General features: G+C 42.9%; 1 pseudogene; it reads left to right on the forward strand.

The window, feature by feature from the left end:
* The first annotated feature begins 35,417 nt into the window (after positions 1 to 35,417).
* On the forward strand, positions 35,418 to 39,494 carry LOC129164402 (uncharacterized; annotated as a pseudogene).
* The last annotated feature ends 104,685 nt before the right edge of the window (positions 39,495 to 144,179 follow it).

The raw sequence follows: 144,179 nt of genomic DNA on the forward strand, positions 1-144,179 counted from the left end.
AGCGGGATGGACCGGTCACAATCTGTGAGTAACAGTTTTATCTTATTCCCTCGTTGTAATTTATGCAATGTTATAGAATTATGAGTAGAAGCGTTCTTCATGGTCAAGTAAAATGTTTTATGTTAAATTCAGTCCAGACGTTACGTGAAGTCTGGTACATTCTTCATCTAGTTTAACATCAAGCTAAACTCAGGCGAACATTTGTTAGTTAGCGTGTCTAGGTACCATTTTTTTAGGCCACGGTTGTCAAACTCAAGCCCTTGGTCTATTTTTTTTTGTCCCGCGAAATCAAATATCAAATATATAATATTAAAACTGGCCCGCCGGGTGATTTTGCAGATAAGACTACTAATCCCACAGTGCTTTGCAGCGTTTGCGCGCGAGACGAAGCAAGCCCTCTTTTATGTTTACGATCATTAGCATCCATACTAGTAGAATCAGCGTGTGCAGCGTTACCCTCAGTCTTAAACAACTGAAGATACTCCTCTAAGCGCCCAGTTTACTCAGCAAGTTTCCGACTTTGAACGCCTAGAAAGAAGGTATCTGGCTGGAAAAGGTGACCATCAGATTGGAGCGAACTGAGCTTGAAATATTTAATTGTCATGCACTTTTTCTGCTCCAAAGCATGAAAGTTAATAACTGAGATATTTTCATAGAAGATAATTGCTATTTTTGGTTTTTGTTGTTGGCCTGTGAAAAAAAGATTAAACTTACTCTAAAATGGGAACTGGACAGACTACAAATTGAAGAATAGAATAGAAAATCCCTTTATTGTCCCTCAGTGGGGAAACTGTGGTGTCACAGCAGCAATAACGTTCATTACAGGAGCCAAACAGGAGAGTAAAACATAATAATAAAGAGTAAACTAAAAGAAAACATAAAACAGACAAACTTAAAATATCCAAAAGGTAAAACAATCTAAATACTGAATATGTACACATTGTAAGGAGTAAAAAGAGTAAATAAAAATTGAGACATAAGTAACGAGTGATGTGTTTTATTTAAAACACGTGTGTAATTTGGTCATATCAGATTCTGTGTTCAGATGCAAAAATAAGTTTCTTTCCAATTGAATAACAAGACATCTGTAAATAAACTTTTCAATAAATATTGAGTTTGGGCCGCAATTTTGTCCCAGTTTTTAATTTGGTCCTATTGTGAATTTGAGTTTGACACCCCTGCTTTAGGCTGTGCGTGCAGTAATAAGGAGACAGACACTGGCTGAGCCAGTGCATAAATGTTTGATTTTCTGGCGGTGGGCAATAGTTAAAGAAATATTATTTTTTTAAAATAAAATACATCTTTAAATTTTGGCCAATGAGCTCTGGCACATAATAAACAGAAATACTGCTTCATCATTTCATGTACCTTTGAATCTACAGTTGGTCTTATTTAAAAATGTTTTTTATTAAAACTAGCATAGCTGGAGTGTTAAAAAAATAAAAGTGCCATAAGATATTTGGAAGTTGTTATTTTATTTCTATTACCCAACAGTTATCCAATTCATGTTTGTTCAGTTTTTTTTTGTTTTTTTTTCCTCTAGGAATCATTGAGGCTTGACATCCTTCAAAGGTTGTACGATCGACTGTCAAGCATCTTGGAGAGGCAACCTGTTGATGGGGAAGGGCTACAGTTTGCTTGTCACCATTATTTAGTTTTATTAGGTGCTCTAGGTGACATTGTTGATGTAGGAGAGGATATACTTTCTGCTCTTTCAGATCTGAATACTATTATCCAGCAGGAAAGAGATAATCAAAAGGCATTAATAACGGTACACGTTGAAAGAGGTTCTCGTGGCCGCCCACGACTGGCGGTGTCGCGAGAGGCTCTTGAATACCTTGTGGAAATGGGTCTGCCAACAAGTGTCATTACCAAACTCCTTGGTGTATCCAGAGTAACTCTATTTAGACAGATGTCTGAAAATATTATACCTGTATCTGCCACATACAGTAAATGCAGTTATGAGGAACTAGATTCATTTATCACAGTAATTAAGAGCAACATGCCAGATGCTGGGTACAGGGTAGTCCGAGGTGCTCTACTTCCCCAGGGACATAGAGTACAGTGGGACCGACTGTATGCATCGTGTGGACAGTGCGGGTGTACTTGCTCGAATGACATGTCTGGGATGTGTAGTGAGAAGGACGTACACAGTTCCTTGCCCAAAGTATATGGTGCACATTGACATCAGGTAATGTCTGTGTGTAATTGGAGATGTTATTTTTTGTTTTGGGAGTTGCATTTTTAATTGTCTGTGTTTTAACAGGTACAATTTTATTATCTTTGGGGGAATAGACGGCTATTCAAGGAAGGTAGGTGTTTTCATTGTCAAGGACCAAACAGCTGCAAATGTGTTTTCTGGCTATCTTCTGTTTTATAGATATGTTTTATACCTTTAACAACTTATATTTTGAAGTAAAGGGCTGCATAGGAATGGGTCCCAGCAGGAGCGAGCAGTTTGAACAGTTGGCTAAAAACCAAAGGGATTTTCAGAAATCCCAAAATATACACATTATTATTTTTTGCATATTTGTAAAGTCAGTTAATGTAAGGGCTTGTAATAATCATTAGCCTTTACTCCTCCATATTGATTTTTAAATGGAAGAATATGATACACAATCCCATGAATCCAATAATAGTCTGTCATGCCATGTTTTCTCCTGCACGATGAGTGAATACACAAAATCAGTGCATCTTAATTATATTGTGGGTAATAGTTCTGAGTGTCACTGGAGAATGTGGAAGTAAACCACATTGCGGATGGTCAGAAATTCAAAAGAAGATGGCGGGAGAGGGATGAAAACAGTATAGTGCAGTGGTCTTCTGTAAACTGCATCCATCACTCCTGTGAGATTTGACACAAACAATACAGTTTATCAGATCTTAACTTATTTAATTATCTAACATGTTATTGTATGGCTGTTGTACCTTTCATTTGGTAATTGATTGTTTTGGCCCCTATAAAAGTGTGTCATATGAGAGTGTTTGTGCTTGAATTACATAGATCATGTACCTGAAGGTAGCTGACAACAACCGGGCAGACACCCACCTTGCCTCTTCAGTGAAGCTGTGAATGAGCATGGCTTTCCTCTGAGGTATTCATGTTATTCCCAACTTTACCCTCTGTTACCCTGTTACAAATCTGCTTTTGCCTAAAGTGTGTTATTGACCAAAGATAACATGCCATTTGAGGTCATAAAGTGAAATTTATGGGGGGGGGGGGGGGGGAATGAACATTTCCCTCTTTCAAAAAAAAATTTCCCCAGCAGAGGGTTAATAATGCCACAATGTTTACTCACTTAGTAGCAAGGTACATGAGGAAATTTCTGTAAAACTTAAATTGATGTAGATTGTTATAGATGTGCATTAAAAATGTTTGAAGCAAGATTCTAATGTTTGTTTGTTTCAGGGTGAGAGGAGATCATGGCAGAGAAAATGCAGTTGTTGCAGAATTAATGTTCTCAGTTCGTGGAACTGACACCAACAGCTTCATTGCAGGAAAAAGTGTACACAATCAGCGGTGAGTTTAACCTAATTTGGAAGCTTTGTGTGTGTGTGCGCGCGTGCCTGTGCCTGTTGACCTGCCCAGGGTGTACCCTTCGTCTCACACTTTGACTGCTGGAGATAGGCACCAGTCCCCCTGTGACCATTCAAAAGATAACTCAAGTTGAAAATGGATGAATGGACATGTAAATGTGTGTGTATATTTTAATTTTCTTTTATTTAATCCCCCTCCAAATCCAGAATTGAGCGCCTCTGACGTGATGTCTTCATGAGTGTTACTGGTTTATATTAGAACATCCTGCACTCTCTGGAAGACCAAGACTTGCTCGACATCAGTAACATCCTTCACCTGTTTTGTTGCCACTATATTTTCTTGTCTCGCATCCAGGCCAGCCTGGATGTCTTTAGAGATGCATGGGACAACCATCCAATCAGGACAGAGGAAAACATGACACCAAATCAGCTGTGGCATCTGGGCCAGGCTCTGAATCCTGTTTCTGATCCAGGGGCAAATGTATGTTCTGTTAAAATGACTGATCACATGTCAAGTTGATCCTTAACTAAAAATCAAATGTTCAACACTTTGATAATCTACCTCTGCACTATGCTTCTTGGATTCAAGATGAAATGGCTATTGAAATTACAGTTCTGTTTGTGTGCACCTCTACTGAAATGGACACTGTCAACTATAATGTCATGACATTACAAAGTCATGACACATCTGCAAGTTCAAAATGCAAGGCATTAGACCTTCCAGATGTGATATTCTCACTGCTGTTTTAACATAAAATTTGCCCATTAATTAAAAAAAATAATAATTTATGAAATAATGGAGATGCTAGGTTCTGCCTGACATCATTCATGTTAAGTAATTGTTAAAAGGTCATGATAAAGCTTTATTAAATGTGTTTTCTTGAGATTCATTATGCACAATGCTCATACACACTTTCTTTTTCCAGAGTATACCGATACCAGAGATTGAATGGGAGGAAAATGGATACATGACTGAACCTCATCCTGGGATCAATGTCCCTGTACTGGACAGTCCTCTTTCAGATCATGAAATGTTGGAACTGCAGGACAGCATTAATCCGTTGCAACATTTAAACTCTTTTGGAGTGGACATATATCTTCACACTGTCCAGTATGTTGAGAACTTACTTGAGGCTAGATGATTACATGTGTGAAGAAGGAAGGAGAGAGAAGGTAGGGAGTTAGGAAGAAAGAAAACAATTAATGAGACAGGAAGGAAGAAAGTTAAAAAGTGAAGGAGTGGTCCATTTTAAGGTTAATATACTGTATATTGTTATTCAAGGGATTTGCCGTTGTAAATATGAAATGCTAAAGGATAGACCCCCAAATAGATTTCTAAATTCATTTATAGTTGTGTATTTCCTTAAAGGCTGTGTCAGCCTGATTTATTTTAGACCAGGAATGTATTTGAAAAGGCTGCTGTCCACTTAATCTATGCTACAATTCTTCAAAATGTAGATGTTCTATCATTGCTAGTGTTGGTTTAGTAACATACATCTTCCTGTGTATCCAGCTCTAATAAAAACATATTTAAAGGTGAAGCACCTACTTCTTATCAGGAGATCCATTTCTTTTTACATGTTATTGTTTGAATTTTGTCTCGTTTCATAACTTTTGCTCAACATTTAAGGGGAACTGTGTTACCCTGCGATCATCTTCATTACACTTGAAAACTCGTACTATACCTCCATCCGTCTACTTATTAAATAGAATAACATGACAAGATTATATCTACAGTTTTTTTGATCAAGGGATGATTAGGTGTTGTGAGAAGATTCTCTATGCTACTGAGTCTGTGTTAAATTGCAACTGGACACACATACTCACACACAGTTTGTTCATTTGTTCTCAGAATGAGAATAATGTCTTTTAGAGTTAAAAAGTTATTTTTTTTCCTTGATGTCACTGAAGGCTGTGTTAGAAATATATGCAGCTCATTAAAAGGAAAAGTAACTGATGTAACCAAGAGCCTGAACACAGGAGAATAGAGACACCTGCCAAGATAAAGAGCTGAGCTTTTGCTCCTTTTCAGAGTCACTCCCATGGAATAGGTCTGATGATTTACTAGCTTCTCTTACCTTCTCTGCAGACAATGTTTAATATGAGCTTCAAGAGGTCTCTGCCCCTAACGGGGTTTGCTTTCACATAGTAAAAATGCATAATTTTTCTGAATAAGATTATTAAGAGGCCACCCATAGGGTGGAACGTTGGTTATGTATTGTAACCCCAGATTCTATGAGTATAGTGTAGCCCTCTGAGCAATCGCCTATTGGATTAATTCCATCCCCTTAACTGCGCAGATTGGATCAGCGGTGATCGGCGAGCAGTGCTTGCCGGTTAGATTTGTGTCCGACTTGACGCCGACTTGCTCTATCTCTATCGTAGGCAACGATAACCTTGTGAGATCAAGGTGGCCGCAGATTTTGGAGCAAGGCGCTGCAGTTGCTCTCCCTCGACTGCAAAACCCAGGGCATGACGGGAAACGCCTGGCTCTCACCTGATCTAAGATCTGATTGGTTCATATTTTGATCCAAACATCCGGTGGTAGAACATGAAATGTTAGTTGGTCACATGTATTCTGTAAATCATGTAACGTTGATGATGACAACTATATAGGCCATAAAGAGAAATGTGATTTGTGTTCTTTTGTCACGTCTCCTATGAGCACACTAAACCTACAGCTGATAACCTTTACTTATTATTACAGTCATGTCTCCATATACAATATATGATATCCACAAGCACGTGAGGATGTGTTTCAGCTGCTAACAGGCACCAGAATTAAAATGGAAAATTAAACAAGTGTGAACGCTAACGTGATATCTTCAGCCATCGTCACCCCCGAGCTACACATGTGATGTAGGGAATTGTGTCCGACTATGCGCACAGCAGATCTGTTCCGTAATATAAGGAGCCATATGATTGGCTGAAAGCGAACAGCCCTGGCAAAATCATATATTTGATTGACAGATTCATTAGCCAATGGTGACGTTTGTTGATCTGCGACGTTAGGAGAGTCTCAAAATTCAGCACACCGATTTCTCTCACGAATGCAGGAAGGTTCACAAATGAGAAGCTGTTCGTGAATGCACCACACAAATTTCACTCACAAACGCAGAAAGGTTCACAAATGAGAAGCTGTTCGTAAATGCGCATTCAGCAATTCGTATGATCTGTGAGTTTATATTACAAGTGTTCTTACAAATTATATTTGTGAACCACAGAGTGTGAACTTCAGAATTAGCGTGTGCATTTGTGGAAAACGTTGTGTGACTTAATTCTTATTGAGACTGTTCTGGCCTCATACCATTTTGTCATTTTATCACATATTATATTTTAACTAACTTGTCCTAGGGCTTTAGGCCTATGACCTAAAATTGATAAGCCATTGGGAATCAAAAGTTGTCTAAATAGTTTTCAAAATGACTAATGGTGTAGTTCGGGCTTAGTCTCAAATATTGATCTTTTTACATTAAAGTTCTTGGTTTATTAACTTGCAGACACATGATCAGAGCTATATCCAACTTAGTGTCATGTCAAACTCAAGACAATGACAGTGTCATTTCCTGCCATCACCAAAGCCACTACCCCTGACAACAGGAAGTTTATTGTTTTACTCTAAAAGGTCCAACTTTGACCCTTTGTATAGAATCAACATGAGACACTGCCCAATGTCAGAAGACATGCTGGTGTAATGCAGCATTCAGTACTGAGATATTTCAAGAGAGAATGGGGTTGTGGTGAGACGGCAAAATTGGATGGCAAGCCGTGGCCTTAAAATTGGCTGTAATTTCATCATACACACTGATTTTCACCAAATTAAACACAACAGATGTTACAGTCTCTCAAAGAAATGTTTGCAAATTGTTGGTAATTAAAGTCTTAATTTTGCTTTAGGGCCCCTTGCATGCATTCATGTTTTAAATAACTTCTACAAGAAAAGGTCATAATATGTCAGTATGACTTTCTTGTTTAGTCTTTGTAGCTGTGTTGAGTGTTAACTTGACAAGGTTTGTACACTCTGTGAGCCCCTAGCTGCCTTTTTTACACAACAAGCCATCAACAAGCTATCCTATCCAATCCTGATATCCTTTAAATAAAGTTATTGTCCCATAAATAAATCTGAGATACTCACTCAAAAATTGAACCACAATTAGCCACCTCCTCTACATAGATGACATAAAACTGTGTATCAAGACCGAGCGAGACATTGACTCACTGATCCAAACCACCAGGATCTACAGCATTGATATTGGAATGTCATCTGGACTTGAGAAGTGTGGTCGAATGTTGACAAAGTAAGAGAAGATAATAGATACAGGAGGGGTCTCACTCCCAGAAGGAAAAAAGTCAGACCTTGAGGACAGCTACAAATTCCTTGGTGTCCAGCAAGCAAATGGCAACCTCGATGAGGCTGCAAGGAAATAAGCCACAACCAAATACTTAAAACAAATAAGGAGAGCACTAAGAAATCAGCTCAAGGGCAAGAACAAGATTTGGGAAATAAACAGCTATGCCCTGCTAGTAATCAGATATCTGTCAGGAATAATGAGCTGGCCAAAAGGAAAAAATACAGACCACAGATGTTAAGACACAAAAGCTCCTAACCATTCATGGACCATTACACCCCAAATCCAGCACCCTGAAACGGTATGCTAGCAGTAAGGAAGGAGTCAGAGGACTAGCTAGTGTGAGACCTATGATCCAAGATAAAACAGCCAAGGTCTTTAAGTACCATCAAGGATAAGACCTCTACAGATGACATGCTCAGTGAATGTCACAGACATGGGCAAACAGAGGAGCAGGTGCTGGAAATACTATTGTGGAAAGGCACCCCTACATGTGATGTACCACCGACAGGACATAGGTCAACTAAGACAAACAAAAACTGAGTTTTAGGTAGCAGTAGGTTGCGGTTTCTGAACAGAAACATTAGTAGAAATGTTAGCTTTATCTATGCACTCTTCTGAATAAAGATTTCTGAAGTTTATCCTGGAATATGCCCATCTCTCTCCAAGTTAAATGGTCACAGGCCTAAGTGCTCGATTAACCAATGGTACTTCTGAGGCCTTGACTCCCCCAAAAAACCTCTATTTCCTCTTTGATTCCTTGATATTTTGAATGTTATATATAAATGTGTATACTGGTCTCATAATGTTTAAATGTCTCCTTAAACCATGAAACAGTCAGAATTGTATATTTTTGTAAACAGACCTCATAAACCCTAATTGTCTCCATAAACCACCAGGTTGTCAAGTCCTCATAAGCCTGTGTAAATTCATATGTGAAATGTATGTATGTTCTGATATGTTTTTCTTAATTTTGAATTGAGACTTTTCTTCTATGGGTAAAATCAAAATTTTTGACATACTTTTCGTGTTCACCAGATGCAGGGAAAGGTGTGTCCTCATAAACCACCAAAATGTCATAGTGGCTTCATAAACCATATCTACATGTATGTGTGTGTGTGTGTGTGTGTGTGTTTAACTCGTATCCATTGCTTCTTCAAAACTCCCAGGAGCAGAAATAAAAAAACCTTTACGATCCAAAAAATAATACCGGACCGGTTTTGTACTGGACATTTCTTCCTGAAATCGCTTATGAAAAATCTGTTGCGTTGTCAAGCCAATCTCATCATGTCTCAATTCGAACGTTGTTTTTAGCAGAGGAAGGCTATATTCAAAACACGTATCCATCGGTTCTTCTTCTTCTTCTTCGCTCATGTTTCCTTAATAATGGATAAAATGTAGCAGCTCCTTCACTCGTGTGTAAATCCGTTTACGACATGCATGTGCCTTAGTTTAACTATTCTGAGAGGTATGACGTTAAAGGTTTGACCAGAGGTACGTCTGCTCTGAGACTTTACTAATCCACCCCTCCCAAAAAACAAACCTCATAAACAGCTTTTTATTTATTTCAGCTGTTATAGGTCCTACAAAAAAGGATCAAATCTTTTCTCTGAGGCAGGAAGCAATGTGTGTGTGTGTGTGTGTGTGTGTGTGTGTGTGTGTGTGTGTGTGTGTGTGTGTGTGTGTGTGTGTGTGTGTGTGTGTGTGTGTGAAAACAAAAAGTCACAAAATGTGACACTAAAGGCAGGAGGCGATGGTTAAGCTTTCACTGCTGATGATGACGAACCAAAGATGCTGTTCACCTAAATAGCTCTTTGAAACAATAGCAAGTCATTTGGTTTTGTGAATTGTTTCCATGCCGACTTGGTTAGAATGAACCAGATCTTTGTTCACCAACTTCCCCGCCACTCTTTCAATTCAGCCCACCTGCAAAAAAGTAAGTGATTTGCTTTTGCGTGTTGTTTCCGTGACGACTTGGTTCAGCCAGTTCTTTGTTTTAAAACTTTCCCGCCACGTGCAAAAAAAAGGAAGTCAATTGCTTTGTCAGAAGTCGCTGGCCGTGCAAAATTGTTTAGAATGAGCTTTAAGAAAGCTCAACAGATCTTTGTTGAACCAACTTCCTGGCACTCTTTCAAACAAACCCACCTGCAGAATAATACAGAGTCATTTGCTTTGTGAGTTGTCGACTAAAAGCGTCACGCTGAGGTAAGGATCAACTTTTATTCTTATAGGCTTGAGTATGCAGGGTGCTTTACAATAGAACCATAAATGGTTTAGGATGGCAAACCATTGCTTTTCTGAAGTGAGAGAAATGTTTGAATGGTTTAGTCAAAGACAAATGTTTGAATGTAATCCTTTTACTTCTTAGAGAAGTGTGTGTGTGTGTGTGTGTGTGTGTGTGTGTGTGTGTGTGTGTGTGTGTGTGTGTGTGCTTACAGCCATTAATTTGATGTGCTGCTGGACATAGAGTTTTACACAATAGTTTTAGTTCTGGTTAAAAGTGTCAGTGAGCTGCATGTAAATATTTACACATTTAAACACAAAGTTTAAGACTGAACATACAAAATCCAAATATCTAATATTTGGGAGAAAAGCACTTTGTGAACATCTGCCAGATGGCTGAGTCTCAAGACCTGCAACCATTTCATAAGTACTTGACCAGAGTGTGGGGCTGTCATTCACAAGTTAGGCCGCACTCATCCACTGTCAGTGAGCCATGTCATGTTTGATATAAAAAGTCCATGAGTTTAGACTGATATGGTGTGCCAGTAAGGGCTGGTAAATGCATTATAATGACTGCAGCGTCAGACTGATGTGGTTCTGCTCACTGGTGAGGCTGGCCTTCTTTTTCTTGCTTTTCAGCATTTGCAGTACAATTTAGATGACAAAACTTTCTGTGTGTTGAATTTAGGTGATGAACATATCTGAGAGGTAAGACATTCCTCTTCCTCGTGGCTTGGTGCTTCACGCATCTCCTCGTGGTTCATCATTTTTTCTTAGAGCTCGGCTTTTCAGCATTCGGACACGATCTGAGCTTTTAAAGAGTTATCCACTATAGGATTACACTCAGAAGGGAGGGGGCTTTGAGAACCACTGAGTAACACAATAAGAAACTTCACGCGCCATTACACACATTAGCCTATGACGTGGGGATCATGGACATCTGGACGCTCAACAATACGCCATTGATGATGCGGCGTGGGGGGTCTAGGCCATCTGGATGATCAACAATACACATGTCCATTTGATTAATGATACGGAAGGGGGGGCAAAGATTGAACAATACACCTGTCCATTTGATTAATGATAGGAAAGGGGGGGCAAGGTCAAGGGTCAAAATGAACAATAGGACTGAAAGGTCTAAAAGGTCAAAGAACAATAGACCTGTCAAAAAGTTTGACGAAAGGTATCTTATTATGTCTCTATTGTTGTCTTGTTGTCCAAAAGATGTCACAATACTTACATTAAACATATCACGATGTTGTGCTTTCTGGCAAATGTACCAAAATTGGTTGAAGATGTCATTCAGCCACACAAGTAGGATGGAATTTCCCTTTAGGATCCCAGCCTGTGAACAAGGATAAAACAACAATTCCATCTTTTAGTTCTTTTTAAAACATAGAAGGGTTTTATTTACCTGCAACGTTTTGTTTGCGGCTGCAAACTTCGTCAGCCTGACAAAGTTTTCATAACAGTTCTATTCTGTTATGAAAACAATAAATAAAAGTAGAATTAATATATTGTTTTAAGACTTTGGAGTTTAAAAAAAGAGTGTAGATAAGAATAGGGCTGGGCAATATGGCCTCAAATCTATATTGTGATATAATCTGAAGCATGTGCAGTAACGATATATATTGCGATATATTTTTTCATCTGTTTATAGATGTCAAATTGACATGCTTTTAGATATCCTCATGTGGCAAATATATGCCACTTGAGGCATATAGGCCTCCTCCTCCGCCCTCTCCATGCTTGCAGTCACCACCATTCTGTGTCCCAATGTCAGCAGGGTGCACATCTTAGTGACGTCATGTGTTATCACAATATCGCCGTATTGCGATATAGCCATAAGCTATCATTACCCAATTTTATATCATTTCTACCTTATATCGTTTATATTGCCCACCCCTAGATAAGAAGACATTGAAACTCACACACTGTTGAGTAAGTTGTTTGCTTGGTCCTCATCAATTTGGACTGCATCTGTAGCTAGATCCATGGATTTGAAACTACAGACAACACAATAATATTTGTTGTATGTAAAGATAAATACTGGAACTTACCTGAAATGGTACTGATTCTAAAGAGATAAATGTGGAGCCTAATACATCTGTCATTAATTATTTCTGCAAATAACAACAATCTGCTGTGAATTGACACTTCACAACATAAATAAATATATATAATGACCTATATTTGCTTATCTATTGTGTTTTTATCTTTTTTGCACATAGTACAGCAGTAATTTCCTGCGTATAAGCCAAGACTTCTCATGAACAAATTTACCTTTCATCAAAAGGATCCAAATCTAGGTCATCAGCGCCTCAACACCAGCCATTAGAAAATCTTCCCTGTAAAGATAATGTCAGAAGTGTTTGGTGGTGTGATGTTAGTTCTGAACCAAGTGTGGATATGCAAGGTGTAATTTAATGTATGAAATATCATAGCACAAAAACGTGAATATTTGTTTTACAGAAAAGATACTAACCCCTCAGACACAGGTTCAGTTGGAGATAATCGATGCGACTTTTTAGCTGCTGTTCTCTTACTGGGTGTCGAGGTTGCCTTCACATAACCTCCCTGAATTGCAGTTTCAGGAGCCTGCTTCTTCCGGTAGCTGGAAAACACATTTTTAAACAAAAATGTCAACAAGTTGGTTGAGACTCTACACCTTCTGTTTACATAGATCATTAATGGCTAAGCTTCTTTACCTGTGGCACAACTAGTAATATGAAAATGCAGGTCAGTTATAAAAAAATTTATTTATCATTTTCACAAACATATTTTATTCTGACCTACATTCAACTGGACAAATTTAGAAAAATAAACACAAACTTCGGCACAACTTTACTTTTAGTCAAACGTGTTGTTATGGCTGACTTATTATTTATTCTTATGTAGCACAGCAATAGCGCTAGGGAAATATATTCCGATGGGGTTCTGTTACACAAACCCCACGAATAACATTATCTACTAAAGTAACAGTCCTGCTTAGAGGTTGGACTGTAGATCAAATATGACATAATTCTAAAGACTCATCTTTGGTTTGGAAAATGTCCGTTCTCTTCTACAAACTGAAGCGTGATCGCAGCTAACATGCTAACGCACGCTAGCTCTCTCCGGCTGAGCGGTGACGTCATATAATCAGATCAAGCTCTGTTTACTTTTCTCGTCAGAATAAACGGAGCATCCATTTATCTCCAAACACATGCGGCGTGTCATCCACAAAACGTAGAAGTGATCCGGTTACTCCTTAGTTGCTTTTAGCTTTTTCAAACTGATCAGGAAGCCATATGCTAAACACAGTTAGCTTAGATAAGTTTCTTGTTCATCTGCACAAAGATTTGTTAGATTACCTAAATCAGCATTATCTAAATCCATAAGTTTTATTTTATTTTCTCAAATTGTGCAGATACAGCTCTGATATGTTTACCTACTCGTTACTGAAACCTACAGCAGAAATAAGGAGACCAACACTTACCTTGTCACTAGAAAATGTGCCATGTCCGCATCCTTTTTTCAGGCCCAAATCCAGTTGAAGCAGCCTCCATTCTTCCAGAGCGTAACCAATACATATTCGGGTCCCTGACCGACTTTTATATTTTCTTTATGACTCTTGAGATGCCGCTGATAAAACCTTCTTCTTTGTGCCACTCTTTAGTGGGCTTTGAGTTGCGCTTGGTCGTTTGCTAGTTGTAGAATCCATTTCCAGGGTTCTTCCTCTTCTGTTTGGGGTTTTAACGTGGCTAGTAGTGAAAGACGCGTTACCGCCACCTAGCAAGCTTCCAAATGTTTTTCCAGGTTTGAACCTTGTCGAGAACACGCTTGAAGCGTCAATTAACGTCATATCCGTAAAACAGCGCGGGAAATTCGGATCAGGAATGTTTTGCATTTTGCAGCACAAAGCCTGATTAACAAAATCGAATGATAAACTGGTTTCATCATTCTTTTTAGTTTAAAATGCTTTATCACCCATAAGCTTCTCAAGAATGAACATGTACTTTTTGCTTTTGGACAATTCCTGCCCCATGCTCCTTTAAGTTATGTGCTTTTGCTTATCCGAGGTTGTATTTTTCATGTTTAAAAAGCTGATATAGATTTTAAAATATCTAAATAATGTTTTAAATGTAAATCCTCAGAAACGTAACAGGCTCTTTCATAATGATGCTCCCTCCAGAGCGAGGACAGATTAGCCAATTTTCCCACCTCAGATTTCTTCATATTGATCCATTTTCCTGAAATTGTTAGTTATAATTTATCCTGACATTAATATTGAAAACAAAATAATCTTTTTTCTCTCAAATATCTGCCTCTTTGTGCTCCTTTGTGTTTGTCAGTGAACTGTTCTCAGAGAGGTAAATACCCGTTTAGAGCCACGAGCGGTGGTTCAATACCAGAAATTGCTTGAAATGACTTTGAGTTGTGTCTGTTAGGCTTTATAGCTTTGTGCTCTCTAAATTACATGTAGGCATTCTGTTCTCTGGCTACATGAGGATTGATGTCAAGGTCTGCTTATTGACTAGCTTCGTCTCTGCATCCGCCTGGAGGCTTACAGTGAGGATGGGATGTCTGTTGTTCAGTGGCTACTTGCAGTTTGCTCTTCAGACATTTGGGGCATAATACGATCATTGCTGGACTTTATCCACCCTGATAAGCAGGACTGCAGTTGAAAAGAGCAGGCGCCTGTTTGCCAGCCACCCATTTCACCATGAGCAGGATTAGGTCAGCTGGCTTGAACCAAGATTGTTTTATTACGTCCAAAACACAGCTGATGAGGAATCAGCTCTGAAAAAACAGCTGTTATTATCCATCATCAAGCCTTCACAAGCTTTGTACAGATTCTTTTCCCTGTTCTGGCTGTCAAACATTTGCTTAAGGATCAAAACCCAGCAGCTTTGGAGACAACGTTCAACCTGATGAGACAGTACAAGTCTAACGTTAACACGTTTGTGTGTTGCACTCCCAGACGCCTGTCCGCGTCATGGTTTCCGGACCTGCAAGCGCTAGTGTCCGGCTCCCCGTGGAGGCTCCTGTGGAGGGTGGACGCCCTTCTCCAGGCAGATGGGATAATCAAACATCCTCCAGAAATAGGCCAACGGCTGTGGGTCTGGCCACTGAGCGGTCACGCTTAGAGGCTTCTGGGCTGCCGCATGATGTGGTCGCCACATTTCAGAGTGTGCGGGTGCCTTCTACCGTCACATCTTATGCTGCTAAATGGGCAGCTTTCCAGAAATGGTGCACAGAGCGGAATGTTCAAGCACTCTCCTGCCAGCTGGCGGATGTCCTATCGTTTCTGCAGATGTTGATGGACAGGGGCCTCACATTTAGCACTGTTAAAGCATATTGCTGCAGCTATCTCATCCTGTCACCAGGGTTTTGGAGATAGATCTGTTTTCAATCATCCCCTCACAAAACGTTTTCTAAAAGATATCAGAAGGAACAGACCTATGTCCCGCCCGCTATTCCCCCAGTGGGACCTAACGGTGGTTCTGCGCGGCTTGTCTGAAGCCCCATTTGAAGCCTTGGACCAGGTCTCACTCAAGTTCCTGTCACTCAAAACTGCCTTGCTGCTGGCGCTGGCATCAGTCAAGAGAGTGAGCGACCCAACCGCCCTCTCAGTGGCTCCCGCATGCCTCAGGATCCGGGAAGATGGAGGGTCTGCTGTTTTATGCCCCAACCCAGCTTTTGTGCCCAAAAACATGAATGCTTCCTTCAAATCCAGGTCAGTTTCATTGGCTGGACTTTTTCCTCCTCCCCATAATTCTGATGAGGAGGCGGCTTCCCACCTTCTCTGCCCGGTGTGTGTGCTTGCATGATATGTGTCACGCACTTCAGGGATTCGCTGCTCACAAAGCCTGTTTGTGCACTACAGAGATTCTTCCCTTGGGCAAGCGCTGTCGGCCCAGTGTCTTTCACACTGTCTGTGTGATGCCATTTCACTCGCTTACACATCATCAGGGCGGGATCCTCCTGAGACACTCAGGGCTCACTCAGCCAGAGGGATTTCCTCTTCTATGGCGCTCCACAGTGGTGTGTCGATGGGAGACATTTTTCAGGCTGCTTCATGGGCTTCACCCTGTTCCTTTACTCGTTATTATTTACGAGATGTGTCTTTAGGATCCATCACTCGTTCAGTGCTTGGACCTCAGCAGGCTGAGTGAAAGCAATATGGCACCACATCAGCCCTACTTGAATGAATTTCATCCTCTTGTGGATGATACTTTTTGTGGGGGCCCCACTCTTCTCTCTGGCTGCCTCAGCCTTTTAAGCCCTGGGCTGAGGCTGAGCGACCCTCACTAAAAGGAAACATGTTGGGTGTGTCCATTGGTTGAGCTAACCAGTGTGGCGTAAACCCATTTAGCTGTGCATTATTCCAATAGCAGCTAGCTTAAGGGCTAAGACTAGATGAAATAGAACGTTGGTTACGTATTGTAACCGCAGATTCTATGAGTCTAGTCGCAGCCCTTAAGCCAATGGCCCCACTGGTTCTGTTAGGACTAAGAGCCATCAGAGGCGAACAGTGGAGTCACTCCACTTATATACCCACAGGGGTGCCCACCATTGGTGGGCATACATTTAAGCTCTTCATGATTGGCTGATGCTAAGATCATCCTTCCAATAGCAGCTAGCTTAAGGGCTGTGACTAGACTCATAGAATCTGGGGTTACAATACGTAACCAACGCTCCTGTTTGGTGTAGTTATAGAGAGCAACCATGAGCTAAAAATAAAGCTTATCATGATCTATAAGCCCAGTGCAAAAGTGACAGAGCTTGTATCTGTGCTTTAAACACAGTGCTCAGCTCCATACATGTATTTTTCAAAGTACAACATTTTGAAAAAGCTGTGGTAAAAACAAAGTGCTGTTGGAGAAGTGAATGAAGTCAGCTTGAGAGCGAAAGCAGAACAGATGAGCGTAAAAGCAGCACACAGTAGTTTCTAGGTTACGCTTTATTTCACTTTCCTCTTATTGCTCTGGAAACTTGGGTTGGCATAGTGGCTGCTGCCTGCTGGTCATTTTTTCTTTTTCAAGTTTGATGTTGGGGTCTTATAGTTGACTAAGTGCTTCAAATGGACTCTACATCTAAGAGAGTCTCTCCTGCCTCTACGGTCTTTCTGCTTCTGTAGTTCACTCGTACCCTCCAGCCAATGGTTGATCTCACTGCATGTTTCATGTTCTGAACAAAAATAAATAAATAAATGAAAATAGATTAAGGCAGATCAGTGTGAGTTCACCAAAGAATGACTTAAAAATAGGACTCATGAGTTTACCAAGGTGTTTGTGGAAGAAAAAAGTATCACTATTTGTCAGGCTGATGTTTTTACTTTATGCAGTCATTTTTGAAGATTTACCCTCAAAGTTTGGCTTAATCTACATGCAGTAGGTTGGATTTTAGTCAAGCTTTATTGAGATCATTCCCATTTTGCAGATATTTTGTGTAGATGGTTCTGTGTGCTTTTGGCAGTTTCAAATATGAAACTGAATTTGACTCCATCAACTTAACAAATATCCTGTAAATATCATCGTGTCAGTTGCTCATGTTCCAGGGATGAGATGTTTGGAATGGAAACCAGACATTCAGCACTTTTTGTATTTTTGTGACCTGTCAAAATGTACTCTCAGCTCAACCTGACCTAGTAGATGTGTTTGTCGCCTCATGCCCTAATATGGCCATTCGTGTGTATGTGAGCCTGGTTATAACCATATTTACTTTGCACAACAATGACCTCCAGAGTGTCTATAACTCACCACAGTTTAAACAACATTCAGGATTTTATTTGGAAGACTGAAGCTGTTCTGTGGAAATCAGGAAAATGTGGAGAGGTGTCGAGGTCGCAACTCATTGTTCTTTAATTAAATTCAACTCCCCTTAATTTCTGCTTTTTGAATACTGATCCTGTCTACAAAGCTCTCATTTCTCACTGATTCACATTTGTTTTGGTGTTTTGGGAAGCGAGAGAGAGGGAGGAACCACTGGGGTAGCAACCCAAAATCAGGAGTTTTATTATGCTGCTGACATTTTTAATAGAGAATAAATAACCATGAAATTTACATAAATAAGTTAAAGCTAATTTGTCATAAGTTTGTGCTTTAGTGATTTCAATAATTCAAAAATATTTATAAAACAGCAAAATGATCAGAACTTGACACAGTTTCCTCTCTATTAATAATTTTAATGCACAAGGTTCACATGATAGCATCAATTTAAAGTACAAGACAGAAAAGCAATTTCAACAGCTCCAGATATGGTGGAAGTGTGTGAAATGGGCGACTTTGTTTCTCACAGGTTCCGTATCTCGTGTGGTCATGCTGAAATGTTGGAAGAGTTTCTACCTTTTCGTTTTAATGTATTTGTCTAGCCCAGAACTTTGTTAAACTTTGTTATGAGATGTGCAAACACAGCAGAAAAATCTCAGTTTTAAAATATATGGTGTAGTCAAGGACTCAGTGTGATTTTAGTATCTAAATATTGTTTTGGTTTTTGCAACATGGGACTAAAACTAAACTCAACTGGAATTTCAACATTTTGTAAGTCGTACATTTCATTCAAGTTGGAAAAGTCTTAGGACTAGCCAACTCTGTCTGTAAACACCCTTTCTGCAGTGTTTGTTCCGTAGAGGAAACCAAATGAAGGAGATGATTTTGGACGAGGCAGGCAGGAGAAAGTATGAAGGGGAAGGGATCTAAAAGCTAAACTGCACGCCGATATTTGTGCTTCATGCCTGTTTATTTCTGTGATGGGCTGGCAGCCGCTTCCAGCTCCAGTTCAGCAAACATCTGTGCATCTCAGACCTTCCCGTCTGCTAAATGCATGAAGAAAGAAAGACGCAGGCAGAAGAAAGCTGCATAATAACTTTGGTCTAAAGGTGAACGGTAAAATTATGCAGCAAAAGAAAGTGGAAAGTGGGAGAAAATGAGTTGGAGATAAATGGTGTATTTAAAAAGAATTGACAGAAAACAACATGTTTAAACCATCCAAATAAGCCTTGTAACACACACTGATTAAGGTGGAAACTCTCCAGCTTTGCAGTAAATGTAATTTATTTTTAATATACGGTGAACATGCATTGATCAGGCGCTCATTTTCTTAAGTTATGAGCATTTTTAAGCCTGCAGTGTTTTGAGACATTTCACATATCTGCAAGATTTTAAATGATGGGATTCTGTTATCTATGCAATTATTTTAATCAGCCAATCACAATTAACTTCCAGAACAAAAAGAAGTGGAGAGGTGGAGTTGGGAACGGGGCCAAAAGGACATGCCAATCCAAAAACAAGGAAGAAAATCTGATTTGTCAAGACCTTTCCGATGTCTTAGTTGCCATGTTTGTGTCACGACGTGCAGGTGTGGTGAGCGGAGGTGAGGATCCAATAGCAGGGGAAGAAGCAGGCAAGCAGACAGGAAAATTTAAAATGAGGATTTAATAAGGAACACGCAGGACAATGAAACATTGAACCGACAAGACACACAGAACTGAGGGTTTAACTACATGAGGAGCTGGGAGCTTGGGTGATTGGAAGGCAAGTGGGAGGAATCAGGACTAAACAGAGTGTGGAGACAGGACAGGGGTCACAATAACCCCCCCCACCCACCCACCCCCAAAGGGCGGCGCCGGACGCCCAATGCAGGCCAAGACAGAGTCTAGGGGGCCTGCGTCTGAGGCACAGGAAGTGAGGCCCGAGTCTGGGGCGCAGGAGGTGAGGCCAGAGTCTGGGGAGCTGGAGTCTGGGAGGCCGGCGTCTGACTGGAGGCGCTGAAGACTGGTCTTGAAGCGCCGGACATGGCATTGACGACTTGAGTTGAAGCGCCGGACGTGGGGCTGACCTCTTGAGTTGAAGCGCTATACTTGGCGGCGGAGCCTCTTGGACAGGCTGGGCCGGGAGTGGAGCCTCTTGGACAGACGGGGCCGCCGGGGACAGTGCCACTGCAGGCAATGATGCTGGCTGGACTGGTGGTGGTGCCGCTGACGGGAGTGGAGGCGCTGACCGGAGTACAATCTCCTGGAGAACCAGGGAGGATAATGTCCAGCTGGAACTCCTGGAGGCTGATGAGATTCTTCAGACTGACCAGCTCAGCCTGGAGAAGGGCAAACTCTGCCGGGTCGACCGCCAGTTTGGTACCTCTCATTGCCCCCTGGAGGGGGGGGGAGACTGTGCAGCCGGGGGTGACGCCAGCTGGAACCGCAGCGTGCCCATGGCACAGCTCTTGGGTTGGAGGTGACGGCGGGGCCTGGGTTCCCTCCCAGCGCCGGGGACCCATTCCAAGGGAGCACACCGCCAGTCTGGTGCCGAGAAATACGGAGCTGTCCAGCTGCGGCTCCCAGCCTAACCTTCCATCTGACTCTGAGAGGGTGGAGGGGATCGCCGAGGACGAGGTCCGACAGCGGCGTCTGCGGCGAGGCAGTGGTGGAGGGGATGGTGTGGAGCTGAAGCCGGTGAGCCCTAGGAGCAGAATGTTCCAGGGCAGGACGTCCCCGCTGGATCCTTCAGAAGGTTGGCTCATTCTGTCACAACGTGCGGGTGTGGTGAGCGGAGGTGAGGATCCAATTGCAGGAGAAGAAGCAGGCAGTCAGTCAGACAGGAACATTAAAACGAGGATTTAATAAGGAACACACAGGACAATGAAACAATGAACCGACAAGACACACAGAACTGAGAGGGTTTAAATATGTGAGGAGCTGGGAGCTTGGATGATTGGAAAACGAGAGGCAGGTGGGAGCAATCAGGAGACACAGGACTGAACAGAGTGGGAAGACAGGACAGGTGTGACAGTTTGTTTATGGGCAGAGTTCATTGAGTAAAATACTTTAACATGAATATTATACAATCAACCAAACAGTCAGATAAATGGTACTATGGAACTGTTTAATCAACATTAAGGACTTTTACATCTGAAAGCTCTTTATGGAAAACAGACCGAACTGCCTGAGCAAATAGTGACCTTTTGATTTTGTCTCCGAACATTTCAGTTTTATTCTTTTTTATCAGAATAGTTATTTAAATGGTATTTTTTAGTCAATCTAAAAGCTTTTCCCGGCATTGCTATAAACCTCAAATCTACTGATGGCATGATGGAGTGAAAGTCATTTCATTAATGACTGTGGTGGGAGTAAGCTGCAGCTTCAGAATAGATAATGAGCTAAATTCCTTTTCCAAGGCAGATGAAGGCCTCATGGCCGAAAACCCAGCCACCAGGCACTCCCTCACGGGCCGCAACCCCAGGCCTGGCTCCAGGGTGGGACCCAGGTAACCCTCCGGGCCGGGTTCTCCGACTCTTTGATTGTACATCCATGAAAGATCCTCTGAACATTTCTTTGTCTCACCCTTCACCTAAGACCAATTTGTCATGGGAGACCCTACCAGGGGCACAAAGTGCCCCAGACAACATAGCTCCTAGGATCATTAGGGCACTCAATCTCCTCCACCACGATTAGGTGACAGTTCAAGGAGGAGGTGTTGATGTTGGTGTAATTTAGACTAAAGTCGTCATTTGCATTTTTTTACTATGTGGTCATCGGAACCAGCACCTGCATCGTGAAAACAAACATCTCAGCTCTAAAGCCGATCTTCATCCGCATATGTCACACGTCACGTGATCAGGAAGCAGAAAATCCATGTGTTAGGATATCGTTTTGGGCAGCTGCTGTAAAAAAAAGTGAGGTGCGAACCGGAAAAGCTTCTGCCGATCACAATTCAGCAACAGATTATGAAAGAACGGATAAAGCTCGAAATGCACGGATTCTTCCTGATGTAGGAGGTGAGTCTCCGCTGTTTCGGTTGTTTTGGCGTCGACATCATCCTAGCGTGCAACGTTCTGTGACTCTCAAAAAAAACAGTAAAAACGACAAGAAACGCTGGCAGCGAAGGGCTTTACCGATCAGGAAACGGCTGGCAGCGAATGAGTTAAATATAGTAACTTCAATAAAGTTGTAGGATTTTATGTTTGATTCAATTACATCGGTAAATGAATATTCAGCCTCAGAAATCCTCTATAAAGGACTTTTCCCACAAATTCATAATTTTCTTTTAAAGCAGTTCTTCTTACTAACTCCATTTGCTCTTCAACATTGATGTTTTATCTCCACAAACAACACAAGCCTGGAGGAGTTCTGTTATGTGGTGGAGTATCTAATGCTAACAGTTAGCTTCTACAAGCTGCAACGTTCTCTGCTGTTTTCTGGACACTAAACCAACAACAGCCTTCCTCGTCGTGAGTCAAGATGGGTGAGTCCATGAATATTATCTTGCCTTGGCCCCCAAAATGCCTTGAAATGGCCCTGGTTGTTGGTCTGAGTTTTGAAAGTTACCTGGATTTTATCAAATATGTAAATATTGCATACTCATAAATGTAATGCTTTCTACAGTTAGTCAAGTCAAAGTCAAAGTCATTTTATTGTCATTTCTACCACATGTGCAGGACATACAGAGAAACGAAATTGAGTTTCAGTGCACACAATTCAGAGATCAGACATACATGGGTAAGACACATGACAAGAATTGGTGACTGCGGTCATTCGCAACATGAGTCGCTCTACCTGAATAGATAGATGAAAAGGGTGTTACATGAGGATAATTTCCTCTCTGCCTTGGAGTCTATAAGTGGTCATTCATGTCCACCAGTGAAGCCAATTTTACGTTCTAAACATCCCCACATCGTCCGGCGACCCTCTCCGAGATGATATCCATCTTGCGTACTATCACAGGCAACGCCGCGAGGACATTATCCAGCTTACGGTTCACCTCGCGTAACATCCCAGTGTGTGAGGTCACCGCACGAGCGGCACATTCCATGGGCGCGGGTTGCACTCCAATCGCTCCCGTCTTCCCAAATTTCCAGAAAACCAGATATCCTCCCACTCCAATCAGAAGAAATCCAGTGATCATCAGGCCGAATATCCACAAATCTTCCACATCCTCGATGGACAACTGAGAGAGGCACACGATTCGCCAGACCTCCCAAGAATCGAGTGCATATCCCGCTGCAAATGTCCCCTCGGGACAGGTGGGAGCCCCCTTCTCCGTTCTCATCGTAGAAAAAATGTTATCAATCGTGTTGAATGACCAGTTAATTAAGTCCATAGTTCCAAAAAAGAGTAGTGATTTCAGGAGAAATGCAGAGAAGTGCTCTGTAGGCAGACAGGACAAGAGCCTTGGGGAAGCAGATAAGGGAGCTGTGAAAAAAGCGTCTGTACTCTCTGAGGGTTTAGTGGGTTAAATCAACCTATATTTTCATTTTTTTAACCATTTGTTTTGTTTTCTTCTTTTTATTCAACTGTTTTTCTGTCCTGACTGTCTCTGATATTCCTGCATCTCTTCTCAACCCTACAGAAAAGGCTTCTTATGTTTTCACCCCATGAGTTACTTTTGAATTAAGCAGATCAACGGGATACCTACTGTAAAAATCGTGGACAAAAACACAGTGAGTGGCCACGCCAGTGAGGTGAAACCTTAACCTGATGCACTAAAGATGCACTAAAATACCAGTAATAATGAATACACATGTCTACAGCACTATTAGACACTCATTCATACAGATTATTTGCCAAAAACAAGTTGATTTGGGAGTTACTCATTCTATGTGTTAGAGACAATGTTGGAACTGTTCAGAGATAGCATCTGTCATGTAAATGTTTTAAACATGTTTAATGTTCAAGAAAGGCCCTGCAGCCCACCCTGGAAGTGTGATAAAAATGTTCTGACTCATTGAACTCATGAATGCTTTTACGGCTGTCTGGTTGCCCAGTTGGTGCCACTGTTGCCTTGCAGCCAGAGGTTTGCCGGTTTGAAAACCATTAACTTCCTCCTCTGAGCTAGCATGTTTTCTCCATGCATGTGTGGATTCCTGTGGGTACTCCAGTTTCCTCCCACAGACCACAAACATGCATGCTGGGAATATTGGACACTTGAAATTGTCTGAGTGAGTACATGCTTGTTTGTGTCTGTGTGTCCCTGTGATGCACTGGACACCTGTCCAAAGTGTCACCTGCCTTTCGCCTGATGAATGCTATGTTTCAGATCCAGCTCCCTGTGGCCCTCGTGGGGATCAGTCAATCAATCAATCAATCAATCAATACGTTATTAATCCCAGAGGGAAATTAGAGTTTCAGTACACACAATTCAGAGATCAGACATACATGGGCAAGACACATGACAAGAATTGGTGACTGTGGTCATTCGCAACCTGAGTCGCGCTACCTTAATAGAGGTTACATGAGGATTGGTTCAGGAGGAGGAAAAAAAAGGCACTTCAGAGTTACTCTCCAGCAGGAAGGCAGCTTTGCTTTGCAAAAAAACATCCAAACAGATATGCAACAGACTTCAGACAACACAACGTAACATGAGACTCCAATAGGAAGGCGTGGGGGGAATCCTGTTTCCCCCAGCGAGAGCAGCCATCTACGGCACTCATCTACTGTACAGTCACAGCATAAGTTCACCAATCCGAAGGCGGGGTGGGGGGGTAGGTCAGGTTTTCACAGCATCTGTCTGCATTCCTTCGTGGGGATTTTAGTTGCTTGCAGCTCAAGGCTACCAGGGCGTCAGATTCAGATAACAAGAATTTGTTTGGGTCAGGCTGAGATAATTTTCCTCTCTGCCTTCAGTCTTTAAACTGATCATTTCCAGTCCTTCAGTGAAGCCAATTATGGGTTTTTAAACTTGTCCATACCGTCCGGTGAATCTCTCCGAGATGACATCCATTTTGCGCACTAATACCGGTATCACAGCTAGAACATTGTCCAGCTTACGATTCACCTCGAGTAACGTCCCAGTCTGAGAAGTCTCCACATGGACTGTGCTTTCCGTGGGTGCCAGTCGCCCTCCAATCTCTCCCGTCTTCCCATATTTCCAGAAAACCAGATATCCTCCCACTCCAATCAGGAGAAATCCAGTGATCATCAGGCCGAATATCCACACGTCTTCCATGTCCTCAGTGGACAGCTGGCAGAGACATATCATCTTCCACTCCTTCCAGGAATCCAAAATATATCCCACCAGGTGCGTCCCCTGTGGACATGTGGGAGCCCACTGCTCCGTTCTCATTGTTGAAAAAATCTTATCGATCGCATTGAATGACCAGTTTATCAAATCCATGGTTAGTAAAAATAGAGTTTTTCAGAAGAAATGCAGAGAAGCGCTCTGTGGGCAGACAGGACAAAGATCCTTGGGAAAAAAGATAAGGGAGCGAAAGAGAGAAGCGTCTGTACTCCTCGAGTGCCAGAAGAAGAAAAGGCAGTTCTGTAAATGGATGGATGATTGTGTTGCCAACTGTTCCAGCCCACTGAGATTGTGGGTTTGTGCTGTTAGCATTTGTCTGATTTTACCTCTCATAAATGGCATGGCATAGACTCATGGCACTTTACCTTTTTTTAGTCTCAAACGATTGGATGCCTTTTAAATGTTTAAATCTTGAACTCACATTGAGTTGTCATGTGTCATCTAGTGATTAGCAGCTTCTGTTTGACCCCATCAGGTTGACTGATAGAGTACTGCAGTGATCCAGGAATTCATGGTGTCATTCATTCTAACAAATGCCTTGTTTGTTTTAGTGATGTGACGTTCACGAACAAATCAAATCTTTTGAACGGGTTTTCAAAGTGAATCATGAGAGCCGAGTCCCTGCAGAGAGCCGTTCATCTTAAGAAACCTCCCCGGATGTCGGTCAAACTCACCCGCTCAAACTCCACCCACTGCTGTGACATACGTAGGAGGAACCATAGATATGTATATAAACACATGTTTATATATAACCAACCCCGTGTGCCCTCACGGACACTGCAGAAAGACATTGGTCCTGATACCCCACCCCGCTCTCTTGGCTTCACTTCGTTCAAAGGAGCCAGTCTTTTGAACGGCTCTTTTAGGTAAATGACCGACTAATGAATGGCTCCCATGAAAGAGCCATAAATCCCATCACTAGTTTGTTTCCTGTCAAACCAAGGCCCTTTGCTTGTCATCAATTGGTTTGGCAGTCTTGTCTAAAGAGCATGGCTTGATGTTTGATTTGGACCAGATTGATAGAGGCTTCTGTGCACTTTGGGCATTTCTAAAATTATTTTGTATTACTGCCCCAAAACATACTTTGGTAAAAGAGATGGTGAAATTAGCCTACAAGGTTGTGTGTGTGTGTGTGTGTGTGTGTGTGTGTGTGTGTGTGTGTGTGTGTGTGTGTGAGAGAATAAAACATGATTTGTTTAAAGAAGTCCTACGTATCAGCTACACACAGGTTTGTATTATATATTAATGTCAATGTGTTAACATAAAAAAAATCACAAACTGTAGAGGTTCCATTTGTATTTGATCAGTAGTGAAAATGTTCCCTTATCCATATTTAGAATGGCCCACTGTGTCTGCAGTTAAACTAATTAGTGAACACACCTTGTATTTTTCTATCTAATAGCCTCATTTGCCATCATCAAGGAGTTAAGAATCTCCTCCATTATGGCCAAACAGGTGAATGAGCTACACCCATGAATGTCCTCTATTCCCTGAATTTTCCCAATGAAGGTCGAAAAATCTTCATGGATTAAAGACATTAACATATACGGTGGATTCATGCCAGGTACAAGAGGGACTATGTGGACACCTCGCTGCTGCACATCATGTTTTTATCTATATTAGTTGTAAACAAGTTCTGTCTTCTACTTTTTAAACTTTGTTTTCTGTATTTCCCATAAACTTGTTTCCTGAATGCTGGAAATCCTCTACTATCTCTGGGAAATAAAACAAAAGAACAAAAAGATCTTCACAAAGATACCACAGGCAGAGATACTGTGATGTTTGAAAGGATTTGGGTTAGGGATGAGGCAAGTGCTTACCAAGACAAATGTTTTGGGGTTTTTGTTTTTCGATACAGGTCTGCATTATAGTCCAGGGAATGCTTTACTTTTCCATGTCTCTCCAACCTCTTCCCCTCCCTTTGTCACCACCCAGGAACAGGGATGAGTGCAATCATATGGCTCTCACAGCTTTCCTCTTTGCAAACTGACATACGGATCAATGGGGACAATGAGATCACAAGATCAGAGGGGTTGGGGGTATTGGTTTGCTTTTATATGGATCAACTTTAACGGGGCATGTACCAAATAAATGCCAGAGGGGGTATTGAGAAGGCAAAACATAGTAAAATCTATTTCAGCCCAGCATGTGGGCTGCAATCAGAAATACATGTGCAAGGCAGGGTGGCGAGGGTGAGATGGTGACTTCGATCAGCTGAGATAATATTAAAAACATGGATTTTCCATTTTCTTTGTGCTCTCATGTAACCCAGACACTTACATGGACAAACAAGAACAAGCTCCAACAGAAAGAACAGCAGGTAAACAGAGCTGTATCAAAGCTCAACATGCAGATTGTGTTTCTGTCTGGACTGTGTGAGTATCTGTGTGCGACACAGACAACAGAAGTCCAGATTGGATGGTGTTATGCAGTGCACACACAACACGAGTCCAGATAGGAAGGGAGGAGAAAGCTATTAGAGATACGAGCCTTGGACTGAGGCTGCACCTATCGCAAAAGCTGCTCAGCTGGTGAACCAAAGCTTGCTTATCAAGTGATAAAAAAGACCCACACACAAAGTTCCCCAGCAGGCTGTCACCTGGTCTCTGTCAGCAAACAGACACAACGAAGACTCTTCTATTGTTCTATTCGAAAATACACAGTCTTCTTCAGTTTTTTTAAGTACTGGGATCAAAAACCAGCTATTAAACCTAAATTTTACTGTTCTGACCATGTTGAATCCTTATATGATAGAATGGTTCACTTTATTTTTTGTAACTAAGCTTTCCGGTATGATGAAATTTTAAAAGTATCGATCTTAATTTCTGTCCATTTTTATGTATTTTTTAAATGTTAAAGACAGTGCCACAAAAAAAGTAAAACCTCACTGAATCTGATGAAGAGGTGCTTCATGATCACAAGTGTAAGCCATTAAACTGTTAAGAATTGTTGGTTAATATTTCCCTTACTAAAATGATCAAACAGGATGCTGGACTAGCTGAAAGACTTGCATATTAAATGCTCTTCTGCATCAACTCTCATTTGTTTTCTACTGCTGGACATAGAACTACTCACAGCAGGTAAATTATGATTGTTGTTCATCTGCCTGATTTTTACCTTCTGAAGCTTGCTATGCAGTGTGAAAAGAACGACCTGGGGCCTCATTTATATGGGCATGAATCCTACTGAAACTCTTTTCAAGTCCCGTGTCTATTTGAGACACTTCTACTGACATCATAAATGATGTTCAGTTCAATTCTCCTTTATTTGTCATTGTCATAAAAGTACAACAAAAATAGCGCCAGTCAGTGTAACATCAATATAAGTCTAATAAAATGCACTAAAAATGAATAATCAAAACAATTACATTAATAATTAAAGCAGTAATAAATACCTGAAACTATAATAAAACACAAAATCACACATATTCCAATAGAATTTTACATGATCCATTAAATTCTAGTAGCATTTAGGCATGATACTGCAGCAGGATAAAAGCTGTGTTTGAATCTGTTTGTCCTTGTCCTGATTGCTCTGGACCTTCTGACTGTAGACGGCTGTTCTAATGAAGAGTGTTAAGGGTCCTTTATAATGTTCATGATGTACACAGGTCCTTCTAAAAAAATTTGCATATTGTGATGAAGTTCATTATTGTCTGTAATGTACTGATAAACATTAGACTTTCATTTATATTGGATTCATTACACACAGCTGAAGTAGTTCATGCCTTTTATTGTTTCTAATATTGAGGATTTTGGCATACAGCTCATGAAAACCCAAAAATCTTATCTAAAAAAATTAGCATATCATGAAAAGGTTCTCTAAATGAGCTCTTAACCTAATCATCTGAATCAACTAATTAACTCTAAACACCTGCAAAACATTCCTGAGACTTTTAAAAACTCCCAGCCTGGTTCATTACTCAAAATAGCAATCATAGGTAAGACTGCCGACCTGACTGCTGTAGGGTTTGATAAATTGAGTGCTTTAAGAGCTCAATATATATATATATATATATATATATATTACCTCTACTTATGACCAATAAGCTGTGATAATCTATCTAAATATACAACACATTCTCACTCCCAGCATGTCAAAAACAAACGCTTGGTCAGCCACCCTCCACGTCAGACCCCTGACGCCAAAAGTGCCCTTTTTCGTTACTTATGTGCAAAAAGGGGTTTTTCCCTTATTTGACTGCAGATCCCAATGCAGCGTTATACTGACGCGATGGGATGTCCGCTACCGTTGCATCCCAATGCAGCGTAAAACTGACGCGATGGGATGTCCGCAGCCAGGGCACCAAACAAACTCATTGTACCTCACCTTAACCGTATTCTCTTATTTAACCTTCCCCTCACCCCTATCCTAACCTTAACCATCTTGCTAGCGAACACATTAGTGATGTGTCGATCGCTCTAAAAGCCGGCTCTATGAAGTGAACGGCGGGAGCCACCTCGTCATTGGTCGAGTTTGGACCGAGCCAGCGTGAGGGGGAGGTTTCAACTACCACGGTGGAGGTTTAAAGTAGAGGGTATTTGTAACCTCCCCCTCGCCAGATGGTATGTTCTAACGTTCCCCTTGGGCGGCAAATACGAAAATTCACAGTCAGACTCTGACTGTCAGAGTCAGAATGCGTGGGAAACAAACACTTGATCACAGTGAGAGTAACGTTTTAGGTAGCAAGAGGGTTAAGGTTAGGATGAGGGAGAGGGGAAGGTTATAAATAGTGAAACGTTAAGGTTTAGGTGCGGTTAAACGAGGTGGTTCGGTCCCGCATCAGCGGATATCTAATCACGTCAGTTTTACGCTGCATTGGGATCTGCAGTTACAAAAGGGAAAAACCCCTTTTTGCACATAAGTAACGAAAAAGGGCACTTTTGGCGTCTGGGGTCTGACGTGGAGGGTGGCTGACCAAGCGTTTGTTTCCGACGCTTAGGGTGTGAGAATGTGTTGAAATATAGCATTCCAACCCAGCAATTGACCAGTGGTGCCCATTTGACACCAGATCAGGTCAAGTCCTGTCTGCTGTGTGGGTTGCATCTAAAGGATAGTCACACACTTTACCTAGTTTGCTCAACGCATATGGTTTTGATGTAAATTTTAATTTGAAAAGGGGACACCATCAAGAATTTATCATGGCAACCATTAAAACTGGTAACATATTTATACTTTTGTCATGAGAATCAGAGAAGACAAGAATACCCCTGGATGCAGAAATCCATTTGGCTAATGCTAAAAGCATAGTAGCATACTGACTGCCTTCACGTTTTCCAATTTACCACAAGCCAGACACGTTTTCAGAACTAGTGATGGCCGTGAAGAAAGTAGAGAGGTTTTATTCTAGCGTGAGGAAGTCCTAAAATCATTAGCTTACACATTAACTCAAAAGGAAGCTCTCAAACATAATCCAACCTACAGTTGGGGGTGTTTACTTGTGTGCATTCCACCTGTTTGTAATGCTTTGCATTGTCTGCTGAAAGTGGGAGGAAGATTTATGATGTGGCACCAGTCAGATGCAACACCTGCACACATGATGCCCCTGATGAGAATCACCTACATGAAGGCTTTCATTTAGAAGGAAACAGACTTGATCATGATCCAACTGTTCACTTTGTCCCATCATGTCTTTCAATTGAGTGAGGAGAATTCCAAAAGGGCAAAAAAATAAAAATAAAAAAAAGACAACCAAATGGCAATTTGGGTCAAAAGTACTTATTGTTCTGCAAAAAAATAAAAAGGCAAATTGATTTAAACTTGGTAAAAAATATCTTAAAAATGTGTTCAGCACGGATCACTTAGCAGTTTTCCAGCTTGTACATAATATTAATTTTAAATATTCAGAGTTTATGAATGTATGTTGCTATGTGAAATTATGGGGATAGGGACAACACCATTAACAAGTTTCAACTGATAATCATTAATTACCTGTATTACACCTGGGTTGAAACCTTTTCTCAGCTCATCACAGGGTAAAGGCATTACTCTGGCCCTCCAGCAGCACAGAAGATCCCGTTATGAGCAACACTCGCTCAGCAACAGCACAGAGCCACAAATTAAAATATGCCCGATTGTTTGGCTTAATGTTGTCATGTCATGGGGTCCGTATGTTCTAATGTCTGTTGGTTTAGTTGTTTAATGTTTGAAAGACTCCTGAGATCACCGGGGTGGAGAGGTGCTGTTTGGGGAGAGGAGATGGAACAAGATGCAGCAAAGTGTTGCTGCCCACAGGGAAACGGGATTTGACATATGTGGAAGCACAGAGCTCCTCTGAGGGGCGGCAGGAGGGAGGAGAGCTAAGAGGAGAGGCTCCTCGAAGCTGTGGGGAGATGGGTGTGATCATTCTGTCACAGAATATTACCATCATAACACACACACACACACACTGTGAAACCATTAGCTATGATAAACTGTGGCAGCCCTTGTGCACGCAGACACACACTTCCAGGTGCAACTGTACACCAGAGACAGCAGTCCCCCCTAAGGTGGATGCCTATAGGGGCTTCCATTTTCTGCACCAACACCTGTCACCTGAAATAGGCGCAAGAAATAACACAAGCATGTTAACCTCTGCTCTCCTCCACACTGCCTGGACCCATCCTCAGTCATTTCAAACTATTCTTTTATGATAATCAAGCACCCTATGCACACTCGCTACAAGTAAATCCCATTTTCCTAGCAATACCCCAACCCAAGCGCCTGTGCCCCTTTCTTCTCAGTCTTTGCTTTATAGTTTAGAGACAAAACAGCCAGAGCAACCCCAGGAAGAAATGAATGCAAGATTGGTTGTTTGCCAGTAACTTTTACATGAGACACAAGATGAGTATGATCATCTGTGATGGTGGAAAACTAGTCACTAGGCCTGCAACAGACGATCTTAATGCTCGACAGGGAAGATAAAGAACATCAGTGTCTGTTGACAAAATCTCTTTTAATGAAAAATGTGATGCTTTTTTCCCCAGTTTTATAAAAGTTTAAAAGATAATTAACATGATCAGAATACATGAGACACAAGTTGTCAAAACATTTTTAAAGGTTAAAATACAAGAAAAGAATCTGCAAAAGTTTAACCTTTTCGTTTGAAATGCATCTGTTTAGTTGCACATCAGTGACACCAGCTATTAACACCTGCTGGCACCCCGCCGATCATGCTCTGGTAGAAACACCCACTGAATTTAGCAGACTCTAGCAGTTTTCTGCTTCAAACTCTTCACATCTGATTTCAGTTGTAAAATATAAAAATGGATTTCTGTCACGTCATGTTGCCATGTTGCTTGAAGTTTCAACAAACTCGGTAAAGGCACCCATTACCAATAGGCAAAATTAAACAGAATCAGCTGCAAACCATGACACCTTCGGTACAGACCCATTGACAAGTGACGTCACGCCCCTCCCCCCAGCTTTGCCTGGAGGACAGGAAGTCGGCCCTCCCCTGTTGACCACCGTTGTTTTTATCTGTTAGTTGTCAATAACTTAAGCTGGATCACAGCAACATCCAAGCTATCAGTGTGGTTAGCACATGCTGCACTGTAGGCTGCACAAGTAGACCAAACAGTAACAAAGAAAACAGCTGATAAAATATGCCGAAGGCCATGTTAACAAACATGAAGAGAGTTTGTTGGAGCCAAAATCTCATGATAGACTAAAAAAGTAATATATCTGCCCTACATGTCCTGACATGAAGAACTTATAGCCATCTAGTGACTTGTTTGCCTTTGTAACTGGGTTAAATTAGTTTCTTTTTACATGATTATGTATTCTTATTATGTGTTCTGTAATTGGAGCGGGCAGCCTTTAATGCAGGGGTGTCAAATATGCGGCCAAGCGGGTTAAATCCGGCCCGCGAGATGGTTGTGTAAACTTTATTTTCATACTTTACAATGTAGAGTGAAAATAAACGTATCTTTGTGAGCAAGTTTTCTCTGTAACGAGTATAAATAAAACAAAGCTGCGCTCAAGACTCACACAAGAACCTGAATCACATCCTGAAGTTGGCCGCCACTCAGGATGTGACTTCTGATATTGATGTGCTGGTGAAAGCTAAAAGATGTAAAGTAAAATGAGTCAAATATACTTTAAGTGCTGCATGAAACTGATCTAGCCATGTGATCTGTAAGCTCTTTGCATCACTAAGGAATGTTTTTTTTAATTAATTTATTTTTTTATTTTTTTCAAATTTTCAAGTACACTTCAGGTGTTGTACTTGTACTACACTGTCCTCAGGCTCCAGCTTTGTTTTATATTGATTGTATTAAAACAAAGAAAACAATCTGAAGGTCTTTTTTTTAATTTACCGGTCCGGCCCACTTGGGACTAGATTTCCCTCAATGTGGCCTCTGAGCTAAAATGAGTTTGACACCCCTGCTTTAATGCATTTGCCGGAGCTGCACAAAACACTATTTACTTTGATGACTGGGCGTTAAAATGCCAAAATTCTTTGTGGTTTACAGTCATTACAATCACTTTAACCGGGACAAAGTCCCAAATGGTACGCCACAAAGAATTTGATCCCCCCAGAAAAAAAAAACCATACTGAAAGAAGATGGCAGAAGTGGATCAGTAATCTCCGCCTTAAAACAGAAGCTGAAACAGATAATGCTGGAGTTACAGCGATCACTTTCTAACAGGTAAGAGATTACTGAGGGTTTTATTAAACAGCTATAACTGCTTAGAAACAGCCATAAAAACGACAGGTTAACAGTTTTAGACCATTTTCACGTGTCCTCACAGCAAATAGCTTTCAAAGTACTTCTCAGTGGCTTAGTGGTAGAGTGCCTGCCCTGGGACTGGGAGATCAAGGTTAAAAGCCCAGTAGGGTCATACCAAAGACTTTAACAATGGGACCCAATGCCTCCCTGCTTGACACTAAGCTTTAAGGGGTTGGATTGGGGGTTAAACCACCAACTAGTTCCCGATGCAGCCACAGCTGCAGCTCACCGCTCCCCAAAGGGATGGGTCTAATGTGGAGATTAATTTCTGAAGAATTAATGGGACTTTAACTTTAATTTTAATGTTTTTAGCGGTTAGCTTAGTGTTGTAATGTGGCATTTATACCTTATTGAAATAAAAAAAAAACATTTCTGAAATTTGGATTTAAAAAGGCATAAAAAGTTAGTTACAAGTAGATCCTATTGCATACTGATTGTTAACATTAGCAATAGCATTATTACTATGAGCTAATAAATTAAAATAGCACAACTCATTACCGAGCAAAAGCAAGACGATGGTCATTTAAAGCTTCTCCAGATCAATGAAAGGTTAACCAATCTGAATCAAAACTGCTGTAGGCTTCCAGGCTTGTAAAAGGCTTTCATTTGGTTTGCAGTGCACTATGAGGCAGACAGCAAGAGCATGTTTTTCAGATCGCTTCAGCATTTTCAGAGTGTTAATGTTTTAGCAGTTAGCTTAGTTTTGTAATGTGGCATTCATGCCTTAATAAAACCAAACAAACCAACCAGAAATCTGGATTTAAAAAGACATAAAAAGTTAATTACAAATCGATCCTAGCAAATACTGATCGTTAGCATTAGCTATAGCATTATTATCATTAGTCAATGAAAAAAATGGTCATTTAAAGCTTCTCTGATCACTAAAAAATTAGCCAACCTGAAATAAAGTTGCTGTAGGCTTCCAGGCTTGTAAAAGGCTTTCCTTTGGTCTGCAGTGTAATATGAGGCAGACAGCACAAGGTGGTTTGTTGCTGATTGCTTCAGCTCTATGTAAATCCTCCACAGTGTATGAAAAATTCATCTTTTTAAAGTGTATGGGTCATAACCTAAAAGAAGATGTATTGTTTGCGATATCGCCTCTGTGCCAGCTCATTTAAAGCCTTAGTAAAACCGCTTTCATCCATCGTGCTGTGTTGTATCTCTGTGTTTTGTTGCGGAGCATAACACTTCCTGTCCACCATTTGAGTTTTGTGTGGCTGCAGATGTCACGTGACCTGCAATAGCTTAGCAGACCTGAGAGATGTTGAGCTGAGTGAGCAGAATATATGATTAAATACAGCCAAATTTTAATGAGGAAGTAACAATATAACAAATCTCCAAAAAGTGGATTTTGTATAACATAGTGGCTTTAAGAATGATGAAACTCCACCAGCTTAGAGACAACATTTAGTTAGCAGAGCAATAAGAATCAGAAATCATAAGTATGTAGCTATGCTGGTGAAGGTTCTGAATCATCCAGGTCATGGTAATCCAAAAGGGTTCAAATGAATGCAACCGGACTAATTTGGTTTCTGGAAGACGCTTCGTTTCTCATCTGAGGAGCTTTGTCAATTCTGACTGCATTTGAACCTTTTTGGATTACCATGACCTGCACAACTGAGAACCTTCACCAGCATATTGCCCTACACTTTGGGAAAGACATTTGGAATTGTAAGAGAATATGAAAAAACATCAAGAAAGCTTGCTGACTACAGGAACCACCTCCGTTTCAACCTGAGATGCCGACAATAAAGTCTCCTACCAAAAATCCTGAGCCTTAAAAGCCCTATTAAAGGAGATGGAGCAGGAGGGATTCTTACAAAAAGCCCAACAGCTGCTAAACAAACAGATAAGACAGACTTACTTCACCATGGAAGCCCATCACCACAGAATCTCCAATATCACAGAGACGCTTTCAAAACTTCTCCCTAGCCAAGTGTTAGAAGAAGTTTCCAACTTCACCAAAAAGGCTAGGAAAAGCAAAGAACGGCAACAATGCAAATTCCAAAACCTATAGCCAAAAACATCAGAACTAATAGGATCACCAGAGGACACTATCACTATCGCCACAACTTATCACGCAGAATACTCACACAGACAGAGAAGGATGTCCTAACCACAGGACTCAAATTTGCTATTTCTCCACAACATATAACCACAGAAGACGTCATCACTGCCACGGAATCTGCTATAAGAAACAACAATCTAAGGGAAACGGAAGCTGAAGAACTGAGGATTAAGTTTACAACAGCTTTTTCAAATGTGAAGACTCAGCCTTCCAACCGTTTCCCACAAGAAAGAAAAGCCATCTGCTCCCTCAGGAAATACCAGAACATCACAATTTGACCTGCAGACAAGGGGCGTTGTACGGTTATTCTGAGTTCAACAGATTACCATAACAAAGTCACCACACTTTTGAGCAACAGCACCACGTATGAAGCTCTAAAGAGGGACCCGACAAGTGGATACAAGAAGAAAATCACGGACCCTTTACAGAAACTGCTAAAGGACATAGTAATCCATTGGGCATTGTATGCACATATGGTCTTCTGAACACCACTCAGACCCATCAGCAGCAGCATCAACTCGGTCACATGCAACTTTGCAAAACATCTCTCCACCATCCTGGCCCCGCTGGTTGGAAAGACCCAACATCACTTACAGGATTCAATGGATTTTGCAAGGGAAGTTCAAGATCTCAAACTGGTTCCAGGGGGTCTCATTTGATGTCACTTGACTCTCCACATGTATACCCACAGACAAAGCAGCGGAAGCAGTTAGGAAATGGCTTGAACAACATGATTCCTTAAACAAGAGAACAAAACTGACTCCAGACCAGATCTGTACCCTCCTGGAGCTCTGCCTTTCTATCACCTACTTCACACACAATGACAAGTTTTACCAGCAAAAACATGGATGCTTAATGGACTTCTCAGTATCACCTATTGTTGCCAACATTTACATGGAGAAAGTGGAAACCAGAGCATTGAACTCCTACAATGGAACAACACCAGGCCACTGGTTCAGGTATGTGGACGACACATGGGTCAAATTTCTCACAAAGGAAGTAGAAGACTTTAGTAAGCACATTATTGCCATAGACAAGAACATCAAGTTCACCAGGGATGATGCCCACAACAACAAACTGCCCTTCTTGGACTGTGCTGTGCAAATTGAACAAGATGGAAGTCTCAGCATTGAAGTATACAGGAAACCAACTCACACTGACCGGTATTGCATTTCGACTCACCCACTGGAGCACAAAATGTCAGTCATCAGGACTTTACACCATCAGGCCGAGAACATTCCCACAAAGACTGAAGGAAAACAAAAGGAAGGGAAACACATCAAAAAAGTTCTCCAAAACTGCAGATACCCTTACTGGGCCTTTGTGAAATCAACAAAGAAGTCTGGAAAAGCATCCACAGCAGCAACTAGCAAAGAAATAGGCACAGATGCACCATTATTCCATATGTGGTAGGAGTCTCAGAGAAACAGAAAAAACTTCTCCAAACACAACAGCCCAGTAAACTTTAAACCCAACAACACCCTCAGAGAGAAACTGGTCCATCCTAAAGACAAAACACCCAAACAGAAGCTCAGTGGCATTGCTTATGCAGTTCACTGTAGTGAGGACTGTCCAGATCTTTACATCGGGGAAACTAAACAACAGCTACACAAGTGCTTGGCACAACACAGGAGAGCCACCTCTTCGGGTCAAGACTCTGTAGTCCACCTACACCTGAAGGACAAGGGACACACCTTTGAAGATTACACATTCTAGGCAGAGAAGATAGATGTTTGAGAGAGGAGAAAAGGAAGCTATATATGTCAAACATGAAAAAACCCACTTTAAACAGGAGAGGGGGCCTTTGGTTTCATCTACCTATAATGCAGCTTTGAATCTCATTCCTAAACAGTTTCAGTCTAGGTCACACCTTCCTGCATCTAACCAACATGGCTCCCTCACGATAGAAGGGGGTTAGGGTTAGAGGGGTACCCAACCCTGACTGGCGGATAGAATCAGCCAATGGGGGCTTCCCACATGTGGGATTCCTTATCATTCTGGATACTGAGGCATAAACATCCCTTCTGACAGAAGCTGCCAGTCTTTATTTTCTCTTTGAGGAGCACACATACAGTGCCGCCAGGCTTGAGCTTCCCCCCGGGAGGACAAACACAGCAGTCTGGATGCAAAATCAGAGCCAACGTCTTCAAAAACCACACTGCTCACGGCCACCTTTGTATAATTTCAGGGAGACACCACGGACTTTCTGCTCAACTGTTGCCCTGCCCACATACTGGGACGTGCGTGTGAACAAACCCTACCGGTGTGGGACCTGGACCCCACATTACTCAGCCTGGACCGGACCTGGCCATTGTGGAAATGGCTTAAGTCTCTAAGAGCTTCCCAGCAACACTTTCAGTCAGTTACCGCCAGAGGGATAGGGACGTTGCAAAATTGGAATGTTAGGCCACCTAAAAAAGTAACTAAAAGCACATTCTACTACATTACTTGAAGAGCCACCATTTGCTACAGCTGTCTTCCATAACCTGCTGTAAACCGACCAAAGGAAGAACAGAATAAAGACTGGCACATTAGTGAACCTTTATTTGTTTTTCAGTGACTTAATGGGGGCATTCTGGCCACTTGAGGGGCAGTAAGACAAGCAGGACACTTTTTAATGGTCACAGTTTAGAATTGTTTCTGTACTCTAGTACTGACTCCAACATTGACCATGAGTTTATAAATGTTTGTGGTTGTTAACAGAGAATACTGAGTAAAATAATTCAAGAAAAAATGTGGATAAACTAAACCTGCTTGTTGTGTTTGTGAGAATAAGCCACACAGTGCTTTCAGAAGTACAATGGGGTGCATTAGCACACAGTGGGAGCATATGTTTTGTTTTCATTATGTGCGATAAATCCTAGAGGGAAAGTTTAAATATCGTTATTTTAAAGGTTGCTTATTTCCAATTTTGTCAGGAAGAGGTGGTGCATTTGAGGATTCATCCTTAAACAATGAACTAGAATAGATTTCTGCAGTCGGAGAGGTTTTGTTTTTGTGCAGCATCTTTTACATTTCTATGTCTGCACTGAACAACCACCATTTTTGTCCTTTTTCCTGTTTTGGAGTTTTCTTCCTTACTCTCTCTCCATCCAGCCTTACATCTATCTGTTTTCCACCCAGAGAAAAATTCCAAGCTGTGATCACTAAATTTTCATTCCAGCACTGATGATTGATCTGTCTCCTCCGCACAGACAGATGTTCCATGTTGCCTTCGCTGTGCGACAGTCTTTCTTCCTGTTTATTCCTTCCCCTCCCCATCATTTTCCACCTGCTAAGAGCACCCCGTCCAACTGCTTTTCTCTACATCCTTTCATCTGTTATCTCCACCACTGTTTGTCAGAGCTCAGCATCATTTTAACAATGAAAGGTTCATCTCTTTAAAGCCTTTCTAAATATATTTGCTTAAAACTAACAACATAAACAAACAAAATGTCTGTTTTTTGGGTGGTCTGCAGAGCCAATACCTGTTGTACAGACTGTGGTGGAGAGCCACAAGGAGGGCTACATCATCAGTATCACTATTCATGATTTAGAGACATTAAACCAGTCCTTCGTGAGGAAAACAGGACATGGCAGTGGTAAAGCAAAGCCGCAGCCCTGTCTGCTGTAAACTGTCTTTGTAAAAGGACACTTTGATATTCCAAGCTTTACTGGGCTGCCCTTTCTTTTGGCATTGTGAGTGCGTGAATCGCCATGTGGAACTGGATTTACAGGCTGCGGCCGATGGGAGAATGCTGTGATGGGTTGCAAGGTTGTAAATCTGCTTATGAGTATTTGTAGTGAACTCATTGTGCTTCACCAAATTCATGATTAGGACAGTGTTATTTGTTTTCTTATATTTATTAGAAAAACATCTTTAGAAGATTTACATCCCAAAAAAAGCATTTATTTTTTGGTTTAGGAACACATTTTTGTTTTGCTTGTCAGCTTAGGGTTTGCTCTCTGAACTGCCTGTGAGAGAACATGTTTAAACTACACCTAAATACAGATTATACACAGCACTTATAGTCTGTATGATGCATAGATCATTTACTTTAATTTCATGATTATTTTTTTATTATTATTAATAATATTCATCTTCTTCTGTGAGACTGGTGGCCACTGGTTCTATTGCTGACCTTTCTAGAACTGAAATTGCCTTTAACCCTTCTACTTTCCTATCAGGTGACCCCGCCAGGACAGGGGGTGGCTAAACAGGGTTTTAAGTTGCCTTGGCAGGAGCGAAGTGATGCACCCCTTAAAAAAATACACCAGAGGTCCATCTGACCCCATTAACAATGCGGGAGGGTTAAACAAGACCCTGAACAAGAGGTAAACTAATCAATGGGCCTCACCAGTGATAACTGGTTTAAGGCTGTAACAACAGCTGCTAGAGTGAGCCTACCACAGCTCATCCTTTAGTGTTTAAGGACAAAATACTTCTCTGTATGTGTACAACCGATTCTATGTTTTGGTAATTCAGTGTTTAGTTAAGGTAAGTGAATCTATTTTATTTTAACTGATTAAATAAAAATATCCATCACAAATCATTTAAAAATGTAATGGAAAACTGACAGGGGGGCAGAGTGTGAAGGTTGAAGTTAAGAACCAAAGTACCACCTAGTGGCTGGCTGCATTACCATTGTCAAGTCCAGTCTTCTCAGATTATACAAACTCTTCCCTGACTAAAACCTAATTATGTACCTCAGATTAATGTTTCCATACCACCACAGGTGGCTGTTGGTGCCTTCCAGTTCTACCATCTACTGTCCAGTCAATTAATATTTTTCTCATAAACATGTCTTAATTAGTTACGTACTGCTTAATGAACCATGATTGTATATGTGTGAGTGAGTGAGACCTGTAGCCACAGTGCAAAATCAAAAACATGGCAGCACAAGTAAACAGAATGCTTGGCTTCACACATAGCCAAATAGGTATGCTCCATCTTTTATGTAAGTTGAGGATATGACCATTGACAAAAAGTAAAAAAAAAATCATATTTGCTATTAGCATCATGTCAATGGGGTTATGCTAGTCTTGTAGCCCATAGAAGCTTATGTGGATTTAGCTTGTTTCTTCCAGTTTTCTCATAAAGGGTGTGTTAAGCCAGGTGTGTGTAGATGATACTTTATCTTTCTATGTGACTAAATGACTTGTTACCTGTCCAGAAGGTAACCTGTCTCTTTCTTCTTCCGGCTCTAGGAGGGTGCAGACGCTTTTTTCCTCCTCTCCTCCATATCTTATCCTCAAGGCTCTTTGTCTTTCTCTGTGTGCTGGGTGCACGGCTGCTTCTGCATTTTTTTCTGGAAACTGGAAACTGAAATCACTAAAATGGACCTCGTCAGTTGGTCACTCAACGTGATTGATAATATTTTTTCAACTATGACAACGGGAGAAGGGGCTCCCGGATGCCCCTCCGGGACAGACCCAGTTGGACACATCATGGACTCCTGGAAACAGTGGAACTTGATTGGTTTATCTCAGCTATCTGTGGAGGACTCTGAAGACGTGTGGATATTTGTCGTATTGGTGTCAGGTTTCCTGCTCATTGGCTTTGGAGGCTTCCTGGCTTACCGGAAAATTAACGAGCTGTCGAGGAATATTGGCCTGATCCCGGAGCTCAGAGATGGTTTGCACCGTGCTGTGAACTCACAGACTCACATAATTGTCGAGATGAATCGTAAGCTTGGAACTTTGGCCGAGATTCATTCATTGGCACAAAAGATGGATGCCATCAAGGATAGAGTGGACGAATCAGCACAGATTGGGATGGATTAATGTCCATTATTGGGATTTTGAAAGATTGAGGACCAAGGAACTCTTAAGACAGAGAGAAAATTATCTCTGTCTGGCCCCAAAACAATTTCTAATTGGAATCTGGTGCCCTTGAGCCTGCAAGGCTCCAACGAAAACTCCCCCTTCAGAAGATATGTGGAATGTGCCGTCGCTATGGTAACTCAACTCTGTCTCCTTTCCCAGCCTGGGCGGGACTACGGGAAGGCCGCCAAATCGTTCCAGGGTCACTGCAACCCTCCAACCCTCAATGCTCCTCCCCCTGTTCAGACTGAGGTGACATGCGCTGCTGGTAGTGGCTGCAGGAACCGAAGTGTGGATAGTCCCAAACCCACCACCCTACCTAGTGGACACTTATGTTGTGTGATGTCTGAAGTCTGTTGCAGATCTGTCTGAGGTGTTTTTTGCAGAGCAAAGCTGCCCTCCCAGTGGAGGGTAACTCTGAAGTGCCTCCCCCCCCCCCACCCCCCCCCTCCACCTGAACCAATCCTCATGTAACCCTCTGACCTCTATTAAGGTAGTGCGACTCAGGGTTGCGAATGACCACAGTCACCAATTCTTGTCGTGTCTTGCCCATGTATGTCTAATCTCTGAATTGTGTGTACTGAAACTCTAATTTCCCTCTGGGATTAATAAAGTATCTTTGAATTTGAATTTAACCCTAACCTAAACAGTGTAAAGCAGGTTTAGAAACCTGGTTGGCAGGATGCTGGACAAATCTGTGACTGAAAAACAAATTACAAAGTAAATCAAACCTTAAAAAGGTTTTCATTTAAATGTATGCATATTATGTCATTCAGGAATATTGACCAAGTATATTCATCAGTAAACTCAGTTGAGACAAAGAGATGATAAAAACTAACCTAGTACCAGCAAATAAAATATTTTCTGATGATTGCTCCGTATTATAAACAGATTGTCTATAGGTGCCAGCAAGCTGATGACTCTTCAAAGAAATGTGCTTTCATTTAGTTAAATTCACCGTAGCCTAAGGTTTCATTTCCCAATGTGTCTGAACATTTAGAAAGCATATTGACAATGTGTCTGGAAAAAGACACAGATACTCTGTGAGATCTCTCCTCAAACCACTCATCTCGGGGTATCAATAGTGAAAAGTCCTCAGGGATCACCATTTAGCTCAACCTCTACTATGAAGTGATACGGTCTGCAAAGCTTGCTTGTTGCACTATTGCTTCAGGGTTGCACACAATCAATCAATCTGAATATCAAAGTGAGTTCCAAGTTTTCAAAAGATTGTGAAATTAAAGCAAAAGAAGTCATTAGTAACTCTGATTTCCAAATCCAAACTTTCATGAAGGCCATTAAATTAGAAGAAGTCAATGTTCTGGCTCTTAATGAATTCCTCCATCTGGAAGCTTCACACCTTGGGAAGTTTTGTAACTCAAATTGCATATAAATCGAAAGGTAAAAAGGATTAATTAATGCTTGAATTACTTTTGGGGAACTTTAGTTACTCAACCATTAATGGATATTTTTACCTTTCATTTATATTTAATTACATCATTACAGGAAAACTTTATAGAGTTTTAACTATTTTCTTTTGCAACTTCCTTTTTACCAGAAGCCGGTCAACATTGGTCTTAATGAGGGGATTGGATCCTTTTGCCGCCCAGAGGTAGAAAGTCTTTCACTGAAGGGGTGTTTTTTCTGGGGCGTCAAAATGCTTTTTAAATATTCATTTTATTTGTGGACATTTTTTTTGCTTTGGATGACATTTAAGAAAAATAGTCATAACGTGTTGCTTGACAACATAATGACAATGTGACGTTACATAGTAATTATCATATTTATCATCTTAGACAGTTCTTTGTTCTTTAGTTTTGCAACTCAAACATTTCCACGGTTGCAAGATCACTTTTTTTAACAGCCAAACCTATCAACCCTTTCTCCTCTGTGGAATTGTCTCCACGTTTCAAAAAGCTTTTAATTGTTAAGCCAATGAATACAATGAGTCAAAACGTTATGTCTCTAACGTCTTTGACTTTGCTCAAGGCCCCTTCACACATAATGAAGACCTCACCATGATCTCCTAGACCTACATGAGCCACTGCAACATGGTTGGACAGTCTCACTCACTCAACATCTTAACCTCTTAATCCTTAGTGGGAAGCTGATGCCTAACCCCAGCAGTGATTCTGTGAGAGGCTGGGTTGCCATAGCTCACCAGTCCATCACAAGGAAATGGATACATGCAGATTAAGTTGACCTCCTTCTGTTTGAAGGCAGTCGTGATTCTACAGCACTCATAGTTCTCCCAAGCAGGTTTTCCCTGCTTTAATGTATGGACATTCCCAGTACAGCTCTACTATGTAGTGGCATGTTCAGCATGCAGATGTGACCAGGATCTTGCCACCTTAGCACCATCTTAAAAATAAAAATGCAGTTCTGTATGTAATTTAGTTTATTTTTGTTTCTGCCAAGGTAAGAGCAGTAATAAACTTGAAGGTTAGCCCATCTAATTCCACAGCATTTTTATAGCAAATATAGGCAGCTTTATTTTTATAGCACATGTAGTGTAATGGTTTATGGCTCTTTTATTAAAGAGGAACCATTCTACAGAATAATCTGGAATATTAATTTTTACAAGTTAATAACCAAATGTTATAGAGATAAGAAGACTCAAAGGTTGTTTTCATCGATAAACTGACGATCATATCCGTTTGTCTGTGTTTCAGTTCAATGAAAAGACAAGTTTGAAATTTAAGAGTTTTAATTCTTCAATTTAAACTAATGATTTGAAATCACAATCATAGGAAAAATAATCAACATTGGCAACCTTGTTGGACAATCTTTAACAGCTGATATTTTAAGCTTGCACAAATAGACCTTGTGTTGGATGTGCTAAGATTGAGGATGATGGAATTATGAATGCGTGCATGTATGTGTGAGATTGCTTCAGGGAGAGAAAAGGTGAATCTGAGTGAAAAAATGATGGTTTGAATTAAACTTAGTGTTCTGATGCAGTTTTTCTAATAAGAACAACTGCATCAGAACACTATCTATTGTGTTCTGCCTCACCGACCTTAGGACCCTCTTTTAGATCAGGACGTCACAGGAGGATGTTTCATCCAGGTGACACCTTGGCTGGCAGAGAAGACGAAGGTGTGCTGACGGTCCAGTCCAGAGTTGACCTCGGTACACGTGGATGAAGCGTTTAGCAGATGCGCTTTCTCAAGTTTAAATTAACTCAGAAATCAAAGACTCTGGACGAGTCTGTGTTAGCTGGTTGCATTTCGGCTATCCTGTCTGGCTTGACAGAAATAGCGTGTGGGGGGGGGGGGGGGGGGGGGGGCGGCGGGCTCCGTTCCCCGTCCGCTCTCTCTCGTTCTCAATCTCGTTCTGACTAACTTACCAAAACCCACTTCTCTTCCCAAAGCAAACTTGTGCGCCAGAGCAAATGTGTTTTGGAGTTACTGTGGATGCAGACCTGTGTGAGCGAGTGTGAAGGTCATCGCTAAACATCTTCAAAACCTTATTTAATTAAGTATTGATTCATTATAGTTCATTATGATTACCCAGAGCATAATAATAATTCATTTGATTAAAATACATTTATAATGAGCAAAGTGATAAAATGATTATTTAGCATTAATAAACAAAGGAAGCGTAAGACTCTTTATTATGACTAGATTGTGTGAGAATTCCTTCTTCTGGTGATGCAGGTGTTAGATGTTGTTGATTCCTTGTAGACTTGCTGGCGGCTCAGGTCTTAATCTGTGGGTGAAAGTGCTGGTGACCCAGCTTTGACCCAGCCGGGCAAATACAACCTTTGGCACAGAAAAACCCATACTTCCTCGCGCTACACACATTTCATACTTAGAGACAATTTAATGTTAAACAAAGAAGCTGGTGTCTGGTAACTACACCAGTCTACATCGACTGGTTGGGCCGGCCCTTTGAAAGATGCAGCTTCTGAATTTGGACACAGTTGCATGTCTTGCTGACAGAAATGCAACATGGATACTTCAGTCTGGGAACTCTGCATGCCTCTGTACTGTGTAAAAATAGTCCATATAGAGTTACGCCCCCTAGTGAGGACTGTCTATGTTCTGGTTATACATTTAGTTATTGTTTTTTACAAGTCTTCATCCTGGGTAAAAAGTAATGATGAAACCCATGTTTACTCTTCCACCAATGTGCATCGGAGAGTTATGCTGATACTGGCTCATTTCCTCTCTGTTCAGATGTATTCACTCTGTGGTTGTTGTGCTATAAACGCAGCATATTTATTTAACTTCATCTATCTCACATGTGCCATTTGCCTGCAGTACAGCCCTTTACTTCATATCACCATACACGTGTTGCTGTTGGTCATTTGTGAATGTGAAAAAAAATGTTAATTTGATAGATAAAAGATTCTTTCATTTTCAACTTTGCTCAAGAAAAGTGTAAAAGGTACAAGAATAAACATCACGAATACGTAATCGAATCGTTTCTGTCCTTGTCAGATTTTCCCTCTCATAAAAGCTCAGCGGCAGAATGCTACTGAACACCTCAACAGAACATCTCACAACAAAAACTCTACAACTTGTCATAAAATCTCAACACAACCTGCAGCATTCAGCGTCTTAAAAATCTGCTCCCACAAATGATTTTTTAAAAATAATTTTGTCTGACAGATAAGTTCAAGTCAGGACAGACAGCTAAAACTGTTTCTCTGCCATTTTCCACCTTAATGGGGTAATAATTTGTCCCAGACAATTCTGAAAAGTAGTGAAATTCATGACAAATAAAACATCACAGATTTTTTTTTTAAACTGAAAAGCTCTGGGTGTGCCAAAACAAACAGAAAACCTTATATCACTCAATAAAATATAATTCTGGAAAACCCGCACATTTCTCCATACTGGTCACGTTTTTACTCCTAAGTAAAACATCTTTTTTCCACACTGGAACACACTCAGCTGCTCCTAAAACTTGGGAATTGTGTGTCCTTTGAAGATATACTTTTATCATTACAGTCACCTTAGAAAAGGTGCTGGGGTACGCTGTACAACAGCCAATCTGAGCTCACAGATGAGCCATGTTTGAACCATGCCCCCATAACTCTGGTATGAAAATGAAGCCAACACAGAAGTGAAATAAATTGCAGTTCCACCCTCATCCGCTGGGGGCTGGTGTCAGAAGCAAGCAAATCCTCATTGACTCCCATGTTAAAAATACCAATTTCAGAGCAGAAACAAACACGTTTACAGCCTGGTACCAAAACATGTTTTAGGTTTAATAGATCTAGTTTACACTCATGACAACTGTGAGGGGTGTATTTTTTTTATCATTCTTCTGTTTAAGTGTATTAAATTCCTAAAATTCTGAATAATTAATGAGCATCTGTCACAATCTGCCCCTGCCCGCCTGACTGTGTTCCTCTCCTGCCATGATTGCCCTTATTGTTCTCACCTGTCCCTTGTTTACCTGCCCATGTTTCCCTAATTAGCCCTCTGTATTTATACCACCTGTTTTGCCCCTGTCCTTTGTCAGTTCATTGTTGTTGTTTGTTGGTGTTCCTGTTCGTCCCATCCTGCCATTACACCATTTTTACTTTTACTGAAGCCTGCATTTTTACCTCCTGCTCAGCTCATCCACACATGGTCCGCCGTCTCCACCTCCTACACCGTGACAGTATCAGACCCATATTGGCTTAAAAACTTATTATTGGAGCTATGGAAACACATTGTCCTGTATATATGTTGATGGTTTGATCCCATTTACTTCAGCAACAGGAAAATATCCCCCCAACCCCGGTCATGAAATCTTTTGTTTCTGAATTGTAACATTAAAAGTGTTGCCTTATTTTAAAGATATCTACTTGCTTTAGCTGGCGCATTCTCTGGGATCTGATACTGATCTGATGCCACTGATTAGACTGACTATCCGGAGGAGCTTGCAATCTATCTGGGTTAACAGCAGACAGAGAGGTAGGAAGTTCTGCTTGGGCAGAGGGGCCCACATTATGACTTCAGAGTTTTACAGCCAAGCGCTGCTGCCGTGGTAAGCAAAAAGACTGACGTGTCAAACATAACGTTAATGTACCAGACCACCACTTGAGAGCAGAAGCAGGAATTTGAATAAAATCCTAAAGCTGCTCGCTCCATAACAAAAAGTAATTATTTTATCTATATCTGGAAGATCATTTTAGTGTTTTTTCTAAACTTTTCACATGTTGATAAACTAAACTGATAAGATTTTTACTAATTTCCCTGAATTGAGACCTATAGTAGTCACCAGAGGTGTGACCAAGTCACTGCATGAAAAGTCACAATTATTTCCAGTCAAGTCTCGAGTCAAGTCCAAGTTAAAGACAACCAAGTCCAAGTCGAGTCCAAAGTCAAAGATGTGGAAGTCCAAGTCAAGTCCTTTACTTTGAATTTTCAAGTCATAATTAAGTCATCTGTCCAATTTTAATTTAATGATGATGTTAACCAATAAATCCCAGAATTAAAGCTTCTTAAAGCTTAATTTATTTGCTCAAACAAGCAGAAAGTGCAACTGAAACTGATTCTAAACAAAGTGCTGCCGCATTTAGCAGAACAACATCACACCCCGAATGAAGAATGATTCATGATTTTTGCCCATGTCGTGCCACTTTTGTGCTAAAATATCATATATGCTCAAGTCATCATCAAGTCAACAGATGCAAGTCGATTCAAGTCACAAGTCATTGGCGTTCAAGTCCAAGTCAAGTCTTAAGTCTTTATAAATTTTATCGTCAAGTCAGAAGTCATTAAAATGACTCGAGTCTGATTCGAGTCCAAGTCATGTGACTCAAGTCCACACCTCTGGTCACAATAATGACAGACTGCTGTACATGTTTGGACACAGACACAGCGAGTGTGGTCCTCGAGCGCCGCTATCCCACACATTTAGCTGTTTCCCTGCTTCAACACCTGTTCATCTATACATCATACAGCTGGTTAATCACCTACTCATTAAAATCAGGTGTTTTAGAGAATGGAAATAACTAAAATATGCTGGATAAAAGCTCTCGAAGACCAGGATTGTCTACTCCTAATCTAGAGTAGTGCTAGGCAATCCTAGTCCTCAAATGCCACTATCCAGCATGTTTAAGTTGTTTTTCTGCTCCAACACACCTAATTCAAAGGTTGAATTAGCTGTTCACTGAGTTGTCAAGCTATGCAGAAGCCTGTTATTCACCAACTAATTAAAATCAGGTGTTGAATCATATTTGGTCACCACATCTTCAGCTCTTACTAAAAAAAAGATGATTGAGATCGAGGCACTGGCTACCGAAGTTGAAGTTCTCTCAGCTCAAGGCTAACCAGTAAAATGTGAATGTTGTTACTCAGACGATTACTGCGTACTTGTACAGTGGGCGTAGCAAAGACATTTCTTTTGATAGGTACACCAATGGTGTGTTTGTTGGATGACAATAAAAGCAAGTCTAAGGCTACGTTCACTCTGCAGGCCTTGATGCTCAATTCCGATTTTTTTGAGTAAATCAGATTTTTTTTGTGTGTGTGTGGCTGATCACACCATGACTGAAACGCAACATGAGACTGTCTCCAGTGTGAACGCTCCGCAGCACCAAAACGACCCGCATGCCCAGAAGACAAGAAGTCTCACTCAGTGGAGCCGAAACCAGGAGCAGCGGAGTTGTGATGTAATCCTGATCCTGTGGATAAACTGTTAGTGAAAACTTTCACACCTGTTAATATTTCTGTTTTGGGCTGGAAACCATTTTAGAAACTGTAAAGTATTTTACTCCTTGTTCCCGCTGTCTCACTGAATTATTATTCACCGAAAATGTTCCAGTATTAATTCAGTCATGGACAATCCCCCTCTCACGGAGGGGTGGTGTGTGTGTGTGTGTTTGTTAGTGGCTCCGCCCTCTTGGTCTGCAGAGCAGTGACTGGATACACTGACTTTATATTAAATCATCATTAGAATTTTACTTGTCACAATGACAATGACATGCAGTCAGAGGAGGCCTCCCCTGCCTGCTCTGACTGCATGTCACTTCTACCTCTGTTCAGGCACACTGTTGGTTCCTGAAAATGGCCCGTAAAACACTCCTTAGGCTTGTCCGATGAAGTGGAGACACAAGCATGCTGCAAAGTTCTAGTAGAATTACCTGAAAATCTCCTAAAGTTGGAAATTTAGGGGATTGCATTCATTCTAAGGGGGCAACAATACATATTTGTATCAGCTTCTTTGTAACTAGTTGTTAGCTCATCAGTCCTAACATAAGACGGATATTAGCTCTAATTCTCCAAAATGACACCAATCAGGAAGCTATTCTAGAAGTGTGTCAGGTCTGTCAATTTTCTTTTTAGTCAATGTCACCCTGTCCCAGGGCATAGTTCTTACTACTTCATAAATAACTAGAACTAGAAATAGGATAAGAACGATTTTCTGCTCTTTTAGGAGATCCAGATCCATGCCCCTTAGGAGCCAGAGCAGGCCTACCACTGGCCAGAGCAGTTTGTGATATGCCAATCACAGTGTTCCAGCGGGTTGGTGGTGTAGCGTAGGCAAATCGATGATTCGATGATTTGTATTTGTTATGACCAGGAAGATGTAATATTCTATATAAATATAAAATATTAACCTGCCAGGTCTTTATTGTAATTATCTTGAAGATTCTAGGATTTAATTAAGAAGATCTAGGTTCTTTGCTTTTTCGGTGATCAACCACACTTCGTGTCACTTCAAGAAAGAGTCAGGTTTATAAAAATAAGAATTTATTTTGCAAACAATTAAAACATGACTAATTAACTAAGCATTTACTGTGAGTGGATGCAACTAAACGTGATGAAGGAACCTATGTGTGAATGCGATGTCAGTCAGAGCTTCCTTATCAAAATAAGCTGAGTTCTGGTGAAAAGAATTTGGTTTGCTCTAAGCCAGGGGCGTCGGACTGGGGGTGGGGGTGGGGGGGGTACCGTTTACCCAGGGTCCACTGCAGGGAGGGGCCCTGAGACAGCTTTGAATACAAATGTTTTATTGTTGTTGTTTTCCCCCCCAACTTACTTAATGTCTTAATAAACTTCCCTTAACCTGGATAAAGGGGTTAAGAAACAGAATTTCGCCTTAAAAATAATAACTGAATAATCTCTGAGGCATCTATCACCCCTTAAAAATGTGCAAAGTGGTTTAGTCCACACCAGCGGCCAGGGGCTGCACGGCTGCATGTGCAGCTATGAGACATCGCAGATGCCGACAGCCAGAGCTGGAGGCAGGAGAGTCAGTCATGTCTTTTCCCAACAAAGGGAAATCTGGCTTCCAGAAAAGAAAAGAAGGAGAAGGAGAAAAAGTTAATTGAAAAGAAGCAAGTATTGACTAGGTTTTTCAAAAAGGAAGGTGAGCAGCAGCAGAACAGTTTTAGCTGATCAGCAGAATCTGCATTCATGTTAGGTGTTCAGTGTTAAACAGCCTAGCTCTTCTTTCTATTGAAAGCCAATTAGTCAAAGGATTGGACTTTAAAGATCTCATAAGTGATTTTGCTAACATGAAGACCCGTCAGTGGGCATTTACTGGAAAATAAATTCCAGGATTTTTGTTTGAACACATTGTTGGCAAATAAAAATAATTATATGTGAAGTCTGGGAATTTCACTTTTATTATGCTGGCATTTGTATTTGCTCAATATAGACGTTAAACTAAGATCATATTTATTATCTTGTCTTATAGCATGACAAAAAATGTGTAAGAGAGATATTAAGTAATTGAGCATGGGGGCCCACCTAGAAGACTTGTACCTAGGGCCCAGAATTTGGTGCTACGCCCCTGCTCTAAGCTATAAAGTTGTTATTATCAGAAGAACATGAGACGCAATCTGACAAGTCTACTTCACCTGTTTTGGAGAGACCCTCTTGGTGGATTCGAAAGTCACAGGGGTCGGCTGACCTCTGGCACCGGAGGGCTGTAGAATACAGTGGTACCGACTCTTCAGTCCAGAGATGTCTCGGGTCACAACAGCTGGATGGAACCGTGTGTCTGGCAGACTCTTAAGGAGTCTAACAATATCAGCTTTGTTTCTGCAGGAATTGTTTGCTCATCAGCTTTGCAGGTGCAAAAAGGTTTTGACGACGTGTCTAAATCTTTGATGGCTAAAGAGGTTTTGCTACACTTGGCCGGTCTGAGCGATTCTCTAGAACTGTCGAATCACTCAGGATGTTCCAGTTTTAAAGTTTTGAAGTAATGATTTGCACAGCCAATCAAAGGCTGACAGCTTGGGAGATGTTACCAAGACAACTCAGAAAAACATCTTTGATACCGGATGTTCTGACTGGTTAAAAGGACAAGTTATGTGTTGGAGTTCAACTTAACCGTACACTTGTTATTGCGTGAATGCGGGTGTGAGGTCCTCGTCGTATAAACTTGCTGAACACATTGCAGTGATAGACATAACATAACATAACAATGATTGAACACAGAATAATGAAGCATTTCATTGCAATATAATTATTATAAGTAGCAATAAACAAATGTTTATTTAATGATTATCTAGATTATGAGTCATGGAAGAAGTTCATATTGATTTAGGAAATCATTCTTGATTTTAGCAACTGATTCGAGCTGGAGTTGTTCCTTCTGTGGAGGCAGACAGATGGGACCTTGGGAAAGAAAGTTATTGTTTATCTTTCAGAGCTGCAGAGTCTGTGAGCCCCAGCTGGTATGAAGGCAGGCTCATTTAAAGGGAACACATGCAGTGTTGTGTCTCCTTTCTGACCAGATGTTGAATAGATGTTGAAAGGTCAGACTGTACCTAAACTGACCGTTGCTGGACGTTACAGTGGGCATATGATGCGACTGAGCAGAACAACTAAGACGGCGCTGACTCGTTTAAAAAGGCTTTGGCATCAACTTTGGACTATTTACTTTTCTTTGAGTCAAGAGCAGAGGTACTTACGTACTTTATTTAGAAAAGGAAGTATTTGTGTCTTCTTCAACAGTGTGTGGCGAACTGCCCTGCTGACTGTAATCTGTAGCAGTGAGTATGTCACGCTGTTTGTTGTCCAATCGCATGTGGACACATTCTGCCCCACGACTGTCCATCAGGCGTGCAGGCTATCATTTTTCTACAATTTAAACGTATTGGCCAGACTCAGCATTAAAATTGTAGGAATACAGTATAACTACACTTTACCATCTATATAAATATGAACTGGTTTCAGTTTTTCATGTTGTTAAGGAATTTAGTCATAAATCATTACAAAAGATCAAAATTCTCTCCTCCAGGCAGTGAAGAACTGTGTTTTGCATATGTCACTCACACACGTCATACTAGGTAGCTGCAGTTGCTACAGCATCTCTAATTTCCCCCTGGGATTAATAAAGTATCTTTGATTTTGAATTGAATTTGAATTGAATTGAATGGTAAATCACTGTATTTTGTTTACTACCGTGTTCCTGATTAAATCAGGAAATTGCGTTTACAGCTGCAGCTAAAGGTCTGAGCCATATGTCCTTGTCCTACACGTATTTTTAACCAACATATGTTTGATCAAAAATAATAACCTACATCCATAAATCCATTTAGAACCACATTGGTACTTCTGGACTCCAGACAAGTCCCATTAGCATGACTGCCGCAGCACTAACCGTGTTAGCTTCGGTAAAGAATAAACAAGTAATTTGTGAAAGCTACGACACACACAAACACACAGACACACACACACATACAGATATAATCTAAAAGATTATCTCATTTTTCAACTGGTAGAACCTCCGTGCCATCCTGGATTAGAAAACAACGATCCGAGCTAGCGAGTTAGCATCAGAAAGATTTATTCTGGTAAGCAATCGGTTAAATCTTTTCCAATGTTAAATCAATAAATACACACAGCGGTAAAGCTGGCAAAACGTTATTTTACTCATCTGTAGATTACTGAATTATATTGGGACAATATGATGGTGCTAATCAGCTGAGAAATTCACTGAAAGATACTGGTGGAGCACAGACATGAAATATTTAACAAACTTTAAGAAACTGTACCGATTTTGGTTCAGAAGATGAACAGAATCCTCTCGGGTGTCCTAATCAGGCCGCAGGTTTTCTGAGTGAAATGGTCCAAAGCATGTCTGCACCTCCGGTTCTGATATCCAGCTGCAGGGCACAGAGTTCTCTTGAACGTCTCCGGTAATCCAATATCAGTTCTTGTCACCGTATCCCAGAGAAAAAAAACAAATCTGACCGACTAGCAGAGGCTTCAGAAGCTACATCTGACAGATGACACATTGTTCTGCTATAACGCTAATGCAGAAACACCAGACTCAGGCGTTGTTTACTATCGCTGTTTCAGCAGATCTCCTTGTGAAAGCTGCCCAGGGCTTAAACCGGAAGTTAGTTTCTGTTTTTCTTGCGCCAGTAAAAAACATCTGATTTTCTTTAAATTCCAGCCGTGAAAATCCAAAAACCCTTTTCCTGTGTGGTTTTAATACTTCTTTACAAATGCCATTCAAAGGAATTTTGCCTCTGGCCAATATCTTTCAACATAAATTCATCTGTTTGTCAGTTTTAATCAGCTGGTAATGGTGCTTTAAGTATACACCTTATATTATTATTACACATTCTGAAGTTATCTTGCTACTGCATCTGACTCCAGGCAACCGTGTGGGGAAGACTGAGAGGCTGGCAGAGCAACAGATCATTAGAGAGAACAGAAAAGGTGAGAAGCGTAATTCAGCTAAAACGTGTGTGAGGAAATCAGGACACTAAGGATTAAAGATCAAATGTCATGTGGGTGTGTAGGAAAGAGAGAAAAGTACACCTCCCAGGGGCTTTTGGCTGTCGCACAAATGCAAAAGAAGGGAAGAACATCTGTAACCGTCACTTAACTGATCCTATTAATGTACATGCAGCACCCATTAAGACGTATTTGGCATGTTTCACATCTTTCAAGCTGAGGCTGGAGTTAAATGTGTTTAAAAAAGAAAAGAAGTAAAGAGAGAATGTTCCGCTCTCCAATAGAAAACAACTTCATAGAGAATGTATTTGGGTGTTATTTTCAGCATTAATCAGTGCCTCCTGTGGTCAATGCCATCCGTCACCTGATTTTTTTTTTTCATCCATCACCTGATTACAGAAGGTAACTAAAAAGTGGAGGCACGGGCTGTAGACTGCAGCAGGCCTTTCATGGAAATGCACAAGAAGAATAAAAATCCCCTGATTTTTCTGTAATGTACTCAAACTGGCGGATTCGTAAAAACACCCAACACAGAATGACACGTTTAAGAATGTTTATTAAAGAGGGAAAAGGGGCGATGACGAGAGAGGCAGAGGCTAGGTCAGAAGACAGGCGGTCGTTACCAGGAGATCTGAGAGGCTGAATATCCGACAGGGGAATCCAGAGACGTGGTCGAGGACTGAGCAGGGTCGTGGCCAAGAGGTCAGAGAGGCAGTAACTCCAATAGGGGAAATCCAAAGACGTGGTCGGGAGCAAGGCGGGTCAGAGGATGAGGCAAAGTTCGGATCCGTGGAGTCAAGGTGAGTCAAAGGCTGGAGAATTTACTTGCAAAGCGTTCAATAATCTGGCACTGGTTGGAGAGCAGGCTGGGAGTTATATAGCAGGAGGAGCAAGTGTGTGTGGTGAGCTGATGAGGTGTAGGTTAGGTTGCTGTGGAAACAGGGCTTGGCTGGAGCGGTGGCATGAGGGAGCCAGGTGTGATGCATGAAGGTGATGAGGTGCTGACTGGGGTTGCTATGGAAACGGGGCCTGGCAGGAGCAGGAACATGACAGTACCCCCCCCCCCCCACACACACACACCCCCCACACCCCCCGCAAGGGCCGGCACCAGCCAGCCCACCAGGCTGATCAGGGCGGGTCCGGTGGAAGTCGCGGATGAGGGACCCATCGAGCATGTCCATGGCTGGGACCCAGGAATGATCCTCAGGGCCATAACCTTCCCAATCCACCAGGTACTGAAGTCCCCTACCCCAGCGCCTGGATCGTAGGATCTGCCTGACATCCCAGCCAGGCGGGCAGAGGGGGCCCAGAGGAGGGCACAAGGGCCAAGGAGACGAAGGGCTTGACCCTGGAGACATGGAACGTAGGGTGGATGTGCAGCGGCCTGGGAAGGCGCAGACGAACCGCCGCAGGGTTGACAACCTTTGAAACAGGGAAGGGCCCCATGAAGCGAGGCGCCAGCTTGGGGCAATCCACCTGCAGGGGTACGTCCTTCGTGGACAATCAGACCCGTTGTCCAAGGCTGTAGTTCGGGGCGGGCAGGCGGCGACGATTGGCAGAGCGGGAGTACACAGCAAAGGACCGGACGAGGTTCCTGCGAGCCAACCGCCATGCACGATGGCACCTGAGAGCAGCCGCCTGGGCAGAAGGGACCTTGGACTCATGGTCCTGTAGGGAGAAGTTAGGGGTTGGAAGCCATAAACAGCATAGAATGGTGACTCACCTGTGGAGCTTGACGGAAGAGAGTTGAGGGCATGCTCAACCCAAGGCAGGTTACGCGACCAAGAGGTCGAATCATCCTCGCAGAGTAGCCGCAGCCTGGTCTCCATCTCCTGATTGACCCTCTCCGATTGCCTGTCCGTCTGGGGATGAAAGCCGAAAGAGAGGCTTACTTGGATGCCCAACCGGGCGCAGAACTCTTTCCAAAAGCCTGAGACAAACTGAGGTCCCCGGTCCGAAACAATGTCCACAGGTATCCCATGAAGGCGGAAAATCTCCCTAGCCATAATGTCAGCCATGTCCTTAGCAGAGGGGAGCTTTTTAAGAGGCAGCAGATGAGACATTTTAGAGAAACGGTCGACAATGGTAAGGATTACCTTATGCCCGTCTGAGGAGGGAAGACCAGTGATGAAGTCCACGCTCAGGTGGGACCATGGACGATGTGGTATGGGCAGGGGACATAACAGTCCTGCTGGGGGTCTGCGGGAGGACTTGGCTTTGGTGCAGGCCAGGCAGGCTGAAACAAATTCATTAACATCCTTTTGCAGGGTAGCCCATCAGAAGTGACTGCGTATGAGGGCGAGGGTCTTGGAGAAGCCTGGGTGAAAGTAGAGACGTGAACTATGGCAAAATGTGAGTACCTGGGAGCGAAAATCATCAGGAACAAACAGGCCATCAGGTGGACATGAGGGAGGAACAGGATGTTGCTGATAAGACTGCCGGATTTGGTTCTCCAGGTCCAGTCTGGAAATCCCCTAGTAGGACTCTTCTTGGAAGGATGAGGGAGTCGTGGTCCTGGACAGGGTCAGGGTTCACGGGTTCCATAGATCTGGACAGTGCGTCGGGCTTGGCATTCTTGTCACCTGGGCGATAAGATAAGGTGCAATTAAACCTGCTAAAGAATATGGTCCACTTGGCTTGGCGAGAGTTGAGTTGTTTAGCCGTCTTGATGTATTCCAGATTCTTATGATCAGTCCAGACAATGAATGGCATGATAGCCCCCTCTAGCCATTCCTCAAGAGCCAGCTTTATAGCCAGCAGCTCCCGGTCCCTGACGTCATAGTTCCTTTCTGTGAATGAGAGTGTTTTGGAAAAATATGCACAGGGGTGGATCTTATCATCCTGTGACCTCTGACTGAGCACCGCACCAATGCCAAAGGCCGAGGCATCAACCTCCACAATAAACTGCCTTGAGGTATCAGGAGAATGCAGGACGGGAGCCGATGTAAACAAGTCTTTGAGTGTTTGAAATGCGGTTTGAGCTGAGTTATTCCATAGGAAACTGACCTTATTGGAGGTGAGAGCATGAAGGGGTGTGGCGATCACACTGTAATTCTTATTGAATCTCCGATAGAAGTTGGCGAAGCCCAGGAATCGCTGAAGTTGTTTCCGGGTTGTGGGTACGGGCCAGTTGACAACAGCTGAGGTCTTGGCAGGGTCCATGGCCATCTGATTGGGAGTGTCCAACACAAACCTCTTCTTTGTTGGGGGACTTGCTTAGGCTTCCTGCCCCACAGTTGCCTGCTATAGCTGTGATCTCTTGCTCCCTTTTGAGGTCAAGTGCATCCTTCTGTACTCTTAGTTGCAGTTTCAGAGCATCCTCTGGAGAAAGGAATTTCAGTTTACGAAAACGTGCATCGAGGGCAGCAGCAGTGAGTGACACATTTTTCCCAGTGTGGCGCTCTTCAACTGGGAGTGTTGTTAAATTGAAGGAGAGAAGATCCCAACTGTCATTAATGAAATGACAAGTTACTTCTAAGTAGGACTCTGTGACCAGACTTGTCCAAGCATCAGTGGTAAGGGAGATTTTGGATGACGCCTTTTTTAGTTCGTTCCTTAGTTAGCTGCCTGCCATAGAGAAGTTCAAATGGTGAAAACCCAGTGGAAGCCTGAGAGACTTCCCGGTATGCAAAAAGCAAATAGGGTAACCACTTGTCCCAGTCTTTCCCATTGATGGAAATTAACTTCTTTAACATGCTCTTTAAGGTCCTGTTATATTGCTCCACGAGACCATCAGTCTGGGGATGGTAGGGGTGGTCCGAATACCCTTAATGCCTAACAGTCTACAGACTTGCTTCAGTGTGTTGGACAAAAAGTTAGTAACTTGGTCAGTTAAGATTTCTGCTGGGCTTCCCACCCTAGAAAACAGTTGGAGCAACGCATAGGCTACCTGTTTAGCAGTGATGTTTCTAAGAGGAAAAGCTTCAGGGTAACGCGTTCTATAGTCACATATAACCAGGATAAAGCGATTCCCTGCTTGGGTTCTCTCAAGGGGTCCTACAATGTCCATACCTATTCTTTTAAAGGGGACATCAATAACAGGCAGGGGTTGCAGGGGATACTTGGGAACATTCTTTCCTCCTGACATCTGGCACACTGGACATGACTGGCAATACTGCTGCACCTCCTTCTGAATGAACACACACAACGTCCGATTGATGCCAGAATAACAGAAAACCGCCTTTGTCAACCAAAGCTGACCTCAATGGAATTTTTCTGTAGTTGGTCACAGCGCCCCCTAGATAAATTTAACCTACAATAACTTCAAGAAACGTGGTCAGAAAAGCATTACAGTTGGTCTATGTCATCACACCACCAGTGTGGTAAAGATAGAGTATCCCCTAGTAATTAATGGTGTGCTCAGAGGGCATTCTGAGTCAGGGTGAGGTGTGGACGAGGTGGCCGTTTGCGGTTTCTGGTGTCGGGGTGGTCATCGTTTCTGTTCCGGAAGGAGATAGAGGAACGATGGAACTCACATTTTTTCAGCTTTGACAAATAGGTGGTTCTGAAGGAGACGGAGTAATACAGCATGCACATGTTCTTGGTGAGTCTCTAGATCAGGAGAAAAGATCAACAGGTCATCAAGGTAGACAAATACGAAGTGTCCTACCATGTCTCTGAGAACATCGTTGATAAGTGCCTGAAAAACGGCTGGGGCATTAGTTAATCCAAATGGCATAACAAGATACTCGTAATGCCCTGTGGGTGTGTTGAAGGCTGTTTTCCATTCATCACCTTCTCATATGCGGATAAGATGATAAGCGTTGCGTAAGTCTAGTTTCGTAAATATCTGGGCTCCTTGCAGAGAATCAAAGGCGGTGTTTGTAAGTGGTAGGGGATAGCGATTTTTAATGGTTATATCATTGAGGCCTCTATAATCAATACATGGTCGGAGTGATCCGTCCTTTTTTCCAACAAAGAAGAAGCCAGCCCCTGCAGGAGACGAGGATGGTCGTATCAAGCCCGCCTGTAGAGACACTTTGATATAGGTGGTCATGGCAGCTTGTTCGGGAACACTGAGGGAAAACAAACGACCTCTGGGGGGAAAAGTGCCAGGTAACAGATCAATGGAGCAATTGTAAGGTCGATTGGGTGGAAGGGAAGTAGCACGATGTTTGTTAAACACTTCTTTGAGGTCGTGATACGCCTGGGGCACCTTAGAAAGATCAGGGTACATCTCTTGGGACTCCTGGGCAGGTAGGGTAGAGGGAGAAGCGTGAGTTAAACAGTGGTTATGGCAATAATTGGACCAATGAAGGATTTTACCGTTACACGAGTCAATTTGGGAATTGTGTGTCTGTATCCAGGTATTGCCCAGAATAATTGGTATCTCAGAGGATATAACAAGAAATTTTATAGTTTCAGTGTGGTTACCTTCCATCGTCATGCTAATAGGATATGTCTCCTGGGTAGCATGGTACATAGTATGTCCATCGATGGGCTGGATCTCCTGTGATCTGGATACAGGGTGGAGTCCCAACCCCAAGGATTTGGCAGTATTAAAGTCCATGAACTCAGTGTCGGCTCCTAAATCGATAAACACTGGAAGTTCTTTCTCCTGGTTTTTATGGGAAAAAAGTAGCAGAAATTGGGGGTCTGGACGAGGGCTAAGGATTAATACGACCCAGCAGATACCTCGTGTTATCTACTGGGCCTGACCTTTTAATGGACAGTTCCGAACCTGATGACCCGAAGTGCCACAATAGAAGCAGAGGTTATTATTTCTGCGTCTGACCCTTTCCTCTGGGGATTGCTGTGATCTGCCAATCTGCATGGGCTCCTCACTCTGACTCCAGGGGGCTGGAGGGAGACTTACAGCATGTGGTATTTCCGTGGATGAAGGTTGTTGGGCAAAGCGGTAGGTAGTAGGTGGAGCCCTGTTGTGATCTTTCCGGTACTCCATCAGGGAAACCCGGGTCTGGCTGTCGGGGACCGACGTAGAGCAGGAAGCGGAAGTCTGTGCATTAGCTCGTAGCAGGTTTAGCATCTCCTCCGTTTTATTTTCCAGCTTGTGGATGGCGGTTCCCACACTGATACGCCACTCTGACGATGGGTTTGGGTCCATGTTGGCCGAATTATTCTGTAATGTACTCAAACTGGCGGACCCGTAAAAACACCCAACACAGAATGACACGTTTAAGAATGTTTATTAAAGAGGGAAAAGGGGAGATGACGGGAGAGGCAGAGGCTAGGTCAGAAGACAGGGGGTCGTTACCAGGAGATCTGAGAGGCTGAATATCCGACAGGGAAATCTGGAGACGTGGTCGTGGACTGAGCAGGGTCGTGGCCAAGAGGTCAGAGAGGCAGTAACTCCAATAGGGGAAATCCAAAGACGTGGTCGGGAGCAAGGCGGTAATCCAAGGAGGGCACGAGGAGCAGGCGGGTCAGAGGATGAGGCAAGGTTCGGATCCATGGAGTCAAGGTGAGTGAAAGGCTGGAGAATTTACTTGCAAAGCGTTCAATAATCTGGCACTGGTTGGAGAGCAGGCTGGGAGTTATATAGCAGGAGGACCAGGTGTGTGTGGTGAGCTGATAAGGTGTAGGTTAGGTTGCTGTGGAAACAGGGCTTGGCTGGAGCAGTGGAATGAGGGAGCCAGGTGTGATGCATGAAGGTGATGAGGTGCTGACTGGGGTTGCTGTGAAAACGGGGCCTGGCAGGAGCAGGAACATGACAGATTTAGCCCAAAGTATTTCGAAACTTGAGAGTAGAAAAAAGTTTCACTTTGCAGAACTGCAAAAAGAAAGTGAACAGAAAAAGTAATAGTACTGACCTTGACGATCAATAAAGTAAAACTGTGTACTGACACAGACCAGAAAAGAACTCCTGTGTTATTTTATTCCCCCCTTTCTCAAAAAAATACCACCCATTCTCACAAAGGCAGGGGATAAGTATGTAAGTGTGCCCCCATGTATATCTGTCTTCACGATTCCTCTTGATTTAATGATTCTTGGCTGTTACACTGGCCTGTCAAGATATGTACAGTTCCTATAAAATCTGCCAGTTTGTATTTTTATCTGCCGAGGAAAATCTTAAAGGAGCAGTGCAGCACGAGAGGTTGGAGGGGGATCACTAGGAGGTCTGAGGGTTACTAAGACCAACAAGTGACCCGAAAGTTACACTTTTCTTTCTCACAAATATAAAAGCCACTCAAATTATTTGTAATGAACGGATTTTGACAAAAAATGGACCAGTCAGCATCTACATGAAAATGATTTGCTATGGCAATCCCTGAGGGAAAAAGCCAAGGGAAGGTCTACATAAAGCCTCTACAGTCACCAGATCTCAGTCCAGTCTAGAACCTTTGGGATGTGGTGGAACAGGAGGTTGTCATCATGGATGGAGCTGATGCTGTCATGTCAAGATGGACCAGCACCTCTGAAGTCACCTCTACTCATACTTTAATACATTTGCAGTGGTCTCTAGTAGGAACGAATGCCTTGAAAGTAATTCTCTGAGGTGGGGTGGGGTGGGTGGGGGGAATGGGGAATCGGATGCTCTTGTTTGAGGATTTAGAGAAGAAAGTAGCTTCAAATGGCAATATTGAGAGTCTTATTTCCTGATATTTGGACATCTCTCCTCTGATTGGCTAACAACACGACTGTATCACTGACTACATTTGCTCTGCAACATTAATGTTTAATCTCCACAAATAACAGAAACCTGGAGGAGTTCTGCTGTGTGATGAAGATGCTAAAAATCTCCATCACACAGCAGATCATTTAAAAAGCAGCCAAAGACTCACTTGTTCAGGATGGCTTTTGTGTGACCTTCATCACCCTCTCCTTGTTGTGCTCTCCCTACCTATTCCACCTTCCTCAGTGAGGATCCATTGATTTCCCTCTTTCCTATTCACTCGCTCTCTCCTTCTTTACATTTTTTTAATCACAACTGTCTATTTTTTGCTCATTTTAAATATATATTTTAATCATTTTCTAAATTATTTTTTATATTTTTACATTTTTTGTTTTTGTGAAGCGCCTCGTGATTTTTATCTTGAGAAGCACTATAGAAAAGATCTTTTCTTCTTCTGCTAATGCTAACAGTTAGCTTCTACTAGCCCAGGCGTTCTCTGCTGTTTCCTGGATGTTCAACCAACTGTAGACTTCTCGTTGTGAGTCAAGATGGGTGAGTCCTTGACTGTAAGTGACAGTGTGGCATAGATCTGTCAGGATTTTCTAATCCTAGAGTTTCACCATCTGTTTTCTATCAGAAGCTAATGCAGGAGATAGGTGTAGGAGACTATTTTCATGTTCAGCCTGCATGAAAAACTTAGAGGGACTGATTCAGTCAACCACACCATTAATAAATCTTCAATCATCATTTGAAAAATAATTTTTTTAATTTATTCCAACCAATTTCATCTGATGATGAAATGATTTTGCTGCTAAGAAATGTTTAAGTGAAAAAAAAAAGAGTAAAAACCAATCAAACCTCTAAGGGTCCAAATACTTTTTCACAAGACAGTATAAAACCCTGTGGTACTATGTGCCGATATTACAGATCATTCATAAAACTTTTACATAAGAATCTGACTACCATTTCCATTTAAGCACTGTACAAATCCCGTAAGAGTCCATCCAATCCCATAAAAAAATGTCTTATAAATTTCCATCGTAACCGCGGCATGTTGCAATGTTGAGATCAGTAGAGCAGAGGAAAAAAGAATGAGATGGATCAAGGGGCACTCCATCTCCACATTTATATTGTATGTCGTGTAGCTGCATAAAAGGCATCTGCTGTCAGTGTACCGAGCATGAACAGGCAGTTTAGTGAAAGATAACTTAAGGCGTGACATAGATTCAGTGGAATATTAAGTAGGAGGGCCGAAGGCTGAATACATGCTGTGATAGCAGCACTTGTTGCTCGGTAGATATTTGTGCAGCCAGGTTTTCTTTACAGACCTCAGCTTCTTCTCACCCTCCTGGTGAGAATCAGCTCACTTCCCCACACCTGTCACATTCATATGCCTGCTCTGCTCAGCACATGACCTTATTCTTCTCTCCCATCTTGCCCTGTCACTGTGAGTTCCATGCTCTTCAAAAATCCACTCACCCTTCGGAAAGGCCACACTCAGCCGTCGCCTAATGCACGGACAATCTGACGTGCCCCTTGTGTTTAACTAGTCACCCCTTTCCAGAGCTCCCATGCTGTTAATAGCACACATTACAGCTCACAGTGATACAAATGCTTTGCCCTGGGACACAGCTCTGCAGCTTTTAGCTGAGAGGAGAAAAACATTGACCATGGAAAGGCTGCTATGTAATCTTCAAACTAGGGGTCATGTGTGGGCCGCAGGCAGCAGGGAGACTGTGATAGACAGCTTGATGGGTTGGTTTGTTTACAAGCTCAGTTTCATGATAGTCTCTAGGTTCTAAAAGTTAAAACAACTGCTCAGTCAAACATTTCTTTTGTTTCACTTGATGTCTAATCCAAGGCCAAGATCTCATTGGGAAACATAAACTTGTAACCAGAACTGAACTGATGTCACTAGTTACCAAATAACCAATCAGCTGACAGAGCTCGCTGTTGAATGTGTCAGCGTGCAGAACTTGCAAAACTACTGTTCTCAATTTACAGAACAAAGTAGAATCCAAGTGCTCTTATTTGTTGTTGTTGTTGTTTATAGAAACTAAATCTATCTGCAGGACTTTGGGCCGAGGGCAGAGTTTTAGACCTCAGACCAAACCACATCCAGACCTGTTATTAATAATATTGTGTATTATTTACACCAATTAGAAAATTCAGTAATGTTTACAGACATCCAAACCTTAGAAATGAAATAAAAGAAATATTTAATTAAAATTGATTAACATTCCTTTTTCATTAAAATAACATTCCTTTTTCATTAAAATATCAGTTATCTGTGAACACTTTTTTATATTTGATTTTATCCAGCTGAAGCAGAGATCTGCTTATTTCTAACAGAGCTGAGCTGTGGGGAAAAAAGGCTTATTTAGACCTGCCAACCTGTACGTATTTTGCGTAGCCCCACGGTCTTACCCACCCAGTCCGCTCTCACACATTGATATCCACACAATTTAAAATCCAAGCAAAGTTTCAGCCATGTCTCCTGCACACAAATGACATCCGGTCAGACATCCAGGTCCCCTACGGCCTTCTTAAACTCCTGACCATTGGCTACCAGACTCCTGGCATTCCATTGCAGGACCCGAAAAGCCATAATTAAGAACCACCCCCCACCACACCCACAACCTCACCTGACGACCCTTCTCCTTCAGCCACCAAATCCACACCCAAACCACCACCAACACCTAGACCACCAACCCCCCTGCGCACAAGTGGCACCCCACACTTCCCCAGGATCTACACCAGAAAAGCCCAGGAGCCGCTCAGCCACAGCAGTTACCTCCCGTGCTACGTCTGGCTTACTAGCCGCCACCATCTTCACCCTCCACATCGCCTCCACCACAAAACCCAAAAACAGCTTCCGATCCACCACTGCAACCCCCGCTGCTCCCCCGAGCCACCCCGCACCCTCCAACCGGTGCCTCACCACTCAGACCTGCCACAGGCGACCCCGCCACACCCTCACCTGATCACCAACGAACAGTCTCGGCAAAAGAAACCTTGTGGCGCGACCTATAGTCCTCCACAGCCAGCGCCTCCCTGTAAAAAGCAAAACCCATAAAAGTAGCATGATGTGCACCACCACAATTGGAGCACCGAAAAGCCGCCACACACTGGAGGCCATCATGTTCACCACCACATCTTTCACACCTCTGACCCTCCTTACAGACACCAGCCACATGCCCAATCCTTTGGCACCGAAAGCAACGCAGCGGGGCCTTCTCAAAAGCCCTGACAGAGTAACTCAGAAAACCCAGCGTAACGCGGTCAGGCAATGCCGACCCTCCAAACGTTATCAGCATGGGAGTCGACCCACTAGCATTAAAGCCCAGCCTCCGCACGGCCACAACTGAGCCTCCTCTGAGATTGTGCAACAACTCAGACTGCACTGATTTTTTTTTAACCAATTGTTCATTTTGCAAGTAAAGATGCTTACAGTATGATATTACTTGTTGGTGGGTTTAGTTGTGGTCCATTTCAATAGAGATAAAAGTGTCATGTTCATTCAGTGAATAATAGATTAGATAAGAATAGATAGAAAAGAAAATGAAGAAGGGACGATGAGGCCTTTATAGGGCCATTGGTTAACTGCAATCCAAAGTTGCAGGAAAAAACACCAGATTGCACACCCACTACAGTGAAAGGTAAAGTTCATTCACTCGAGTATTTTCTTCTGATGTGAAACTTTGGATGAAAGCAGAAATTTTTATTCCCTTTCCTGGAATCCTTTACAATTGTTTCACTGCCTCACAAGAGTCATTCAGCTTTCTGTTCATTGTTTCTGCTAAATGACTTTTAGATTTACTCCTACGTGCTACACTTCTCCGTCTGCTTTGCTTAAGGAGCAGTCATGGCCAGGGATACATTTTAAACTTCCACCTCTGCCGTTAGTCTTGTGTGGAAGTTGTCTATAGGATTTAGTCAGTAATGTAACATTTGAAAACTTTCCTTCTCATTTTCTCCTGTCTTCCCCTTCAGAAATATTTGCTATTTTCAAACACTATGTTGTCCTCTAATAGCTTCTATCTGCTCTGTGGGCATCAGCTCTTCTAACATTCAGACAGGCTGCTAAGAACTGATGGCTGAGATGAGACTAGGAGACACGATGCCGCAGAAGTTAAAATAAATTTGCATTATTTGGCTTTAGCTGACAATGACTGAACACGCTATCACACTGAAAAGCTAATACAGATTAGAGAACCTGGTATAAAGTAAGATTGTTTGTCCTGTAAGATTTCCATCATCTCCCTCTGTCCTTTCCTATTTATTCTAAAAATGTGCAATAATGAAAAAGTGATATAGAATTACAGGCCTTCTGGGTATCAGTTTGATGTCTATTTTTCTTTTGAAGGCTGTTGCAATTTCACAGTTTTTTTCTTTTTTTTTTCTTTTGTGTTGCAAATCAACCTGAGACATTTCATCTTGTATAGTTTTCCAAATCGATTGCATGCCATACAGGAGAATGACTCCAAAACAAAACAAAAAAATATATAAATAACATAAGTAGTAGGTTAGATTTCTTTATTTTGGGGAACTCAAATCGGTGTTTTTATTGGATGTTCAGAGAGCGAAACCTGTATTTGTTTATTCGACATGGTTCTGCCAAGACTCTTGTACCCTAAAATCTATAAAACATGTCAGACTTGCTGCACCAAAACACAAAAGGAGCTTGGATTTAAGCACATATGGAGTGTGAGAACATCATTTTTTATTTGCTTGTATCAAAACTTTGTCAGAATCTCAATTTTAAAATATTTATATTGAAATCAATAGTCTGTATGCACTCCTTTTATGTGCAGCAATAAAAAGCTACTGGACTACTTTAGGATTGTAAGATGTAGTGAGTGCTTATCAGCCCCCACCCCCAATAGGGTTGTTAGGATGCACGTTGTCCTGGTCCAGACCAAATACCAACTATCTTAAAAGGTTGGGAAGAACCAAAACTAGGAATACAGTCGAGGTGACCAAACATCTGATAGGTAGACCAGGATGTGACCAATTAGTAGTCGCTAAAGTTTGGTACTCTCTTCTCATTTTGAACTGAGGAAACTCCTCTGATGAAGAGCACACATCTTTATAAAATTACAGTGTTTAGTTGTTTTCTTTCCAATTAGGGTGAATGTGCACTGGATGCCTGAAAACCTTCACTTTCTTAAGTAAGTGCAGCTAATAGCACAGTCATGATGATCCAGACTCTTTAAAAACTGGGTAGTACCAACGGTTTACTGGTGCTGTGTAGACGGAACAGGTGAGGTTCCTGTGTGACTGTTGGGAAGTAGTGGGAGATGCACATTTTCAGAAGGAATCAATCAGCAACACATTTGCATTTAGAAACACAAATAAATTACATATATCATTATTATCATTATAAGGGATTGACTGTATTTGCTGATAGCATGTGCTAAGTGCGTGGTGAGTGATTTCTCTTGTGACTACCTGAGACTGATTGGACATTTAGAGCTGTTGGAGAGTCAGATCAATCATCCCACCATTCACAGGCCAAGACACAGCTGAAATTAGCCAAGCTGAAAATCTCAAAGGAAACGGAGCTGAGCCAGAATCCACAAAGACACAGGAGTTAACCCACCAACCCACATGACTACTAGCAATACATGAGCACTTGACATGATGTTGCATCCTCTGAGTATTCCACCTCCTCCTCCTCTTTCTCTCTTTCACAAAATCTATTTTCCCTTCCTTGCTCCCCCTTTCTGTGCCTACTCCTGTTTATACCTTGCTGCTTTTGCAAACACTAAGCCTTGCTTAGTCATTTCTCCCCCTCTCTTTTCCCATGCCTTTTCCATAATGCGTGTTTTTTGTCCTGCTGAGTTATGTCTGCTGCATTGTGACCTTTTGTGTTTTGCCACAGTCCTCCTATAGTAGCATGACAAATAGCTGAAAGAAAGGTAGATATTTGCTCGCTGACCAGGTTAAAATTGCTTTCATGTGAATTTACTTTTGCCATCGATCCAAATATTTATTTTTTTCACAGGAAATACAAATGGCTTTCTATACATGTTCCTCATTAGGCTATGCCATACAGAAATAAGGATGAAGGCATGCATCCGTGGAGTGGATGCTGATTACCTACATGTAAGCTGACAATTTTGTTTTCTACTTTGCCTTTGATCATGAAGTATTCTGTTCACCCACTTAAAGGATTGCCTGAAAATTCATATTTCTGCTGCTGCATATTCCTGTAAAATAAAAGCCAGGTATAATTCTTAAAACTACAGCAAGAATTAAAAGTTGGATATGGCACAATTTAATAAGAAGTTATGTTTTTAGAAATAATAACTCCATGGGGCACTTAGATGTGTGCAGAATAAATGTACAATGTTTCCTTTAAAAGCTATATTTTGATAAAAATGAAAAATAAAAATCAATATTTATTTTGACAGGCACAACAGCTCTAAATGTCCAATTTATGCTTACATCTACCAGCCAGTAGAGGGCACCATTGTCAGTTGCCAAAAAGTCTGTTCGGCACAGCAAGGCTGGCACTGTGGAAAATGGCGGACTCGACACGTAAAGCAAAGGCTTCTGAGCCCAGAAGATGTCGTTATCCTTCTCAGAAGAGCGACCATAAAAGATCTAAAACCAGAGTGAGTTTAGGTGAAGCCCAAAAAAAAAAACATATCACCTATCGGCAGCAAACCTTGTATGCCGATGGCTGGAAGCCTTGTTCTATTGTTGCAACTACAACCTCCTCACACTAGATGTCGCGTTGGTGTTCAGGTTCCATATTCAACATTTACGCCAAGTATGCTCGCGGTCAGTGATGTCAGATCTGGTCCCATGTTCCAGGCACCTAACATTAAGTCGAATGGTGTTTCTGGAGGATATTGCTTAGTATGAGGATTGCTGTAAAGACTGACACTATTCAGTGACTCGATGCAACCTGCTGGGTTCCTTATATAGGAAACTTTTTACTGATAGGCTTAATGGACTGACCTGTATTGGAATGTTTACTGTGTGAAGTGCCTTGAGACGACTTTTGTCGTGATTTGGTGCTTTATAAATAAACTTGAATTGAAATGAATTATTTTACTCTTCAACACTCCACCACTTATCAAACCGACTAACAAATGTCTTGAAATGATCAGAAAAAGGGACAGAAAAAAAGAACAATATTTCTTGTATAGCACTGTAGACATAGGATTAAGGCATCATGGTGGAGCCTTTCTGCGTGGAGTTGCATGTTCTCCCCATGCATGCGTGGGTTTCCTCCCGGTACTCCAGATTCCCCTACAGATCACAACATACCCTATAGGTTATAAATTGTAAGTCGCTTTGGTTAAAAGCATCTGCCAAATAAATAAACATAAACATGTGGCTGTTTAAGAATTAAAGTAGTGAAAGGGAAAAGTGTGAAAGTATTTGACATAAACTTAATGTTAAAACAAGCTGAAAAGGCACTTTTTTGTGATTTTTGTTTTCTAATAATCTTCTCAGGCTTAAAATAAGTTTTGATAAAAGGACAAAAAACTAAGTCCTTCTGAGTTAAAAAAATGCTCATGAAATACGTATGTGGAGTAACCAGGTAGGTAGGTAGGGTTTAACGTTGCAAATCTGCAACACCTGCCTTCAGAGGGTTAAAAATATAAAGAAAAAACGCAGTTGAGCAGTTTAATTTACTTTCCAAAAATTATTCCCACTCACTTCCTAGGCGTTCTATCCTCTGTCACATCATTGTCACAGTTGACAGTAATTATTCCTTCGAAGTAGGCTCATTTGCAGATTGAGTCCATAAACCATTGAGGTAAACAGTCATGCATTAGCAGCTACCAAAGTTGTTTACATGGAATTGTACAGCGATGCATGTTGAGCTCATACATACTGCTGAATAAATTAAAAGATTATGTTGACAAGTGTTTGGCAATGATAGACACGAATTGTTAGGAAGGAGAAAAGGTTCTTGTGTACACAAGCGTTTGCCGATGATATTAATGAGTGTGCTCAGAAGATGATCTAACGTTGCTCTGAAGAGCTCATCAGCTTGACAGAAGCAGCAGTTTTTTTAAGCTGTGTCACTCAACCTCTCACATGGGTGAAGTCATGGCGTTAGGGCTGTCAGGCGAGTGAGGTTTTCCGTAACGCTACTTAATTAGTCTCTGCAAATCAAATCAATGGTAATTTTGTTTGTGTGCCAATTGATTTTAGGGCTTCATGATGTGAAGCAATATCCAATGTGAACGCTAAAAAAATATTGTATTTGTCTTTAATTTCCTTGTCTGGAAACGGAGATGGACAGAAGAGCGGAGGATGAGGGGAAACAAGGCTATGAAGTATTTTATGTTGATGAGATTCTATTGTTCTTTTTCTAAGAAGAGTTAACAGTCTTGGGCTACGGTTCACATTTGAATGATGAATTTTCTTCATGTAGACTGCAAGGTTCACCTCATATTACCCTACATAAAGTCTCACAATGCTGCACTGATTTGTTGTTTAATTCACTGTGGAATAGATACCAGCACTGACCTTCATGGAATGAAAATATATGTTACTCCAAAAACAGAGATTTAGGTAAACAAAACAAAACAAACCACAATAACAAAACAGAGAGAAACAATATTTGAAAGTTGGGATTTTTTTTGTCTGTTTTTGTTCAGAACCAAAACTGTAGAAATTACTTTGCTTGTTGTTAGTGTAGTGAACCTGATTAGGCTCTTTTAATTATGTAGAGTAATGGTTTATGCTCTTTTATGAAAGAGGAACCATCCTACATATTTTATAGTTTTAAGAAGACTCAAAGGTTGTTTTCATCGATAAACTGTCGATAATATCCGTGGGTCTGTGTTTCAGTTCAATGAAGAGACAAGTTTGAAAGTTAAAAGATTTAATTCTTCAAATTAAACTAATGACTTTGAAATGACAAGCATATGAAACAACAATCAACATTGGCAACTTTGTTGAACAATCTTTAACAGTTGATATTGTAAGCTTGCACAAATAGATCTGGTGTGGGATGTGCTGAAGGTTGAGTGTGATGTGATTTGATTATGGATGCGTGTGTGTGAAATGTAGTGAAAATTGAGAATAAGGTGAGATGAATGCGTGTGCGCATCTGATTTCGCTTCAGGAAGAAACAGTTGTCTGAGTGAAAAGTGATGGTTTGAATACACTTAGGTTTTGTTGGAAAAGATGCATCAACGCTATCTATCGTGGACTGCCTCACCGTATTCGGACCCTCTTTTAGACCCGGGACGTCAAAGGACGATGTTTCATCCAGTGGTGACACCTCGGCTGGCAGAGAAGACGAAGGTGTCCACCGGTCCGGTCCAGAGATGCCCCCTGGTACACGTTGATGATAAAGCGTTTGCAGATGCGCTTTCTTAAGTTTAATTACTCAGAAAATCAAAGACTCTGGGCGAGTCTGCGTTAGCAATTGTAATTCAGCTATTCCTGTCTGTCTTGGCAGGAACAGCGTGAGGGGGGGGTGGGGTGGGGGGGTAGCCGGTGGGCTCCGTTCCCCCGCTAGCGGTTGTTCACACGTCCTCTCTCTCGTTGACCAACTCGAACTCCATCATCAGACTGAAACTTACCAAACCCAGTTCTCTTCTCAAAGCAAAACTTGTGCGTCAGCAAATGTGTTTGGAGTTTACTGTGAGAGAGTGTGTGTGTGTGTGAAGGTCATTATAACATCTTCAAACATTATTTAATTAAGCATTGATTCATTAGTTATTATGATTACCCAAAGCATAATAATCATTCATTTGATTAAAACACATTTATAATGAGCAAAGTGATCATACTGATTATTTAACATTTTAAAATAAAGGAAAGGAAGTTTTTAACTTTGTTATGTTATGACTAGCTTTTCCATGAGAACACATCTTCTGGCGCTGCAGGTGTTCAGATGTTGTGGTTTCTCCCAGACTCGCTGGCGTTCAGGTCTTAATCTGTGGGTGAAAGTTCTCAGTGACCCAGCTCTTGACCCAGCCGAGTCAAATGACCTTTGGCACAGAAAACCCATAATTCCTCACGTTACATTAGTGTGTACCCTAAACCCCCCTAAAAACTTAAGTGTCACTCCACCTTGATCCTATGACCATTTATTTTTGATAATGTACCAAATAGATAAGAGGGAATTGTGTTGATGAAAAAATATACATTTTGCTGTTTGCAGTGCATTTTTTTATTCAGGAGCATTGTGGTAAAAAATAAAATAATCCACTCAGATGCAACCTGACTGCTCACATTTGGTAGCAGCAACACGCCAGAACTTCAACTCCCTAAACCAGAAGATCCCAATGCTACTGTGTGTTATTGATGTCTGTTGTCCTTAAGGCTTGCTGTAGGACACTCAGTAGTTTATGGGGGTTGGAGGAGGAAGATGAAAGAAAGGAAGTAAAACAATGTACGACAAAATACGACTAATGTTTTGGGATCAGTGTAATTTGTCACAAACATGGCAAACATGCTTTCTTGACAATCCTTGTCATTTTGTGGGGAGAAAAGTGTTTAACTAAAACAAAAAAAAACGTTTTTTTTTTTACTACAAAAATGGTTAGCGAGCCATGTTGATGCTGTGTGGTACTTATGGGTGGCATTGCTGCTTTAAAGTGACAGTGTGTAGTTTTTACAATTAATCTCTCAAAATATTTATCGAAATGTTGTTGTAAATGTATTAAAAGATGCCCAGTTGTTGAAAAGTATTGTTTCATAACATATAACCATATACATTTGTTGTAAAATACATGGGAGCGGGTCTAAGTCTCTGGGAGATGCCATATTGGATACCATGTTTCCCTCTACAGAAGCATGTGAGGACAAACTGCATTAACTTTTTTGTAACAAATGGGTACAAAACTTTCACCATTGACAGTGTGCTAGCCTCACAAGGGATGAGTAAAATCACCTTAGTGTTGAAATTGAAAAGTTATTTTAGTTTCTACATGGAGTAATATTCCAAGATGAACAGCCTTTCACAGAGAGAGAGATAAATTTGTCCTATGGTGTTTTAATTTTTATTTTTTCATTCCAGGAATTTGACATTTACCATTTAGGTGACAAGCCATATCCGAAATGTTGTCAATAATTAACATTAATAGTTAATGCCTGAAAAGGAATGGGAAGAAGAAGATTTATTTAATCCCACCCCATTTACACAGAACATTTTCCCATATGCCTCACTGCTATATACATAAAGATACAATAACGCTAACCCTATTTCACATAATAGTCAATCCACATAACAATAGTTTGCTTTTTCTGACCATAAAGTGTTATACTGCAGCAACATATTTCAAGATGAGCTAATGTGACATGATTTTCTAGATGTAATATTGAATACCAACAAAGCTAACAGATTAAAATACCTGTAATAGTGACATTAACAACATTCACCCCTTGTGAGTATATAAGTGGAGCGACTCCACTGTTCGCCTCCGATGGCTCTTAGTCCTAACAGAACCAGTGGGGCCAGTGGCTTAAGGGCTGCGACTAGACTCATAGAATCTGGGGTTACAATACATAACCAACGTTCTATTTCATCTAGTCTTAGCCCTTAAGCTAGCTGCTATTGGAATAATGCACAGCTGGATGGGTTTCTGCCACACTGGTTAGCTCAACCATTGGACACACCCAACATGTCTCCTTTTAGTGAGGGATGCACAGCCGCAGCCCAGAGCTTAAAAGGCTGAGGCAACCAGAGAGGAGAGTGTGGCCCCACTAAAATTATCATCCACAAGAGGATGAAAATCATCCAAGCAAGGCTGATGTGGTGCCATAATGCCTTCACTCTGCCTGCTGAGGTCCAAGCACTGAACGAGTGATGGACCCTGAAGACACATCTCGTAAATAATAACAAGTAAAGGAACAGGGTGAAGCCCATGAAGCAGCCTGACAAATGTCTTCCATCGACACACCACTGTGGAGCGCCATAGAAGAGTAAATCCCTCTGGCTGAGCGAGCCCTGAGTATCTCAGGAGTATCCTGCCCTGATGATGTGTAAGCGAGTGAAATGGCATCACACAGCCAGTGTGAAAGATGCTGGGTCCACAGCGCTTGCCCAAGGGAAGAATCTCTGTAGTGCACAAACAGGCTTTGTGAGCGGATGATTGAAAACAGATCTATCTCCAAAACCCTGGTGACAGGATGAGATAGCTGCAGCATATGTTTTAATAGTGCTGAATGCGAGGCCCCCGTCCATCAGTATCTGCAGAAACAATAGGACATCCGCCAGCTGGCAGGAGAGCGCTTAAACATTCCACTCTGTGCACCATTTCTGGAAAGCTGCCCATTTAGCAGCATAAGATGTGATGGTAGAGGGCGGCCGCGCACTCTGAATTGTGGAGACCACATCATGCTGCAGCCCAGAAGCCCCTAAGCGTGACCGCTTAGCGGCCAGACCCACAGCCGTTGGCCTATTTCCAGAGGATGTTTGATTATCCCATCCGCCTGGAGAAGGGCGTCCGCTCTCCACTGGAGCCTCCACGGGGAGCCGGACACTAGCGCTTGCAGGTCCGGAAACCATGACGCGGACAAGCATCTGGGAGGTACCAGAATTACCGAGAGCTGTTCGGACCGAGCTCGGTCCAGGAGACGGTGAATCAGTGGGACTAGCGGAAACGCATATAGGAGCGTTTGAGGCCAGGGCTGGTGCGAGAAGGCGTCCACTCCGAGCGGGGGATTGTCCCAGGGACTCAGGGAAAACCACAGGCGACACTGTGCGTTTTCGCGAGCCGTGAACAGATCCACAGAGGGTTCCTCGAACCTTATCCAGATCTGTGATATCAGTGCGGGATGCAGACGCCAGTCGGAGTCGCGGGGTCCCCCTCTCGACAGGATGTCCGCTACTACATTCAGGACCCCCGGAATGTAGGTGGCTTTGATGGACATGTGCCCAACACAGTAAATCTGTGGCTACACGCAATAGTGGGAGGGTCGAACTCCCCCTTGGCGATTTATGTAGGCTGCCGCCACCTGGTTGTCTGTGTGAAATACGACATGACGGGCCCTCGAGAAGGGCAGCGAAGTGTCTGATCACATTCCTCACTGTCATAAGCTCCAACACATTTATGTGCTCGTGCATGTGGGAGGGCCAGCGATCTGCCACCGTATGGGACAAGCACGTGCCCCCCATTCCAACAGTGACGCATCCGTAAACACAGATACGTGTGACGTAGGATGTCCAATGGGGACCCCGCGTGAGAGGATGCAAGGATTCCCCCAGTGAGCGAGGTCCCCACCCACTGAAGGGGGAACCCTCAACATACGTCTCTTCTGACGTATCGGGTGTACCCGGAGGCGGATGAACCAATGCTGCAGGTGCCTCGTGTGCAGTAAACCTAACGGCATAACAGCGTGGGCTGCAGCCATCATGCCCAGAAGTTTCATGACTAACAGGGCTCTCGTGATCTTGCGGGGTTGCACGTGGGAGATCACCATGGTGAAATCTGCCGCTCTCGCCGGAGACAAACGTGCTCTCATTAGGGAGGCGTTCAGCTCCACCCCGAGAAACACAATCGACTGGGATGGAAGGATGGAGCTCTTTTCCCAGTTTATGGAAAACCCCAGGGTTGACAGATGCTCTAATAACTTCCTGGTTTGCTCTGACGCCTCGTCCTTGGACCGGGCGCATAGGAGCAGATCGTCCAGGTAAAATAAAACCCTCATTCCCACCGTGCGCAGTGGCTGCAGCATGGTCTTCAGACATTTGGAGAAGGTGTGCGGGGCTAGCGAGTAGCAGAAAGGGAAACGATTGAACTGGTATTGAACTCGCTTGAATGAGAAGTGCAGGAACTTCCGGTGTTTGGGAATTACTGGGATGTGGAAGTATGCGTCTTTCAGGTCAATTGACGTGAACCAGTCCCCGGAGCGCACATATTCTAGGACTTGCCTCATTGTTAACATGCGGAAATGCATCGCTGCTATGGAGCAGTTGAACAGGGAAAGGTCGAGAATTGGTCTAATTCCTCCCGACTTCTTTGGTTCTACGAAGTAGCGGGAGTAGAAGCCTGAAAGCTCTCGTCCACGAGGGACTTGGGAAATTGCGTCCTTGGACAGAAGTTCCCGCAGCTCTAGCTCCAGGGCCTGAGATTTTTCCTGTGACGTGAATGTCGTCTCCACGATCCCGTTGAAGGGAGGAGGAGCGGACTGAAAATGGAGTGTGTGACCGTAATGAATGGTGTCCGATATCTATTTGCTCATGAGGCAAAGGCGGCGCCATTCTTGCGCGCGTTCCGACAGCGGACGCATGTTCGAGGTCACGTGAACGACATCTGAGGACTGGGTTTGCGCCCTTACCGCCGTCGCTCGCACCAGAGAACTGGGAGCGACCCATGGAGGGCTGCGCTCGAAAGGGCGAGTGTGAAACAGCTGGAAGAGGCTGATCCGCACCGCGGAGCGTGGTGCAAAGATAAAGGACGAGTGGGAGTCGGACCCGTGCACGGGGAAGACAAAGTGCCAGCGGATGGAGCCACGCACTGTGTTGCTGCACATGGATGCGATAGCGCCATGACATCCCGTCCCACCCTACGTTGTGGGGGGAGCGGGATGTGTCGGGCCTGGCAGGAAGCAAGAGCCGGTGCACAAATGGAGCGCACTTGTACAGCTGGCTGTGGGCATGTAATATGACTGACTGCGTGAACATGCAGGTGTGTCACAGTGCTTGGTGTGGGGAACATGTGTGAGGATTCGGCAAAAGATTCTGCAGAGGACAGTAGGATTGTGCTCTCAATGTGATGTTTTTGGGGTTTTATTTCAACACCAAAATCATTCACAGAGTTAACATTACAGTCAGAAACACACACATTCCCCCCAACGAGTCATTTTCGTGGTTGCTTTCGGCGAGGTTCTTGCGACTGTAACGGCCAAGACGGTGTCTGCTGGCCCTTTCGAAACCGTTGGTTGCCAACTTTCTGGTCCCGCTGAGGTGGAACCGAAGCGGGAGGCTGGCTCCGTGGGGCGGGCGGTGCAGCTGGGCGCTTGAAGTTTCCGCGCTGTTCATCCCATCCTCTGGAGGAACGGCCGGAGTGCGAGGCTGACCCACGTCTCGCACCGTGACTGACAGTTCAGCCGCCTTCTGAGCCTTCTCGATGACACTCGTAAGATGGGGACCAAACAGAACGTCAGAGGTGATGGGGCCTTCCAGCATCTCCCTGTACAGGTGATCAGGAATGGAGGGCAGGGCCTTAAGCCACAAGGCCCGCTGGATAAGGGTCTGCCAGGCAGCAATCCGAGCAGAACCGGTGAGTACAGCAGCGCACAGATTGAGAATGGCACCAGCAGTTTTAATAATGATGGTTTTTGACTCATCAGGAACATCAAGCTCTTCCACCATTTTGGAAATGTCAAAGGCAAGAAGGGCAATGTTATTTCCTGCAGCGCCGGTCTGGAAGGTGCACTGGTGTGCATGATTGGTCAGCCGCTTCAGCAGCTGGTCATGCTTAGAAGCGGGAACTGCTCACGGGCCAGCGGAGTGGTTCTCTGCGCCACACAGCGAAGCCAAGTCCGGCTCCAGTGGAGGAACGGATGGCCAGCCTTGGTCGGAGAAGCCCTTGACCTAGGTAATGGGCGCATATGTGGAAATTGGCGCCTTAAGCCTAGCAGGCTCGGAGAAGGCGGCGGACCAGCAGCTCATGGGAGCGGGAAAACGCGGCCAGACGGGGTCTGGACAGCGCGTCTGTGTTGACCTGAAAATTCCTGCCAAATCATCCACCTCAGGTGGAGCCGGTTCTGGAACGGCTAGCCCCTTGCGGACCACGGCCGCGGAGATGATGGCGGCCAGCTCCTGGTGCAGTGCTCTAACTGCTGGCAGGGAGGAGCTAGAAGCCACTGGGGCAGGAGGACCCGCTGAACGAGGCTCGTTGACCTCCGTGTTGTAAAGGAGGGAAAAAGGGCTATGGCAGCCAGCCTCGTCGTACTCCTCACTGTCGATGACATCGTCCAGTCTGGAGGAGCCAGCCGGCTCCTGACCTACGACGAAGAACTGTAAGGCCTTGTCCAGCGAGTACGTGCCAGCCACCGGAATTTTGTCGGTGGTGGGGGTGAAGCACTCGACCCGGCGGACTTTTTCAGCCACGGGCAGAGCGGCACAAAATGGGCACGAGGCCTGGGGGGTCAAGGCCAGGCCAGTGTGATGAGCCCCGAGACAGACCTCACACTTGGCGTGCAGGTCGCTGCTGGAGATGGAGCCCGTCTGGCAGGCCGGGCAGGTCCTGGCTTCGCTGGACATGGCTGGTGAGTTGAATATTGTTTCTTCGATAATTTGCTCTTTAAAGAAAGCTCTTAAGCTTGGCTTGAAGAGATAACGGAGGCGAACAGTGGAGTCGCTCCACTTATACACCTACAAGGGGTGCCCACCATTGGTGGGCGTACATTTAAGCTCTTCATGATTGGCTGATGCTGAGATCATCCTTCCAATAGCAGCTAGCTTAAGGGCTAAGACTAGACGAAATAGAACTAAGAGTGCTGTATTTTTGTTTAATAAATTCATCTAAAGGGGAGGGGCCAAACCATGAAGGGATCTATAATAAAGCAACCATGTTTAAAACGGGATCAGTACTGTAATGGGAAACAAATATAAAGCATAAACAATATCCTGAGGGATACAGAAGAAATTTTTAACAATCCTGGCTGACACGCCAGAACCTTTTCTGTACTTTTGTATTGTCAACCAGGCTCTAAATGTGTTTCTGCAGCAAATATTGCCAGAAAAATGAAACAGTACCTCATCTGCTCTTTTTCCTTTAATTTGTCCAATCTATAACAAGCTTTCACCATGTGGATAGAAAATTAATACATGTGCACATGAAAAATAACAACAGCTGACAGGAAAATCAATTGCACTGTCTCTCTAAGAATTAGCATCTATGAAAAGAAACTCAACCAGGAGATATTGTGCTGCTAATATTAGTGCAGCATGTAACATCTGGATAGCTAAAGTCGATTAACGTGATTTTTGCTGCAGTTATGGTACGATCAACATTGCAAAGTAAGATTAATGCAGTTCATTATACCCACAACCATTAGATCTGGTTGTAAATGGGACATTGCATTTTTCAAAAACATGTTTATGTTTTCTATGGTAGACTTGACTGTGATATGAACTGTAGAACTACAGATACAATCTAGTGGGTCTAACGATAAACATAATGCAGGACAAGATCTTGAAAGGTGAAACTGAAACCTTAAAGGCAGAATATATATTTGTTTTTGCTATAAATATTGTGTTTGTGTTAAATATGTCCTTTTGATCAATCGAAGTGAACATTGCATGGGCTTTACAGGCTGAACCCAGTTGGGTGAGGTTCTGTCTCACAGGCAGGGGCTTTTGTATCTGTATCTGTTCAACCAACTAAATTATCTGTATCTGTAATCGGAATGGGCGTGGCGTAACCCGGAAGTGGGCGTAGTTTAACCGGAAGTGGATGTGGTTTACATCAATATATTATTTTAAGTCTGAAATTGATATGGATTGATCAGAATTTGATATGTGTATTGTTTATTTGAAAACTATTTACAGAGCAGCCTCAGAATTGAAATTAAATATTTTTGATCACAATAGTAAAGGAACTATTTCAGAACAAGTGTTTCAATAAAATCAGAACATTAATATTTAAGTGCATGGATTAATACATCTGAACTCATGCACTAGGAAATATGAAATGCTAGAACCAGACACAACTTTATGTATATTTTTTTATTTTAATTTGATTAAACTGATTTTTTTCTTAATGTTCTTGGCAATTTGCCCCACACAAAGTTAAACAAATCAATGTTGATTAAGGTGTGTGTGTCTGAGAGAGATAGAGAGGGTGAGAGGGAGAGAGATGGAGTTAAAAAAAAAACCGACCGGAGCGGAGGTAGTGAGTGACTGATGCAGCACGTCAGCTCTGTCTTGTCAAATGCACCATGTAAGTTACAAAAAAAGTAACTTTAAATATTCAACCGAAAAAGAGGCGAGCTGAAGAAAACCTAGGGAAAACTGAAGAAACGTGAGCAACAGTGAAGCAATCACAGCGAGATCCGTTACTGTTTGTGTGTGTGCTTGGATGAGCCGGACGGACTGCGCTCCCGGCCGGCTAGAGAGTTTTGTGTGTAGGGAGGGGCGGGCACTCTATGTGACTGGCCAATCACAGAGCATGAAGACAGTCAGTTACCCAATGAGGATTTTCCTTCAGCAGGATTACAGATATTTACGAGGTTCACTCGTGTCATGCTTGTACTCGTCAAAAATGCTTTAACCGTACCGGATACTCGTTTCAGACGAGTATCCTGCTCATCCCTAGTGACTACTCATCTGGCAGGGCCGATCTCTCCCTGCTCTTCTCCCTCTATCTGCTGCCATTAGGTAAGCTGTTTCATAAACATAATGTCAAGTTCCACTTGATGATTGTAAGGTTTACTTTCAAGTGAGGTCCTGTACATCTGGCTTCATCAAACTAATTTTGGAGTATCTGTTTGACATTAAAACTTGGATGGCACACAATTACTTGTATTTCAATGAAGGAAAGACTGAAGTCATCCTTTTTAACTCAAGTAATAGATCTGGGACGTCACATGGATTTGACCCATCCTTGCTAGCCACATTTGAGAAAGCAGTGGTGATTTATCTGGAAGTGAAACTTGATGTGGCTCTTAAGCGTGACAACCAGGAAAAAGGAACTTTAGGATTGGGTTTCTTCCATATGCATCGCTTGGTTAAAATAAAGCTGTGTCTTTCACATGAGCACCTGGGAAATTGTGATTCATGCATTCATAACTTCCAGCCTTGACTATTGTAACTCCTTACAGGTACTGGCCAATCCAGAACATGGATACCATGGTCCTTAAATCAGGCACTGGTAGCTTTGGCGCTGTGTGCATGTACCAAGTCCTGATGGAATATGAAATCTGCATCTCCATAACATTGGTCAGCAGCAGGAAGCATTCATTTCTCTAAAACTTCCTGGTAGATGGCCGTGTTGACCTTGGACCTTAGAAAACATAATGGACCAACCAGTAGATGACATGAAGAAGAAGAAGAACAAGATGATATTTTAAATAGCGCCTCTCAAGATAAAAATCACGAGGTGCATGGCGCATGGCACCCTAAACTATCACTGACTGTGGAACTTTACACTGGACCTCAAGCAACATGGATTCTGTTCCTCTCCTCTCTTCCTCCAGATTCTAGGACCTTGATTTCAAAAGAAAATGCAAATTTGACTTTCATCAGAGAATATAACTTTGGACCACTCAGCAGCAGTCCAGTCCTTTCTGTCTTTAGCCTAGGAGAGATGCTTCTGACACAGTCTCTTGTTCAAGAGTAGCTTGACACAAGGAATGTGACAGCTGAAACCCATGTCTTGCATACGTCCTTTATTTATTTAATCTTTATTTAACAAGATGAGATGATTGAGAACTCATTCTCATTTAAAACGATGATCTGACCAAGAAGCAACAGCAACAGACACATAATTAGTTTTGCACCAAAGAACAAGATATAGACATAACAAGACATAAGGACAAAGAACTGTTCTGACATACAATATGTACAAATAATCAAAACAGATTTAAAACAATCTTTAAGTACTCAGAAGCAGGCACATTGATCAGAAACTATTGATCTCAATGACTTATTGAAGGTAGATAATGGAATGTTGGTAGTGAGCTTCAGTGATTTTTGCAGCTCATTCTAGTCGTTGGGAGCAGCAGACTGGATTGAGGAGAGGCCAAAGAAAGTGCGAGCTTTGGGAATAACCATAGAGATTAGGTTACTGGAACGTAAATTGTGCTGATCAAGTTTTAAGTCTGATCAGAAGTTGCCATGTGTATTGTTTATTTAAAAACTATTTACAGAGCAGCCTCAGAGTTGAGATTAAATGTTTTTGATCACAATAGTAAAAGAACTATTACAGAACAAGTTTTTCTGTAAAATCAGAAAATTAATATTTAAGTGCATGAATTAAGAGAGAGAGAGAAGAAAAGATCTTTTCTATAGTGCCTCTCAAGATAAAAATCACGGGGAGCTTCACAAAAACAAAACATGTAAAATAGAAAAAAGCATTTAGAAAATTATTAAAATATATTTAAAATGAGCAAAAAAGAGACAATTGTGATTAAAAAATGTAAAGAAAGAGAGAGAGTGAATAGGAAAGAGGAAGTGGATCCTGAGGAAGAGAAAAGAGAGAGTGGAAAAAAAACCCCGACCGGAGCGGAGACAGTGAGTGACTGACGCAGCACGAGCCATTTTCAGCTCTGTCTTGTCAAATGCACCACTTACGTTACGAAAAAAGTAACTTTAAATAACTTTAAAGTAACTTTAAAAAGAAGCAAACCGAATAAAACATAGGGAGTACTGCAGAAACGTGAACAGTGAAGCAAGCACAGAGAGATCCGTTACTGTCTGTGTGTGTGCGTGGATGGACCAGACGCGGACTGAGCTGTGAGCAGTGTTGCCAACTGTTTTTGACTGAAAGTAGCTGAATTTCCCCCCAAAAGTCACTAGATGTCGCCAAATGACGTCACGTGCCAATTTGCATATGGCACAATGACGTCATCTGGTTTGCGTGATGACATCACCACGTTTGCGTCATGACGTTACCGGTCTTGTAGAGTAAATCAAATACAACCCATGTGATTTAGAAACAAATATTTAATTTATTTTTTAATATTTTATTAAAATAAAAACCCCATAGAATACAAAACAGCAGCCTTTAAAAGATCAAGGAAAGATGGCACAAAAAATGGAAGGAATATTGACATTTTGTCTGAAGAGAATGGAACTCTTAAACACAAAAATATTAAATTGATAGGAATGTATGTATGATTGAATTAAAATGAATTTTCTGTTGTAGTTTTCATGTGCCTTGAGATGTATTCTTCTGTTGTGATTCAGTGCTATATATTGACCTAAAAGATTATATATATATATATATATATTTTGTTTTTGTTTTTGTTTTTGTTGTTTTTAGTACTTTTGTGTAAAAAGAAGCAGTTCGTATTTAGTATTCCGGCACTCACGGTCTTCTTCCGGCACTCACAGAGAACAGTCGCTTCTGCCTTTTGCTCCCTTATCTGTATTTTCCCAAGGCTCTTTTTGTCCCGTCTGCCTACAGAGCGCTTCTCTGCATTTCCTCTGCAATCACTATTTTTCAGCATGGATTTAATTAATTGGTCATTCAACGCGATTGATAATATTTTTTCTACAATGAGAACGGAGGAGGGGGCTCGCGCTTGCCCTCAAGGGACACACGCAGCGGGATATATGTTCGATTCCTGGAAAAAGTGGAATATCATCTGTCTGTCTCAGCTGTCCATTGAGGACGTCGAAGATACGTGGATATTTGGCCTGATGATCGCTGGATTTCTTCTGAATGGAGGGGGAGGATATCTGGCTTTCCGTAAAATTGGGATGACGGGGGCGATTGGAGGGCGACCCGCAACCATGGACGGCACCGTCCGTGTGGATACCTCACAGACGGGGACGTTGCTCGAGGTGAATCGCAAGCTGGACAATGTCTTAGCTGCGTTACCGGTGTTAGCGCGCAAGATTGATATCATCTCGGAAAGGGTCACCGGACGGTGTGGAGATGTTTAATCACCAAATTGGCTTCACTGGAGGACTTGAATGATCAATACAGGCTTAAGGCAGAGAGGAAAAATGATCTCTGCCTGACCCAAACAAAGTTCTGTTATCGAATCTGACGCCATAAGCAGCCTTGGAGTTGCGTGCAAACAACCCCCACGATGGAAGGAATGCAGACAAATGCTGTGAAACTCTCCCATCCCCCCCCCCCCTGCCTTCAGATTGTGGTCTCTAGCGAGGTCATTATGTTGAAGGCACTCTCTGCTCTCTGTGCTTCCCCATGACCTCCCTCCCACCTGCGGAATCAGCTGGTTGAGTGCCACACAGGCAGCCCCCGCTGAGGAAACCAGGGTCCCAGCCCCTCCCTCCTACCTACCGGGTCTCATGTTGTGAACTGTGACGTTCGTGCTTACACGTTGGGTGTTTTTTTGCATTAGAGTGCTACATCCTGCCGGTGTAACCCTGTTAATGCCTTTTTTTCTCCCTCCCCTGAACTCTCCTCATGTATTCCCTCATTCATCTACTAAGGAGCGCCGTCACGGCTGCTCCCATGGTCTGCCTGTATCTGTCCTGTCTATATGTGTGTGTGTAACCTTGGTCAGGTTGTACTATGGAGTCAAGTTCCTATGCTCTGGATCGCTGGCAATAAAATTCATTCTGATTTTGATTCTGATTCAGAAACGTTACATGCAAACTGCCATTGACTTACAGTGTTATTCTGTTTTTTACAAAAGTTTCAAATGTGCTACGTTATTGAACTTATCATAGAGTTCCAATGTTGTTTGAATGCACCACAAGTGGTGCGAGAAGCCATGTGTGAGTGCGACGCTGGTGCCAGCTGAGCTCAGCTGCCGAAATGCGGCAGGATGGTGGAAGGAGCGGTCGCCCCTTATGTAGCTCTGGTGGCTTTCTCAAATAATGGACTTGTGAAAACCCACAAAAAGTTTGATTGGCCAACAGGGGTAGCGTGATCATGCTGCATGCACGTGCGCAGATCATTTTCTTTCTGATCCTCTGGAAGGAAGGACGGTCCTGTCGCTTTAGATGCATCGCTAATCTGCAGGTAAAGTCTGCTACAAAGTTGTAGTCAAAGTAGTAGATTTGTCGCTAGGCGCTTTTTTGAAAAAAATAAAGTCGTTAAGGGGGTCTGAAAAGTCGTTAGAAATGGTGACAAAGTTGCTAAGTTGGCAATACTGAGTGAGCTCCCACCGCAGTTTTGTGTGTAGGGAGGGGCGGGCGCTTTATTTGACTGGCCAATCACAGAGCGGGAAGACAGTCAGTTACCCAATGAGGATTTTCCTTCAGCACGATTACAGATATTTACGAGTTTTGCTCGTTTCATGCTCGTACTCGTCAAAACTGCTTTATCTGTACCGGATACTCGTCTGAAACGAGTATCCGGCTCATCCCTAACTGTGAACTAAATTTACTGTGTATCTTCATTCCTTTTGCCGTCCTTTTTCTTTAGATTTTTCCTACTGGGAAGTTAAAATTTCCGAGGAGAAAGCGAACGCACCATTAGCTGATAATAATGGTGGCAATGGAAAATAATTAATCAAGATACCATTATCTTAAACAGTTTATTTAGCTGCTGGAGCAGATTAAAACGATGATACCTCACACTTAGATCGTTGTTGCTGGTTTCATTCTCACCCAATCACCCATTGCATTTAGTAAAGTGAAGCCAAACTTGAGAGCATGTTCATGTTCTTCCAGTCGGAAATTCAGAGTTCCGAGGGGAAAGCGAACGCACCATTAGCGGAACGGAAGCTTAATTTACCTACCGGAGCAGATTAAGATGAGGATGTCTCACTTAGATCATTGTCGCTGGTTTCATCATCACCAACCTTTAGCGTGTGTTCTTTCTAGCATGCTGCTCTGTTTACAACTTGCTCGCAGCGACCGACGACATAACGCTCTTGCGCATCCGCAGCTGTCTAGGTAAGTTCTCGTTATGAAGGACGGATACCGAAACGAAGCACCGTTTCAAATGACGTGAATCGGTGCTCAGTCGGTACTATGGAATTCGGTCTGTACCTCTAAAAGTACCGAATTCAGTACCCATCGCTAGTTGCCCCGTTAAAAAGTATTTCAAGTCACACTTCAAAATGCTTCCAGCTCTATTCCTACATGAAAATTGTGCCATGATGACAGCTAATGTTCAAATCCTGTCTTCTTCTCCAGCCTTCAGAGAGTACAGACGCTTTTTCTCACTTATCTGCTTCCCCAAGGCTCTTGTCCTGTCAGCCTACAGAGCACTTCTCTGCATTTCTCCTGAAACCTTCGTCTTCGTCTTCGTCTTCCTCCGCTTATCCGGGTCCGGGTCGCGGGAGCAGCATCCCAATTAGGGAGCTCCAGGCCGTCCTCTCCCCGGCCTTGTCCACCAGCTCCTCCGGCAGGACCCCAAGGCGTTCCCGGACCAGATTGGAGATGTAACCTCTCCAACGTGTCCTGGGTCGACCCGGGGGCCTTCTGCCGGCAGGACATGCCCGAAACACCTCCCCGGGGAGGCGTCCAGGAGGCATCCTGACCAGATGCCCAAACCACCTCAACTGGCTCCTTTCGATCCGGAGGAGCAGCGGTTCTACTCCGAGTCCCTCCCGAATGTCCGAGCTCCTCACCCTATCTCTAAGGCTGAGCCCAGCCACCCTACGGAGCAAACTCATTTCGGCCGCTTGTATCCGCGATCTCGTTCTTTCGGTCATTACCCAAAGCTCATGACCATAGGTGAGGATTGGGACGTAGATCGACCGGTAAATCGAGAGCCTGGCTTTCTGGCTCAGCTCCCTCTTCCCCACGACAGATCGGCTCAGCGTCCGCATCACTGCAGACGCCGAACCAATCCGCCTGTCGATCTCCCGATCCCTCCTACCCTCACTCGTGAACAAGACCCCGAGATACTTAAACTCCTCCACTTGAGGTAGGACCTCTCCCCCGACCCGGAGGTGGCAAGCCACCCTTTTCTGGTCGAGAACCATGGTCTCAGATTTGGAGGTGCTGATCCTCATCCCAGCCGCTTCACATTCGGCCGCGAACCTACCCAGCAAGAGCTGAAGGTCAGAGCTGGATGAAGCTAGGAGGACCACATCATCCGCAAAAAGCAGAGACGAGATTCTCCTGCCACCAAACTCGACACACTCCACACCACGGCTGCGTCTAGAAATTCTGTCCATAAAAGTGATGAACAGAACCGGTGACAAAGGGCAGCCCTGGCGGAGTCCAACCCTCACTGGGAACAGGTCCGACTTACTACCGGCTATGCGGACCAAACTCACGCTCCCTGGTAAAGGGACTGAATGGCCCTTAACAGAAAGCCACCCACCCCATACTCCTGGAGCGTCCCCCACAGGGTGCCCCTGGGGACACGGTCATAAGCCTTCTCCAAATCCACAAAGCACATGTGGATTGGTTGGGCAAACTCCCATGCCCCCTCCATCACCCTTGCAAGTGTATAGAGCTGGTCCACAGTTCCATGGCCAGGACGAAAACCACATTGCTCCTCCTGTATCTGAGATTCAACTATCGATCGGACCCTCCTCTCCAGTACCTTGGCGTAGACCTTTCCAGGGAGGCTGAGGAGTGTGATCCCCCTATAGTTGGAACACACCCTCAGGTCACCCTTCTTAAAGATGGGGACCACCACCCCGGTCTGCCACTCCCTAGGAACTGCCCCCGATGACCACGCAATGTTGTAGAGACGTGTCAACCATGACAGCCCTACAACATCCATAGCCTTGAGATACCCAGGACGAACCTCATCCGCCCCCGGGGCTCCGCCGCTGTGTAGTTGTTTGACTACCTCAGCAACTTCTGCCCCCGAGATCGGACAGTCCATCCCCAGGCCTCCCTGCTCTGGTTCCTCCTCGGAATGCGCATTGGTGGGATTGAGGAGCTCCTCAAAGTATTCCTTCCACCGTCCGACTATAGCCTCAGTTGACATCAGCAGCTCCCCATCCCCACTGTAAACAGTGTGAGTGAGTTGCTGCCTTCCTCTCCTGAGGCGCCGGACAGTTTGCCAGAACCTCTTTGGAGCCGATCGATAGTCTTTCTCCATGGCCTCACCAAACTCCTCCCACGCCCGAGATTTTGCCTCGGCAACTGCCACTGCTGCACCCCGCTTGGCTATCCGGTACCTGTCTGCTGCCTCCGGAGACCCACAGACCAGCCACGCCCTGTAGGCCTCCTTCTTCAGCCTGACGGCTCCCCGAACCTCTGGTGTCCACCAGCGGGTACGGGGGTTGCCACCACGACTGGCACCGGCCACCTTACGACCACAGCTAGCAACAGCCGCCTCGACAATCGCAGAGTGGAACAAGGCCCACTCGGACTCAATGTCCCCCCACTGCTCTTGGGACGTGGTTAAAGCTCTGCCGGAGGTGGGAGTTGAAGACCGTCTTGACAGGTTCTTCTGCCAGGCGTTCCCAGCAGACCCTCACTATGCGTTTGGGTCTGCCAGGTCTACGCGGCATGTTCCCTTGCTATCTGATCCAACTCACCACCAGGTGGTGATCAGTTGACAGCTCCGCCCCTCTCTTCACTCGGGTGTGCAAAACATACGGCCGCAGGTCAGATGATACGACTACAAAATCTATCATCGACCTGTGACCTAGGCTGCCCTGGTACCAAGTGTACCGGTGGGCATCCTTATGTTCGAACATGGTGGTCGTTATGGCCAAACTGCGGCTTGCACAGAAGTCCAATAACAAAACACCGCTCGAGTTCAGATTAGGTGGGCCGTTCCTCCCAATCACACCCCTCCAGGTCAAGCTGTCATTGCCCACGTGAGCATTGAAGTCCCCCAGCAGGACAATGGAGTCCCCTGATGGAGCACTATCTAGCACTCGTCCCAGGGACTCCAAAAAGGGTGGGTACTCTGAACTGATATTTGGCCCATAAGCACAAACAACAGTCAGGACCCGTTCCCCGACCCGAAGGCGCAAGGAAGCTACCCTCTTGTCCCCCGGGGTAAACCCCAACACACAGGCAGAGAGTCTCGGGGCTAACAAAAAGCCAACCTCAGCCCTCCGCCTCTCATCCTGAAACCACTACTCTTTTTTGGAAATATGGACCTAATTAACTGGTCATTCAACGCGATTGATAATTTTTTTTTCTACAATGAGAACGGAGAAGGGGGCTCCCACCTGTCCTGAGGGGACATTCGCAGGGGGATAGGCACTCGATTCTTGAGAGGTCTGGCGAATCGTGTGCCTTTCTCAGTTGTCCATCGAGGACGTGGAAGATTTGTGGATGTTCGGCCTGATGATCACTGGATTTCTTCTGATTGGAGTGGGAGGATATCTGGTTTTCTGGAAATTTGGGAAGACGGGAGCGATTGGAGTGCAACCCGCGCCCATGGAATGTGCCGCTCGTGCGGTGACCTCACAGACTTTGACGTTACTCGAGGTGAACCGTAAGCTGGATAATGTCCTCGCGGCGTTGCCTGTATTAGTACGCAAGATGGATGAAATCTCGGAGAGGGTCGCCGGACGATGTGGGGATGTTTAGAAACGTAAAATTGGCTCACTGGTGGACATGAATGACCACTTATAGACTCCAAGGCAGAGAGGAAAATTATCTCTGCCTGCCCCAAACAAAGCCATGTTTATCCTTATCTGACGCCAAAGCAGCCTCTCAAGGCTGCTCAACACACCCCCACGAAAGGAGGAATGCTGACAGATCTTGTGTCCCGACCTTCCCCCCCCGGCCTTCAGATTGTGACTTCTGCTGAGGTCAGCGACCTGCGGGAAACTCACTGTGCTCTCTGTTCCTTATCTCTCCCTCCCACCTGTTGGTCTGCAGCTGGTTGATGCGCCGTACCAGCAGCTCCCATTGGAGGCTTCAGGATCCCGCGCATCCCCGCCTCCCCATCGGTCTCTGATGTTTTGTATTTGTGATTCTATGTCAAGGAGGTTTTTTTTGTATAATAGAGTTACCCCCAATTATCCTCATGTAACACCCTTTCCATCTATCTATTAAGGTAGCGCGACTCATGTTGCGAATGACCGCAGTCACCAATTCTTGTCATGTGTCTTACCCATGTATGTCTGATCTCTGAATTGTGTGCACTGAAACTCAATTTCGTTTCTCTGTATGTCCTACACATGTGGTAGAAATGACAATAAAAACGACTTTGACTTTGATAAACAGTATTTTTCTGCGACACCACAATGTAAACTATAAATTGTAATAGTGCAGGACAGATGCTTTAATTTATTGTATGATACTTTTGGTCTTATCACACACCCCTATTTGTTTATCCTAAAATCTGCTCAGTGTGCTAGATGAACAAGATCCAAAAGCAATAAAACCTTCTGCTTGGAAATTATTGTTGGCCTGTCAATTTATTTTGACTGTTTATGTCAGATTTTAGCACACTGTGTGGCTCAAAAACACACGTAGAAAATGGAGCAGCAGGAGAGGGGCCAGTGAAGCACATTAGGCATTAAAAATGTTCAAATCACATTTTGAATATTTATGAAGAACAACCAGCTTACAGCACAGGGTCTGTTGTGCGTCTCTGTTCAGACTTGAATGAATCTGTGATTTAACATGAAGGCATGTAGGGCATGGAGAGAGCATTTGAGACTGACATACGATGCACAGCGGGGTCCACAAAAACAATTAATGATGAACAAGAGTCTGCTTCTAGACCTGCAGAAGGAGAGAAAAAATAAATAAAAGGAACATACAGCAATATGACACGAGCAAGCTATCACTGTGTCAACCTGATGAGGAAATATTGGACACAGTCTCTGATGTAATGTAAGTTGCAGTGGGCACACGGGCAGAATATCTTGCCCTCCAGACAGAACCTGAAAACACCACCAGTAGGCAACGACTTGTAAAACGATGCACTTTATTACACTATCAACAATAAGACACAACAATAAAACACTATGGCCCAAGCCCTCTCTCATAAAGCCAGCTGTCCAGCATGAGTCACAGAAGCAGCGGTACTTAGTGTAGTGGAATATAGTTGGTATATTCTTACACTTTATTAAGGTCCAGAGATTAATCTTACCTTAGAATAAGAGGTTGTTTTTACCACAGGGAATTTTATTCAAACACTTTGTATTGACTTAGAGACAAGAAAAGAGAAATATGGGCCGTTCAAGAATATTTAGTTTGTAATTATTCGAAACGATCACCAGGACTAACACTCTATGATGGATGCATATGGATTTAGATGCTGAAGTGTTGGTGTATGTGTCAGTTCAGAATCTCCATCTGATGCAGGTGAGTCGGGGTGTAAGATGTTGTTTTGACTAACTAACCACGAGGGACTTCAGAAGGAAGAGACATGAAACGCCATCTATGCCGAACTACGTACCTTCGGAGACTCCCGTGTATGATCCGGAATGCCAGGTCCTCGGACCCTCCTTTGGTGCTGGAACTGATAGCACAGCGTCTGCAGCACGACAAACCAGTCTACGGATCGACTCCCAGTAGCAACGGCAGGTGTCAGCGAGTTCAGCTTTTATTCTGAAGGAACCGTCGTCTTGTTGATAAAACGACAGAATTTTCCAGCTTGACCGTTCTTAGCTTAAAAGTAGAAAATACAGCTGGCCAGTCTGTACTTTACTTAGCGATGATGGATTTGAGAGCTGGTCGAGTACTTGGTTGGATCTGCGTTGAACCAAGTTGAACTACATTGAAGATCTTCGTTGGAACTTAGATGGAACTCGTGATGGAACCGACTTAAAATGGCGTGGTTCTGTTTTATTAAACTTAGTTGTTTTTTAATCTTAGCCAATCGGAGTGGACAGATTAACTAAACACCACAGAACTCTGCCCCGCAACAGAGAGGAGGTTCTGATTGGATGAGTGAACAATGTGTCATGTGTTTATCTTATGTGGATCAGGGTGTCTAGCTCAAAAGTCCTGTTATTCATTAAACACATAAATCATAACATTGTGATTTCACAGATCAGTCACTTGATTATTATTGACCAACAGTTGTTTTGATTAGCTTTATTAGAAATAAAGTTCTTTGATTAACTAATGAAAAGCGTTCTTTGTCTTTCTTCTGTCTTCTTTGCTGGAATGTAAACATCAAAAGCAAGCGCAAAACCTTGGCAATTTATGCACACTGTCAGTCTGTCATAGGGCAGCTGTTAAGGGCAGAAATGGCATATTCATAACGCTACATTAGCTGTCTCAGATGGTGTGACCCCCCTCCCCGGGGTCTGAGCTTCCAACGCCATCCAACGCCCCGGGGTGTAGCTTGCGAGGACGGCGGGTAAATCCACAACGTAAGTCCACTGCCAGAGTCCGTAGCGGCAGATATCGGCGTGGTCTCGGAATCCACTATGCCCAGCCCTCGCTATCTAAAGAAGGCGACACGCCTTCCCTCCTGACGTTGGAACGCTGAACACCTGTTTAACTGTCTTCGTCGCCGGCAGCCCTAACTGACTGCGAACGACCCCACCCCCCAACGTCCGATGCCACAATGACAGGTCGACCACGCACACATCTCAGTAGACCTGTCACCTTTTTATCCTCCCTGGCCTCGTTATGGATAACGAGGACCAGCTGGTGTCCAATCACCACACCCTCAGAGCCCGGCAGCTTCCGTCTTCTGTCCTTCACACACCTGAGTTTCCTAGCATGTTCTCTGCCTGCTATAACTCTAGGCAAAGAGGTGTAGCTATTTTAATACACAAAAACATCAATTTCACAGTATTGGACACAGTCTCTGATCCAGAGGGTAGATGTATAATGTTAAAAATATCTGTGCAGAATCAAAGCTTATGTATTGTCAGCATATACTGTCCAAATATTGATGACCCTTCATTCTTTGATAATTTTTTCTCTGTACTCTCCAAACACTTGGACTGTCCACTTATACTTGGAGGCGATTTAAATTTTTTGAGAAATTCTTTAACAGACAGGCTCAGTACAGCTGGGACTCAGCGCAATTAGCAATCCACTAATGTCGCGTGCCCGTCCCATTTACCGGTTCCTTTAAAACCCAGTTCCGTTAGAACTTATGAGACGGTGCATCCATCAGGGTTCGGGGGTGTATCGACGAGTATAATTGTACTAGATCCGGGTTTGGACTACCTAATTAGAATCTTGTCTTTTATTTTAAAGGTGAAATGACTTGCACGAATAGCCAGCCCCAGAGTGCTACACTTCTTTTAAACTCGTTACCTTTTGGTTAAGATACTAGAGAGAAGTCTGGAGGCAAGCCAAGCCTCTCAGCAATTGTTTGGGCTACCCGGAATTAATTGCGCCTCTAACAGCTTATGTGGGAGGTTGGTTAATATAAAATGATTTATGCTAGTTGATCAGGCTATCATAAGTTTATCAATTTATTTATTAATCCAACCTTCCAGCTGATTAGAGACTTTTTCAACCTGCAATCAGAGCCAAAATAACCTCGAATATTTTGCTTTTATCGCCCTTAAGACAACTCGTTACTCGCAAGGAGGGGGAAGTTAAAACTTCCCTTATCTTAAGGTTTCTTTATATTATTCTGTTATAAACTGTAAAGTAAGTCCTGATAATTCAGAGACCGATCTTCGACATGCTTACCTCTGTGCAATTATGGCCAGGGCCCCAAACGTGAAGCTTTAGAGAAAACCTGAAAGAATCAGGATTATGTTTCTTTTTCAAAAAAGGTTTATTACAAAATCAAAATACAAAAATTGGGTAAAGTGAAAAACAACTGCTATCCCCCACGGAGGAATTAGTTCAAAATGATTAAATAAGAGTTAGTTTACACTAGCTCTTGTCTTCTCAGAATCTCCCCAAGAACCAAGCCCCGCTCGATCTGAGCTGCATCCTTTTATATCACTTCTGAGACTGCTCTAAACAATGTAAGAGTCACAAGTCATTCTCTCCTGACAGTTTAGGTCAAGGGGTCATTTACCAGATACACTTTTTTAGCTCTACATAAGACATTTGGTATCATTTTCAATACATGCAGTATTCACATGAGGGCACAAAAGTTACATTCTGCACTCCTGGAATGAGAGCACAGGTCATAAATCTTCATGTTGGTAGCAAATTGTAGATCTTCCTCCAGCATTCCTGAGAGCTTCTGGGACCAGTTGGACTTTCCTCACTCCATGCCAGTCCTTCTTTTCCCGCCAGAGGTGGAGTTAGGGGCGGGCCCAGGGGTGTGTCCATGGGTGGATCCAGAGAGGACAGGCTGTCTTTTGACCCTTTGCCTAGTTCTGTCCTCACCAGCAAGTCCTGAACTATTGTCCTCTTGACCCTTGTGTGACCCTTGTCTCTGACCACTGTTTCTAAGCCTTGACCGATTGCTCGGACTTGCAACACTAATATAGTTAGACAGTACATGAGTGATTATGGGCTTTGTGATGCATGACGATCTCTTTATCCTAACTGTAGAGAATATACTTTTTTTCACATGTCCATCACTCTCATTCACGTTTGGATTATTTTCTAGTCAGCAGCTCAATGTTGGCTGACATTTCAGACACTGAGATACACCCCATAGTTGTCAGCGACCATGCTCCGGTTTCTTTAATTCTGGTAAACAAGAAGACAATCCCACCAAGCAAAAACTGGAGGTTTATAGAATTTTTCAAAAAGGAGTGGGCTTTATATTTAGAACATAATGACCTGCCTGGAACATCAGCATCTGTTCTCTGGGAGGCAGGAAAGGCAGTGATGAGAGGTAAAATAATCTTTCTCATTGCATAAGACAAAAACAGAAAACAAACATATTCCAGATTTAGAGGAAATCATTAAGTCTTTAGAGTCATCCACAGAAGAAGAGTTAATGAGCAAATTACGTAAAGCAAAAATTAGAACTTCATGGAATTAATGACAAAAAGACAAATTTTAGCACAAAGACTATGAATAGAAAACTTTGAACATAGTAAAAAACCAGGTAAATTTTTAGCTAACCTATTAAAAATAAATAAAGAGAAAACCGCCATATCTGCTGTTAAAGACTCAACCGGGAATATAGTTTATGACCCTGAAAGCATAAACAACACTTTCAGAGACTTTTACCAAACTTTGTACTCACCACAGATAAACCCATAAGATAACGAGATCAAAGAGTTCTTTGACAGGATAACACTTCCTAAATTATCAGACAGCCAAGTTACAGTCCTGGACTCGCCAATAACATCAGCTGAGCTCCAGGGAAGCCCTTAAATCCATGACTAATAGGAAAGCTCCAGGTCCAGATGGGTTTCCAGCAGAGTTCTACAAAGAATTCTGGATCATTCTGGCTCCAACATTTTTCAGAATGGTGAGGGAAATCGAAGAGAGTGGCAGATTACAGCCAAACATGAATTCAGCCAATATTAGTCTCTTGTTAAAACCAGGCAAAGACCCTGCATTTCCTACCAGCTATAGCCCAATTCCTCTTATTAATGTTGATCTCAAAATAATTTGTAACACCCTGGCCAAAATATTAGAGAAGGTAACCCCTTTCATAATACACCCTGACCAAACTGGTTTCATCAAGGGTGGACAGTCATCCACAAACTCACGTAGATTACTTAATTTGATAGATTTCTCTTACAGTAGAAACACAGAAACTAGTATATTATCTCTAGATGCAGAAAAGGCTTTTGACAGAGTTAACTGGAAGTTATTATTTGCAACTTTACATAGATTTGGTTTTGGGAACTTCTTCATAAACTGGCTACAAACATTATACAGTTCACCAACTGCATGTGTCAGGACGAACGACCAAATATAAGCTAGCTTCTTTCTTCAGAGGGGGACCAGGCAGGGATGCCCACTCTCCCCCTCACTGTTTGCTATCTTCATTGAACCACTAGCAGCAGCAATTAGGCAAACAACAGGTATTAAATGGATAAAGTGTAAGAAAATATAACATAAGATCAGTCTTTATACAGATGATGTTTTACTCTTTCTCCGGAATTCTCAATCCTCTCTCTCTCATTCAATAGAAGTGATGAACTATTTTTCAAATGTTTCAGATTACTCTATAAACTGGTTAAAATCCACTGTTCTACTAATTAATTTCTCTTTTGTCAATTTACTTAATACACAGTTGGCATATCAGATACCTGGGAAGATGGAAATCCTTACCGATATCACTCATGGGGAGATTTGATACAATTAAAATGATGGTCTTACCCAGAATAAATTACTTATTTTCAATGATCCCAAACAAACCACCAGCTGATTAGATCATATTGCACTTGACATAGCCTCTGCTTCCACTTCAAATCAATCTCTCTGGGCTCCTTTGATCGGTTCCATCACATAGCGATGACGGGGGACCATTGATATTGTCCTGCGGGATGATGTGGGTGAGGGAGTGGAGGGTCTGAGTTTGGAGTATCTGGACGTTCCTTGGAGGTGGGTTCACTGGGGGTGTCTGGGACTGGAGGGCCGTTGCCCCCCTCTGGAGGTGCTTGGGTTGCCCCTTGGAGGTCTCGGCGGTGGCCATGAGTTACTGCCCGGGGACAGTCCAGGAGGGGGAGGACCCAAACTTACCTGGCTGTCCTATGTCTTTCATAGTCCGGAAGTTTTGCAAATGCAGGGATGGGCGTAGATATTCTGCTGGGGTGGGGCTGGGTTGGTGCCTTCGGACTCCGTTAGGCTCTGTGATGCTGCTGCTTTGGGCCCTGGCAGGATGGGCTGGGGTCTCCATGCTCTGGGTGGCATTTTGACAGCGGTGCCGATTGGGGCCAGTGGGGGAGCTGGCTCCCTGGAGGGCTAAGCCCAACCAGCCATTCCTCCCCATCCCCACACATTTCTTTCCTCCTGCTCCCTCACATCATCACACAAACATGCACATAGGTTCTTGGGGGGTGAACAAGTCAGGGAGTGCGGGTATGGACCCCATTTCCGCATTCCTGTGGCAACCTGCCCCCTAATTTTATCTGCACCTTAAACACTTGCACCAACGACATTCCACGCAAACACACACTTAGGGCCTTGGGAGTGAGCACATCCAACGGCATTTGACAGGGGGATTTCTCAGCCTCATCCCAAGTGCCGGTGCCCACTTCCAATTTTAAACTGCACTTAGACACTGAGGGCTATGGGTGCAAGTGGGATGGTGTGGTGGCATCAGCTGGCATAGGCCAGACAATGCCCGCTCACCACAGCCATGGAATACACCTCATCAACACTCACTAACACCATATTGGAGCAGGCGGAGGGAGACTAGGGGTCTTAGCACACCTCTGTTGTCGCTTGGCTTCCTGGGGCTGGAGGCCATGAGAGAGATCCGGCCGTCCGGTTGGGGTCTGGGGTGGTGGATTGCTGTGCTCAGCATTGGGCCGGGGAGCCTGCTCATCAGCACCCCAGCAGAAAGGGTCGAACTCTTTGAACCGGTAATGGTATTACCCGGGACCAGAGTGAATAGGGTGTGTATGGGGAGCATGAGTGGGTGTCCGGCGTGCATTTTTGAAGTCTTTGGTTGTATGTGTATGTGTGAGCATGTGGGAGGGAGTGTGTGACTATGTTTGTGTATGACTGTGTATGTCAGGTGGGGCCTTTGACTCCTCCCTTCTCCTGGGACTTCTTTTGGTGATATAGATCTTCGTCTCCCCTCTCCCTGCCACACTTGGTGTGGAGTGCAGTGCCTTGGTCTGCCTGGGTTGTGGCTCGTGGGTCAGGGAGTTTTAAGATTTTTGGCATCTGCCTGACCAATCCCGGTGGCTGCCTGGTGGGGTCTGGGTCTCTGCGCTCTGCTGGGTCCCCAGCGGGGGTGGTCGCCCCTGGTTCCCGGGTCATTGGGTCCCGGGCTCGGCCGGCTAGGGGGTGGGAGGCTGCAGGCTCTGTGGGCTTGCCGCCGATATCTCCCTGGACTCTGCTGGTTGTGGCCCCCCGGGGCGATCCTCTGCGCCTCTCAAGAGGAGCGGGGGCTTTTCTGGTCGCAGTCTCCCTGGAGTTCTTGTGCTCTGGGGCAACTCGTGGATCTCTGGGACTTGGAGCTCCCTCCATCTCCTGCACATCTTTGGTTCTCTCATAAGTATGGACTTGGGCACGTTCAACACAGGTCTTAAGGCTATGGTGGGCACTTAATGCACTGTGATTTATTATCGTGTGATTGTTCAGTTAAACAATGTTGATTATATATATCTTCATCAAGTTGACGCAGTGATTCTTGTTCATTATTGTCTATTTTTGTGTAGTTTTGTGTGTGTGTGTGTGTGTGTGTGTGTGTGTGTGTTTCTGAATTCCACTGAAATTAAAAAATCACTTAGTGTTTCATTCATGAGCTTAGTTGGTCCACTGTTGGCTCTGGGGTGCTGTGTGGTGTTGTTGCTAATGCTAACATGCTAACAGTTAGCTTCCAGTAGCTGAGACATTCTCTGCTGTTTCCTTGATGTTAAACCAACAACAGCCTTCCCCGTCATGAGTCAAGATGGGCGAGTCCATGAATGTTAAGTGACAGTGTGATGTAGATCTGTCAGGATTTTCTAATCCTAGAGTTTCACCATCTATTTTCTATCAGAAGCTGATGCAGGAGATAAGTGTAGGAGACTATTTTTATGTTCAGTCTGCATGAAAAAGTCAGAGTGACCCATTAGAATCAGAAATAATCATTAAAATAGTATTTTTGTCAGTGTTCCACATATTTAAGTAAGGCCAGAATGAGGTTATGTGGTTATCAGGGCATAATGACCTTTTTTGGTTATCGTTAATTTCACGTCTCCTAAAAAAGGTCAGTTTATCCTGCATTGTTTAAAAAGTACATATTTAGAACAGGGAAAGAAGCAGCTTGTCAGTTGATTAAGCTTAGAGACAGAAAATGTTCTTGTAAAGATTCAATCTGCTTGGATCTGTATTGTTTGTTCAGTCAAAGTTATAATTAAAAAATCAATGACAATGCAGACAAAAGGTGTTAAGAGGACAGAAATGAAAGATTTGTTGGAGCTACAAGAAACTAACACCTTCATTTTATACTTAAATGCAAAATGTTAGAGCATGGTCTTTATACATGTCACATGTCAAGGGCGGGAACATATTACACCAGTTTTAAAATTGCTGTATTGGATCAATTTCAAATTTCTTTCATTGGTTGGTAATTGTCACCATGGTCTTGGGCCGCCTTTACTTCATTTATAAAGCCCCTTTGACAACCTCATCAGATGTCGAAGGTGCTGAACACAAAATCAGAAACACAACATAGCTTTTATCTACATAAATTAAATAAAAACATTTCAGAATTTACAAAAAAAAAAGAAATAAACTACAATCATTAAAAAAACGTCAAAATGATAAAAAAAAAAGTAGGACAATGGTGCCAAGCTACCTCATTTAGTGGTGGAAAGCTGAGACATAAAAATGGGTCTTCAAATGGGACCTAAAAACCAACAGTGAAGGAGACTGACGCTCATTCCAAAGTTCTGGACCCATCACAGAGAACGCACAATCTTCCTGTGACTTACAATTTGATTGGGTTACCACCAACAGCTCTCTATCACCTCGTCATGGAGCATGCGTCTGCAGAAGGCCAGTAAGGTACAGTGGTGCATAGGGATGGGTACTGAATTCGGTACTTTTTAAGGCACCGACCAAACTTCATAGTACTGACTGAGTACCGATTCACGTCATATGAAATGGTGCCTTGTTTTGGTACTCGTGCCTCGTGCCGGCGCAAGAGTGTAATGCTGTCAGTCACTGTGGGCAAGTAGTGATTTATGGCTCTTTCATGAGAGCCATTCATTAGTCGGTCGTTTACCTCAAAGAGCCGTTCCAAACACTGGCTCCTTTGAATGAAGCGAAGCCAAGAGAGCGGGGGTGTGGGAGGGTATTAGGAGCATTGTGTTCCTCCGGTGTCCGTGAGGGCGGACAATGGTTGTATAGTGTTTCTCCTACGTCCATCACAGCGGTGGGTGGGAGTGTAGCGGGTGCGCTTTACCGACTTCCAGGGAGGTTTGTTACCGGAAGACAAGATGAACGGCTCTCTACAGGGACTCGGCTGTTATCGTTCACTTTGCAACCCGTTCAAAAGATTTGATTCGTTCGTGAACATCACATCACTAGCGTGCAGTAGCACCACTGTGCTGGGTGTGCCTATAATTCTAAAACTGTTCTGTCTCACGGAAGATGAAGAAGAAAGCATAATTTCTATAGCGCCTCTTAAGATAAAAATCACGAGGCGCTTAAAGAGCGAATCTGTTTGCATCTGTGTGAAACACGCATGGGAAAAAAGAATGGCTCTCCCCCAGCTGCGACTTGGCTCCCATCATTTATGTTTGTAAGCTGTTCAAAAATAATTGGTTTGTTCGCGAACTTCACAACTCTATGGGCGAGCTGTAAACAAAGCAGCATAGCAGAAAGGAAGCACTCTGAAGTTTGGGTCCACCTCACTAAATGCGATGGGCTGTTGGGTGATGATGAAACCAGCTACACCGATCTGAGTATGATGTAACTACACGTGATGAAGGAACCTATGTGTGAATGCAATGTCAGTCAGATCTTCCTTATCAAAGTAAGCTGAGTTTTGGTAAAAAGAATTTGGTTTGCTCTGAGCTATAAAGTTGTTATCAGAAGCACATCAGACACTATCTGTCATGTCTACTTCACCTTGTCATGCTGGGTTGAAGTCTTTTTACCCACATGAAAGAATCACACATGGAGAGAGAGGTAAGTAAAAATACAAATGTTTAATTATAAAGAAAATTAATGAGAACGAAGGGCGCTGATCCAAACATGGCCAGGGAGGTTAACTCCGATTCTAAAACAAAAGATAACGAGATGAATACAGTAAACTGAGAACCAGGAAAACACAGCAGGATAATGGTGGAGAAGTCTTACGGTACAGAGCGGGGCTTTGAGCAGGACAGGGAGGCAAGTCAGGTCTGAGCTGGAGATTGTCTTCTGGAGAGGAGTAGCAGGTAGAAATGTACGATTCAGGACAGGTGAGCGGTGGAGAGCGGGAGGCCAGAGGAGCTGAGCGACGTTGAAAGTATGGCACACTTCAGGCAGACAGAAACCGAGGCTAAAATCCAGGGTTGGTACTGGAGCAGACAAGGAATATTTAAATGAACACAGTAATACACACTATTAAGAGTTTTCAAACAGGAACAGAACGTGGTGAGGCTAGAGAACCCAACAATAGAGGATCAACCGACGCTGAAGTGTGGCAACACTGCTTCTTAACTCCTCTGGCCCTGCTGATGGAAATCAGCTGCAGCTGTGACTCTCCGATACGCCCACCTGCAAAACACTTAGGAACACAGCCAGCAGAGAAAAAGGCAGAACCATGACACACCTGTTTTTGAGAGACCCTCTTGGTGGATCCGAAAGTCGCAGGGGTCGGCTGACCTTTGGCACCGGAGGGCTGTAGAATACCGTGGTACTGACTCTTCAGTCCAGAGATAACTCGGGTCACAACAGCTGGATGGAACCGTGTGTCTGGCAGACTCTTAAGGAGTCTAACAATATCAGCTTTGTTTCTGCAGGAACTGTTTGCTCATCAGCTTTCCAGGTGCAAAAAGGTTTTGACGACGTGTCAAAATGTTTGACGGTTAAAGAGGTTTACTACAGGTGGCCGGCCTGAAGCAATTCTCTAGCACTGTCGAATCACTCAGGATGATCCAGTTTTAAGGTTTTCATGTTATGACTTGCACAGCCAGTCTGAGGCTGACAAGTTTGAGAGATGTTACCAAGACAACTGAGAAAAACGCCTTCTTGATACAGGATGTTCTGACTGGTGTAATACTATGTGTGTCAGGTTTTAACTTAGCCGTACTTGTGATTGTGTGAGTGCAGGTGTGAGGACCTCATTGTCAAAACATGTTGAACACATGACAGGTTCTAGTAGACATAAACATAATATAACATCCATTCAGTGAGCACAGATTAATGAAGCATTTCATTATGCTATAAGTATTATAAGTAGTAATAAACAAATGTTTATTTAATCGTCGTCATCTTCGTCTTCCTCCGCTTATCCGGGTTGCAAGGGCAGCATCCCAACTAGGGAGCTCCAGACCGCCCTCTCCCCAGCCACCTCCACCAGTTCCTCCGGCAGGACCCCAAGGCGTACCCGGACCAGACTGGAGATGTAACCTCTCCAACGTGTCCTGGGTCGACCCGGGGGCCTCCTGCCGGCAGGACATGCCCGAAACACCTCCCCAAGGAGGCGTCCAGGAGGCATCCTGACCAGATGCCCAAACCACCTCAACTGACTCCTTTCGATGCGGAGGAGCAGTGGTTCTACTCAGAGTCCCTCCCGAATGTCCGAGCTCCTCAGCCTATCTCTAAGGCTTAGCCCGGCCACCCTACAGAGGAAACTCATTTCGGCCGCTTGTATTCGCAATCTCGTTCTTTCAGTCATTACCCAAAGCTCATGACCATAGGTGAGGATTAGGATGTAGATCGACCGGTAAATCGAGAGCCTGGCTTTCTGGCACAGCTCCCTCTTCACCACAACAGATCAGCTCAGCGTCCGCATCACTGCAGACGCCGAACCAATCCACCTGTCGATCTCCCAATCCCTCCTACCCTCACTCGTGAACAAGACCCCGAGATACTTAAACTCCTCCACTTGAGGTAGGACCTCTCTCCCGATCCGGAGTTGGCAGGCCACCCTTTACCAGTCGAGAACCATGGTCTCAGATTTGGAGGTGCTGATCCTCATCCCAGCCGCTTCACACTCGGCCACGAACCTACCCAGCAAGAGCTAAAGGTCAGAGCTGGATGAAGGTAGGAGGACCACATCATCCGCAAAAGCAGAGACGAGATTCTCCTGCCACCAAACTCGACACACTCCACACCACAGCTGCGCCTAGAAATTCTGTCAACAAAGGTAATGAACAGAACCAGTGACAAAGGGCACCCCTGGCGGAGTCCAACCCTCACCAGGAACTGGTCTGACTTACTACCAGCTATGCGGACCAAACTCACGCTCCTCTGGTAAAGGGACTGAATGGCCCTTAACAAAAGGCCACCCACCCCATACTTCTGCAGCGTCCCCCACAGGGTGCCCCTGGGGACAGGGTCATAAGCCTTCTCCAAATCCACAGAACACATGTGGATTAATTGGGCAAACTCCCATGCACCCTCCATCACCCTTGAGCTGGTCCACAGTTCCACAGCCAGTACGAAAACCACATTGCTCCTCCTCAATCTGAGATTCAATTATCGATCTGACCCTCCTCTCCAGTACCTTGGAGTAGACCTTTCCAGGGAGGCTGAGGAGTGTGATCCCCCTATAATTGGAACACACCCTCCGGTCACCCTTCCTAAAGATGGGGACCACCACCCCGGTCTGCCACTCCACAGGAACTGGCCCCGTTGACCATGCAATTTTGCAGAGACGTTTCAACCACCACAGCCCTATTACATCCATAGCCTTGAGACACCCAGGATGAATCTCATCCGCCCCCGGGGCTCTGCCGCTGTGTAGTTGTTTGACTACCTCAGCAACTTCTGCCCCAGAGATTGGACAACCCATCCCCAGGTCTCCCGGCTCTGGCTCCTCCTCGGAACGCGCATACATGGGATTGAGGTGCTCCTCAGAGAATTCCTTCCACCATTTGACTATAGCCCCAGTTGACGTCAACAGCTCCCCATCCCCACTGTAAACAGTGTGAGCGAGTTGCTGCCTCCCTCTGCTGAGGCGCCGGACAGTTTGCCAGAACCTCTTTGGCGCTGATCGATAGTCTTTCTCCATGGCCTCACCAAACTCCTCCCATGCCTGAGATTGTGCCTCGGCAACTGCCACTGCTGCACCCCGCATGGCTATCCGGTACCTGTCTGCTGCCTCCGGAGACCCACAGACCAGCCACGCCATGTAGGCCTCCTTCTTCAGCCTGACGGCTCCCCGAACCTCTGGTGTCCACCAGCAGGTATGAGGGTTGCCACCACGACTGGCACCGGCCACCTTGCGACCACAGCTGGCAACAGCCACCTCAACAATCGCATAGTGGAACAAGGCCCACTCGGAGTTGATGTCCCCCACTGCTCTCGGGACGCGGCCAAATCTCTGTCGGAGGTGGAAGTTGAAGACCGTCTTGACAGGTTCTTCTGCCTTCTGATACGACTACAAAGTCTATCATCGACCTGCGACCTAGGCTGCCCTGGTACCAAGTGTACCAATGGGCATCCTTATGTTCGAACATGGTGTTCATTATGGCCAAACTGCGGCTTGCACAGAAGTCAAATAACGAAACACCACTCGAGTTCAGGTCAGGTGGGCCATTCCTCCCAATCACACCCCTCCAGGTCATGCTGTCATTGCCCAAGTTAGCATTGAAGTCACCCAGCAGGACAATGGAGTCCCCTGATGGAGCACTATCTCGCACTTGTTCCCAGGGACTCCAAAAAGGGTGGGTAATCTGAACTGATATTTGGCGCATAAGCACAAACAACAGTCAGGTCTCGTTCCCCGACCCGAAGGCGCAGGGAAGCTACCCTCTCGTTCCCCGGGGTAAACACCAACACACAGGCAGAGTCTCGGGGCTAACAAAAAGCCAACCCCAGCCCTCCGCCTCTCACCCAGAACAACTCCAGCAAAGGAGAGTGTCCAACCCCTCTCAAGGACTTGGGTTCCAGACCCATGTGCTATGTGTCGAGGTGAGTCTGACTATATCTAGCGGGTACCGCCCAACCTCTGCCACAAGCTCCTGCTCCTTCCCCGCCAGTGAGGTGACGTTCCATGTCCCAATAACCAGTTTCCTTGTCCGGGGATCTGACCACCAAGGCTCCCGCCTCGGTCTGCCACCCGATCCACACTGCACCGGACCCTTTGGGCTGGGTACTCTTTGTTTTTACGTCCATGAAAGATCTTTGAAGGATGTTTGTTTAATGATTATCTAAATTATGTCATGGAAGAAGTTCATATTGATTTAGGAAATCATTCTTTATTTTAGCAACTGATTCAAGCTGGAGTTGTTCCTTCTGTGGAGGCAGACAGATGGGACCTTGGGAAAGAAAGATATTGTTTGTCTTTCAGACTTGCAGAGTCTGTGAGTCCCAGCTGGTATGAAGACAGGCTCATTTAAAGGGAACACATGCAGTGTTGTCTCCTTTCTGACCAGATGTTGAATAGATGTTGAAAGGTCAGACTGTACCTAAACTGACCATTGCTGGACGTTACAGTAGATACCAGGAATTGGAACTGTATCGATTCAATTGTCAAAGGTACCCAACCCCAGTGGTGCAGCTCCCTGAAAAGCTTTGTACACCAATGTCAACAACTTGAATGTTGCCCAGAAATGTACCAGGAGCCAGTGTAAAGATGCCAGAAAGAGGGTGATGTGCTTTCTGCATCTAGTGCCTTTCAAGAACCTAGCTGCCGAGTTCTGCACCAACTGCAATTGTGCAACTGCGCCCTGACTGGTGTACAATGTGATCCAATTCCAGTGATCTAATCTGAAAAGGACTAAAGCATGATTAATAGACTCTAGATGTACTCTAGACAATAGGGGCTTAATTCTTAACAGAGATTAAAAAGCAGGACTACACAACTTGATTAATTTGTGCATCAAAGTTTGGGGCTGAATCCATTCAAATCCTTAAGTTGTTGACGACTCCCTTCATATTAGCAGCCAATGGGCCAAGGTCAACGACAGAGGTGGTACAATCTGATGTATCCGGAGTAAATCCTAACATCTTCTAAATAATCAATCAAATAAAAATCAAAACACACGATCATGACACCTCCCTCTGTTGCGCCAAGGCGTAAAATACATTCACAAGTCCAGCGTTGTGGTAATATTACTACCAAGCATAGCTGCACAATTGTCTCAAGATTCCTGCATCGCCATGCCACCACAACACTCACCATACAATCAATAGCATTTCTTTGTATTAGCTGCTAAATTAAGCCAATGATAAATGGAATTTCAGATCAATAGAGAAATTGCCAGAAAAATGCACCTTACCTCAATTAACAAGGGTGAGAATAATAATAGTGAGTTAGTCCTTCAACAATAAACAAATGGAAAATGTGCTGTGATTTTGGGGGGGTTTCAGTCAAGGCTGGTGTATTGGGAAGTGGTGGAGGGGGTAGGATTTTGTGTCAGCCTCACAGACTCAGGCCCTAGCTTCAAAGTGCTAAGAGGCTTAGCTGCTAATGCAGCAATGCTGCTGTGCATGAGACCAGTACACCCCTTCATACAGATACATGAATGCAGAGGAACAGGTCTGTTCTGACAGCATGCACACACACACACATTATGCAGTCGCTCTGCATTTTCTCATTAAGACATATGAAAGCCTTTCTAAAGACTCTTGGGAGAATTCCATTAGTGCTCTGTCAAGCCTAACTCTTTATTCATGGTCAGACCAAGTGCTAAGTGTGTTTTGCAATAGTTGCCACATGACTAAACACATATTAACATTCGCTGGGTAAAGCCAAAGGGACGGAAAGTCAGTGAATGTTTATTTTTATTTGTGAATGCATACTGTTGTGTAAATAAAAGAAAATTGCTATGGGATGTTGTGTGTAACCTTTTCATATATTGCTCAGCATCTTAAAATTATATTGAAACAAAATTATGTTTTTCTTGTCGAAACGAGAATTATGGGATTTGTAGCAACCTTGTTGCCTGAAGGACAAAAATGTTGGAATTGTTTTTTTCTTTTTTTTTTGTTTGATGATAAAATGTTTTTCCTCTGAAAGCCTGGAGAGTATTTACCTTTATGGGAGGACTAATAGGAGTCACATCCCTTGAGAGCCAGGAGACAGAGGGTCTTGCTGCTTTGAGCAGATCTGTGTAGTTGCTTAGTGTGGTGTCACTGCACCAGTCTGCATCAACTGTGGTGTTGTATTGGCAGTCAGAAAGGGAAGAACAAACTAGGTTATGGATGAACCTTAAGTCAAGAAACAGAAATATTAAAAGAATGTGGTCAATAATGGCAATGCAGAGAACGTTTTGATGGACAGGAGAACAGAATAGCAAAATCCAATGTGAGGTTTGATCAATGATTGATCAAGTGTGGCAGTAGAACTTGGTCTAAGATGTGTGGATATTATTTATATTTCCCAGGTGAACATAAGCAGAGCGGATGTCATTGCTGTCTAGAACAACGTAATATCAAGAGTAAAACCCAGGCTTTAACCTCCGGGGACGGGAATAGAGTTGCCGACTACGAAATAAAGGGCTTTCTGCTTTGGAAGAGGGGGACTTAGCTCAAATCAGTGGTGTCCATTTGTGGTCAATGAAGGCCACTATCTAGCAGGTTTTAGTTGTTTCCCCATTACAATATCTCTGATTTAATTGCTGAGATACCTGTTCACCAGGTAATAAAGCTCAGCAAATATTACATTTCAATTTAATTCAGTTTATTTATTTAGTGCCAAATTACAATAAGAGTCATCTCAAGGCACTTCACAACGTAAACATTACAACTGAATCTACGTATCAGAACAATGAGTTCAGTTCATTTTGCCAATTAATTAAATGTTTCCTATGTAAGAAACCCCAGCAGATTGTATACTAAGCAAGCATGTGGCGACAGCGGAGAGGAAAACTCCTGTTTCACAGGAAGGAAACTCCAACAGAACCTGGATCTGTATAAGCAGCCACTTGTCACAAGTCATGACTGTCTTTGAGAAGACAGAGGAGGCTCACACACACACACACACACACACACACACACACACACACACACACACACACACACACACACACACACACACACACACACACACACACACACACACACACACACACACACACACACACACACACACACACAAACATACAGCAAAAACAAACAAATGAAAATAACAGATGAACTAGTAGTAGCACATTCTATGTCAAGGAAAGTCAAAAGTTAATAACAGGAGAGGGAGAATGTCTAGTGGTTGGCAGCGGTGTGCCAGTTGATGGTCCCTCCAGAAATTTTCAAAGCTCAGAATAATACCATTGTAGAAACATAAAGGTATCAACTGAAATAAAAGGAAATTATTGAACTGAAGAGTAGTGGTAGAAGAAAGTAGTGTGGAAAGTGGTTCACTAGCAGTCTAAGGGTGTGTCCGAATCCACGGGAAGGATGCTTGTAAGAGTGCATTTTGAGGTTGATGACGTCACAGCGCAGCAACAAGTACTGTCCGAATTCGAAGAATACTCATTCTCGCGTCCTCGTGTGCGTCCTCGCTCTGCCCACATTTCTAGGACGGGTCTGTTGTATCCTCTCAGAACAAGGCTAGCCCAGCTTGCATTGTGGATTTTCAACAGGAAGAGAAAATGGGGAGAGCTACGAAGTTTTAAACGTAAGTTTGTTAAAAACTAGCCGTAGAAACCTAAGAAGCTTAAAGCGGTTCAGTGTATAAACATTTTTCGTTTGTAGATTTGTTTTTTAAATTACATTTTAGGCAGAAATCAGCCAGAACGAGTTTGTTTCGCGGGTTCCGGTTATTCCCGTGTGTGTATGTATGTGTGTGTGTGTTGCGAATTAAACTTGTCATTTGTTTTTAGGACAACAGAACAAAGAAGAGTTTTTATTAAGCTTAGAGGTGAAGAGTGAAGCTGTTTACACACACAACCACAGAAGTTCTTCTGTGTTCTGCTGTGAAAAGTAGTTTTACATTCAGGGATTTACATAGTTGACACATATTAATGAAGTAAAAATTGTTTGTGTGAAGAATATACTTTTTATCTGCTCATGTGGATAAATGTAAAAATGTCTTTATTGCCTGTTTGTCACCTGATTTCCTGTATTTAGCACTGCAGGTGCCCAGGGTCAGGAGAGGATTTACCGGCGGGTCCTCCTGGGAGAGAGGCCTTCTACTGTCATCATGTTAATGTTATTTAGCTGTTTGATATTTGAACACATCTATTAAAACAAATACTAACTGATAACTCTTTCATGTCATTGATTTTATCACCAGTTTTATTAATTACAGATGTTTTTGAACATGTTACATGAACAGAAAATGAAAAGATGGTAAGGAGACAAGATTATTAATAACACGTTACAATTATTTACAGATCAAAACCAGTATAGACCAGTTATGTACGGTTAAAGCAGGATTAACCTGACGGACTCTTCCTGGATCATTTATTTAAACTGAGTGAGCAGGAATTCTTTGGCAGTGCAGCTGGATCTGCTCCAGGAGGATCCAGATGTGGATGGAGGGCTGGAACAGACCTGTGGCTGAACGTTTCTGGTCAGAGGAACATCATACAGGGCTGTCTGCAGAGAGAGCTTTGGGATGCTTCCTCTCACTGTCCACTCCATCGTCCATCTACAGGGACTGCTGGGCTGGCTCAGACGACGGCTGTTACATCTCTAAGATGTATTCAGAAATATGAAGACTTTCGCTAGCTTTAGCATTTTTCCTTTGCGTGTAGCTAACGCCACGGCTGTGACGGGATCTACGGGCCACCGTAGAGGTGAAGGCTAGACTGTCCGAATTCAGAGCCGCTGGGTTCCGGTCTTAGCGGTCTAGCAAGTACCCGGCCTTGCTAGACGGGCGAGGACCCGTACTCATAAGCATCCTACCCGTGGATTCGGACACACCCTAAGTCTATAGCAGCACAAATACAGAGACAACCCAGGGATAGCCTAGCTTATTATGGCGCATTCACATCAGGGCTGGTTCTGGTAAAGTAATTTTCTTCACATTTGGATAATCTGAGCATTTTCCATGCTCAGCCAACTTATCCTTTGGGTGTGGAACTAACCCAAAACACCCACAACATACTGATCGGCTGGCTGAAGTTTGCACATAGCTACTACAGGAAGCCTCTGAGTGGTGGGTAGAATAAGCTGGCTGCGGATTCTGGAATGCGCAATTCATTATCAGTCTGGATGCAGTAGAGCAAACATCTGTGAGACCAGACTGGGCCAGTCCAGATGTGAAAATGCCATTGAAAGGAGGTGTGTGGCTGGCAGGGCCAATTTAGGCAGCAGCCAATGTAGGAAAATTAAAACAAGAAAGATCTCTCATTTTAATTCTCATCAGCATGCAGCATTTTAGACAAGCTGAAGACTTTTTACTATATTTTATATTCTATGGATTTCCTGATAGTAACGAATTACAGTAATCCAGTCCTAATAAATGCACAAACTAGTTTTTCAGCATCACTCCTAGAAAACTGCTTCTAATCTTAGCAATATTATAGAGGTGGAAGAAAAAAGTACTACAAACCTGTTTAACATGGGATTTGAAAGACACGTCCTGGTCAAAGATAATACCAAGGTTCTTTACTTTGTTCTGGGAGGCTAATTTAATGCCATATAGATTAGGTGATTTAATGTCTCTTTCTGGGTATTTATATGGCACCATCTAGTGGCTGACAAGCATATCACACTCCTTTCGTTTTCTTAAAATGGCAACTTTACATTTCTGTTTATAAATGTACTTCAGTAGCCGACAGAGCTAAAACACGTTATACAATTATTGTTCTCATGTAATGTTGTGTTCTCATATATTTGTGTTTTAGAGACTTACTTGTCCGTGAAAAGTTCATCAACTCTGACTCAGCCAAGGTATTCCTTAAATTTGAAGCACGCAAGCAGTAATCTAATGCTATTGGTTATTTCTGGTCGGTGCTCAGTTTCCTATTGAATGGAGCTCTGCGGGGCAGGGAGCACTTAGCAAAAAAAAAAAAAGAATCACTTTTATGGATTTTTGAAAAATCATACAAAAATTCTTAAAGGGAAAAACTCTGGAAAGATACTTTAAGGGGACAGAAGTCGTTTAAATTTTGAAATTTAAACCCCAGGGTATTATTGTGGTATACATGTTATATAATATGTTGTATAATATTATTGTGGGCTGCATGGTGGCGCAGTGGTTAGCACTGTTGCCTCGCAACACGAAGGTCGCAGGTTCGAAACTCGGCTGCGGCCTTTCTGCGTGGAGTTGCGTGTTCTCCCCGTGCATGCGTGGGTTTCCTCCGGGTACTCCAGTTTCCCCCACAGATCACAACATGCCCTATTGGTTAAAAAAAATAATAATAAATTGTACGTCGCTTTGGGTAAAAGCGTCTGCTAAGCACATAAACATAAACATATAACAAAAGTATATACACATATAGTCAAATATGGATGCCGGTGTTCTGGGAATTTCTCCTACCCCGTAAACCGCCCTACCCGTTGTTCTTGAGCATGTGCACGCATGCGCACAACACAAAAAGGGAAACAAAGCGCATCCGGCTGTTATTTAATGCTACTCCGTTGTCATATTTGCAGGAAAATAGGTAAGTAGTAAGTATTAGTACTTTTTGTTGATGTTGCTACTTGATTTTTTAAGCCTTTGTGATTGTTTGTCAATATTAAAGTAAAGTCACAAAACGGTCGAATTTGCAGCTTTGGTTAAGTCTGCTGTGAAGTTACTGGACATGTGGGATTTGGACAACACTTCTGAATCCGCAGCTTCGGTGTTTTAAGGCTGTTTCGGTAATGTCACTATTTAATAAGTTAAATTATTTGCATTGTTAACTGCACATATTGAAGCTCAGAAGAAAATGTCTACTTACATTCGTAGATATGGAGAAGAAGTGGGAAGAGATTTATGCATTCATTTCTGCGGGCTCCTACCCTTCAGGATATGACAAGGCTCAGAGGCAAAACCTCAGAAGATATGCATCAAGATTCAAACAAAAGGGTCAGTAATTTATTGTTAATCCTAACAACTCATATATGTGGTTAAATTAATTTCTAAATTTTTATTGTTTTACTGCAGATGGAGAACTCTTTGTTGGAACTAGAAGAGTAGTAAAAACCATGGATGATGCCAGGAAGATATTTCATGAGTTTCATTCATCTGCAATTGGGGGACACACTGGCTCATACAAAACGCTAAATGCAGTGTGTTCCAGATTTTACTGGTTTGGTATGACAGTTGACATTAAAACATGGGTATGTATTAACTGTTTGTATTGTTGTTAAATACCGTTTAAAATAAGCAATTTTTTTGTATCAGTTAAAAGAGAAACTGTGCACTTGCAAAATATAAATAAATATGGTTAATTAGTGATATTACAGTAATAACCTGTAGGCCAGGCAGAGATTAGAAGACACAGACAAAGTATTGTTGCTAAATTGTTTGTTTGTTAGAGAATGTGTTTTGTTTTTGTTTTTTGTTTTTTTTCATAATTGAGAATGTTGAACATTTACGTGAACTCCATAAATATTTTTACCTTAAAAATTCTGGAATGTGACCAGTGTCAAAAAGTTGGGAAACCACTGACTGCTGTGCAACCGTTGCAGTGTATTCAGGTAAATATTATGCCCCTTTAACCCATCAAACTATGCTTCTAGCTCACATTCATAAAGGCAGGAGGGTTTGCCAACTAATTTTAACCATTGATGTTAATGTGTACATTATACAAAGTGTTATTCAAATTATTAATTTGTCCTTGATAGGTGTCTGAAGTGTGGGAACTTATTGGTATGGATCTTACTGGACCTCTTCCTAAAACTTCAAGTGGCTTCCAGTATATACTTACTGCAACTGACTACTTTTCAAAATGGGTTGAAGCTTTCCCATTAAAAACGAAATCTGCATCTGAGGTAGCAGAGCACTTGTGCTCCATTATATATAGACATGGCTGCTAGTGCTGTACGATACAAGCAACATTTTTATGTTTTATGTTTATTTATTTAGCAGACGCTTTTATCCAAAGCGACTTGCAATTTATAACCTATAGGGCATGTTGTGATCTGTGGGGGAAACCGGAGTACCCGGAGGAAACCCACGCATGCATGGGGAGAACACGCGTAGAAAGGCCGCAGCCGAGTTTCGAATCTGCGACCTTCGTGCTGCGAGGCAACAGTGCTAACCACTGCGCCACTATGCAGCAAAATTTGGAATCGATCTGATACCAAGTAAATATAGGGGCTAGTATTGCCAATACCGATACTTTTTACTACTAGTCTAGAACATCTAGTTTTGTGGGATTTATTAAGATAAATAGGATCAACAAAACTTGAGTTTTCAGACAAGACTCTCATATTGATGATGGAGAATCTTGTCTGAAAACTCAAGTTTTATTGATTACTTAAATATTTTGCAAGTTTTCCTTTAATAAATCATGTGTACGATGACTATAAAATACAGGGAACATTTTCAGGCAAATAACGTTTTCATTAGGAAACTCAAAATGGTTTAAAATGGTTAACAAGCTCAAGATTTTTTTCTATTTGAAATCTATAAAGCTGTGTAAAATAATTCCAAACGGCACTCCTTTTTCGGTCTTCCATGCAGCTGCAACAGTGCTTTCTGCTGTTCAGTGCTTGTCTCGTGCTGGCGCTCTTTTACTTTTTTTTTTATGTAACAGCGGACTGCCCCATTGACTGACATCCGTGGTGTTCCAATCACAGTGCTTTACTGGTTTGTTGGGCCAATCACAGCGCTCTTTTAGCGAGGTAGGCGGGATGTCCCTCCAAACAAACATGGCTGCCGCTCGAAACGGTCCAATCACAGGTATCAGCCAGGTAAACTACAAATCAAGATGGCTGCCATTCTGTAGTGGTCCAATCATGGCGCTATATAGATTTCATGGGCCAATCGCAACACTAAAGTAGGCGGGATGTTATTGGGGGGGGGGGGAAAACGTGAATAGTCGGCGGTCAGCCACTCGTTTGAAACGGCTTTGGCATCAAGTTTGGACTATTTTGACTTTAGCTTTTGTTTGAGTCAAGATCAGATAGAAGTACTAACATTTATTTAGGAAAAGGATGTGTTTTGCATCTTCTTTGACTGAGTTTGGTGGATTGCCTCGTTGACCGACATCTGTAGCGGTGAGTACGTCATGGCTTGCCAGAAGAAATGAAATCGATACCATCACGCAGGTATCTAGTAATTACTCAATACCAACGTTAGATCGATACTATCGATATTTTAGATCGATCCGCCCAGCCCTAATGGCTGCCCCAAAAGGATTTTGTCAGACCAAGGCAGAGAGTTTGTGAATGAAGTAAGTGTTAAATAATTTTCAGTTACATTTTTTAACTTTACTTCACTGGGGTCTAAGATTTTTTCTTGTGTCTTTATAAGAAGTATAAGACTCCGTGTCCTTATCTGTTGAAGCTGAACTCTGATCTTTGCAAGTTATTGCAAATTGAAAGAAGTGTCACAGCAGCATACCATCCACAGACCAATGGCCTAGATGAAAAGACCAATGACAACATAAAAAGGTATGCCTAATTTTTTTCTATCAGTTTTTAATAACATTACTTATGTTATACAAACTTAATTGTTACTTAATAATTTATTAATTTCTTTACTTCTAATTAAACTTTCATTACTGTCTTTACATATTTCTATGCCTGCATTTAGAGCCCTCCGAAAACTGGTGAATGACCAGCAGAATAACTAGGATCTGTATCTAGATCCCACCCTATTTTCACTGCGGTCAAAAGTGCACACCACAACAAAATACTCACCTTTTAACTAGGATCTGTATCTAGATCCCACCCTGTTTTCACTGCGGTCAAAAGTGCACACCACAACAAAATACTCACCTTTTTTTCTGATGTATGGAAGAGAGGCAGTATTTCCATCAGAAGTGCCTGCTCAAGTGCCAGTGAGTGTTTGTAAAATTCTTTCTATGTTAGAACTAAGAATTAAAGCCATAAAAAAACAGTAATGGTATCATCTTGTTTTAATTGCTAATATCTACAAAATTTTAAATTTCCAACATCATTCTGCCAGACGACAAAAGGTACAGTGACTATGTACAGTCTGAAAGTGAAGCAAAACATGCAGTTAAAGAAACTGCACACGAAAACATTGTGAAGTCACAAGACAAGCAAAAGGTAGCATACACCAAGCAGGTCCTGAAAAAGTACAAAAATGTTGTCTATAATGTAGGGGGTCAAATTCTCCTTCTAAATATGAGGAAACGTGGGCAAAAAGGAAGAAGACTTGAACAGGATTTTTCAGGTCCCTACACAATTGATGAGATCAGTGGAAAATGTGTTAGACTGAAATACGCTGAGGGAAATACTTTAAAAAGTCTATACAGTATTGACCACATTAAACCCTATAGAAGAAGCCACCCTGTCCAAGTCTCAACTCCATCTAAACCTGTTGAGAGTATCCCATCTTCTGAGATGTGGCCTTGCAGTCCTCAGCATCATCATGAAGCACTTGCACCAGTGACCCCCCCAGAAACCCAGCACCCAAGAAAAAGGTGGCATAGCTAAAAATCTCATTCTGATCGGTTGGTCAATTGTTGCCAGTTTAGACTTTTGTTGGCCCGTTGGCCCTTGTCTGCTTGTGGCCCATTGGCCCTTGACTGTTTGTGGCCCGTTGGCCATTGACCGTGATTTTCAAATGGCAACTGTTATTACTAAATAAACTTATATTTAGTTTTTTAGTGAAGTGGCTTTGGGCTGCAAAAGACACCGGGCGTGTGGAGGCAGTCATTGGGTCATACAAATTGTATGACCTTTTCACACACTGGAGGACAGTGGGTGGCTTTCTGATGAGGTAAGTGAAGTAATCATTTTGATCCTAGTGGTGGTCTGTAAAAATAATCTTCTTTTAATCCAAAAAGGTCATTGATGCATACCTGCATTGCCTCATTAGGAAACAAAAGGCAAGTAAGAACATATGCCGGTTATTTCACAAAAGTATTTTATACAATTTTGTAATCTTTAAAAAAAATAAACTCTTACACTTTTCAGAAACCCGTGTATCAGTTGTCTTGCGTTGTTGCAACCTCTCTGTTTTCTGGGAAGTTTAAATGTGTCAGCAAGGTAATGTAGATGTTATATAGGTCATACAGTGCATGTTATGTAAATGAATCTAAATCTTTATAAACTAAAAAATATTCCACAGATGTTTCCAGCAGAGGACATTTGGTTGTGCCCACTGAACTTTGGTTCACACTGGATCCTTGTGGTACATGTTCACACCTCATGTGTTTTTTTCTGTTTTATTATTCTTTTAGCAGCATATTCTTATTTTGAAAATGCTTGCAACTGATTATGTTTACTTAAGTGAGTGTAATACACATTCTACTAAATACGATTTTTATTTTATGTTGTCAAAATCTCCTCACAGTCTGTACTGCTGTTAGACCCTCTTGGAAATGAAGGTTCTATTTCGTCTAGTATTAGCTCTTAAGCAAGCTGCTATTGGAAGGATGATCTCCGCATCAGCCAATCATGAAGAGCTAAAATGTATGCCCACCAATAGTGGGCCCCCTCGTGGTATATAACCGCAGTGACCCCAATGCTCACCTCCTTTTTCTCTTCATGCCAAGCTTGAGAGCTTCCTTAAAGAGCAAATTATCCAGAAGACGACTTACCAGCCATGTCCAGCGACGCCAGACCCTGCCCGACCTGCCAGACGGGCTCCATTTCCAGGGGTGACCTGCACGCTAAGTGTGAGGTCTGTCACGGGGCTCACCATGCTGGCCTGGCCTTGACCCCGCAGGCCTCGTGCCCGTTCTGAGCCGCTCTGCCCGTGGCGGAGAAGATTTGCCAGGTCGAGTACTTCACTCCCGCCGCCGACGAAGAATTTCCGGTGGCTGACTCGTACCCACTGGACAAGGCTTTGGATTTCTTCAACGCCGGTCTGGAGCCGGCTGGCTTCAACCGGCTGGATAACGTCGCAGACAGCGAGAACTACGACGAGGCGGCATCCCTCCTAGACATAACGGAGGTCGACGAGCTTCGCTCAGCGGGTCCTTCTGCCCCAATGGCTTCTCACTCCTCCCTGCCATTTTTCTGCAGCAGCAGCTCGCAAGGGGCTAGCTGTGCCAGAACCAGCCCCGCCCAAAGCGGATGATTCGGCGGGAATTTTCAGGGCAACTCAGACACGCTGTTCAGACCCTATCTGGCCGCGCTTTCCCGCTGCTATGAGCTGCTGGTCTGCCGCCTTCTCCGAGCCTGCCAAGCTCTAGGCGCCAGTCTCCACGTATGCGCCCATCACCAAGGTCGAGGGGTTTTCCGACCAAGGCTGGCCGTCCGTTCCTCCGCTAGAGCTGGACTTGGCTTCACTGTTGGGCGCCAAGAACCACCTTGCTGGCCCGCGAGCTGTTCCCGCTTCAAAACATGACCAGGTGCTGACGCGGCTCACCGACTGCGCACATCAGTGTGCATTTCAGACCGGCGCTGCAGGGAATAACATCGCCCTTCTTGCCTTTGGCGTCTCAAAGATGATGGAGGAGCTGGAAGCTCCCGAGGAGTCGAAAGCCGTCATTACTAAGACTGCTGATGCTATCCTCAATTTGTGTGCTGCTGTGCTCACCGGTTCTGCTTGCATCGCTGCCTGGCAGACCCTCATCCAGCGAGCGATCTGGCTCAAGGCCCTGCCCTCCATTCCGGAACATCTGCAAAGGGAGATGCTGGACGGCCCCATCACCACCGATGTTCTGTTTGGTCCCCATCTTAGGGGCGTCATTGAGAGGGCTCAGAAGACGGCCGAACTATCGGCTACGGTGCAAGACTTGGTCCACCCTCGGTCAGCCTCGCACTCCGGCCGTTCCGCCAGAGGATGGGATGAACGGTGCGGAAGCTTCAGACGCCCAGCTGCACCGCCCGCTCCACGGAGCCGGCCTCCCGCTTCGGCTCCACATCAGTGGGACCAGCGAGATGGCGGACAACGGTTCCGACGGGGCCAGCAGACGCCGTCTAGGCAGTCCCAGGTGCAGGAGCCTCGCTGAAAGCAGCCATGGAAGTGACTCTTTGGGGGGAATGTGTGTGTTAATGATTGTTCTGATGTTGTTGGTTTTGAAATAAAACCCAAAAAACGTCACTTAAAGAGCACAATCCTACAGTCCTCCGCAGAATGCTCTGCCGAGTTCTCACCCATGTTCCCCACACCAAGCACTGCAGCACGCATACATGTTCCTGCAGGCAGTCATAATACACGGCCAGCCGTAAGGGTGCGCTCCATTTGCGCTCCGGCCCCAGCATCCGGCCAGGCCCAACTCTTCCCGCTCTCCCCACACCGTTGGGTGGGGCGGGATGTCAGGTCGCTGTCTCGACCACGAGCGGCGGCACAGTGCGCAGCTCCATCTGCTGGCACTCTGTCACCCCCGTGCACGGGCCCGGCTCCCACTCGTCCTTCACTCTCGGACTCCACACTCCGCGGTGCTGACCAGCCTGTTCCAGCTGTTTCGCACTCTCTCTTTCGAGCGCAGCCCTCCATGGGTCGCCCCCAGTTCTCTGGTACGGGCGACGGCGGTAAGGGTGCATGCACAGCCCTCAGACGTTGTTCACGTGACCGCGCACATGCGTCCACTGTCGGAACGCGCGCACGAGTGGCGCCGCCTTTGTATCATGAGCAAATGGATTTTGGACACCATTCATTGCGGTCACACACTTCATTTTCAGGCCACTCCACCTCCCTTCAACGGGATCGTGGAGACGACGTTCACATCGCAAGTACAGTCTCAGGCCCTAGAGCTGGAGTTGCGGGAACTTCTGTCCAAGGACTCTATTTCCTGAGTCCCTCGCGGACAAGTGCACCAAACTTGACTCAGTCCATTCAACAATTCTAAATGGACAATTATGTAACTCATCAATTAATTATTTGAAAGGATAATTTGTCAATTAAATGCTGAAAAAAATAAACGATACATTAATGAGGCAAGAAGTTTTTAAACTTGAATATACCTACACCCACAAGTCTATTTTTACCTGGAGTCTCCTCTCAAGAGTGGCTGAAGTAATATTACAACTTTGACAGAATACAAATTCTCTCTCTCTCTCTCTCTGGAAGCCCCACTTTAAGGGCCTTTGCAGTGTATTAGTGACTCATATATTGTACAACCACAGTCATAAAGTTTTCAATCAGTAGTTTTATTTCAGTATGTATTTTTCCAGTATCACAAAAAATATAATTTTATATGGTTAAAATCATCTAGCTTATGTGCACTTTTTAAAACACTGCCCGGCAAACATTCGGATGTTTAATGACAGTTGAATGGTCACAACTGTAAAATAATATCACAGGAGTTAGGAAGAAATAACATGACATCTACTCTATTTTCCTTGCCCGGACTCGAACCTGGCTCCTCCGGGGGGAGAGTCACCAGCTCTACCAGCTGAGCTATGACAACAACTACTGAATATCAGATTTTTTTTATATAGATATAACTCTCATCATTGTGGTCTGACAGGAATCCAATGGGCCAATGAGGTAGAGGGTAAAGTGCTGGCAAAATTAACCAATCAGAGGACAGAGAAGATCTACCACAGGCCACGCCTCCAGAGTGCCAAAACCCCTTACAGCCAAGCGAGCGGAGTCAGAAACCGAGCGCGCAAAGAGGCTGCCGAGCGCGCAGAGAGGCTGCCGCGGGCGCACGTTTTCCTCTGCCGTGTGCTCGTTGGCAACGCGTGCACGCAGGTTTGTCACTTGTGCACATCCTTGTGCGCTCACAGACACAGTTTGCTCCCTCTCAGTGCACAAATGACCTCTCGCTATGTATATTTTCACTCGCGAGTCCCGTTCACACGCGGGATGTGGACCCAATCCGCGTGCACGGGTTGTGGCATGGGTCTGACGCCATACACAAAACTCTCTAGCCGGCCGGGAGCTCAGTCAGTCCGGCTCATCCACGCACACACACAGACAGTAACGGATCTCGCTGTGATTGCTTCACTGTTGCTCACATTTCTTCAGTTTTCCCTAGGTTTTCTTCAGCTTGCCTCTTTTTCGGTTGAATATTTAAAGTTACTTTTTTCGTAACTTACATGGTGCATTTGACAAGACAGAGCTGACGTGCTGCATTAACTCACTACCTCCGCTCCGGTTGGGTTTTTTATTTTTTTTTACTCCCTCTCTCACCCTCTCTATCTCTCTGACACACATACCTCAATCAAAATTGTTTTGTTTAACTTTGTGTGGCAAAATGCCAAGAACATTAAGAAAAAAATCAGTTTAATCAAGTTAAAATAAAAAAATATATACATAAAGTTGTGTCTGGTTCTAGCATTTCATATTTCCTAGTTCCCACTGCATGAGTTCAGATGCATTAATTCATGCACTTAAATATTAATTCCTTTTATGTTTTCTGTCTTTTATTCATTTATTTGTGCCTGATGCCTTTCGCTGCTGTGGATCAGGGCGCATCACCTGTTTTGTCCTGGGTGACGTACCTAACTGATGTGGCCGGAGAGCACTCCGCTGTTTTTGCGGTCGGTAGATCTTTTAGAACTGCAGTTCAAAGGTAACTCATAAGGTGAATATATATGAAGGCAGGTAGCAGTTTTTCTTTAGGATTGAGAGGAGATGCAGGAAGATAATAGACAGGACAGAAAAATAGTCAAATAAAAACAAGTTAGTTTTTGTACCTGGTGGTTGCAACAAACAGACACCATTGAAAGTAATCAGAAGTGAGGAACAGAAAATGAAATAATTATTTTTATGTTTAGAGCAGCAGGAACTCCGAGAGGCTGCAGGCGCATCAGTGAGTTTGCGGCCGCTGCGCAGGGGAAGGGGGGAGATGTCTGAAGAAGAAACTACCATTGTTAAAAGAAATGTGTTTAACTTTGAAAATGTGGGCGCAATTTTAATTGTCAACAACTCCAGCGAACCATTAGTTCATTTTCAAATAGAAATTGAGGCCTGCCTCTAATTCTGGTCCTCCTTCCAATAAAGGCCTGGAGCTTGATGAGCTTGAGTCAAATACAGGCCCGGGCCTGTATTAGAGGATTTACGGTAATCTCAACTCTGAGGCTGCTCTGTAAATAGTTTCCAAATAACAATACACATATCAACTTCTGATCATTCCATATCAATTTCAGACTTAAAATAATACATTGATGTAAACCACACCCACTTCCGGTTAAGCCACGCCCACTTCTGCGTTATGCCACGCCCATTACGAGTACAGATACAGATACAGATAATTTAGTTGGTTGAACAGATACAGATACAGATAGTGGTGTACTCGCTCATCCCTACCCCTGAGTCAATACTTTGTAGAACCACCTTTTGATGCAATTACAGATGCCAGTCTTTTCGGATATGTCTCTACCAGTCTCTAGCTGGTAGAGACATTGGTCTTTCACGTGGAATTCCAATAAATCTGATTCATGTTTGTGAATGCAATCTGACAAAATGTGGAAAAGTTCATGTGGGCCGCATACTTTTGCAAGCCACTGTAGTAATTATTTTCTCATGAAATTCGTAATGTTGGTTAACACACTTACACCCCCCTCTCTTCTCCCTCTTCAGGTGCAGTGTGAGTTTTGTCTCAGATGGGCACATTTTGGATGTTCTCAATATGAGAGCAGCCTGGTCAAGTACTTGTGCAACAAATGTGCATAATTTGTTATGAATACTGTTTCTTTTTCAGTTCTTTCTCGCTGTTCTGTTGGATCTGTAAATATCAAATATATATATATATATATATATATATATATATATATATATATATATATGCTGTCAGTCACAGTAAAGTACAAAGAGCAGCCTGGTCAAGTACTTGTGTAAAAAATGTGCATAATTTGTTATGAATACTGTTTCTTTTTCAATTCTTTGTCCCTGTGTTCTGTTGGATCTATGAATGTCAAAAATATGTATCTGTAAATATATTCAGTAAATATATACTGTACAATAATGGAGTGAGTTCATTGTCAAAGTTTATATAGTCAGGTGTTCCAATAACTTCATTGGTGACAGCTGTATAACTTAAGCACCTTGGCATGCAGACTGCTTCTACAAACAAGTGCTAAACCATGCTACCGTTGTTATTATAAACTGCAAGCATAAGAATTACGTGCCAAAGCATGCTACCATTGTTATTATGAACTAGAAGCATAAGAATTGCGTGCCAAAGCATGCTACCACTGTTATTATAAACTAGAAGCATAAGAATTACGTGCCAAAGCATGTTACCATTGTTATTATAAACTAGAAGCATAAGAATTACGTGCCAAAGCATGCTACCGTTGTTATTATAAGCTAGAAGCATACTCTGACGGGAAGAATTACGTACCAAAGCATGCTACCGTTGTTATTATAAGCTAGAAGCATAAGAATTACGTGCCAAAGCATGCTACCGTTGTTATTATAAACTAGAAGCATAATTCTGATGGGAAGAATTACGTGCCAAACCATGCTACCTTTGTGAATGTGACCTACAAGCACACTTTAATGGGTAAAAAGAAGTGTCAAACCATCCTGGCTTTATGAATATCAGCTACAAACAGCTACTCTGATGGGCAAAGTTAAATGGCAAACCGTCATACCTACTTAAATTTGTGCTGGGATTATTGTTTGGCAGCAGGAATGTGCATAAATTACATACAGTAGGACATTTTGCCAAAGTAGGGCAGTTTGTCATGAGGCAGCGTAAAATTATCCTACTGGTAGGACGGTTTGCCAAAGTAGGACGTTTTGTCAGAACACCGGCCCTGTTCTCGTAAAATAAATCCCAAATAAAAAAAAACTTGAATACGTTAAATGAACAATATTTTTGAATAATATAGATGAGTATATGGCACTTTAAAATAATCTAACTAAATTTAGAACATTATTTTACCATAGACTAATACATAATTTATCACAATTATAAAACAATATAGTGTATTTTTATAAAAAGATGACTTTAGAATATTTTTGAATGATACCGATGAGTACAAGACACTTTAGAATAATCAAACTAATTTTAGAGCATTATATTACTGTAAACTAATACAGAATTTCTCACGATTATAAAACAATATAGTATTTTTTTAATGTAAACAGATTACTGTAGAATATTTTTGAGAAGTTATTGAGCCGGATGGTGTACTCTTGCCACAGAGGGCGGTGGAGGTCTGAGTGGCCTTTTATTAAGGGTTGTTTTATCATATACTGGCCTAAGCAAGTGATTTGAAAGTGATATGAAAAAATTGCATAGTAACACTGCAGTTTTTATCTTTTGATATATCATTTTACTTTTAGTATTTTTGTTTTTTTATATAGTTCAATCTGCTTGCTATTTCATTGTTGACCACTAACTGGACAGGTAAATTTCATCCACATTGTTTTTAAATGCTGGCAAAGATTATAAAATTATTTTTATAATTATCAAATCACTTATTTATGTTCTTGTGTGACATAAAATCAAAAATGATGGTTACAACAGTGACAAACTGCCAAACACTTTTCTTTGTTTTTATTTATTTATTTGGTTTGACTTAAAGCTTCAGTAGCAAATTTGAAAAACAAATTAGCTTAAAACCTTTTTCATGTCTCTTAACATAGTGTAGATTAGCTTGATTCTTTTTACTAAATCAAGTTTGAATGAGTCACTGACCAAAATTCATCTCAGTTTTCTGATTCATATGAGTCACAGTCAGTTGCCCAGAGTGCAAAATAAAATCTACTTTATCACTCAAACATAATTTGCTCCTCTTTCCATGTAAATTGACCACTCACATGAGCGATTCAGAAAAAGAACACATTCCATTTTGTTCACTGAAATCAATTTGTTTTAAAAATAGTGGTGAAACTGAGTTCAAAAACAGACAACATCAAGTATAACAAAGAACTGAGAGGGCATGTATTAAAAAAATACATGAAAGGCAAAGCAAAGTCATGCAACAAATCTATCTATCTATCTATCTATATATCTATCTATCTATCTATACGGTGTGTATATATATATATATATATATATATATATATATATATATATATATAAACATATTTTCCGGCTTTGAATCATGCGGCTTATAGTGAGGTGCAGCGTTACTGAAGATTTACCTTCACTGTCAGGGGGCGCTTTAGCAGAAAGTGAAACAGGTGAAACAGCCCCCCAATTTTATTTGCACCTTATACACTTCCACTGACGACATTCCACACAAACACACACTCAGGGCCTTGGGAGTGAGCACAATCAACGGCATTTGGCAGGGGGATATTTCAGCCTCCTCCCGAGTGCCGGTGCCCACTTCCAATTTTAAACCGCACTTAGACACTGATGGCTGAGGGTGTAAGTGGGGTGGTGCGGTGGCATCAGCTGGCATAGGTCGGATGATGCCCGCACTGCCCACTCACCACAGCCATGGAATACACCTCATGATCACACAACACTATATTGGAGCAGGCGGAGGGAGACTAGGGGTCTTAGCCACCTCTGTTGTCACTAGGCTTCCTGGGGCTGGAGGCTAGGAGGAAGATCTGGCCGTCTGGTTGGGGTCTGGGGTGGTGGGTTGCTGTGCTCAGCGTTGGGCGGGGGAGTCTGCTCATCAGCACCCCAGCAGAAAGGGTCAAACTCTGGTTGCCGGTGATGGTTGTACCCAATGTGCAGCAGTACCGGGACCAGAGTGAATAGGGTGTGTATGGGGAGCATGAGTGGGTGTCCGGCGTACATTTTTGTAAGTCTTGGGTTGTATGTGCATGTGTGAGCATGAGGGAGGGAGTGTGTGACTGTGTTTGTGTATGACTGTATATGTCAGGTGGGGCCTTTGACTCCTCCCCTCTCCTGGAACTTCTCTTGATGATATGGATGTTTGTCCCCCCTCCCCCTGCCACACCTGGTGTGAGGGGTTGTGCCTTGGTCTGCCTGAGTGTTCGTGGCAACCGGGTCTGGGGGTTTAAGATTTTGGCATCTGCCTGATAGATCCCGGTGGCTGCCTGGTGGGGTCTGGGTCCCTGGGCTCTGCTGGGTCCCCGGCGGGGGTGGTCGCCCCTGGGTCCCGGGTCGCTGGGTCCCGGGCTCGGCCGGCTAGGGGGTGGGAGGCTGCGGGCGGGCCTGTGGGCTTGCCGCTGATGTCTCCCGGGACTCTGCCGGCTGCTGGTTGTGGCCCCCCGGGGCGATCCTCTGTGCCTCTCGAGGGGGGCAGGGGCCTTCCTGGTTGCAGTCTCCTTGGGGTTCCTGTGTTCTGGGGCAGCGCCTGGATCTCTGGGACTTGGAGCTCGCCCCGTCTCCTGCGCATCTTTGGGGGGCGGATCTGTGGTCCCTCACACTTTCTGTTGGACGCTCCTATAGAGAAACCTTACATAAACAAGCGCGTGTACACACACAGGTGCTCACATGGTGCTCTCAAAAGTATGGGCTTGGGCATGTTAAACACAGGTCTTAAGACTATGGTGGGCACTTAATACACTGATTTATTATCGTGATTCTTCAGTTAAGCAATGTTGATTATATTTTTTTTCATCAAGTTGACGCAGTGATAGGTAGATCTTGTTGTATTGTTGTGTCCCTTTTTTTGTCCTTTTGTTTTTTGTCTTTTTCTGCAGGTCTAGAAGCAGACTCTTGTTCATTGTTTATTTTTGTGGAACACCTCCTCCGCCCCCCCCCCCCCCCCCCCCACCTTTTCCTTTCTCTTTCACCTCTGTCTCCGTGTCTGGTCGGAATTACAAAGCATTCAACAAAAATAACAATAAAGTTTTAAGTATCAGGCGTGACATCAAAAGCAAACGTTTTGATACTCCACCTGAGAATAAATCTGTAAGGCTTGTCACCAGCATTCAGACATCAATTCTGCTTGCTTCACAGCCAGACAGTACATGGTAAAAAAAAAAAAAAAGAAAAAAAAGAAAGTGAAACAGGTGAAAGTCAAAAGTGGAAATCGAAGAAAGTGCTCATTTTAATTTAGCACATGCCAGCAGCCGGCACGACAAATATTTTTTTTCAAATCCATACCCCCTCATCACGGTAACTACTAGGGATGAGCGAGTACACCCCTATCTGTATCTGTATCTGTTCAACCAACTAAATCATCTGTATCTGTACTCAGAATGGGCATGGCATAACCCGGAAGTGGGCGTGGTTTAACCAGAAGTGGGTGTGGTTCACATCAATATATTATTTTAAGTCTGAAATTGATATGGACTGATCAGAAGTTTATATGTGTGTTGTTTATTTGAAAACTATTTACAGAGCAGCCTCAGAATTGAGATTAAATTTTTTTGATCACAATAGTAAAGGAACTATTTCAGAACAAGTGTTTCAATAAAATCAGAACATTAATATTTAAGTGCATGGATTAATACATCTGAACTCATGCAGTAGGAACTAGGAAATATGAAATACTAGAACCAGACAGCTTTATATATATTTTTTAATTTTAATTTGATTAAACTGATTTTTTTCTTAATGTTCTTGGCATTTTCCCACACAAAGTTAAACAAAACAATGTTGATTAAGGTGTGTGTGTGTGAGAGAGAGAGGGAGAGAGGCAGTTAAAAAAAAACCCAACCGGAGCGGAGGTAGTAATACAGCACGTCAGCTCTGTCTTGTCAAATGCACCACGTAAGTTACGAAAAAAGTAACTTATATTCAACCGAAAAAGAGGCGAGCTGAAGAAAACCTAGGGAAAACTGAAGAAACGTGAGCAACAGTGAAGCAAGCACAGCGAGATCCGTTACTGTCTGTGTGTGTGCGTGGATGAACAGGACGGACTGCGCTCCCAGCCGGCTGCAGTTTTGTGTGTAGGGAGGGGCGGGCGCTCTATTTGACTGGCCAGTCACAGAGCATGAAGACAGTCAGTTACCCAATGAGGATTTTCCTTCAGCACGATTACAGATATTTACAGCTTTACTCGTTTCATGCTCGTGTTCGTCAAAAATGCTTTATCCGTACCGGATACTCGTCTGAAACGAGTACCCGGCTCATCCCTAGTAACTACACGTATGAGTTCATATGTTGCCGCATTTAAGTTGAAGGCCATCGATCCAGCAGTAAAGGAGGGAAACAGTGCTACTGCATGTAAGCTTGGCATGAATGAATCCATCGTTCGGCGCTGGAGACGGCAGCGGGAAGAACTCTTTCAAGCCAGCTTCTTTGGGGGATGATGACAGCAACACTGACAGCGACACTGACATCGCCACAGAAAAGGTATGTGACGAAGCTCTTCTGAGGCTGTTCAACTCCGACACTGAAGAAGAGGACTTTAATGGCTTTAGTGCGCAAGAGGAAGAAGACAGCGAATGACTTTTTCTGGTAGGCAAGTGTGTTTTATTTACTAACCAGGCATGTTTTGTGTGCAGTTTTTATTTTCTAATCATCCAGGGCTTATTAATGCTATGTCAGTGCTGATCTTTTCTTCTAAACATGCATGCAAATTACCGGTAATAACGTCTCAGTTCCGATTTAATTTTATAACCATCCAGAAATATGAATGCTATGCTGATTTCTTTTCTAAACTTGCAGGCACGTTCACCCGTGTTTGAAATTTGTTTTGTTGAATTAAAACAACAACGAAAAACCTCCGTGTAGCGTCTTTCTGTCTAATTATCTTATGTTATGGTCATTCATGCGCTGTGCGGCAGAGACCTGCATGTGGCTGCTGCGCCGTGGGCTTGTATTTGAGTGTGACGTGTGTGTGTAGAAAACTTTTTTTTGTTGGTGCGGCTTATATTTAGGTGCGCTCTATAGTCCGGAAATTACGGTGTTATATATATATATATATATATATATATATATATATATATATATATATATATATATATATATATATATATATATATATATATTGTAGAATTTGTTCAAATTTACTTTACTGAATAGAAAGAGGATTAGAATTCATTAATAGAAAAAACTTGAAATAGAGTTTCTGCAGCTGAGAGCCAGGAGGGAAGGGTGAATGGGTTGTGTAGTATGTTTATGGTTGGTTTATGTTGATAATGCTACCAGCAAATCTTCAGTACAGTTCCTTGATTTGCTTGAGTTATTTGACCTTAAACAAAATGTTCATGCTCAAACACATGAGCAGGGCCACACTCTCAACACAGTCTTAATGATGTGTCTAACAATGTTGTCATAGATGTGGGGCTATCCGATCATTTCTGTGTTTTCTCTAAGATATCAATTTCACCCTATCTAAAGTTGTTCTTTAAAAAAAAGGTACATAGGTGATCACACTGCTTCAGCTTTTACGGAACAGATGAACATGTCAACACGCACAACATCCAACTGCATTGATTCACTTTTAGCCAGCTTCAGCTCTAAAACCCTTGAAGTCCTTGATAACATCGCACCTGAAAAACTCGGAAAACAGAAAGCTCCATGGAAGTTCTCTAGATCTGTTACTTACCCAAAAATGCAGAAAAGCAGAGCGCCGACAACTCAGGAAAACTAACCTACCAGATCACTATCAGACTTTCAAAATGCAGCTGTGTACTTATAACACAGAGATAAAAAAAAGGTGCAACACGCCTTTTTCTCAAAAGTCATTAGTGGCAACATTAACAATTCCCGTGTCCTGTTTGCTACTGTCGAGAGGCTAACTAATCTCCCAGTACAGTTAGCCCATGATTTCATATTGTGATGAGTTTCTTCACTGACAAAATCACTAACATTAGATTAGCCATTCATTCAACTAAGTCAGCTAACACAACCAGACCATGAACACACCCACACAGCAACAACCTGGCTATAATGTCAGCTTTCAGCCTGATTAGTATTGTAGCGTCATGAATGGCCTCATATTTGTGACCTAAATGTCACACTTTCCCAGCTGGGTCGAGCTGGATCAAGCCATAACTTTTGCTCCACAGATTACCCATCAGGAGCCGGGATGTCTGCTAAACACCATCTTTATCCGCTGCTGTTCCGTCCCAAGATGAAGGACACTTCAAGATTTTAAAATAATAATTTTAAAATAATAATTTAATAAACTGTTTTACTGTTTATTACAATCATAAATAATCATCTTGGCTCACTATAAATGTATTTAATTACTGAAATGACATATTATTCTTTGGGTTAGTAATAATCATTCATGATAATCAGTAGTGTGTGATCAGTAAACCAGAAGGTCATTGGCACGTGTACACCTCATGCAGGACTGGATTCAGGGTCAAGTTAAACCACCTCACATATCTTTACTCCATAACAACAAGCTTTCTGACACTGAGAGGGCGCGTTCTGAGGTTTTGTTAAAACCAAATCTCCGCAGCTGAAGTTCAGTTCTTGAACCCACCAGAGGACGAGGGTCGGCCGCCCCAGCCTCACTAAGCATTCTGGCACGCCGATAGAATTGCTCCGAATAGACGCAACTGTTTCCAGCCGACGCAAAAACTGTTAACTGCTCTTTATTGTCAGGAATTGTTCCTAAATCACTGAAAACTGCTGCTGTGAAACCCCTTCTAAAGAAGAGGAAACTAGATTCCTAAGTGTTGAACAACTACATCCCGATCTCTAATCTCCCTCTGATTTGGAAATTTATTGAAAAAGCAGTAATGATCCAAATAAACAACTTTCTGGAGTCAAATAATATTATGGATGGTTTTTAGTCAGGCTTTAGTCAGCACCACAGCACAGAGACTGCAATGATAAAAGTATTAATTGACATTCGTCTAAACACTGACACAGGTAAAGCATCTGTCCTGATGATGCTTGACCTCAATGCCGCTGTTTATAAAGTAAACTCCTTGACAGGCTCACAAATTGGGTGGGATGTATCTGGTACTAGGGATGAGCGAGTACACCACTATCTGTATCTGTATCTTTTCAACCAACTAAATTATCTGTATCTGTATCTGTACTTGGCATGGGCGCAGCATAACCCGGAAGTGGACGTGGTTTAACCAGAAGTGGGTGTGGTTTACATCAATATATTATTTTAAGTCTGAAATTGATATGGAATGATCAGAAGTTGATATGTGTATTGTTTATTTGAAAACTATTTACAGAGCAGCCTCAGAGTTGAGATTAAATATTTTTTGAACTGCTGCAGTCTCTGTATAGATTTTGTAGTGCATCAACACATCGCTGGAATACAGTTTTCAATGACAGCGAACATAACATTAAATACACTTTTAAATCTCTCAGCACCACCCGATGGAACTGCAGAGCAGACTCTACAAAAGCACTCAAAGTAAATTACAGGTCAATTAGAGATATAATCTTTAGACTGTGATGAGAAAACACAAACTAAACTCGAAGCTGCTGCATTGGTCTCTAAACTTGATAAACTGGAGACGGTAATAATGACTATGTTGTGGGGCCGGGTACTGCATAGGTTTAAGGCAACAAGTGACCAAATCCAAAAAAAGTGACATGGATTTAGCTACTGCTCTTGGCCTTTTGCGCTCACTGCTTTCATATGTCTGCAAACGACGAGAACAGATTTCAGAGCTGGAAGAGTCAGCACGCACAGTCAGTGTGACACAAAACTACCAGTTCGACACTCAACGTGTGAGAAAAAGGTAGAGATTTGCAGATGAGTCTGCTGATGACAGCGAAGTAGCTTTTAATGACAGCAGTCAGAAATTTAAAGTTGAAACATATTACGTCATCATCGACAGACTTTATTCATGCTTATCCAAACGAATAGAAGCCTACACACATGTGTGAACTCTTTGGGGTTTTATTTGAGAGGGACTGTGATGATTGTGATGTGCGTGTAAGAGCTGCAAAGCTGAGCTCGACTTATCCAACAGATCTGGATAGTTCCTTGTCAGATGAACTTATTCAGTTCAAGCACTTTGTACAGCATGAGACTTCACCTGTACAGCTGCTGCAAGCTCTTGACAGACATGGACTTAAGACAACATTTCCGAATGTTTATGTTGCACTAAGATTGTTTTTAACCGTACCTGTGTCTAACTGTGAGGGCGAGAGGTCATTTTCTGTTTTGAAAGGGGTACAAAATGAGCTGAGGACCACAATGTCACAGACTCGGCTCTCTGCACTTTCTCTCTTAGCCATTGAACATGAACTTGTTAGTGGCCTTGATTTTGAAGATATTGTACACCAGTTTGCACAGTCAAAATCCAGAAAAAAGCCAGTATAAGATGCCAAAAGAAAGCAAACATGCACTTCCTGATTATTTTAGATAAAAAATGTGTGTTTTGCCAGGTTTTGTAGTATTTTTATCTTGTCTTCTACAGAGAAATTGTGTTACAGACGCAGCTCTGCACTTACTGTTGTAGCTATTGGACATGAACTTGTTGGTGGCTTTGATTTTGAAGATGTTAAACACCAGTTTGCACAAAGTCCAGATGTCTAAATGTTTGTGTAGCACTAAAATGTTTAACTGGTTATTTGTGCTGTGACATGTTGCTCTATTTTAAAACAAGTTAAAATGAGCTTAGGATCAAAATGTTAATGAGCAGATAATGAAGCTGCATTTTGTTTATTTTTTCCTTGAGGTGCGAGCTTTATGAAAATGGTGAAAATTGTTGTGGAAGGATAACTGGCAGATTTAAATTGTTTGTGTTGGACTAATACCTTGATGCCTTGTTGATTTCTGAGGTGACCGGGTCACCATGTCGGTGTGAATTCTGCTTAAAATGAGCTGAGGACCAAAATGTTTCTTGATGTGTTGTCTGTGGTCTTCTGTGATAGCTCTATTAATTCAATACATTTCTATTGGGAATAAGTGTTGTTAAATAAATGATGGTTTCAAAGTGGTTGCTTATTTAATCATTTTTAGTCAATTTTACCAGATTATACAGATGCTGATGTGTTTTGTTTTCATAGCATCATATGTGAGTGGGTGTTTTTGATAGGGGACATAGTGGTGCATTTGAAGTTCTATGAGCATTTAAATATTTGTAAATCAAAATACACCTGATGACAGTTAGAATTTCGAGTACTGAGTATATGTACTGCATATTACAGTAAAATATTCTGTATGTGACCATATTATGTTGATCCTTGGGTCTCGATGATGGGGCCCTTGAATATTGTTGCCCAAGGGTACAACAAAGTCTTAATCTGGCCCTGGAAAGAGGCAAGGTCAAATGCCTGTCTGTTGCCAGGGAAAAATGAGCTGGATGAAGCTTTCGTTTAAAAAATAAAAATAAAATAATAAATAAGGTATCCTTAATTTATCCAACATTGTCTTTGGCAACAAGAAGATTAGGATGGATGTTATTGCTCAGCTAGACTCCAGGGGAATAAAGATAAAGACCCAGGTTAGAAATTGTGGCGCTATTATTGACTCAGACCTGAGTTTCCCTGGACATATTAAGGCTAAAACTAAATCAGCGTTTTATCACCTTCGTCAAATATCAAGAGTCAGAGGTCTGATGTCCAGACCAGACTTAGAGAAACTTATTCATGCTTTTATTTCTATTAGGCTAGACTACTGCAATGATCTACTAAATGGTCTTGCCAAAAAAGCTGTGAAGCAACTGCAGCTTGTTCAGAATGCTGCTGCTAGAGTCCTAACAAGAATTAAGAGAATGGAGCACATCACTTCTGTTCTTAGATCGCTACACTGGTTACCAGTAAACCCCAGAATAGATTTCAAAGTGCTTCTACTAGTTTATAAATCACTCAATATTATGGGACCAAAACACATGTCAGATCTCATCTCATTAACTATAAATTATCATTATATTTGTGTATATTTTAATTAGTGTTCTCATGTTTGTTGTTGTTGTTGTGCCATTTCATGCTAATCGTAAAGCACATTGAATTGCTCTGTGTTTGACATGTGCTGTATAAATCAAGCCAGATGTGTGAATAATGACTCATGAGCTGACAACTGGGTGAATGAATCGTGTACTACAGCAAGCTTCCACTGGGTGAATCCTTTCAGCTGAAACCCAGGTAGGGGAGTGAGTGGTTCGTACTGCAAGCTGCATGAGTCATGACTCCTGAGACAGTCAGGTTAGGGGTTAATGAGTCATGTTCAATCGTGAGCATCCACTGTGACTTCAATAAGCTGAAACCCGCAACGGAAGGGTGAGTGAGTTGTTCCTTTTCTGGGTGAGGTCAGCTACAGAGCAACTGAGTGATTTGTTCATACTACGATTAGCACCTCTTTCTATCTTTCAGAAAGGGAGGGGGTGAGTGACTCAAACGCGCTGTTAATTTAAGTCATAAATGCAACAAGTACAAATAGTCAGCCATTACTTCCCTCAGTCAGGTGCATTAATCACACAATGCCATACCTGACATAAGTAGATGCTGTGTGTGTGGTTTGGCTTGTGGACAACGTAGCATGGATACTTAGTATTTTGGTTTTTGGCTTAAGATGTATGAAAAGCTCTTCTTTTGTGTTATTTTCACAATGAATTGTGCTTTATAAAACGACTCTTGTAAATTTGCCATATTGAAATACACCGAATAAACTTTTATCATGGTTGGTAAATTTAAAACTACATGCGTGAAACTGAAGATAACAGGACTGACTGGTTTACTGACTTTTACCATATGCGTGTGTTTCAGACTTTTGTTTTGAAGGAATGACAAAGTTCCACTGTTTCACTGCTGTGGAAGCAAAGATTTGGATAGATTTGGTTCCAAAAGATTGCTCGTTTTGGTGATGTTTTCATTTACATGAGGAAAACTCAACTATTAACCTTGTTCACAATAATAATCAAACAAATACAGTCAGGTACACAAATACAATGTTTTTCACGTCATCAGGGTTTTTTTAAAATATGCAACAATTTTAAGATTTTAATAAAAATGTTTCAAAAGTTTCTCAGAACATCTTTACTGTTTTTTTTCTTGATGATAAACTAATTCAAAAGATCATATTTACATTTTTTCCTGTCCTTGTCTGACTTTTTTCTTTCTGAGTGACACTTATACAGGATATTCTCTTTGGTTTATTTCAATAGCAGAAATATCAAAGCAGTTGCATTAGTATGTTCTGCGTTAAGTTTTCTTAAATTTCTAATAGCTTTGTAATTATGTATTTATACAAATGGTTGTTCTGTTAAACAAGTCAGCTGTTGTCGCTGCAAACGCTGGCTCTCTTCTCCACGGAAAAGCCGGTTCTGCCCCAGAATTACAGAAAAAACTTAGAGGCTGCAGCAAATCTCAAGCTCAAAACACAAGTCCTTAAAGCCATAAACATACATGCAGAGTTGGATGTAGACTCCAGGAGAGGAAATGGAGATATAAACCATATCTGTGATTATGGGAAATGTCTGTTCTCTCCCCAACAAAATTGACAGTCTCACAGTGCTAACCAGGCTATGGCACATCGATAAAAATACTAGACACTGAATTTCCAAAGGCTTAAATTATACATTTTTTTCCCCACCACCGCCATTTTGACTGTATCACATGTCTGGTCACACCCAGACAATCCAAACATGGAAAAAGAGGTGTAGCTGAGGGTGGGGCTGTTACAGTTGGAACAAATGAACCAACATAGCTACTAGCTAACTTAGCTAACCCAAGAAGTTAAGGGGCTTTGAACCGCATGGCAGACTGCCTTCCGTGCGAGGCTGTAGTCATGCTGGTTGCTTGTGGAGATATAATATGGACAAAGACTTAAATTACAAGCAGAGCCTTAGACCGCTGCTATCACAGCCGTGGCCTTTTACATCAGCTCCTGCTCCACAGTCCAAGATCTGCGGGACATTAGCTACATGCTAACCCGACACTGACAAAGCTTTAGCAAGAAAAACGCGGTAGAGTGATTACAAAGTGAGTCAACACTCCTGTTGGAGAGGGGACTGTCGACTCGGGTACTGGAGCTGTGTCAATATGGAGCTGAGAGCCAAGTCCCAGAGCTGGGACCGTCGACAACGGCGGATTCTCAGATCTTGACTGCAATGGAAGTGCAAAGCCCGATAGCCTCCGCTCTGCTTGATCAGATATTTAGCTCTCGTTATCCTGCAGCCACACCAGCATGTTATATTTCAACCCATCTTAGACCAAGCTGTGTTTTGGTAAACGCACAGAATTTCCCCCCATTCAACCAGCAAACTACTAGCAAGAAAAATGCGGCAGAAAAGTGAAGCAGCACCAACTAAAAGAGCTGCAGTGTTTCTGTGGTCTCCCTCAGAGATCCATACGTGACCAGCATGACTACAGCCTTGCATTGGAGCCGGCTTGTCTGCCTCGGGAAACAGGAACAACCAGCCGCCTGCTCTAACAGCTGTTCCCGGGCAGGAGACAGGAGAAGCTGAGCACCCGCTCAAGGTTCTTTTGCAGCCCCACTGACATGTTTGACCAAGCAGTTAAATGACAGCATTTCCCCCCATTTAACCAGCAAAATAAAGTACAGACATATATTTTTACTTAATGTTAATAAAGAAGCAGAAAGTGCTTGGATGATCTGTTAGGGCAGTCAATACCCCAACTTGCCCTCTGTGTCCAAATAATTCCATGATTAACATCTAAACACAACCACACAAGTTCAGGGAGTTGAAATGGCTGAACATCTATTAATGTGAGTATGAGGCCTTTCCCAAAGCTAGCTCAGAAGTCACGTGGCTCTGATGCTAAATTATTATTCAGAATTTTAAGCATTTGGTTCCATTCAAACAGAAGACTTACAAATAAGTTCACCCCCCTCAGAGTAGTCATGAATGTAAACTAGATCTATGAAACCTTCTTATAAAAAGTAGACCCTGCAAATGCGGCCGCCATAGGGAGTAGTGGTCGGTGCAGCTTCCATTCTTTAATGTCTATGCTGGGGAGGACAAAAGTCATGGTGTATTCCATTTACCTTGGAAAATATACAACTGCACATAACATAGATTTGAAATGCACGCTTTATCGTGTAAAATAAACACGTTTCCACCACAGCTACTATTGTTATTACAAGGAGCTGCAATATTAAACCTTGAACTGCTTTGAAAAACATTCTCTGACGAGGTACACTGTGCGACTTTTTCACTTTTTTGAGCCGATTTTCCACTCGTGCGAGAATCCACAAGATCGGGGTGAGTTTTGCGCTGAGCGTCGTGTAGTATACAGGGGGTTACAAGAGGTGATTAACACCACGTGACCAGCTACCGATCAGCAATAGTGAGCTCGCACGGACTTCTGACGTGTTTGATATTTTGCTCGTCCCTCGTGAGGGTATCACACTGTTGAAGCGGCGCTGCGAGCAGCTGCGACCCAAAAAGTATCAGAACCGCTCATGGCGCATGCGCAATCCTGCATCAACACCGCTAGCCCGCTATTTCTTTAACAACACACGTTTTTTTTACTCCCAAAGATTGTCAAGAAAGTGTGTTTGTCGTGTTCATGTCAAATTAAACTGATCACAAAGCACAGATTTACTTTCTTTATTTCGTTTTCCTCATCCAACCCCCATAAATCCCTGTGTGTCCCCCTGCAGCACTCCCGAAGGACAACAGGCAAGACAAAAAAGTCTGACGTGTTGTGTAAAAACTGCTATTTTTAGCATATTTTTTAGGTCCAACATGTTACTACCAGACGTACAGTGTGAGCAGTCAGGTCGCATCCGAGAACTGGGTCGTACAGTGTGAGCACATGGCTCGTGAGATCTGCCCTGCGAGGAAGCCGTAGTTTGAGCTGAAGCTGAGTGCTACCAGTGAAAAAGTCGCACAGTGTCCGCCCAGCTTTAGGAGAGGTGTTCCAGTTCATTATGCCTACTCAAAAGGACTCGGAATTTCTGAGAACGAGGTAAATGAACAAACTGAAAGGAACAAATCTAAAGCTCAAAACACAAGTCACAGATTTGCACCGGTAATTTTAACTATTCAGTTATTTGCTTTGTTTTCTACTAATTCATTTTGAACTGATTGCTGAACTTTATGACCCAAGTTCTGTAACATTTACTTTATCTTTGGACAAACAAGTCAGAAAATGTATTCACAACCTACCTCTGGTAGGGTCACCTATGGCAAACAGGTCCTTGTTGAGGGATCAGACAAAGAACAGCCCAAATGTTCTTTAGTCAGAAAAGGGTTGAATGGCTTCTCCAGGTCAGGGATGAGGTTCTGCCTCAAGTAGAGGAGGTCAAGGATCTCAGGGTCTTGTTCACGAGTGAGGGAAAACTGGAGCGCAAAATCGATAGGCGGATTGGTGCTGTGTCTAATGTGGGTTCCGGTTTGCCATGGTGAAAAGAGAGTTGAGCCAGAAGGCGGAGTAGATCTGCTGCTTGTCCACATCAAGAGGAGCCAGTTGAGGTGGCTCGGCATCTGATTAGGATGTCTCATGGACGCCTCCCTAGTGAGGTTTTCTAGGCACGTCCAACTGGGAGAAGGCCCAATGGACATGTTGGATGGACTATATCACTCGCCTGGTCAAAGAACGCCTTCGGATTTCCCCGGAAGAGCTGGCCCAGGTGGCTGGGGAGAGGGAAGTCTGGGCCTCTTGACATAGGCTGCTCCTCCTGCAGCCTGACTCCAGATAAGCAGAAGAAAAAAGATCGATAGATGGAAATTAACTTTTAAAATGTATGAACTGAACTTTTAACTAGTTAATATTAAAATGAACGTTCTCAACACTGGCAGAACTACAGACAGTGTAGCCTGGTGTGTTTTTTTTTTACAAAGACATGGATGAATGAGTTTATAGGCGAAGAAATTACCCACAGCTGACAACAGCACAAAGCAGAGTGGTAAGCACAAAGGTGGTGGTCTTTGCTTGTTTGTTAATGACAGATGGTGCAACCCAAAGCAATGTGACCATTAAACAACAACCCTGCACAAAAGGCATTGAGTTACTGGCTGCTGGTCTTACATTCCAAGAGAGTTTTCAAACGTTCGTGTTTAATGTGCACATATCTCCCTCAGCTGACTTTGAAGCAGCTCTCATGCAGCACCCATGTGCTTAGTGTTGTAACATGGCGTTTATACCTTATTAAAACCAAACAAACCAACCAGAAATTTGGATTTAAAAAGGCATAAAAAGTTAGTTACAGGTAGATCCTAGCACATACTGATACTGTTGGCATTAATGATTGCATTATTATCATGAGTTAATGAAAAAAATAGCACAACTCACTAGTAACCCGGGCAAAAACAAGATACCATTTAAAGCTTCTCCAGATCGCTAAAAGGTTAACCAACCTGAAACAAAATAGCTGTAGGCTTCCAGGCTAGTAAAAGGCTTTCATTTGGTTTGCAGTGTTACATGAGGCAGTCAGCACAAGGTAGTTTGTCACTGATCGCTTAAATCCTCCACAGTGTATGAAAAGTGCGATTTTTAAAACTATATGAGTCATAACCTAAAAGAAGATGTTTTTTTTTTTTGCTATAGGGAGCCCAAGTCATGCTCATCTACTTCCAGACCATGGGTCCCCGAAAGAATGAAAAAATGAATGCAAGTCATTACCTGTCCCATGTCTTATATATTCTGGAAGTTGTGCAAATGCAGGGATGGGCATAGATATTCTGCTGGGGTGGGGCTGGGTTGGTGCCCTCAAACTCCGTTAGGCTCTGTAATGCTGCTGCTTTGGGCCTTGGCAGGATGGGCTGGGGTCTCCATGCCCTGGGTGGCAGTTTGACAACAGAGGTGCCTATTGGGGCCAGTAGGGGAGCTGGCTCCCTGGAGGGCTAAGCCCAACCAGCCATTCCTCCCCATCCCCGCATATTTCTCTCCTCCTGCTCCCTCACATCATCACACAAACATACACATAGGACCTTGGGGGTGGGCAAGTCAGGGAGTGCGGGTATGGACCCCATTTCCGCATTCCTGTGGCAACCTGCCCCCCAATTTTATTTGCACCTTATACACTTCCACTGACGACATTCCACACAAACACACACTTAGGGCCTTGGGAGTGAGCACATTCAACGGCATTTGGCAGGGGGATATCTCAGCCTCCTCCCGGGTGCCGGTGCCCACTTCCAATTTTAAACCACACTTAGACACCAATGGCTGAGGGTGTAAGTGGGGTGGTGCGGTGGCATCAGCTGGCATAGGCCGGATGATGCCCACACTGCCCACTCACCACAGCCATGGAATACACCTCATGATCACACAACACTATATTGGAGCAGGCGGAGGGAGACTAGGGGTCTTAGCCACCTCTGTTGTTTGTTGCTTGGCTTCCTGGGGCTGGAGGCTAGGAGGGAGATCTGGCCGTCTGGTTGGGGTCTGCGGTGGTAGGTTGCTGTGCTCAGCGTTGGGCGGGGAAGCCTGCTCATCAGCACCCCAGCAGAAAGGGTCAGACTCTGGTTATTGGTGATGGTTGTACCCAATGTGCAGCAGTACCGGGACCAGAGAGAATAGGGTGTGTATGGGGAGCATGAGTGGGTGTCCGGCGTACATTTTTGTAAGTCTTGGGTTGTATGTGCATGTGTGAGCATGAGGGAGGGAGTGTGTGACTGTGTTTGTGTATGCCTGTATATGTCAGGTGGGGCTTTTGACTCCTCCCATCTCCTGGAACTTCTCTTGATGATTTAGATCTTCGTCCCCCTCCCCTGCCACACCTGGTGTGAGGGGTTGTGCCTTGGTCTGCCTGAGTGTTCGTGGCAACCGGGTCTGGGGGTTTAAGATTTTGGCATCTGCCTGATGGATCCCGGTGGCTGCCTGGTGGGGTCTGGGTCCCTGGGCTCTGCTGGGTCCCCAGCGGGGGTGGTCGCCCCTGGGTCCCGGGTCGCTGGGTCCCGGGTCGCTGGGTCCCGGGCTCGGCCGGCTAGGGGGTGGGAGGCTGCAGGCGGGCCTGTGGGCTTGCCGCTGATGTCTCCCGGGACTCTGCCGGCTGCTGGTTTTGGCCCCCTGGGGCGATCTTCTGTGCCTCTCGAGGGGGGCGGGGGGCCTTTCTGGTTGCAGTCTCCTTGGGGTTCCTGTGTTCTGGGGCAGCGCCTGGATCTCTGGGACTTGGAGCTCCCCCCGTCTCCTGTGCATCTTTGGGGGTGGATCTGTGGTCCCTCACACTCTGTTGGACGCTCCTATAGAGAAACCTTAAATAAACAAGCGCGTGCACACACACAGATGCTCACATGGTGCTCTCAAAAGTATGGGCTTGGGCACGTTAAACACAGGTCTTAAGACTATGGTGGGCACTTAATGCACTGTGATTTATTATCGTGATTCTTCTGTTAAGCAATGTTGATTATGTATTTTTTCATCAAGTTGACGCAGCGATAGCTAGATCTTGTTGTATTGTTGTTGTGTCCCAGTTTTTTTGTCCTTTTGCTTTTTTTTGTCTTTTTCTGCAGGTCTAGAAGCAGACTCTTGTTCATTATTGTTTATTTTTGTGGAACCTCCCCCCCCTCTCTCTCTCCCCACCTTAAAGTTTTAAGTATCAGGCGTGAAATTAAAAGCAGATGCTTTACCTGAGAGTAAATCCGTAAGGCTTGTCACCAGCATTCAGACATCAATTCTGCTTGCTTCACAGCCAGACAGGACACGGTAAAAAAAAATAATAATAAAAATAAAAAATAAAAACGCTGTTTTCTAATTCCGCTTGTTGTGTTTCACGGATTTCACATAAGATGTCCGTGAATTTTAAAGATGTATTTTGATACCAAGAACACACTTATTTTCGAACAGGGGGAACACTATTTTAGATTTTGTGTGAAAATAAGTCCTGGTCTACTGCAGCAGAAGGTGATGAGTGAAGAAGTGGACGAACATGTGGCTGCATAGACCATCAACTATCTCACCAACAGGCCACAGTACAGGAGGCTGTGCAACTGTATATCTGAGGTGGTTCTGTACAGTACTGGAGCTTTGCAGAGTATGGTGATCCTATCCTTTCTTTTCACCTTCCACACCTTGGACTTCATAAACATGCTGGACAATAAACCACTGGATCAACAACCAAATTGGGTATGTTGGGCAGAGAAGCAACAGAAACGTGGCCTTGGACACTGTGCTGCATAATATAAAGTTCTACCAGCATTTGGAGCTATAGCTTTTCATGTTCTCAGTTTGTTTTGTGTTAGCCAATCAAAGTGCAGTGGATCAGGAAGTAGCTCACATGTGCTGTTCACTAAGAGAGTGAAGAGGTTAGAATTGTTCTTGAAATCCACATCCGTCCTCTCTTGTGGTTTTATGGAAAGCACTGTCTGTAAGTATTTTTAGTTATTGACTTTTTTAAAATCATTTTCAAAGATAAATTATAATAAATAAATATAATATACTGGGATGAAGCTGCAGGTCAAAATGAATATTTTTTTAAAAAGTGACGGCAAATGTGCACATTTGCCTTTATTACATATATGAACGTTTGAACCTTTTCATTCGGAAACAAACTTATTTTTGCAGTAACACTGAATGTGGAATAACCAAATTACACATGAGCAAGTGAATTTTAAATAAAGCACACATCAGTGGCATTTGTTACTTATGTATGTAACGTCACTCACACAAGGACAGAGCAAATTAACGCATGACACATAAGTTAACCTTTTGCCTAGATTCGGAGTCTCCATCGAAGAGGGTATGTCTCTGAGATGCTTGGTAACATCCTCAAACGTGCCAACTTTTGGTTGGCTATTCAAGATAACATCAGTCCATTAAAACTAGTTTTACTCTGGTTTTCCCCTCAGTTAAACATGAGTTCAAGTTTAGTTCTAACAGCTCAACAGTTCGAGTGTTTTAGAGGAAAAGCTTTAGACCGGCCATCTTTTGCATAACCTCTCTAACCAGAAGGATTTTGACACTTTGTCAAAACCTTAAACCTTTTTTGCACCTGCAAAGCTGAAACAACAAGATAGTTTCCTGCAGAACAAAGCTGACGCAAACTCCTTCAGAGTTATTTTTAAGATGCTCGGTTTTATCCATCTGTCGTGACCCGAGAGACATCTCCGGACTGAAAGAATCGGCACCTCGGTCCTCTACAGCCCTCCGGTTTCAGTGGTCATCCGACCTCTCACTTGCGGATCCACCAAGAGGGTCTCTTAATCCGGGTAAAGTAGACACACAGATAGCGTCTGCATGTGGTTTTGATAATAACAGCTTTATAGCTTATCTGCAATTCAAATTATTTCCATCCAGAACTCAGCTCTGAGAACGGAGATTCTGAATACATTATATCTCACAAAGGTTCCAGACACCATGCTTAGTTCCCATTCACTCACAGTAAATACCAGTTTAAACAATTTGTCAAGTCTTAATTGTTTGTAAATAAATTCTTATTCTGTTTATAAATCTGACTGTTTCTTGAACCAAACGAAGTGTGTATGATCCCTTAATAATTAAAAGAATCCTAGAATCTTCTAATTAATCATACTAAGACCAAGCAAGGTTATGTCTATATTTATGTAGAGTATCATAGCTTTGAACACAAGTGGTGGTAATAATAAATAGCTCTTAAGCAATTTACCCTGCACTGTAAACCCGAATAAATTCCGAGAACTCAAACATTTTGAGGCAATCAATTGCCTCAATTTTTTTGAGTTTGATACTGAAAAATTTAAGTTTTCATAAATAAAATTTCTTAGTAAATGTTACTCATACATTTGAAGTTTACTAAATTAAAATTGCTCATCCAATCAACTCAAAATATTTTAGTTACCACACTGTAAACCAAAAAAGTTCCCAAAACTCAAAAATTTTGAGATGCAAAACAAAATATTCTACGTCTTTAGAAATTAAATTTATTAATAAATTCTACTCATAAACCTCGAGTTCGATTACATTAAAATTAGTTATCCATTCAACTCAAAATATTTTTGTTACCACATTGTAAATCAAATAAGTTCACTTAATCAAAAATTTTGAGGCAATCAATTGCCTCAACATTTTTAAGTTTTGAAACGGAAAATTTTAAGTCTTCAGAAATTAAATTTCTTAATTCTACTCATAAACTTAACTAAACATTGGTCATCAATTTATCTCAAAATATTTTAGTTGCCACCATTTAGTTTTTTGTTAAATTAATTGAGAAACTTTCATTTACCAATACTTAAAGGAGTAGCCTTTCATTAACAGTGTAAAGGGTTGTTTTAGCACATACTGGCTCAAAAAAAGATTTAAAAATATGATACATTTGCTAATTGTCTCTTTATAAATAATTATAAATAATAATAAAAATAAATACTAGACCACATAATTATAATGTTAACTCAACATTTGTTATTTTCAGTTGTCCTTGCTCCAAGTGCAAAAATGTCAATAACACTGACTTAATACAACTTAAGGCACATGACTCAAAATTTAAAGAATTTGAGCAACTGACTGTCTGAATAAAATGAATTTACAAGGGAAAATGGAGCATCCTTTTTTTCTACTGCAAAATAAATATATAAAACAAAGAAAACTAAATATTTATTGAAAAATAACTTCAAAAGGAAGGCTGCCAGAATTCATTAATTTAATACTTGCCAATTCAATTTTTTAAGGTCAGATTAAAACAATGTAGTACCAAGCAGCTAACTTACATGAAAAATAAACAGCAATAAATACTGTAATAAAAAATAAAACCAAATTAAATAGTTACAGCAATAAACAAATGTCAAACTAAAGAGAGCCTTGAGATTCTGACTATTACCAAAGTAGAGCAAGAGATCAACAAGTTGGATCCAATTAAAAGGTTTTAACAGATTTACCAAAAACATCTCTTAATGGGTAAAACTTTACCTTCAACCCTTGACCCATCACTTTTACAAATGATTGATCAGGTCATTCTTACCCGTTTGTTACCTGGGTGACAGTATACTAGACCACGTAAAACCTTTTGAACATATTCCAAAGTCATAATGAAATCAACTAAATATCAACCTGACCAAAGTTTAATAAGAGATCAACAAAAGTTAAGACATTTTAAGAGCATCTGTCATTGAAAAGCCTAAAATGCAAATGCATTATTGTTACGGCCGCCGCCGTTTGGGAGCCCCAGTGTGCTGAAATTCCAGTCAGTTTAATGACCGACGCAGCAGCAGCGCAGCACCACGGACAGCTACTCCTTGGGATGCTGTCCTTACTCCAGGACCATGGACAGCGCCGGAGCGGCAGTCGTGGCCAGCTGGGACTTCTCACCTCATCAGTTGGCCCTTCAAAAGCGGCCAGCTGGAGCTCATCAGGGGAGAGAAATGTTTGTAGTTGCAGAGGCAACGTGTGTTCTCTCCCCGTTGTGGTTACTTGAGATTTTGTGGTGTAAACCAGTTTGTCTACTTCTTAAGAAGTGACTTTAGAACACTTTGAGTGTTTGGGATATTATTTGAGTTAACTGGTAAACCTTTGGTTTTTGGTGTGTCTGCTAGACCACCTTGTGGATAAATTACCAGGTGGGGGTTTCTCCTTCCGCAGTCTGAGGTCCTGAGCTACTTTTGGTGTTTTGGCAACTTTAGTTAATTTAGTATTTGGTTTGTCTTCTACACACCAAACCTTGTTTAATTACTTGGTGGGATTTTTTTTTTGGCTCTTTTGAGTTTCAATCCCTTTTTGAATAAAGGAGATTAATTAGAGCGGTTGGTCCTTTGGACCTTTTTAGTTAATTATATAGACTTTTCGTTGGTAATTCCTAGGAAAGGGTTTTTTGGCCCTTCTCTTGGTTCTTCTTTTTTTTTTTTTTTTGGTAATAAACCCTTTGAAAATACAAGGACACTTTGAGTTTGGTTTTGCTTGGTCAAGCCTTTTTCTCCCCAACGAGGGTCACTTTTTGTTACACTGGTCCATCTTATGTTTATTCCCCTCTCCTCCCTAGCTGAGCCCACAGAGGGGTGTAACATAAATGGGGGCTCATCCGGGATTTTTACTGATTTATAGCTGTTTTATTACATGTTTATAGCCTGTTTTAGATCAGTTAAGCCCGTGCCAAACGTTTGGACTAGTTTTAACAATTGGTAGCTCTTTGTTGGTTTTGGGAAGACACAAAACCAACGCTGTTTTATGTTGTGTCCTTTTGTTTCTTGTGCTCTTAAACATGGCTCAGTTTTGTGTGGAGACATTTATGGAGGCACCATCCCGTGAGGTGCTGGAGGGTTGCCGCAAGGATGACCTTCTGCAGATAGCTGTCAACCTTGCTCTTGACATCCCAAACCCTGTGCTGAAAAAAGACTTGAAACTGCTCATTGTGGAGCGTTCGGAGGACATGGGGATTTTAAAGACTGAGAATGAGTCTAGCACAAAGTCTGAACCAGAAGGATCTCCTGCAGATCCTGATGAGTGCGACAATCCTGATGTCCCTGCTGCTGTGGAGGATTGTGAGGGTGAGACGACTTGAGACGAGAAAAACTCCTCTAACTCTACGAAAGTCTGCTCCGACCTCCCCAGGTTCGCCGACGGAAGGATCTCGAGACGCACGATTACAGGTGCGACTGGCGCGTCTGGACATGGAAAGAGAGGAGAGAGCCCAGGCTAAAAGACTCCAGATGGAACTGGAGGTTCGGAGGATGGAGATTGAAGCTGATACAGCTGTGAGAATAAGGAAACTGGAACTGGAAGCCCAGCT

Source organism: Nothobranchius furzeri, chromosome 11 (genome assembly GCF_043380555.1).
Source record: "Nothobranchius furzeri strain GRZ-AD chromosome 11, NfurGRZ-RIMD1, whole genome shotgun sequence".
Lineage (NCBI taxonomy): Eukaryota > Metazoa > Chordata > Actinopteri > Cyprinodontiformes > Nothobranchiidae > Nothobranchius > Nothobranchius furzeri.